The 110,791-nt window shown below is 42.2% G+C and overlaps 2 protein-coding genes and 1 pseudogene across 8 annotated transcripts; 2 read left to right on the top strand and 1 right to left on the bottom strand.

The window, feature by feature from the left end:
• Window positions 1-38,102: 38,102 nt before the first annotated feature.
• On the top strand, window positions 38,103-46,192 carry LOC111973509 (ankyrin repeat and SAM domain-containing protein 6-like; annotated as a pseudogene).
• A 1,224-nt stretch (window positions 46,193-47,416) lies between these two features.
• Window positions 47,417-91,649, top strand: prkdc (protein kinase, DNA-activated, catalytic subunit). Its single transcript, XM_023999879.2, has 86 exons — window positions 47,417-47,720; window positions 48,677-48,753; window positions 48,869-48,973; window positions 49,094-49,168; window positions 49,274-49,382; window positions 49,643-49,755; window positions 50,898-50,997; window positions 51,170-51,225; window positions 51,351-51,381; window positions 51,517-51,674; window positions 52,701-52,847; window positions 53,046-53,210; window positions 53,420-53,588; window positions 53,946-53,995; window positions 54,307-54,450; window positions 54,903-55,052; window positions 55,229-55,347; window positions 55,596-55,755; window positions 56,203-56,268; window positions 56,374-56,493; window positions 56,657-56,816; window positions 56,984-57,090; window positions 57,180-57,270; window positions 57,664-57,827; window positions 58,088-58,240; window positions 60,247-60,354; window positions 60,578-60,804; window positions 61,081-61,175; window positions 61,387-61,489; window positions 61,616-61,749; window positions 63,265-63,495; window positions 63,658-63,884; window positions 64,239-64,447; window positions 64,671-64,803; window positions 65,009-65,167; window positions 65,491-65,694; window positions 65,890-66,078; window positions 66,204-66,308; window positions 66,675-66,842; window positions 67,424-67,551; window positions 67,645-67,852; window positions 68,234-68,415; window positions 68,611-68,779; window positions 69,411-69,476; window positions 69,575-69,638; window positions 69,766-69,914; window positions 70,234-70,374; window positions 70,693-70,812; window positions 70,982-71,125; window positions 73,897-74,048; window positions 74,180-74,314; window positions 74,808-74,919; window positions 75,019-75,146; window positions 75,659-75,808; window positions 75,964-76,137; window positions 76,327-76,425; window positions 76,509-76,719; window positions 77,036-77,219; window positions 77,427-77,621; window positions 77,854-77,969; window positions 78,665-78,796; window positions 78,998-79,180; window positions 81,054-81,265; window positions 81,490-81,628; window positions 82,021-82,206; window positions 83,233-83,457; window positions 83,648-83,756; window positions 83,943-84,045; window positions 84,154-84,319; window positions 84,482-84,656; window positions 84,873-85,066; window positions 85,161-85,341; window positions 85,642-85,802; window positions 85,912-86,123; window positions 86,463-86,550; window positions 86,677-86,820; window positions 87,339-87,549; window positions 87,678-87,745; window positions 87,951-88,171; window positions 88,391-88,483; window positions 88,605-88,697; window positions 88,880-88,951; window positions 89,379-89,580; window positions 89,951-90,139; window positions 90,238-90,377; window positions 90,859-91,649. The coding sequence occupies exons 1-86, from the start codon at window positions 47,552-47,554 to the stop codon at window positions 91,061-91,063; spliced, it is 12,381 nt and encodes a 4,126-aa protein (XP_023855647.1). The 5' UTR covers window positions 47,417-47,551; the 3' UTR covers window positions 91,064-91,649.
• A 41-nt stretch (window positions 91,650-91,690) lies between these two features.
• On the bottom strand, window positions 91,691-99,307 carry LOC111972801 (GRB2-associated and regulator of MAPK protein 1). Of its 7 annotated transcripts, none has more exons than XM_070446606.1 (6): window positions 99,090-99,307; window positions 97,094-97,234; window positions 95,934-96,064; window positions 94,555-95,745; window positions 94,111-94,271; window positions 91,691-93,772 (listed from the first exon to the last, which is right to left on the bottom strand). In XM_070446606.1, exons 3-6 carry the CDS (start codon window positions 95,958-95,960, stop codon window positions 92,905-92,907), a joined length of 2,247 nt encoding a protein of 748 aa, XP_070302707.1. In that variant the 5' UTR covers window positions 95,961-96,064; window positions 97,094-97,234; window positions 99,090-99,307; the 3' UTR covers window positions 91,691-92,904. The 7 variants fall into 7 exon arrangements, with proteins under 7 accessions (XP_070302707.1, XP_070302709.1, XP_023855649.1 ...); XM_070446608.1 differs by having other exon boundaries at window positions 99,179-99,307; XM_023999881.2 differs by lacking the exon at window positions 99,090-99,307 and adding an exon at window positions 98,123-98,522 and having other exon boundaries at window positions 91,691-93,769.
• Between the last annotated feature and the right edge of the window lie 11,484 nt (window positions 99,308-110,791).

The raw sequence follows: 110,791 nt of genomic DNA, 5'->3' as shown, positions 1-110,791 counted from the left end.
CACACACACACACACACACACACACACACACACACACACAAGAGGGAGAGAGTACTGGGGGAGTGGCGGCAGGTCAAGGAGACACAGGATGAGCAGTAGATGGCAATGCAGGAGCAGATGTGACATCCAATCTGAAATAGGATACTTGTTATTTGGCCATTGGCCCAGCTTTATTGCAAGGAATTCTAAATGGTCAACCACAGGCTAGGGCTGGGTTATAAACTACATCCTATCCCTTTGTTCTGTGGAGAGAACCACAGGAGAGAGAACCACAGCAGCGCATCACTGAGGACAGGTGAGGTTGAATAAACCTATTTTCCTCCCCCTGATTTGTTTGGGGTCTGTGTTATTAAAGAATAGCAACTGCTAACAATAAGGAGGCTATATACAGGGGGTACCGGTACCGAGTCAATGTGTGGGGGTACAGGTTAGTCGAGGTAATGTGTAAAGGGACTATGCATTGATAATAAACAGTGACGTAGCAGCAGTGTAAAAACAAAGGGGGGGGGTCAATGTAAATAGTCCGTAGCCATTTGATTAGTTTAGCTGTTCAGCAGTCTTATGGCTTAGGGGTAGAAGCTATTTAGGAGCCTCTTGGACCTAGACATAGTGCTCCGGTATCGCTTCCCGTGCGGTAGCAGAGAGAACAGTCTATGACTAGAGTGACTGGAGTCTTTGACAATTTTTAGGGCCTTCCTCTGACACCGCCTGGTATAGAGGTCCTGGATGACAGGAAGCTTGGCCCCGGTGATGTATTGGGCCGTTCGCACTAGTGCCTTGCGGTCGGAGGCCGAACAGTTGCCATACCAGGCAGTGATGCAAGCCGTCAGGATGCTCTCGATGGTGCAGCTGTAAAACATTTTGACTTATTATATTAAACATAATTTCTACAGAATGGTTTAATCATTTCCATCCAACTACACCGGGGCACTACTGTTACAGTTGTTCCTACGGCAAAATATATTCTGCTACGCATATTTGCAAAACCCTCACATATAAGCTAGTCCACCTCCTTCTCAAAACCCATTGGATGAGAAGGTCAAAGGTACCTCCCCTCTGACCTTCTCATCCAATGGGTTTTGAGAAGGAGGTGAGGAGAGAGTACGCAAGGAATCAATGAAATGCAATTGAGATTCCCCTAAAGAGTGCTGAACCACAGCAGGTTTCTCCTCCACCACCAGTCACCGGAGGGGCCTGACCTCATATCTGTTCCCCCTATCATCACATCTGGGATAGGACCTTATCTGATGTGGGGTCAGAGTGATGGAGTGCCACAGGGGCCCTCAGAGCTAAACACATTAAAGTTACTTTGGGCCAGGACAGCATCACCAGATAGAGGAAGAAACTTAAATAATAACATCGCAGCCCGTAAAAAACAGCCAAATGATAATTGCTTTCTGGAATTGGTAGTAATCGGCTGCCTGTTATGTGCCTAATGAACGCGAGCAAAATGAGTTCCCCGCCATCAGCGATGGATTACTGCCCCAGACAAGTGCCCCGGTTCTATCAGGAACAAATTGAACTTCTGTGTATTAAATAACTGTTTTTTTATTTAACTAGGCAAGTCAGTTAAGAACAAATTCTTATTTACAATGACAGACTACCCCGGCAAAACCCTAACCTGGACAACACTGGGCCAATTGTGTGCCGCCCTATGCGACTCCCAATCACAGCTGGTTGTGATACAGCCTGGAATCGAACCAGGGTCTCTAGCAGTGCCTTAGATTCCTGCGCCACTCGGGAGCCCTATATTAGATTGTTTTAAGTAGCTAACTCAGTCGGAGCAGTAAAAAGTCTTGCAGTCAATTTGCCAACACAGTAATGATGACTGGTAATGAACACATTAGCTGCCTCAATATGTCACAGTTGTTCATGCTGTGTTCTTTATTAGGAGGAGTGGAGAGGTCTGTCTTGTCTTTCCCCAGAAGGGATTTTCTTATTAGTCCATCTCTGGTCCAAAGCTAATGTGGTACACTTATTGAGAGTATAGAAGGAAGTAGCTGTTTAAAGGAAATAACTTGGCCTTTAGCAAGATGCCAGAGGACGGCTGAGTGGACACACAATCCAATAATCAATATTAGAAATGACTCGGGACCCTATTGGTTTATAGTGAGTGGTCATTTGGGACGAAGCCAAGATTATGTTAAATACACAACGTTGCCAAAACAGATGGAAAGGAATACATAAATTGTCTGTTCAAGGACAGATGATGAATGTGTATTAACTCTGTCTGATCTGCTCCATAGCAACCACTGTTACTACAGTTAGGGTTTCAAGTGAGCAGATCTCAAGTCAGAATACCACTAACAAAGAAGAATCTTCCTAACAGCAACATGAAACAATGTGGACTTGCGTGGTTCTGACTGGTGCTGCATACTGTACAGTCATTAGGATGGGACCGGAGCTGCAGTGCACGTGTCGGAGTTGATTCACCCTTCCTGGGGAAACTTCCATCTGTGTCAAAGGGCCGGAGCTAGAGTAAGCAGACGGATACACTGTTACTGCCACCCCCGGTCCCACAGTGCACCTGTGGCAATAGACAAGCAGAGAGAACGGATTGGTATGCCTGGTTCTGAGTGACATGATCAGTGACTAATAAGAAGTGAGCAAATCAAATAAATTCAAAGTTTATTGGTCGCATACACAGTCTAGCAGATGATATAGCGGGTGCAGCGAAATGCTTATGTTACTAGCTCCTAACAATGCAGTAAAATGTCAAGCAAGTACACAAATAATAAATAAATGAGGAAATATCAGAGCGAATCCAATTAACAACCCAAATAGCACCATTACAGTAATCCAAATGCATTAACATTTGAGTCATTTAGCAGACACTCTTATCCAGAGCAACTTACAGTAGCAAGTGAATACATTTTCATACTGGTCCCCTGTGGGAATTGAACCCACAACCCTGGAGTTGCAAACGCCATGTTCTACCAACTGAGCTACACAATCTATATGTAAATACACCAGAGGAATTTACACAAGACATAGAGTACTAAGAATGATATGTACTGTACATCAGTAGGTACAGTATATTAGAGTGAGCTATTTCAAGAATCCAGTATATAAATAAATATGTGCTGTGTATAAACAGTGTAACTAAAATGCAATTTACGGTAGTAGAAATATTAGAATGTGCTTTGTCGTGAATCACTGTTAGGGAAGATACTCTGAAGATATATTTTACCAAGCTACCAGTTACTTAACACTGGAAGAAGTGAAGCTACACTACAGCTACTGTCATAGCGTTGACTATCATTACATGTGAAGACTGTTATATTATCAAATCAATTCTCTATGTGTAATTATTCCTTACGTGATTAAACTAAATCATGTAACTTTAATTAACTAGGAAGTCGGGGCACCACGGGAAATTGTTTGTAGAGTCTCTATTTCCCAAATTAACTCTTCAGATATTTTCATATCTTATCGATTACAGTCTTCTATTAATGTATTATTACCTCATCAATCTCATTCCTGAATGTTGCAAACTATTAGATATCTGCAAGAACCCTAGCATCAAATCATGAATAAGCGAAATACAAATTGGCCTAATTATTTATTTACTAACTAACTAACTAATCAATCACAGAATTACATAAACACACACACAATAGGTCATACATTGGTTACTAACATGATACCAAGAAAAGTCCCTAGTGGACTTAACCGATATGACGGCTTGGTAGACAAAGGAAAGGGGTGAGGACAGCTCAAGAKCGGGAAACTCAGAGTGGACCCACTGTAATACAGTTCATAACTACACTCATGTAAATGCTAATACTTCGAACATGAATAGCCGCTCTTTAGAAAAGAAATAGCAATTTACATATTTACGAGTGTATGCCTTTGTTGTCCCTCTCTGTGATCGCTGGTCGGTCTGCTGGATAATAGTTCATCAGAGAGTCTCTGGTTGCATCCATCAGAGATCAAAGTCTTCCATTGTTGTAGGTTGCTATTATGGATATGATGCCGATGTAAATGTCTGTGCTCACGGGGGTGTGGCCACTGACTGATATATATACATTAAGAGATACAGTACAGTTATGTTGTCCTACCGTCTTTAGTTACATCACAAATTATTAACAAATTCAACAGGATTGTTCTGGTTGGAATACAGAAATATTGTTACATTATTCAACCTTTTGAGGTTACCGTACTGTAAAGTCTTTCTCTGTGGTAACAAAAGCATTCTCAACTTTCATTTTGGCAGAGTGGGGAAAGGAGTTTTGGTATTTACGACTGTCATAAAACAGCCGACTTCCTGCTCTCCCGCTCTATGAGAGAGAGAGCGCTGTAGAGCGGACCCACTGTAACCTGATCCTTCAGATCTTCACGGGAGAGTCATGACATTACCCTTAGGAAAAAGTTACTTTGAAAAGTACATCCAAACTACTTCGTGATAAATTATCGTATCTAAATCTGAAATGTAATAGACTACAAATTTCAAGAAAGATCACTCTGGAGTCAAATGTTAACATAATGTGTAATTTAGCCTATTAAAACACAAAAAACTATTGTTTAGTGGGAATTAGGCAGCTCTGATGTCAAAAAAGAAAGAAAATGATTGCCTAATTAACCCATATGATATATTGTTGCAATAAAAGTAGTGTGTATTTCCAGTAATTAGCTACAACGCTACATGGCAAAAAAATATATAATTAACTACTGAAAACATTAACCTTACAGTTAATTGTATGTGTGGCGTACAGAAATTAGGTAGTCATTAAAAAATCATGTTAAACACTATTTTTGCACACAGAGTGAGTCCATGCAACTTATTATGTGACTTGTTAAGCAAATTATTACTCCTGAACTTATTTAGGCTTGCTATAACAAAGGGGTTGAATACTTATTGGCTCAAGACATTTGAGCTTTTCATTTTTTATTAATTTGTAAAAATGTCTAAAAAACATAATTCCACTTTGACATTACAGGGTGTTCTGTGTAGGCCAGTAACACAACATTTCGATTTAAACAATTTTAACACAATAAAATGTGGAAAACATCAAGGGATGTGAATAGTGTCTGAAGACACAAGTGAATGGTTTGTATACACAGTTTGGACTGTATTCACATACTGTACATATGTGAGTACAATAGGTGTGTACAGCAGCAGTAATATAGCATTAGCCATGACTAGAATACAGTATATACATATAAAAGTGGGTAAAGCAGTATGTAAACATTATCAAAGTGACCAGTGTTCAATTACTCTATGTACAGTGCATTTGGAAAGTATTCAGACCCCTTGACTTTTTCCACATTGTTACATTACAGCCTTATTCTAAAATGGATCAAATGACATTTTTTCCCTCAATCTTCACACAATACCCCATTATGACAAAGCGAAAACAGGTTTAGACATTTTTGCAAATTTATGAACATATAAATAACAGAAATAAGTATTCAGACCCTTTGCTATGACTCGAAATTGAGCTCAGGTGCATCCTGTTTCCATTCATCATCCTTGAGATGTTTTTACAACTCGATTGGAGTCCACCTGTGGTAAATTCAAATGATTGGACATGATTTGGAAAGGTACACACCTGTCTATATAAGGTCCCACAGTTGACAGTACATGTCAGAGCAAAAACCAAGCCATGAGGTCGACGCAATTGTCCGTAGAGCCCCGAGACAGGATTGTGTCGAGGCACAGATCTGGGGAAGGGTACAAAAAAATGCCTGCAGCATTGAAGGTCCCCATCAACACAGTGGCCTCCATCATTCTTAAATGGAAGAAGTTTGGACCCACCAAGACTCTTCATAGAGCTGGCCGCCCAATCAAACTGAGCAATCGGGGGAGAAGGGCCTTGGTCAGGGAGGTGACCAAGAGTTCCTCTGTGGAGATGGGAGAACCTTATAGAAGGACAACCATCTCTGCAGCACTTGATCATTCAGGCCTTTATGGTAGAGTGGCCAGACGGAAGATACTCCTCAGTAAAAGGCACATGACAGCCCGCTTGGAGTTTGACAAAAGGCACTTCAATACTCTCAGACCATGAGAAACAAGATTCTCTGGTCTGATGAAACCAAGATTGAACTCTTTGGCCTGAATGCCAAGCATCAGCTCTGGAGGAAACCTGGCACCATCCCTCCCTAATCTTTTCCTCGATCTTGACTAGTTTCTCGTCCCTGACGCTGTAAAATATCCCCACAGCATGGTGGTGGCAGAATCATGCTGTGGGGATATTTTACAGCGTCAGGGACTGAGAAACTAGTCAAGATCGAGGAAAAGATTAACAGAGCAAAGTACAGGGAGATCCTTGATGAAAACCTGCTCCAGAGCCCTCAGGACCTCAGATTGGGACAAAGTTTCACCTTCCAACAGGACTACGACCCTAAGCACACAGCCAAGACAACGCAGGAGTGGCTTCGGGACAAGTCTCTGAATGTCTTTGAGTGGCCAGCCAGAACCCGGACTTAAACCCGATCGAACATCGCTGGACAGACCTGAAAATAGCTGTGCAACGACGCACCCCATCCAACCTGACAGAGCTTGAGAGGATCTGCTGAGAAAATGGGAGAAACTTTCCAAACACAGGTGTGCCAAGCTTGTAGCGTCATACCCAAGAAGTCTTGAGGCTGTATTCGCTGCCAAAGGCGCTTCAACAAAGTACTAAGAGTCTGAATACTTATGTAAATTTTTTATTTTTATAAATTGCTTAAAATCTATAAACACACTTTTTTGGGCCTGACACCGCCTAGTATAGAGGCCCTGGATGACAGGAAACTTGGGCCCAGTGATGTACTGGGTAGTATGCACTACCCTCTGTTGTGCCTTGCGGTCTGATGCCGAGCAGTTGCCATATCAGATGGTGATACTACCTCTCAGGATGCTCTTGATGGTGCAGATGTTGAATTTTTTGAGGGTCTGGGGACCCATGCCAAATCTTTTCAGTCTCCTGATGGGGAAAAGGCGTTGTAGTGCCCTCTCCACGACGTTCTCGGTTTGTTTGGTTTGTTTGTACCATGATTGTTTGTTGGTGATGTGGACACCAAGGAACTTGAAGCTTTCGACCCGCTCCATTACAGCCCTGTCGATGTGAATGGATGCGAGTTCGGCCTACCACAATTGTGTCGTCAGCAAATGTAATGATGGTGTTGGAGTCGTGCTTGGCCACGCAGTCGTGGGTGAACAGGGAGTACAGGAGGGGACTAAGCACGTACCTCTGAGGGGTCCCCGTGTTGACGATCAGCGTGGCAGATGTGTTCTTGCCTACCCTTACAACCTGGGGGTGGCACGTCAGGAAGTCCAGGATCCAGTTGCAGAAGGAGGTGTTTAGTCCCTGGGTCCTTAACTTAGCAATGAGCTTTGAGGGCACTATGGTGTTGAACGCTGAGCTGTAGTCAATGAATAGCATTCTCACATATGTGTTTCTTTTGTCCAGGTGGGAAAGGGCAGTGTGGAGTGCAATTGAGATTGCATCATCTGTGGATCTGTTTGGGTGGTATGCGAATTGGAGTGAGTCTAGGGTTTCCGGAATGATTGTGTTGATGTGAGCCATGACCAGCCTTTCAAAGCACTTCATGGCTACAGATGTRAGTGCTACGTGGCAGTAGTTATTTAGGCAGGTTACCCTGGCTTTCTTGGACACAAGGACTATGGTGGTCTACTTGAAGCATGTTGATATTACAGACTCGGTCAGGGAGAGGTCGAAAATGTCAGTTAAGACACTTACCATTTGGTCCGCGCATGCTCTGAGTACACGTCTTGGTTATCCGTCTGGGCACAAGGCTGTTTGGCTCAGATCAGCCATGAAGAGGAAGAACATTGCATCTGTTTCTGATTAATTAACATTGCCATGCTGGTGGGTGGTAACATTAAAACCCAGCCCTGAAATAGAGCCTGCACAAGTGAATGTTTCTCGGCAACCAGGGGATCCTGATATATTACATGTGAAGAAGATGGACTTCGTAGCATGTATTGCAATGGTCATAAACAACACAGCACCAACACTTTTTGGGACTCGGTGAGTTCAAGAAATCCTGTCAAAAAATGTTCTGCTCTCACAGTCCCCTGAGCCTGTGTAGGAATGTGATTTGAATTAGAATGTGAGTGGGATGTTTTTTTGTTTATGTGTCTATTTTTGTATTTTGTATGATGTCGGTTTTTCCCCACTTGGATACAATGGATATGTTTACAGTAGGTGGTGACATGCACCTCTAACGCTTGTTTGCGGACCACCATGATACCGAAGAAGAAGAAGCTYATCCAGAAAAGTATTTGCACGCCGTCTCATAAGGAAACATACAGCATTGACACAGATTTCCACAGATTTCCCATTACAAGCCCAAATATATCATACTTTGACTATAACTATGACTTATTGTGCAGCATCATGGGTAAGCTCTGGGAATCGTCAGTTTTGGTACTTTAATGTACTTTTTATTTTATTTCAGACTACCGTATATAAAACTGCTTCCGTTCTTAACATATCATAAACTTCCAAGACATTTAGATGTTGCAGCTATAACTTCCAGGATCTCTGACTGTATGTTTACAGGAAATCACAGCGAGGATACAGCAGAAAGCAAAGTGACCTGTTGACATCATGAATCATGTGAAAGTAGGTGCAGTATCTAGTGAACGGCTCATCTCCTGAATGTAAAGACTGCAGTCAGCTTGAATGGATGTCTGTTTCATCAGCTTCACATTAGTAATGCAGGATTTTAAGAGCACCGTCGAAGCAATTTACATTTGAAGCACCATCCAAGTCCAAGTGCAATTTCCATCCAAGAGATGGAAATTGTAAGCCTGTAAATTGCCCGTTGCTTCATCAAATATATGCAGATTTCACAGCTATGGCTCTTATAGGGGCTGTGCTCAAACAAAAAAACGGCACATCCAACGGTCACAGGCTCCTTGAGCAATTACACTGAACAAAAATATAAACGCAACTTGCAAAAAATTACWAAGATTTTACCTAGTTATAGTTCATATAAGGATATCGGTCAATTTAAATAAATTCATTAGGCCCTAATCTATAGATTTCCCATGACTGGGAATACAGATATGCATCCGTTGGTCACAGATACCTCAACAACAAAAATAGGAGCGTGGATCAGAAAACCAGTCAGTATCTGGTGTGACCACCATTTGGCTCATGCAGCGCAACACCTCTCCTTCACATAGAGTTGATCAGGCTGTTGATTTTTACTTGTGGAATGTTGTTCCACTCTTCAATAGCTGTGAGAAGTTGTTGGATATTAGCGGGAACTGGAACACGCTGTCGTACATGCCGATGCAAAGCATCCCAAACGTGCTCAATGGGTGACATGTCTGAGCATACAGGCCATGGAAGAACTGGGACATTTTCAGCTTCTAGGAATTATGTACAGATCCTTGCGACATGGGGCCGTGCATTATCATGCTGAAACGTGAGGTGATGGCGGTGGTTAAATGGCATGACAATGGGCCTCAGGATCTCGTCACGGTATCTCTGTGCATTCAAATTGCCATTGATAAAATGCAATTGTGTTCGTTGTCCGTAGCTCATGCCTGCCCATACCATAACCATGGGGCACTCTGTTCACAACGTTGACATCAGCAAACCGCTTGCCCACACGATATCATACATGCTGTCTGCCATCTGTCCGGKAMAGTTTTTAGTCTGTTACAATGTCGAACTGCAGTCAGATCAAGACCCTGGTGACGACGAGGAGCACACAGATGAGCTTCCTTGAGACGGTTTCTAACAGTATGTGGAGAAATTCAACACAATTCCAGTCCAAATAGAATATAGTCAGAAATACTGTAGCCTACCATTGTGAAGCATAATTCACCAAGCGTTGGATTGTTCACCCACTAATAGGGAACGTGAGCTGGGTTTAGACCGTCGTGAGACAGGTTAGTTTTACCCTACTGATGATGTGTTGTTGCAGTAGTAATCCTGCTAATCCAACCCAACTCCATTTGTTGCCACTAGCATGTATCCCAGTGGTTTGCAAACTTTTTGACCCGCGAGGCCGTGTCACTCAAAGAGGAGTGGTACAAAACTTGCCACGAACATGCACGCACAATCGCTGCATAAATGTACAGTAGCCTGTCATTACAGCCATAAATGATGATGCATTTTCAAAATACAAGACAATACAATACACCTGCATTTGGAGCTGAAAGTCTGCCGATAATATCGTCTAGGGATATATCATGTCACTTCTCTGGAGTCCAGAGCAAGCTAAATCATATGGCCTACTTGTAGCAGAGGTTGCCAGAACGTATGTTCTGTCTGCACCACACCATCCATTTGGAGGGCAGCCTGGCTAGAGAGTGCTCGTTGCTAGCCAGGTAGCCCTGTTCTTCCTCATAAATAACATAATAAAATATGTTACATCTTCATTCCATAACATTGAAGGGAGCGCGATGATACAGCTGCTTATCTTTAGACATATAGCCAGTAGGCACACAAACTAGGCCTATCTGAAATGTGAAAATAATCAATCAAATTGCCAGGTTGCCAATTATTTTTCTGGCAAAGATACAGTAGTAGAACTGTATTTTATATGGAAGATAAATGTAGGCCTAGTCCGTTTTTGCCAGGCAAAACTGGAGGAAAGTAAACAAGTTCTTTCTGGTCACTAATCTGGATATGCGCTCCCACATTTGCGCGCCAATGCTGATGACTGGTCAACAATCAAGATGCAAATTTTGGGTTCTGAAGCATAGATGAGAATTTAATGACAACTTTTGGCCAGTGGGTTCAGAACAACAACAACAAAACATTTATTTAAAAAAACATATTTTGGGGGGAAATGATACTACCACTGAAAAGGGCACTTTGGAGACTAGAAGGACAAAGAGGCGTGTGCTCTGAACAGGTGGAGCCCCATCATGGCATGTGTCTCTCACTTGGGTGGTGTCCTCGCTTAGGTGGTGTCCTCGCTTAGGTGGTGACTTTGCTTGGGTGGTGACTTTGCTTGGGTGGTGACTTCGCTTGGGTGGTGACCTCACATGGGTGGTGACCTCACATGGGTGGTGTTCTCACATGGGTGGTGACCTCACATGGGTGGTGACCTCACTTGGGTGGTGCCCTCACTTGGGTGGTGCCCTCACTTGGGTGGTGCCATCCCTTGGGTGGTGGCTTCCCTTGGGTGGTGACGTCACTTGGGTGGTGATCTCACTTGGATTGTGCCGTCACTTGGGTGGTGGCAACACGTGGGTGGTGCTCTATTACAAAAGTTTTTCATTCAACCTTGAGATATTAGAGATGGCATACAGTATGAAAAGTCACTTCTTTCTCTTCTAAAGTTATAAAATAGCTAGATATGCCAAGTAAGGCAAAAGTAGTATAGGTATATCATCCAAACAAGAAGGCCTACATTAAATTGCAAAAAAAAAAATGTTCACAGAATAATTATCTTAATAATGATCCCCATGTTCTAACTATCAAAGACTTCTTGATCAAAATAGAGTAAAAATAATAGTCATTAAATTATACAAGGACGGGCTATAATGCCAAAGAATAATGAACCCAAAAATAACTTCATATCATAGACTATTTCTTCTCCGACTACCAGTATTTCAAAAATAACACAACATTGAAAGAGCATGCAAAATCCAAACAATGGGGTGTTATTAATCAACCATTAACCTCTAACGAGCCTCTACCCGGGGCCGGGATCACCCCCATCCCCCCACACACTGATTAGCATAGCTAGCATAGCTTCACAAGTAGATGCATGAGGAATGGGCCAAATACCAGCAACAGTGTGGTGAAACCTTGTGAAGACTTACAGAAAACGTTTGACCTCTGTCATTGCCAACAAAGGGTATATAACAAGTATTGAGATAAACTTTTGTTATGACCAAAATACTTATTTTCCACCATAATTTGCAAATAAATTCATAAAAAATCCTACAATGTGATTTTCTGGATTTTCTTTCCTCATTTTGTCTGTCATAGTTGAAGTGTACCTATGATGAAAATTACAGGCCTCACTCATATTTTTAAGTGGGAGAAATTGCACAATTGGTGGCTGACTAAATACTTTTTTGCCCACTGTATCTTCTGTACACATCCTGAATAATGACACAAACGCTTCATTCCAACGTTCCAATATTGACGCATTTACGCTCCATTCTAACGTTCCAATATTGACATTTACGCTCCATTCTAACGTTCCAATATTGACACGTTTATGCTCCATTCTAACATTCCAATATTGACACGTTTACGCTCCATTCTAACATTCCAATATTGACACGTTTACGCTCCATTCTAACATTCCAATATTGAAACAACCGCTCCTTTCTAACATTCCAATATTGAAACAAACGCTCCATCCCAATGTTCCAATATTGACACAAATGCTCCATTCTAACGTTCGAATATGGATACAAATGTTCCATCCCAACGTTCCAATATGGACACAAATGTTCTATCCCAACGTTCCAATATTGACACAAATGCTCCATTCTAACGTTTGAATATGGATACAAATGTTCCATCCCAACGTTCCAATATTGACACAAATGCTCCATTCTAACGTGATGATATTGACACAAAAACTCCATTCTAACGTTCCAATATTGACACGTTTACGCTCCATTCTAACGTTCCAATGTTGACACTTCTGCTTGATCCTTGTGGTCTAGGCCGGCGGTTAAGCCCTTTACCACTGCTGATGTAAAGGACTTTATGAATACATTTGATTGATTGGTTTACACATCTGCTCCACGTGGAACACAGACCTGCGACACTGAAGACACACAGAATACTGAGGCGGTTATTCATCTAGACCTGCATTGAGGCTATGACCAGATCAATATCTGTGCTGTAGACAGCTTTGTGGTGATTAGACTAGCTCCGTCAGTAGCCTGTCTCCATGATGAATGAGTCCAAGACCGAACAGACAAGTGAAATTAGATAGCAATGTTATCAATGCCCTAAGTCTTTTCATAAAGTGGTGTTGAGCAAAGAAATAAAAACAGAGTACTATGAAAAGTTTTAGAGGACAATGCTATGACTGAGAATGTCCTTTAAAAGGCTAGGGGGCAGTATTTTGACATCCGGATGAAAAGCGTGCCCAAAGTAAACTGCCTGTTACTCAGGCCCAGAAGCTAGGATATACATATAATTGGTAGATTTGGATAGAAAACACTCAAAAGTTTCTAAACTGTTAAAATAATGTCTGTGAGTATAACAGAACTGATTTGGCAGGCGAAACCCAGAGGACAAACCATCCAGGGGGGGTAAAAATTGAGGTCATAGGATTTCCCAATGGTTTTCTATGGGACACACTTATTATTAGGAACCTGGTTGCAGTTCCTATGGCTTCCACTAGATGTCAACAGTCTTTAGAAATTGGTCAATGTTTTTCTTTTGAGAAATTAAGAAGTAGTGCTATTCATTCCATGTGTCACTCTGAAGGTCCCTACTATTTTGGTGCGCGTGAACAGGAGCGCGCTCCGTGTTATTTTTCTTCGGTATTGGAAACAGATTATTCCGTCTTAAATTTTATCGATTATTTACATTTTAGGATACCTGAGGTTGGATTAGGAATGTTGTTTGAAATGTTTGGACCAAGTTTACAGGTAACTTATTAGATACTTTGTAGTTATGTTGGGCGAATTGGAACCGGTGTATTTCTGAATCAAACGTGACAAATAAATGGAAATTTTGGGGGTATAAAGAAGGAATTTATCGAACAAAACGACCATTCATTGTGTCGCTGAGAATTTGGGATTGCAAAAAAAAGAAGATCTTCAAAGGTAAGTATTTATTATATTGTTATTTCTGACTTTTGTGTCGCACCTGCCTGGTTGAAAAATGATTTTCATGTGTTTGTATGCGGGGCGCTGTCCTCAGATAATCGCATGGTCTGCTTTTGCCGTAAAGCTTTTTTGAAATCTGACACAGCGGCTGGATTAACAAGAAGTTAAGCTTTATTTTGATGTATTACCCTTATATTTTTGTGAATGTTGAATATTGATATTTCTGTAGTTTGAATTTGGCGCTCTGCAATTTCACTGGATGTTGTCAAATCGATCCCGCTAAAGGGATTGGCGCGTGAAGGGATCACTAAGAGGTTAAAATAATTGAATAGTGGATCAATTAAAAATCAAATAATACATTTTAGTAAGTATGTAGCCTATATGGAAAACATTCAGCATGCCGCTCACATCTCTCGCCATAACCGCAGGTCAATAGAGGATAAAGATAGAAAGCTGTATGTCTCCTCTTCTTCATCCCTCTACTGATACACATTAATAATTTAGGTCTCGGTAGACAGCACAGCTAGACCTTTTAAATGAGATTGAACTCATTGTATATTTCACCCGTTCATTATGCTGTAAATGGAATCTCCCCAGGTATACCGTAGACTTTGAATTCACAACCATGTAACATCAGTCTGGTATAGTAACCCTTCAATGAGTTCACATAACTCTTCTCTCCATTATTCATGGTTAACGCATTTATACAACACCCACCATTTTGTCCAAAGCCATCCAGCCCTTCTACCGATTACATTTTTTTACATCATTATTTGCTATTAACATGCTCTTTGGATTGAAAATATTCCTTACACATGTACAAAAGGTAGACATAAGATATGTGAATAAGAGATAGAGGTGAAAACAACGGTAGCATTGCACACACTCAAAGGGACACATGAGCGGCACATTTATTCATGAGTGAAGTCAATGCTCCTGGGTTCTGTAATGAACACGAGGGAGACAGATAGCTGGTTTCAAGTGCAGAGCGCAGCAGATGTTTAATGCAAGGGACCATAGGAGAAGGCAGGTAGCTGGGTCCAGGGGCAGGCAGAAAGTCATACATGGTAGGTCCAAAAATGGCAACCGTACAGGCAGGGAATAGGCTAAACGCATTGTGAGGCAAGAAGGACGGGGGAAAAAACAGCACGCCAAAAACATGTGTCTCAAAAACAAACAATACCTCACAGTGATGGGGTGCAAGGAACTGAACTAAATAGTGTGGGATGATGACATGCAGGTGTGTGAACAGGTGATTCGAATTCTGGTGATTGGGATCTGGAGAGTGAGCTGGAAAGTGGGCTGCGTTCAGGGGATCTAAGTGTTTGGGAGTGTGAGTTGGACGCAGACTTTACAGGTTCTCAGATCACACAGGCACAATGCAGAATAAATTGCATCACAGAACATCACTGTTGGGAGAGCATTCTGTCAATAGAAAACATAATATCAGTGTGTTCCCTCAAGAGCAAATAGATCAAATACAGTTTGAAACATTATCCACAATCATGGCGCCTCCGTTGTTGCTTGTTACTCATGTTCTAAAACATAAGAATGGGAGCCAATTAGAAATGTAGATATCTTATAACACGAGGAAAGCACATCACATGTATTTTTCAGGATACATGATACATATTCAGAGGGAACAAGTCAATTTAGTTATGATTGATGTTGATTATATAGTTACATACTGAAAAAGAGCAAGTAATTGCAAAATACACAAAGGGCATGCAAACTTTCATGTAAATTGTGCATTAACGTCAAGGGGAGATTAACATGAATGTCTGCGTTGCACAAGTAGATCTCAGTTTAGTACTCTACCCTAAGTGTATACATTTGTGTATGTGTAAACAGGAGTTATGTTACTCTACGTCTGATTATTTTCAGTTTGTCTGAACTTTGTATTGTATAGCTTTAAAAAAAAAAAAAAAAAAAAACACACAACAACTGCCTAGTACGGAAGCCCTGAAGTGCAAGACAAAAATATATAAACAAAGACACTTGGAATTATCTCGTCTGAACGACTTAGTAAAAAAAACACCCTCCTGATCAACATTGTCCTTTCATTAATTTTGAATACTTAAGTTAAGGGTTAAGGTTTTGGATAGGGTTAAAACAAAAACAACTATACTGTGAACTTTAGGCATTCATTCCATATGGTTAAGGTAAGGGTTACGGTTTGGCATAGGGTTAAAACCAAAAAATATTTTAAAAAACGACTATCACTGGATCCTCAGACAATGCTGAGCAGGATGCGCAAACCCAGGCTATCAAAAACACTTTGAAATTTGATGTTTGGAGAAACATGGCTAAACATCAGAGTCAAATTGTTAAACTGTGAGATCTTTTTGGCCCACTTACATACTTTGAAAGGAGCCCTATCAAAAGAACTGTCAATGAATAATGATTTCAATGGGATGGAATCAGTGAATGAATGGCTGCAGCAACGATCTGACAAGCACAACTGGCGCTACATAACAAATTAAGCCTAATTAGACAAAATAAGTAATTTGAATGAGAAAATAAGTCATTCAAACAACTTAGTTTATTGTTTTGAATGGCTTAGTATCTCGTTTGAACGAATTAGTAAAAAATGTATGTTTTACTTTTTTTACTAAGTTGTTCAAATGAGATACTAAGTCATATGAATCAGATACTAAATAATTCGGATTGGATCATTCCAAGTGTCTACTTCTTTTGGGTGACTTTTTTATGCTATCGGAGGCTTCCGTAGCCTAGCAAGTTCCCATCTGCTGCTATGGTTGGCTGGCTATAGCTAAAGCAGTGGTCTGTGATCCATTCCTCTCAATAAATGCATAAACTAAATAGTTTGTCATTCAGGGTCCACATTACAATAAAATTGACCTTTCTAGCTAGCCAGCTAGCCAACTCTTCATTTGACCCAATATTTTTTACATTTGAGTAATTTAGCAGATGCTCTTATCCTGAGCGACTTACAGTAAGTGTATTCGTCTCCAGATAGCTAGGTGGAACAACCACATATCACAGGCATAGAAAGTACATTTTTCCTCAATAAAGTAGCTGTCAGTAGAGTCAATGCTAGAAAAGGGGGGGGGGGGTAGCATTCAAGCAACTTATCGAGCTGTGCAGTTCCTGTACAGGTTATGCATGACGTGATTGTTGTGTCCCGACAGCACGTGAACACGGCATGTAACTCTATCGGAGTTATGGACAGCTCCTAGTTCCTAGTGGGAAATTTCACTTGAACGACCCTCCAAGTCAGAACTACAAATGGGAAACTCTGAGAAAATGTTGTTACCCGAGTTGCGACCTTTCACCACTGACCTTTTACCTTTTCAACCAAAAGATGACAAATCAGTTTTTGACAATTACAATCAATATGAAAAATGTAGCTAGTTTCACCATATTGTCAATGCAAAGCAATATAGCTAACTTTATTATGAGCGTTGTTGGCTAGATATCAAACTAAAATCGTACAGGTTGAAGAATTGTTCCGACTTCAAAAGCAATTGAACACAATCATGTCAGACTTATGACATCCCACTTCCCAGTTTCCCATTTCCCACGAGCACGTGAAGGCAGCATAACATTTTTCTCACATTCAAATAGGAGAATCTGTCATTGTAAGGCAGTCATGAGTCATGACCGCAGTAAAATTTTACTTGACCATTGAGTCACGGTAATCTCCTCTTATGCACTCTGGACATGTGTTAGTAGTACCCAGCTAATGGCCTGGTACTCAAGGATCTACTGTCCCTCTAGCCACTCTGCCATCAATGCAAATGCAATTGAAAATCACATCATACACTTCTCATCAAAACAGTATCTTGCTTTTAAAACTCACCTCACTGTGTTTGAAAAATTTGAAGAAAGAAATTCAACAGGTTGAAACAGTGTAAAACATGGTCGTTGCGGATGTTGTTTTAAAGCCAAACACAACGAAATGGACAGTGCTTTCTAAGGTGATGATTAATGCAAAACACTATATGCATATTAGAGCTTATACATAGGGCTATATGAGCCCAAGCACGGGAAAAAACTGAATTAAAATAATGGTTGTGCGTTATACAATACATAGCCTACCACATATTACATGGCAGAAAAACGTTTTTTTAAATACAGATTTAAGATATCTTTGGTACATAATTAGTCTAGGCTAAAWTAAACAAATTCAGAGTTAGCCTACAATTATAGTGAATTTGTATTTTTTWAAATTTTGAATAGCCTAGTAATAGGGCATTTTGTATATTAATAGGCTGACACGTAACCTTAAGCTACAGAATATCTCACCACCGTATGTTTCCATCTYCTCCCCTCTCTCCTTCATTCCTTTCTCAAGTGCACAGAAAGAGGGGCTGTCAACAGTTTAATTAAATATGTTGTGAAATATCTTTGCGAAAGCATGTTACTATCCATATTCCCCAACAGATTTAACTTGGTTTCCCAAWTCAAGCACTGGGTAGCTGCAGGAACAGGGTTAGAGAGCCCATGGCATACAGRGTTTGGGCGGAATATCACCTGTCRYGCAGCAAGAGGCTGCATGCTCCTCAAACAGTGGTTGATTCCTGGAGTGAAATAACCGGAATAGCCTACCCAACATGAGTGAAACAAATCATTCGCTATTCGAGTGCATACGAATGCCATTTAAAAAAAAATATTATCTTGCCCATTTGATAATGGGCCATTCTAAATTAAATTGAGAATGTAAGGTCTACCTGTCGTATTTGGCGCATGTGACAAATACAATTTGATTTGAATAGTCTGATGAGTGAAAATATGATMAYTTGATGAGAGAACAGCGTGTGCAGCCTKAGGCAASGAMCAGAGCACAAGCTTTTTTCCCGACTTTCTCAAATCATCAACAGCCTATAGTCACATCACGCAGCCCATCTATCTTTTTCTAAGGAATTCYATGGGTTGTATCATTCACWACTCAAGTYGCCAAATAACTCTAACTCAGCATATAGGACCTGTTTCAAATTATCATGATTTATGCTCAACATAGCCACTTCATATGCGCACTCTCGCTCCAGAATGGGAAAAATATCCTTTCTATTATATTCAATATTATTCTTACAATAAAATCATATAATATAAAATAATGGAAGGGACTTATAAGCAAATATTGTCTGCTAAATGAACAAACCTACAGCCTATGGCATGGAGCATAGCCAGATAACATACAGTAGGCCAACTCATATTCTGTTCTTCTGAAATACATTTTCTTCATATCATGTTTCTTTAGACCTGCCTAAAATAAATAATGGATTTATTGTGATGGTGTATATTCAATTGATTTATTAGACTTTTCTAAGTGTACATGTTCTTAAAGAGCGCATCAGAGGCTTGTATGTGTGGAGGCCTGGAGATGCTAAATGTGTTTGTTAATTAACAGTTAATTACCGTGAGACCGGCAATATTTTGCATGACAATAACCGTCTGACCAAATTTCAGACCGCTACAGCCCTAGGTTTGGCTTTGGCTTTTTCATTGGCTTTGATAGTCCGATTGATTTGAGATTATCCAATCGCTGATTAATTTTTGGGGACAATGTCCCTCATTTTGACGTCAGTAAAAAAATACTTTTAGGATGGCAGTTWMAGACAATGTTTAGCGCGATCGATAAGAGCAGTGGAATTCAATTCAGGATCAGTCGTCAGGCAAGCACACCTCCCCATAATAATAATAATTACATTTCATGTATGCATATTAACTACGGCAAATATTGAAGCTGACATTTGAGTTAAACAATTAGTAGCTAATTAAACTTTAAAATAAGTCTCTGAATGTATGCGCAAATATCCAACTTTGGATTGAAATCCTAATTATTGGTGGACAGCATACACATGAGTAGTGAGACTAATATTAGCAGGCTAACCCTACTTAACCTTTTCTGCAACACACATTCATATTGGTTGGCCTATTGATCAATTGTAATGACACATGGTATTTTATTTCTACATGGCATAAGACAAATACAGCAATAACGTATAGCCTAATACTTGTACTGCAGTGGGCTAAATCCGGGTCACACGGAGTGTTTCTTGGTACTCTTTAACGAATCTACTTTGAAACAAAAGTACAGTTGTGGCCAAAAGTTTTGAGAATGACACAAATATTAATTTTCACAAAGTCTGCTGCCTCAGTTTGTATGATGGCAATTTGTATATACTCCAGAATGTTATGAAGAGTGATCAGRTGAATTGCAATTAATTGCAAAGTCTCTCTTTGCCATGCAAATGAACTGAATCCCCCCAAAACATTTCCACTGCATTTCAGCCCTGCCACAAAAGGACCAGCTGACATCATGTCAGTGATTCTYTCGTTAACACAGGTGTGAGTGTTGACGAGGACAAGGCTGGAGATCACTCTGTCATGCTGATTGAGTTCGAATAACAGACTGGAAGCTTCAAAAGGAGGGTGGTGCTTGAAATCATTGTTATTCCTCTGTCAACCATGGTTACCTGCAAGGAACACGTGCCGGCATCATTGCTTTGGACAAAAAGTGCTTCACAGGCAAGGATATTGCTGCCAGTAAGATTGCACCTAAATCAACCATTTATCGGATCATCAAGAACTTCAAGGAGAGCGGTTCAATTTTTGTGAAGAAGGCTTCAGGGCGCCCAAGAAAGTCCAGCAAGCACCAGGACCGTCTCCTTAAGTTGATTCAGCTGCGGGATCGGGGCACCACCAGTACAGAGCTTGCTCAGGAATGGCAGCAGGCAGGTGTGAGTGCATCTGCACGCACAGTGAGGCGAAGACTTTTGGAGGATGGCTTGGTATCAAGAAGGGCAGCAAAGAAGCCACTTCTCTCCAGGAAAAACTGGAGAGAAGGTACAGGGATTGGACTGCTGAGGACTGGGGTAAAGTCATTTTCTCTGATGAATCCCCTTTCCGATTGTTKGGGGCATCCGGAAAAAAGCTTTTCTGGAGAAGACAAGGTGAGCGCTACCATCAGTCCTGTGTAATGCCAACAGTAAAGCATCCTGAGACCAATTTTGCCTAAGAACACAGCCATGAATAAAGAATGGTACTAACACATCCTCCGAGAGCAACTCCCAACCATCCAGGAACAGTTTGGTGACGAACAATGCTTTTCCAGCATGATGGAGCACCTTACCATAAGGCAAAAGTGATAACTAAGTGGCTCGGGAACAAAACATGATATTTTGGGTCCATGGCCAGGAAACTCCCAGACCTTAATCCCATTGAGAACTTGGTGTTGTCAATCCTCAAGAGGCTGGTGGAATAAAACAAAAACCCACAAATTCTGACAAACTCCATGCATTGATTATGCAGAATGGGCTGGCATCAGGTCAGGATGGGCCCAGAAGTTAATTGACAGCATGCCAGGGCGGATTGCAAGGTCTTGAAAAAGAAGGTCAAACAACTGCAAATATTGACTCTTTGCATCAACTTCATGTATTTGTCAATACATGAAGTTGACAACTTATGAAATGCTCGTAATTATACTTCATTATTCCATAGTAACATCTGACAAAAAATATCTAAAGACACTGAGGCAGCAGACTTTGTGAAAATGAATATTTGTGTCATTCTCAAAACTTTTGGCCAAGACTGTATACACCTCACACACATGGTTATGGGCATAAAAAGAGAAGACACCTGTACTGTCAGATATAGAGTTGAAATTATTACATTTATAGTTTGCATTACACTTTATATACACATCACAAGAAGACTGAAATATAACAAAACAGTTTGACAATAGAAACATCAGATTTAATGTGTTTAAAAATAATGGAATGGAATGGAATTTTATACATTTGAAATAAATTCTAAAAACCTGTTTTAGCTTTGTCATTGTGGGGTGATTGTGTGTAGATTTTTTTTATAACATTTTAGAATAAGGGTATCGTATCAACATGGAACGTATCAAACGCATCAAAATGTGAAAGTCAAGGGGTCTGAATACTTTCAGAATGCACTGTAATGTTTTGTTTTATCAAAAAAATTTATTTTGTGAGAAAAGTGGTGGAAAATATGACATTCTTAATATAACAACAAAATTATGTACGATGAAAACTCCAGACTGCCCTTCACCGTCACACTCAGCTCTGAAGTATCCTGGCGTGTTGTTTCCGTGTTTTGTAAAGTAAATGATCGTACATTTATATAGACAGGGAACATTCTTACCATGAACTTTAAAACCCCTAGTTTTTAATGCAATGGTGTGTAGTTATTACCCAGTCTATTTCTCATTTAATAATTTTGTTGAATTAGGTSTATGTATAAATATGTAATTAAAGAAATTGCTGCAAGCAAAGGCTGCACTTCAGATGCTGGTAAATTGGCTTCTTAAAATCAAGTTATTTATTTATTTTATTTCCATGCCMTAACATCTGGCAGATTTTTGACAAGTCTGCCACCTCTCTGTGACACCCTAGTCCCTCCTGCTGAAGTTTCWGTGACAAGGAGCTCTGCAATTCTGTAACATCTGTCATGTAGACATAATTAAAGCCGCCAAGTTTCCCCAACAAGCTGCACAGCACACAGGCCCGAACAGAATGACAGACACAGGAGACACTTGAAATATCAACATGTATTATTATCTGCTAGCCAGCCAGAGCAACAAGAGACAGAGGAGCTTTCAGTGTTGCTCTGTTGACAGTAGACCTCTGACACAATCATTTAGCATAATTACTTCAACTCAATCACTGAGAATTATGTAAGTCTTAGTAACATTTATATTTGTCTGTGGGGAAACTAAATCAAATGACTGACAGACTGGAGAAAATGGTTCAGTTTTGTAATTAATGGCGCTTGTCCAGGGGAGTAGCCTAAATGTTTGCAACCGACAATGGAACAGATTGTGGCAGACTGAGCTTCATATTGTGTGTTGTGCTTCTTGTCACTTCCTTTCCAACTTTCCAATCTTGTCAGTTTCTTGAAAGCTGGCAATGTAAACACAATGAAGGCAGTTGTCAAAAAATCACAGATTCCCTCGAGCTAAGTACAAATCTCCTCCCTTTCGTTTTTGCCRTCTTCGTGGGGTGAAATTAGATGGAAAGCGTCATGGGACAGCAGTGAGAGAACAACTGAGAACATTGGTCAAAAGGTGAATTATGTTTGAATTACAGGTTCAGACTGACTGTCTTGCCACACAACAGTTTTCTGTTCCTGTGACTTGCTGAGCTGAACATGAAGGGATATATTATTTTCTGTTGACTTTAGAGATGAGGTTTAAAGGCTTCAGGGGCCAGAAACACATAGCCTAGTAAAAATTTGCCTGATCGTTGTTTACTATTCCTGTTCCATTTCACGTATCAGTCTGGCGTTCCTATTCATTCAAACCGCTTGAGCATACATCTGTAATGAAGTGCATTATTCAATATTGATTTGTCAGGAATTGGATCACCTTCAACCAATCAGAGGATGAYCTAATTCAAAGCATAGTGTGTTTGGCTATAATATTTAGATATTATTATYGTTAGCAAGTTACTCACTATGACTGACGTAGCCAGCTATAGACCCAATGATTCAACTGTTTGACACCACGTTTGTCTGATTTTTACACCAAGTCCAGAGAAGCCAACTCTGGATGAGAGATGTTTGTATGAGTTCAACACAACTTCCAACTTCTATGTGATGCTGACCTAAAATGGACACCGTTCTCATACGGAGCCACGTCGATGTCGATGCTTTATGCCAGTGTTGGATGACAGGTACAGCAGGACATAATTATGCTGCAACAAGTGTCAGAATGAGCTGTGGGAGCCAACGTATTGACAGTAATCCTGCGTCCGTATCCTGGGCACGGTGTCGCCTGAATGTTGTGATGGGACGAGGGGGAAAGAGGGGGAGGAAATTACAGAACGTGTCATCGAAGTTGCAGATGCTGGAGGTTAATGACATATCAGTGATGATTGCTGTGTGTGATAATACTTTCCACTTTTTCTCATGAACCCCAATCAACTCAACACAAACCTTGGGAGAATCTCTGTCCCTCAGTGAAAAAGCCATGATCACAAAGACAAGGGAATTTCCCCAATAATACATTTGAAAGCTCCTGCACCTGTTCCTGACTGTCACATCGCGGCCAAAAAAACAGCGAGCATCAGTGAGCTTTTAGGATCCAGCCCCCGATTCCCCCAGGCTTCACGTCTCCATTCTACTCTAAATCCTCAGCAAAGGTTCAATTTAGGACACAGCATTCTTGGCAGTGTTGAAGATTACTGTCAAAAAACTATTATCTGCTGTGCACCATCTGTTATAATACATTAGGTCCAATGACTACTTATAGAAAAACAAAAGTCCTTTTTGTATTGTTTTTCCTCCTACTCAAACTCATTTATGTAAGACAACGTGCTGATAATAAATGTTCTGTTTAGCAAACAAAATGCATCAAATACATTCAATCTGTCACAATGCCAGTGAAAATAGAACAGTTCATGTCCAAAATTGCTTGCGCTGTGCATTGTTAATTTCAGTGAGTTTCTTTTTGTTTTGATGAGCTAGAGAGCTAGAAGTTGAAACACACATCGTAAAGTGCTGCTAGTGTGTTCTCTTGTTGATTTTGTCTATTCGCAGAATCTATCAGAGGTAGGAGACGCTTTCAACATGTGCTTCTATTTCCACCTTCAGAGTCTCCTCTACCAAAGGAAAGGAATTAGCTTTGTGTGACAATCAAATAAGTGCATATAAAAAACACATGAACAAATGTGAGTTGGATTCTCCCTCAAAGGTGAGTTGGATTCTCCCTCAAAGGTGAGTTGGATTCACCCTCAAATGTATGTTGGATTCACCCTCAAAGGTGAGTTGGATTCGCCCTCAAATGTGAGTTGGATTCGCCCTCAAATGTGAGTTGGATTCTCCCTCAAATGTGAGTTGGATTCTCCCTCAAATGTGAGTTGGATTCGCCCTCAAATGTGAGTTGGATTCGCCCTCAAATGTGAGTTGGATTCGCCCTCAAATGTGAGTTGGATTCTCCCTCATGTGAGTTGGATTCTCCCTCAAATGTGAGTTGGATTCTCCCTCAAATGTGAGTTGGATTCTCACTACAAATGTGAGTTGGATTCTCACTACAAATGTGAGTTGGATTCTCACTACAAATGTGTGTTGGCTCATCCCCCAAATAATATTAAAGATTACCACTGCAAATATGGAAATTATATGGTGCTCTTTTCCACTCTTTTTCTATTGTGGCATATAGCCGGAGCAACAGAATAGATGGCCCGGGATGTTGTTCTCTGACTGCTCTATGTTCTTTGGGTCACATTGCAACCAACAGAACACCAGAAGCACAGCCTCAGCGGCTATATATCATAATGGCAGATTTGATACAACAGTGCAGTAGTCCTCTCAATCTCACCTCTAGCAGTTCGATTTTCTTTTCGGTAGGCACAAAGCCCAAAAGAAAGACTGATTCAAATGAGTTCACAAGCTCAAGGAAAAAGAGTTAGGCCTTAATCAATACCTAGCACAATAAACATACCTCACGCTAATAGAGGTGCTCCCGTGCTCTCGCACTGTCTCTGCTCAAACTTTTCAGACATCTGAAAGTCATGGCGGGGTGGGCGGTGGTGTTGCTGGGAATGGTGTGATCACTCATTCCTGGGACAAAGGTTTCTGGTAATGAAACTGTCGCAATGAGTGGAATATAGTGCTTCATTTTCAACCATTTGCTGCTGTGCCCATCTCTCACTCTCTCTCTGTCTGTCTCWTTCATTTATTAATCTGGTGTAGATACATATAGATTGCATTTGGATTACTGTTACAGTGCTATTTGGGTTGTGATTTGGATTCGTTCTGACATTTTTCTTTGTTTTGTTCTTTTTTGTGTAAATATTTGTGTGCTTGTTTGACATTTTACTGCATTGTTAGGAGCTAGTACAATAAGCATTTCGCTGCACCCGCTATGACATCTGCTAGACTGTGTATGTGACCAATAGGATTTGATCTCTTTTTTCTTTCTTCTTTGCCAGTCTGTGCCCTACTTTCTCCGGACTCTGTGGCAAGGTGTCCTGAATGTCACAGACAGAAGTTCTGTTGTCTTAAAGCGACATCACAAACCAAAGTCAACATCAACAGTACAGAAAACAAATTAACCAAGATACAGTGCATACTTGACTTTTTCCACATTTCGTTACGTTACAGCCTTATTCTAAAATGGATTAAATTGTTTTTTCCCCTCATCAATCTACACACAATACCCCATGATGATGAAACAAAAACAGGTTTTTAGACATTTTTGATAATTTAGAACAAATAAAAAACGGAAATATTACATTTCCATAAGTATTCAGACCCTTTACTCAGTACTTTGTTGAAGCACCTTTGGCAGCAATAACAGCCTTAAGTCTTATTGGGTATGAGGCTGAATACTTTCCGAACGCACTGTGCAGCTGTACAGCGCCTCCGAACCTGCTGAATTTTAATACCATTCTTTTTCCAATTTGATTAAATCATGCACATTCTGACAAGACAAAATGTGCTAATGCTGTTATTACATCACATTGACATTCAAGATAATCCAGCCAATTACAAATGACCTCCCTAGTCTAAAAGATTAACGTTGGTAATTCCACTGTTTGTTTTCAGTTTTGTTTTAAATCAGACCGGTCTGGGTGCAAATAGTATTCTCTCAAGCGTTTGATTGAGCATGCCTGGAGGGCCAGATGGGCGTATAATGCACTTTTGGGACTATTCCATTGAGTCCATTGTGCCAGGCTGGTATTTACCTGTATCTCCCTTTTTACACCTTGCAGTCTCCTTGAAACCCGGTTGTCAGGCTCTACTAGACTGATCACAGAGGCTCTACTAGACTGATCACAGAGGCTCTGATGTCATGTCACCCCGTCCCAAGGGTCTTGGTAGTGACAGACCTGTCCAATTGGCTGGCACCTCTCCCCTGGTCACACCTGACATGCTTCAGTGACCTCTGGGTGAACTCCACCACCACGTAACTCCTCCTTTATTCTGACAGCACAGAGCTGGGTCATGTTCATTAGACTAGCAACAGAAAACATGTAAAAGTATTTTGCAACGGGGAACTAAAATGGTAGTGCCTCCATGTTTCAGTAAAAACAATTCTGTTCAAATCAGATTGTATTTGTCATACGCTTCATAAACAGCAGGTATAGAGCAAGGCTCTCCAACCCTCTCTAGAGAGCTATCCTCCTGTAGGTGTTCACTCTAACCCCTGTTGTAATTAACTTGATTTAGCTTATCASCCAGCTAATTATTAGAATCATTAAATTGGGGTTGGAGCAAAAACGTACAGGACGGTAGCTCTCCAGGAACAGGGTTGGAGAGCCCTGGTGTAGGCTAACAGTGAAACACTTACCTATGGGCCCTTCACAACAATGCAGAGTGAAAAATCAAAAAATTATATAAAAAATTATAACACTGTCAATGGTGTGCGTAATGGGGGCGGAGTCAGGTGCAGGAGAGCAGAGAGTTGTGAACAGGCTCACACTTTATTGAGGCAGGAGAAACCAACAGACGGACGCCACTGCGTCGAAACCTCCAGCCAATTGGCAAAAGTGCAAAAAGCGCAAACAGTCACAATAATTATGTTCAAACAAATAAACATACCTCGTGATAAACACGGAACAAACAAACACCAGTATAGCGCGTCAAAATTGACACGTAACACAAAAACAATTTCACACAAAGACATGAGGGGGAACAGAGGAATAAATACATGTGTGCAGGGAACAAGACAAAACAAATGGAAAAATGGAGCGGCGATGGCTAAAAAGCCGGTGACGCCGACCGAACAAGGAGAGGAGCTGACTTCGGCGGAAGTCGTGACAAACACTAGGAATAAATACACAATGAGTAATGATAACTTGGCTATATACTATGGCTGGGGTACCAGTACAGAGTTGATGTGCAGCGGCGAAATTCAATCCAGGCAGAGCGGTCGGCGGTGGAGAAAATTGTCGTTGTTGACCAATCACAGTAGAAAACTTAGTCTGCGTGGTGATACGTCCAACAGCAGGACCAGCTAACTTGCCCACTCTTGCTAGCTAACACTATCAGTTTAGAGTCACGTTTGGGTGGCTGGAGTCTTTGACAATTTCTAGGACCTTCCTCTGACACCGCCTGGTATAGAGGTCCTGGATGGCAGGGAGCTACCCTCTGTAGCGCCTTGCGGACGGATGACAAGCAGTTTCCATACCAAGCAGCTGTAGAACTTTTTGAGGATCTGAAGGCCCATGACAAATCTTTTCAGCCTCCTGAGGGGGAAGAAGTATTGAGGYGCCTTGTTCATGACTGTGTTGCTGTGCATGAACCATGTTAATTCCTTAGTGAAGTGGACACCAAGGAACGTGAAGCTCTCGACCCGCTCCCCGTCGATGTGGATGGGGGCGTCGTGTCGTCAGCAAGCAGAGTCGTGCACGGCCAGACAGTTGTGGGTGAATAGGAAGTACAGGAGAAAACTAAGCACACATCCCTGAGGGGCCCCGTGTTGAGGGTCAGCGTGGCGGATGTGTTGCCTAGCCTCACTGCCTGGGGGACGGCCCGTCACATTGGTACCTAATGAACATGACGCTGTACTGGGCCTCACMACATAAGGTTTGCAGGGCGTGTTTATAATCCGAGAGAGGAATGGACGCTGATGTCAGGGACCATGGCAAAACAAACATAATAGAGGAGTGATGATGGTTGCCATTAGAGTTCTTACTGATACAAGTAAAATACCATATCTGGAAAAGAACAGGAGAGCTCTATGCCTTTAGTGAAGGCTTCGAGATACAGTATCTGACCGATCAATAAATGTGAGTTTTTAATTTTCTAAATTACTTTTTATAGTGTTTCAGCTCAACGCCCTGTGGGGACGGTGTGTGTGTTTGCRCATGTTTGACTGAGCGCAGCAAAGGTGAAATATGTATTTTTCCAAAACACATCTGAAATGGTTTATTTTCATACTCCTGATCTTTGCCAGAGGGTTGGCCAATTAGACATCTCGGACTTTAACATAAGAGAGATTGAAAGTAAGATATGTACATCCAATTTTAGCTGCCATTACTAAGCGTGAGCTCTCACTGTTAGAAAGCTTTATCGCAGCCTTTGTAAAGTTGCGGGCAGGTAGCCTAGTGGTTAGAGCGTTGGGCCAGTAACCGAAAGGTTGATGGATCGAATCCCTGAGCTGACAAGGTAAAAATCTGTCGTCCTGCCCCTGAACAAGGCAGTTAACCCACTAGGCCRTCATTGTAAATAAGAATTTGTTCTTAACTCACTTGCCTAGTTAAAAAAAATGTAAGTTGTGTCTCAGGAGGGGAAATAATATTGTTCAGCCTGGATTTTATGCATGCTAATGAAAGCGTACAGAGCACAGACATTATCACAACATGAGACAGAACTTCATTGTGCCTCTGGTTTGGCCTGTCATGTTGCAGGAGCATTTCATTTCATGGAGTCTGTTGTGTCATATAGAATAGTCCAATTCTGTAAGGTGCCAAGGTGAATCATTACTGTGGGTCTAATGGCAAAGTAGCTTTGTTCTACTATCACTCAAACTTGATCAACCTATAATTACCAAAAATAGATTTTGTCTGTTACATAAATGAATAGCAAATGAATAGTTTTTCAATTTCAGCAAGGTTTTTCCCACTGAAACACAATAACACCAAAGGAGTTGAGCGAAAAATAGCATTTCCACTGACCATTGACAGCCAGCGTATTCAACCATATTTATCCCAAGATAAGATTCATATCACTGCAGATGAGAGGAGCGGACCAGGGACACTTTAGGATGTTGAGATGCACACTAATGCCATTTCCCCATTAGAAGAACCAAGAGGAGGAACTAGGATGAAAGAGAACTAAAAAGAACTAGGAACAATGGTTCCTCGACTTGTCTCCACTACCAATGGAACCAGAACAAAAGCTTAGGAGAACTTCGCTAGCTAGCTGCATAGAAATCAAAGGGATGCCCTATGGAAAGTACAAAAAGCATGAAGATTCTTCTAACCAGCATAGACGTCTTCTTCATTCCTGTCATACTGATTAGAGTGGGTGTCACCAGGAGGCAGTGGCTAGAGTGTAACATGATGACAGAATGCTGGGGGTCTAAGAGGCTTGACCTCAGAGACTTGTGATATTGCTGGGGTCTAGGATTCTTGGCCTCAGAGACTGGTGATATTGTATAAACCGTATGAGACAACTCCTTTCTAACTGCTCTTCCTGAAACTTTAATACGTTGTTCATTGTAGAACACCCTAAAGTGTCCTCAAATGTACACAGTACTTCAGAGCAGGTGCTCACTAAGGGGCCAGGGTTCTGGTCTAGAAGCACGTTTTCGACTACTCCTACTGTTTTGCGAAGGTATTGCAGTGTAACTGACGCCCGGCCCAGAAAAACTATTTGCATAGCTGGCCACATAGAAGTCCTAAAATTCCTAATAAGACACTTTAGTCATCACCTTTGTGCACAAGACATCATTTTTTTTCCTCCCATCACTCACAGCCGAAGATATTAACATTTTATATTCATCCAACGTCTGCCATGTGTTTGGATGATGTGATGACTTTGTTGCTACTCGCGCTTTTCCCTGGGCGCACTGAATGCATGTGATGTTGGTCCGTATAAACCGGATGCAACCCGGATATAGACGTCAATGAATCGGCATATGCGAACGTGAGAAGTTTACCTTGAAAACARCGGTCGGACATCTTGGACGCAGTTTCCAGTTCTCCTTATACCCCAGTGGTGCTCACTAGTCTCTCTKGTGGCCCTCATCTCCAAGGTGAAACCTCACCTTTTTTTGGGACAAAATGTTATGTTCTTTTTTTGGGGGTTACAGGTACATTATTCATTTCAAATTATACGTTTATAAAAGATAAATAAATAAAGAAGAAATACAGATTAAATGATAATAAATGCAATATAAAGAGTGGGCCTCCACCCCCAACCTTCCATCCAATTCCCTCAAACCAACATGTCTCAATCTAACAATCTTAATGTCAAGTAATCCAACACTCTACTCTGTCTCTGTTTTGATCGCTATTCAATGAATTCTAATCACATCCAGGTGTTACATCTTCTTGTCCATTGATCTTCTCTGTATGCTCTGCTAGAAAGTCACCTCAATATAGTCCCACAGKGTTATCTCCTAACTCCAAATGTGTATGTGAAGGGCATCACATCTCTGATGGTAGAGTTGATAAAGACAGAGGCTTGGTTGGGCCTAAGTGTTTAAATCAGATGAAATGTAGGCCTGGCTGAATGCCCTGGCTACACAGACACCCTTTCCTGAGGGCTAAAAACAAAACTCATCCATTGAAAACATATCCTGACACAGTATCCCAACAAAGGCAAGCTAACCAACGAGAAAAACTATGGTTATGGCGTGTATATTGAATATGTTMTCCTTAATTCAAGATACAAGCAACAGTCATTATATCTCATGATTTAGCCCCTTGCATCCAATGACTACCATTTTCGATCCATTGTGATACCATTATAATTTAATTGAAGTGAAGTAGCACTTCTTATTCTCTTTTACAAGCTAAAGATTGCACTGCTCAGGATTTACTAGACATGACTGAGTAAAATGGAAAGCAATCATGCTTACTCATGATCAAGCTGAACATCAGACAATCTATTGTTTAATGGGATAACCTGTCAAAACAACAAACATGTATATTAACATCTCCTGTAATTGAACTTAGAAGTAACATTTAGCATCAACTGTGTATTTTTTGCTTCATAATCAGTCACATAACAAAAACGGTGTTGTTGTGACTTTAGAGTTCTGTAGGATGGTGAATGATTTCATTCCGAGGGTTCTTAAAATTCAGTGCTGATCTTGAAGAATGTCTCAGGACCAAAGCTAATTAAAGATGAATGAGCCTCCGAACGTTAAAGGGGCAATCTGCAGTTCGAACAATAACGCGGTCAACCCCGCCTCTGTTTTGGTAAAAAGCTGAGGGATGGGCCTGGAGAAATGTAACCACTCTCAAGTTCATAGAAAGAGCTATGGATGTAAGGACTGATTATCCATGAACATTTTTAACCATGTTTTGAGGCTATAGAGTGTTTGTTTACATTTACTTTGTTTACAAACAATAGAGTAAAATAAGCTTTATATTTTGGGTTCTGATGGGGTATGACAGTTGAACAAAGCTCCTGATACATTTACAAGTTATACTGTATATCTTTAAGCATCAATGGGTATACATCATTCATTTAAAAGTCCMAAAATTAATGTAGTAATCACAGATTGCCTCTAGAGTTGTGTACTAAAATAATATTGTAAACAAGATCTGATTATAAAGGAGGTTTTCTTGACAATTACAATCACTACATCACTGGGGCTAAGCTTCCTGCCATCCAGGACCTCTATACCAGGCGGTGTCAGAGGAAGACCCTAAAAATTGKCAAAGACCCCAGCCAGCCTAGTCATAGACTGTTCTCTCTGCTACCGCACGGCAAGCGGTACCGGCGCGCCAAGTCTAGGTCCAAGAGGCTTCTAAACAGCTTCTACCCCCAAGCCATAAGACTCCTGAACACCTAATCAAATTGCTACCCGGACTATTTGCATTGCCCCCCCCCCTCTTTTACACCGCTGCTACTCTCTGTTGTTATCATCTATGCATAGTCACTTTAATAACTCTACCTACATGTACATATTACCTCAACTAACTGGTGCCCCAGCATATTAACTCTGTACCGGTACCCGCCTGTACATAGTCTCGCTATTGTTATTTTACTGCTGCTCTTTAATGACTTGTTACTTTTATTTCTTATTCTTATCCATATTTTTTWAAACTGCATTGTTGGTAAGGGGCTCGTATGTAAGGTCTACAGCTGTTGTATTCGGCGCATGTGACTAATAAAATTAGATTTTATTTGGATTTGATAATCTGTCATTCCTGAGTCTTGGACATCAGTGACTACCCATGGATTTACAGAGGCTACCCTGCTGTGAAAATGTCAGTACTATACTGCCCTCTGCTGTTCTTTGTGTGAATTTACCATTTGCCTTTTTGTAGAGAGAGGCTACATTCATACAAAACAGCGGAAATCTCGTTGTAACATTTAAAAGCAAATTGCTTTGTATTTGGAGAGATCATAAGTTTTGAAAAGCATTGCTGGAGAAGTCTCACTTGTGTTATAGTGTATAAATTTAAAAGCAACAATTTCATAGCCTTCCTCATATTAATGGTCAAATAAATGTCAGCAATGTCTAGAAACTTCCTGTTGTCCACATCTATCTAAATGTTATCCTGATGGTAAGTGAGTGAAATACCCAGAGATATAACTTCCTGTGTCAATGACAATATCTGTAATAATAAGAAAATCTGACACCAAGCAAAATATGTTCACTAATGTTCTCACAGCTGTAGCTAAATCCCTTACTTACTGAAGCAAGCAATTTATCCCAAAATGTATATGGAAATGCATACCGACTAAGATGAAACTGTGATCAGGGATGAGGAACATTCTTTAGTGCCCCGGAGTATGAAATTACCTAGATCTGGTAGATAAAGCTTTATTTTGTTTTTCCTACTGTGCAAAACCAAATCTTTACAACCCCATAAATAATCTTGGGGATTTGCCTGCAGCAGTGACAGATGTGGCTGGGCTGCTACGGCAAAGTGGCAGCCCAGAAGCCGGCGCACCAGTGATTGATACGCCCCTTTAGCTTAGCGTTGAGGAAAATGGTAATATATGCACAGTTGACATATATTGTCTAACTCAGAATGTGACTGAGGCTTAGAGACATTTCAACACCAGTTCTATATCTCCCACACACAAAGCAATACTAGTTTAGAGGGGCGATGGTAAACAACATATTCMATTGTGAAACATGGATGGAAAGCACCTCTTTCCTTTCTCTTAAAACCAATACTTTAGATAAGGGATTCTCAAGGACACTGTTGTCCATGATTGATTTGTCATCACCGCCTGTTGCCAGATCCAAGTCTTTTGATTTACAGTCAACAAAAGGCTGAATCAACTTCAGGGCTAAAGCCACACTCTGTAAGATGGGCACACTATCAAATATTGTTGTCAAAGTCGTATTCCCATGACTGTCAAATTAAGAGTTTTTATTTGTTTTTCAAATTAGTTTAATTTAGTTTGCAAATAATACTCATTATAACCTTATAATAACATTATAACCAACATGCATGGCTGTGCTTTCTCATACTCCCAGGAACAAAATAATCAACATGTTAATCTAATGAGGAAACACTAATTTCACCCTCTCCAAAATGAACTGCGCAGTGATATGCCACTCTGCACTTTATCATATTCAGCTAAAGTGTGAAACATACTTTAATAACAGCCTTCTCTGTATATATATATATAGAGAGAGAGAGAGAGAGAGAGAGAGAGAGAGAGAGAGAGAGAGAGAGAGAGAGAGAGAGAGAGAGAGAGAGAGAGAGAGAGAGAGAGAGAGAGAGAGACACTCTTTTTCTCACAAAGTGTATGAACTGATCCCCCTCACAGAGCTTTAGATGGGCTTTGAATACTCAGAGAATGACAGGGCAGTGAGAACAAAAGTACATTGATTTAGAGAGTCTCTTTTTGGTGACATGTCTTAAAGGGAAATTATGTTCAAACCTTTGCAACTGAATATTTCAGTTCTGGTGAATAATTTGGGGACATCTGTTTGTTTTTGCCCTAAGGTCCCTGCACATTAAAAGCTTACGCAGATTTTTCATGTTTGGGACTATTTCAATGTATGAGGTAGTGGCCTCACAACGTTGTTTCCTTCAGTTCCCGGATTCCATTAAAACAGCTAACGGTTAAAGGTATTGGAATAGGGGGGGAATTAATAGACTGACCTTTCAGTTTTGGAACATATCCTCTGGATACATTCCAATTATGCATCCCTTCTGGACATGTGCATTAGTAGTCTACAGGAAGTTTAATTTCCGTTATAATTCATATGAACCAGAGGAATTAAACCAGTTTTACTGAAATAGCCCTTCATGATTTWTTCAAATTGACTGTGGTGTATTTAGATTTACATAATGATCTATAACAGCTCTAGTCAGCAATTTAGCTACATATACTATTTATATACCTGCCTTCTGGCACAAACAAACACTTAAAGGAAAACTCCACCCAAAAACAATATTTTAGTATTCGTTTCATTAGTCCATGGTTGACATAGTCCCAAAATGTTTTGCTTGTCAGCAATCAAGTTAAGATAAGTAATTTTCGAAATTCATCCCCGTATGATGGATTTTGCATCATATGATGCTGCGTTTTGCGTCATACAGTTACATATCTTGAAAACRTGATTGCTGACAAGCAAAACACTTTGGGACTATATCAACAATGGACTAAACAAATACCAAAATATAGTTTTTGGTTGGAATTTTCCTTTAACTCTTGCATATAGCAATAAGGCAATACTTTACGAAGAATGTTGATAACACCTTCTTTAAAGCCTGCTGTATAATGCATTATGACTTGTCATGAGCATGTATGACCCCCTTATAAAGTCTTATTCTCTTCATCTAAAATCTTGACAAAATGGTAGCCATTTCGATCATCTGAAATGTTGATACATAGAGAGACATAACACATAAGCTAACACGCTTTACTACAAGACATTAAAAAGCCTCATACATGCATGCTTTAAGTGTTGCCCAATTGTTCATCTAAATGTATTTGAAGTGCATGAATTACACTGTTGAATATCAAAACCATAATATCCAAAAACATAGTGGAACCTAGCTGCAACCATATTGAAGGGCCAATATGACGGCGCTGAGTTGATGATTGACGATCCCATTTCCCAGAAGAGTGCTGATGTCTAGGGATCAGTGAGCTGTGATATTACTTTACGGTAACAAACAGGACCTAAGGAGAAAAAAGGGAAAAAGCTTAGTGTTTTACACGTCCTACTGGCCAATGTAGACCTATTAGCAGTAAGGACAGACAAAGTGACTCCTACTTTAAGACTTGTCAAATCCTTTTATTTATAGCCGTGTTTCTATAAAAAAAAAAGTGTCCCTGTATTTTGGGGGGGGAGCGCACCTCCGGCTCTTTAGTTGCTGACGACATTGAGCTCTATATCAATGTTTGACAGGGTAATTGGAAATGGTTGATGTACAGGCCATAGTTGTTGTGCTTGGCCGGTTGCCAMAAGTTGAAAAGAACATTACTCATTCAGGATCCTTACATTTAGGCTCATAAACTGTGTGTGGAGTGGAGTTATGAGAGGAGAATGTGACCCTCAAATTAATTGGTAGTCGACTACACACAATGCAGTTGACAGGAGAATGACTCCATCTGCTGTTGGTGGGTAGTGCTACAGTGCATTCGGAAAGTATTCAGACCCCTTGACTTATTCCAAATGTTGTTACGTTGCAGCCTTATTCTAAAATGTATTAAATTGTTACTTTTCCTCATCAATCTACACACAACACCCCATAATGACAAAGTAAAAATTGGAAATATGACATTTGCATAAGTATTCAGACCCTTTACTCAGTACTTTGTTGAAGCACTTTTGGCAGCAATTACAGCCTCGTCTTCTTGGGTATTACGTTACAAACTTGGCACACCTGTATTTGGGGAGTTTCTCCCATTCTTCTTTGCAGATCCTTTCAAGCTCTGTCAGGTTGGATGGGGAGCGTTGCTGCACAGCTATTTTCAGCTCTCTCCAGAGATGGTTCAAGTACAGGCTCTGCCTGGGCCACTCAAGGACWTTCACTTCGCCCCCAGTCTGAGGTCCTGAGCGCTCTGGAGCAGGTTTTCATCAAGGATCTCTCTGTACTTTGCTCCACAGAGGAATTCTGGAGCTCTGTCAGAATGACCATCGGGTTCTTGGTCACCTCCCTGACCAAGGCCCTTCTCCCCCGATTGCTCAGTTTGGCCGAGCAGCCAGCTCTTGGAAGAGTCTTGGTGGTTCCAAACGTATTCCATTTAAGAATGATGGAGGCCACTGTGTTCTTGGGGACCTTCAATGCTGCAGAAATGTTTTTGTACCCTTCCCCAGATCTGTGCCTCAACACAATCCTGTCTTGGAGCTCTACAGACAATTCCTTCGACCTCATGGCTTGGTTTTTTCTCTGACATGCACTGTCAACTGTGGGACCTTATATAGACAGGTGTGTGCTTTTCCAAATCATGTCCAATCAACTGAATTTACCACAAGTGGACTCCAATCAAGTTGTAGAAACATCTCAGGGATATTCAATGGAAACAGGAGCTCAATTTAAATTTCTTGTCTCATAGCAAAGGGTTTGAATACTTCCGTAAATAAGGTATTTCTGGGGGTTTTCTAAAATGTCAAAAAATGTCAAAAAAAAATGTCAAAAAACTTGTTTTCAAGTATTGTGTGTAGATTTGATGAGGAAATTGTTTTATTTAATCAATTTTAGAGTAAGGCTGTAACGTTACAAAATGTGGAAAACGTGAAGGGGTCTGAATAGTTTCCGAATGTACTGCTATACAGAGGTTGCAGCACTACAGAATCAATKAAGTATTGAATCCTGATCAAAGTATTAGGGTCCTAAATTCATCTCCCCAAAGTGTAACTATTTCATTCCACTACATACAGTGGGGCAAAAAAGTATTTAGTCAGCCACCAATTGTGMAAGTTCTCCCACTTAAAAAGATGAGAGAGGCCTGTAATTTTCATCATAGGTACACTTCAACTATGACAGACAAAATGAGAATTTCTTTTCCAGAAAATCACATTGTAGGATTTTTAATGAATTTATTTGCAAATTATGGTGAAAAATAAGTATGGTTTCCATGTGTTTGATGCCATTCCATTAGCTCCGTTCCAGCCATTATTATGAGCCGTCCTCCCCTTAGCAGCCTCCACTGGAATGCATTTATAAAAGACAATTGTCAATTCAATTAACAACCACAAGTCCAATTCATAAAAAGCAATATAAAACAATAGTGGCGTAAAGAAGCGTTAATATGTTTCACATTTCCTACAACAATAAAAATGTCCAGTGATCTCTAATTTAGAAGCCTAGAGAACAGTAGGCCTATATCCAAAATCCAATGTCTTGCCTAATGAATATTAAAGTTGACCATTAAAATATGAATATTAAGTTGCTATACTACAAATGAGTGTGATGAATGATTTGAATTACTGCACTGTTGGTTAGAGCTTGTGAGTTAAGCATTTCATTGTACTTGTGGTGCTGGGCTGTGTGGTCCGAAAAGACCGCTATTATGTTTTATTCATTTTGCGCACGCAGAATGTCAACAGGGAACAATGATTTCCAGAGGTTGAGACGGGATGGTAACACCGGTTGCTATATGATTTACAGTAGAAAATTTAAAAGCTTTTTATTTTTATGATAGTACAAACAAAACCTGCGTATTACTCGAGGAGTGAACTTTACACTTGTTAGTGCGTCATGCTTTTCAAAGATGGGCCACCGATAGACATTTGAGAATTGTTTTATTACATCACAACTCAAACTCAAACTAACCTTAGAGATGAATGTTCCCGGGAAACGCACTGTTGTCGTTTCGTGCTTGTGATTAAGGCGACTACGAAACTGCTCGAGGGATTCTTGAGATAGTGGACATGAGAATCTGGTCTGATTTCTACTGCGAAAGGGGGCTTCGGTGGACAGCCTTAACAACTATGGCTGGACGCCTCTCATGTGGTCGCTACCAATTTATGTGCTCATTGGTCAATAACTTATACAGATGTTAAATGGGTGTGTCACCGATTAAAACGTTATAATTATAATATTATAATATGCACAACAAAATAAAACAATCCTTACTAGCAGGGGTGCGTTTCCCAAAAACATAAAGGTMATCTTTAACGGTAAGAACCATTATGCTCTCCTGGAAAAAGCTATATGCACACTACTGACCTGCAAACCGATATTTAATTTCATAATTGGTTAAAATAAGGTCTCCTTATAGCCTCTCTGCTCTCACATGTGCTAACACTTCCAGGTCACCTGTGTACTATGTGACCAATGACCCAATGTGAGAGTTCCCCTGGTCTACAAAACATGAAGCATTAAGATATCATTTTTCGGCCATTGCCTACATCTTAGTACAGTATGTTTTTGGAAATCTCTGGACAGTTCCATTCTAATATATGCCATTTAGCAGACACTTTTATCCAAAGTGACTTAGTCATGCGTGCATACATTTTTACATATGGGTGGCCCCYGGGAATCGAACCCACAACCCTGGCGGTGCAAGCGCCATGCTCTACCAACTGAGCTACAGAGGATCATGACATTGTCTTGTCGCCCAACAGGTTTGGCCATCTAAATGTGGCCCACATCCTGCTGGAGAACAGGGCAGAGGTGAACGACGGGAACCGGATGAGGGCCAACGTTTTGACCATTGTGGCCATAGGCGGCCACACCCACGTGGCCAAGCTCCTCCTGGAGAGTGGCGCCTTTGTCGACGACTACGACCACCTGGCGCTTGCCAAGGGCATCGCCAACGGCAACAACAACAATAGCATCGGCAGCTTTGGCAGGGACGAAGGAGAGTTCATGGACATCAAGGTGCTCGCCACGGGGTGGCCATTCGCTTGCACCTGGAGTGGAGGGCAGAGGTGAACATTTCCCAGAAGACAACGGACTGGGGCGCCCTCATGCTGCCATGCTGAGCGGGAAGGTGGGCGTGGCCCAGCAGCTGGTAGAGCGGGGGGCAGACCCGGACCAGGTCAATGTGCTGGCCAAGATGGCCTTTGACCTGTCACTGCAGCTCAAGCAGAGGGATGTCAAGGCCTACCTGGACTCCATCATCCCCCTGCGCCCACAGCCAGGTATGGACCAGCCAACRAGTTCACTTCTCTGTCCAGGTCTAACACAGGTGATTTGGTGAAGCACCCTCATGTGATGACTAACCCTGCCTGAGACCTGACTTTTGGGAAGCTAACTTTTGTTAGCTTCCCAAGCTAACATCTAGACTTTAGCCCGGTGGGCTAAAAGTCTTGTAACACATTGGGGACCCGGACTCGAACCCTGGTCGGTCACACACTGTCTGAAATGAGTTCTCCAATATTTGTTTTATCATTAAGCTTACTTGGAATAGAACAGAACAGAACAGACGCCCTGTATAAAACCTTCAGGCTAGGTATCAATTTGTTTAGGAAATGTTATTGTTGGCAGGGCTTGATGCTGATTCAGGGTTCTGTGTCCTGCTGAAGAAACATTCAGGAGAAAAAACTGTAATAATCTTGAAATGCAGTCAGTGGTCACATCTTGGGTGTCTAAAAGAAACAGTCATCGTTACAGAATTCCCCCTTTAGACACCTGTTCTCTTTGATGTGCATCTTGTGTTTGGACAAGATGTACACAGGAGGGAATTTGTTCAGTCAGTTACCTATTCTAATGATCACAATGGCTCAGTCATGATACTATGGATTAGGCTATATCTGCAATTCCTGTATAGCTGGAAAGACAATTTATGTCTTTGGTGTGGTGCAGATTGTGTACAATGAATCTTGCCTTCTTTGTCTGCATTAGGGCTGAACCAATGATGTGTATAAAGTAAACCCTGGTTTGCTGATTCTATGTAATGGCCAATGAGAGGCTTTGGAGCCACCGGTGCCATATTGGCACTCCCCGGAAGGAGCAGTCCTTCATAGAAAAKAATGGAATTCTACAGTATTTCAATAAAATGTTTCAAGGTCAAAATTACATGTATTTATTTGTTGTAGTGGGGACATTAACATTAGTACTCTAYAGAAATAAATGTCCAATGCAGCTGAAAATGAGCTGTTATTGGCAGAGGTTTGGAACTCTATTTCTTATTGGTCTAACTAATGGTGATGTCACCAGGCAGGCCAAAACTCCATCCCACCAAAACAGGCTGAAATATCAGGCGGTCTTTTCAAACAGCTCTTCAACTAAAACGGCATTATCTTAATTTTTACAATATCACAGTATTATTCTAACCTCATAGTGTGGAATTATATATAAAACACTGCATGCAATCCTTTAAGAAATGTGTTTTTATATATTTTTTKATTTAAATGTTCATGTTCAGTTCACTTAATATTCAAAAGTATGTATTACGGTTAAGGTGTCTGTAATAGAATATACTTGCCAAAAACAAATGTAGACATTAATAAATGTATTTCTATATCTTCCAAACTCTTTTTTACACTGGAGGAGGAGTACCACCAAAATGGCTGTGCGGTGGCTTCAAAACAGCACCCCCGGTCAGTCATTTAGGGTTAATACATATCATTGGTCTTAAACTAAACTATTGTAAAAAATATTTTCTACATACATTTTCACAAATGTTTTGCAGTTTAATTGATGCATCAGAAATCTCAAAAGTCACTGCTCACGTAGTGTCCATATCACTCCTGCATTCTTAATGCATACGTTATTTGTGTGGTATGCTGTACATCTAAGCACAATAACCTTAACTACAATTCAGGACAAAATTAGGACCAGTCACTTGTGTTTTGAGTTCCCTCATCCCTCTCCCTGGATAGCAGTCATGTGATTGTGGTACACTCTCCTGATGGTTTTGGACTTGTTAAAGACATGTTCCGGTACTTTGGCGACTAAGAAAATATTTTTGGGGAGGGCTGGATGTTTCAATGTGTAGTTCATACATGCATAAACTATGAGCAGAATGACTATCTTACCTCAATTAGCCACAGAATCCCTAGTTTGAAGCTRTGCAGCGACCATTTCCCCTATATTTACCCCCACGTGGGCCAGCCCCCTAGCAATTCAAGTTCAAGCCCCTCGTATTTGAGTGACAGCTAGCAAGAGGCCTGCCCGGCTCAACGGACACAGCAGAGAAAGCGAGAGAGATCGATGACATGGTGCACATATGTGACATAGTATGCAATTTTTGGGGAACACTTTTGGCTTGTAAGTGCTACTTTCAGAACTACGGGCTAAAAAGTATACAAAAGTACCAGAGGATCTCTTTAACTTTAGCCTGTACATCTCTCCAGTATTTCTCCACTGAGGGTTCCCTGCCTTATCCTGTTACCCAATGTGTCTGGGTTCAGCAGTGGGGTAGTGTGTGGTGGGTAGCATAGTTCATGACCATGTCTGATTGTTGCTTCACCCCCACCAAAAGGTCCTTTGTACATTTATCTTCTGTTCTTTTAACCCCCTCATAGATGACAAGAAGAGGAGACAAGATGTCTTCAGTGCCTTGAAGTTAGGTGAATTTAGAGGACGCAGACACATGTTAAACAGAGGTTTGCCTTGTGAGAGGACGTATTGCATTGTAAGGGGAAAGCTGTCATATTGAGTTATGTCTGCAAGAGTTGGCATAACACTACCATGCGTGTTCAATATGTAAACCAACCATGAATGTAGGTAAGCCAAGAAGTAATTCTCAAACATCCCGAAATGGGGCCTATGTGATTTTATGAGAATCTAACATGGCATGTGCACTGGGCAGTCTTACATGGTTGCTCAATGCAGTCTGGCGTAAGTGCTAAACCCTGGGAGGGAAGATTGTGTGGGGTCTGAAAACCTCTCATTCACAACTAACCCTAAATCCTGCGAGGGACAATTGTGTGGGGTCTGCAATGGCTGAAAACATTTGAAACTTTTGGGTGGAGACCAGAGACCTTTGTTTCAGTAAGATTGTCTGTAGCTGAAATTGGGTGGTCTGTGGTAATCGTGTGTGTGTGTTCATTTGCATATCTGTGTGTGTGTGTGTGTGTACTGTGTATCTCAGGCAACTCCCAACTGGTGAAGGAGWTCTTGGAGGAGGACCAGTCCCAGGTGAACATGGCCAACCCGGACAGGGTGTCTCAGCTCGGGGCAGCTAGATGTGGTGCAGCTCCTGGTTGAGAAGATCACCTACGTGGACAAACAAGATAGAGTACATGGCTGGACCCTCATGCAGGCCACGTACTATGGGTAAACACGTATGACATGTGGCAGCCATTTTGGTTATGCTTTCTTGTACGACACAGACACCTTCACAAACACACAACGGCTAAAACACTCATACAGCCAGGTTGCATGAACTTTGCTTTTTAGGAGTTGGCTTCATATCTAAGCTTTTCTTCTTTCGTACCTGTGCTCATAGGAATGAAGATGTGGTGARGTATCTGCTCAATCAGGATGCAGATGTCAACCTGCGAGCCAAGAATGGATACATGGCCTTTGACCTGGTCATGCTGCTGAATGACCCAGGTAAACCACGACTCAACCTGCCACTGCTTCTGGGTGTATTACTTGTGTAGATAGTCAGTGTCAAGTGTTAGAATGCATCTGCACTGTGATATGTGTCGTAACCATTGCTAGTGCTTAGTTCACCAGGGGTGTATTCACTAGGAACCAAACAGGAGCAAACAGAATGAAACTAAACTGGGAGGGACCTACCTGAATTTGTCCAATAGAAATGTCTAAATGTTTTCTGTTTGGAGTAAACGGCTTCCGTTGCAAAACCCTTTGGACTAATGATTACATCCCCGGTAAACCCAATACACCCCAGTCACGCTCAGCCATTTGCTTCCCCACAGACACTGAGCTGATGAGGCTGTTGGCGTCCATCTGCATACAGGTAGACAAAGACAAGGGAAAACACCAGGGCAGGACTCCCCTCACCGGCTCCATGAGCAGGCAGTTTCTCAACAACGTCCCAGTACCACCTGATGACAGAGGAGGACTTAAGCTTATGCGCTGTTAAGACCAAGGMCAAATTAAATCAGATTGCGGGCCAGTTGTTGTTTACTCTCAGCTTATTATCATATGACATTACTGTCTCCTTCCTGTCCAGTCGTGCTGGAACAGGATGTCTAACAGGTTCCGGAGGCTCAAGCTGACCCACACTCTAAGGCATGAGCTGTCCTCCAACCGCCTGGCCCCCTTCCCAGACAACCCCGAGGCATCTCTGGAATGCCACCATGAAGGCTGAGAGGAAGTGTGCCAACCCCAAAGGAGTGCCCCCTGCAGCTCTGGGGAGGACTGACATCAGCACAGCGTGGACAGCCAAGAGCAAAGACAGTGGTGACACATGACAAACAAATGTTAAACAAGCTTCCAAAGTTGTTGTTTTTGTTTTGAAAGCTGAATTTGTGTAAATACAGTATAGCCAGTTTAGAACCAGCATGCCAACACTCTAGTCTTGTAAGATGCTGTCCTACTGATTGGATTGTCTGTGGGAAATGGCAATTGAACAAAAGCAGTGGCGTAAATGGTTCCGTTGCAAAACCATCTTGATTCCATGATGTTTTGGAGCTGTTCATTTTTCACAATGGCCATATTCTTACTGAGAGATTTAGTTGAAACATACTGTTTTGTGGTCAGTGGGTGAAACAGTTGGACCTTGGATAGAGGACCAGGAGTCAAGTATGGTACTAGACAGTGGCGGTTCTAGCTTGTATGGCTCCCTGGGCATACACCCCCCCATACTGCAATGCTGGTGTGATTGAATTGATTAAAACGTATACTAAACTTCCAGCTGAGAAACGGGGCGTCCCTGACCCGTCTGCCAACGACAAGCTGAAGGCAGTGATCCCACCCTTCCTGCCTCCGTCGAACTTTGAACCGTGGAACTCAGACTGCTCGCGAGTTATCAAAGAGGGCAAGAGTGAAACCCCGCGGCTGCCCATGCCACAGAGGCCCGGCAAAGCCAACGGCAACTCTGAGTCACATGTTGTCGACGATTTTCGGAAAAAACTATTTTCACTGTATGAAATTGAAAACCGCTGATAGATCGATCCTGATTGAAGGAAAGAAAATTATTATTTAATTTCATGCTGTGTCACAGACCTCTATCAGTCATGTGATGAGCAGATCCATCAAGTTCCCCAGCATCACCAAGGGCCCCTCGTCCACCTCCCCCTCCAACTCAGGCAACTACCACTCCCCCCACTCCTCGGGGCCTCCAACAGGGTTCAACCGCCAAGGGCCAGACTCACACAACCGCTTGGGTACAAGCACATATGTATGCATGCGCTAGGCTAAACACACACACAAACACACACACACACAGATCCCCCACTTTCAGACTTTTCATCTATGAGATTTGGGCATACACAGCCAGTGCTCGTGCTGCTTCTCATGCGCTGCGTTTCCTCTCTTCCCCACAGGGGGCACTGACTTGTCTCAAATTGCTGCCCAGAGGAAGAGAGCTGCAGGCCTACTGGATCCTTAGGCCCAGGCAGCAGAGGTCCCAAGCCCCACCCCTGTGCCTGCTCCTGCCTCCACTGTGCCTGACTTCAGCCTCCCAGACATCCACAGCACCCCCAGCCTGGTGGCCAGCGATGTCCACTCCAGACGGGTCAGACATAAAATATACCAGCCTTATTAGAAGACATTATAAAGGGTCATGCATGCTTACAAAATGTCAGTATTACTAGCAAAAGATGATGAAGTGATATACACACATCTATTTTCTGTGCAGATTGACCTGAAAAAGAGACCTGTCTGGGAACTCCTCCACCTCCAAGAGCACCTCTCCCACCCTGACCCCATCCCCCACCCCTGCCCTGGGGGACTCCCTGTCTTCCGCCTCCTCCCATCCACGCTCCAAGAGCAGCCGTGGCTCCAATAGTGGCACCATCACCGACGAGGGTGAGCCTGGGCATCTGTGGTTGGTATGAATACTTTAAAAACACACCCTTCCTCTGCTGATCTCTGCTTATCTCTTACTACAAACAGATGAACTATCCAGTACCCTGATGAACAGATGAACTATCCAGCCCATATTCGAAGAGCAAGAGGTATGTGTCATTCACACTATATCATAAGCCAAGTTGTTACAAGGCTTACATGTCATTTCATCCAGGGTTGGGGTAAAATCCATTTAAATTCCAGTCAATTTAGGAACTATACTGAAAATCCAATTTACCTTAATGAGGAAAATGTGGAATTGGAATTTGGTTTACTTTTTGAATTGAATGGAATTGACCCCAACCCTGATTTCATCCACTCAGTCAGTCAGTCAGTGTGCATCCACTACAGGTGGATATGGAGGCTTTCTTTACTCTGACAGATGGAGATTTAAAGGATGGGGATTAAGACAGATGGGCCGAGGTATCAAATACTGGCAGCAATTTCTGAACTCAATGCTGGGAAGGTCGTTTTCATTCATTACTAAACCCCCTTTCTGTGTTCCCTGCCTATCTATTTGTTTTATTTATATCGTGTTTAGTTACCAAAGAGGGTTCACACCTTGATACATCCAATGAAAATATATAAATTATTATTATTCACCTGAATTGTTGCTGCAGGGGAGAGAGAGGCAGATTTTGCAGTAGACCATCCACAACTTCCAGTCCTCCTTTGGCAGCAGTGCCAGTAACCCCAGACCACCAGGACATCCACGCTGTGAGTGTTATGACGTCACAAACCCCTAACCAGGATGCAGGACACATGGTGTCTGAATCCAATATTACACATGTTAAAATCCCATCTATAAACCTATGTCTCCATCACTTCCTTAAGTTGCATTCACAGCCTGACTGTAATTAGTAGGCATATATGATAATCATTCTGTTCTGTAGTTCCTACAGGCTGGGTCCGACACCAGGTGCGCGCACCTCTAACAAGAGGTAACAGGCATGACACTCCGATTGAAGACCAACCGTATAGGAAGTCAGAGTTGACCCTATAGCCCAGGTGTGAGGAGACTCTCCTGCACGCCAGCGTTCCGGAACACTCCCAGTGGGGGAGAACGCTGCAGGAAAAAAAAAACTGAAGGGACCCCATGACCCAGGGTTGGGGCCACGACTGGGAGGCGGTCTGCTGCTTAGCGACATAGCACAACGTGATGTGCAGCCATCCTTTRTTGCTATGGTAACAGGGCTGTCATAGGGGAGATACAGTAGAGGGAGTGAGCGGGTACTAGGAAAGAAAATGCCTAGTCATGTGTTAATGGATGTGGGAGATGAAAGCCTTTATGCTGAGATTGAGACTGTTGCGACAAGCGCTGATGATGTACGAGAGAGTGAGTACTAAGTGAGAACGGACCTTCAGGCCCAGTTTCCTAGACACAGATTACATCTAGTCCTGGACTAAAAAGTACATCCAATTAAGAATCTCTATTAAACATGCTTCTGAATCCAGGACTAGTCTTAATCTGTGTCTGGGAAACTGGCCCGTAATGTCTTAATGAATGTGGGAGATAAAGGTTTAAAAGGCTGGAATTAAGATTGTCGCACACTGATGATGTAAGTGATTGGAGGAATTCTGGTTTGCCAGAATGATGAGGGAAGATTGTCCTCATTTTTTGTTTTATGTCTGATTTTCAGTTTTTTTCAGCCTTTCTCTTTTTCTACATTCGTTTTGGCTATTTCACTATTGGAAATGTTGTTACTTGTACTAAATCTAGTGATTTGTGTGTGTAAACAAAGTAGGTTTTAGTCCGATGATGAACGTAGTAACTGGCTGAACTGCCATTATTAAACCTCATGAAAAGATGGACAGTGTTCTTCTTTTGTTAGTATTCAGATTACTGCCAACCTACACATTGCTCTCTACAGACTGTAGAGTGCACACTAACTCAACTTTCTGTGTTATGGTTTTTGGCTTCCAAAATAAATAAATTAACAATATTTCCCCATAGTAATAGAATCGATACTCCATGCCAGTAGATTACGCTGTTTACAGTTGCATGCGTTTAGCGTCGACGACTACAGGGGTATATTCAGGATCTTTTCAGCGTTGCTTGAGCATTTGAAAACGACGATACATTTAAGGTTACTTAATAGACTTGTGACACAATCGCTGCCTGTTGAAAGGCTAATCCATGCTAGAATTAAATTGCAATATAAATTAGAGTTTGATTGAGATTGCTACATTTTAAACAGTTGACATCTGATTTCCGGGTTTGTAACGTTTTTGAACATCATGCTTGGTCGTGAATATACCTTTGATGGGAGTGTTTAAACTTTTAGATGTATTTCTGGTCGCGCGCGTATGAATGTTGTTGATGTGTTCTAAGGATAGTTAGCAGTAGCTAGATTAGTTTAACATGTCCTCCGACGACAAAGTTAAGGTTGTTGGAGGGATTCAAGGGCATCTTCTGAAACTTCATGCAGCTCTCTCAGATGTCGACACAAGAGATGCAGCGCTAAGATGTCATGACATTATCGGGGACTTGGGGCAAGAATGCATGCTAACGAACAGCGAGAACGAGCTGGGTAAGGTTCACTGTAGTTCTATATAAAGTGTGCAATATATTAACTTCAATTGTTGTCAGACCCAAACAGCATAACGTTAACTAGCTATGTAGATAGCATAGCAATTTAGCTAGCAAGTATAGATTTGCGCCTACCCTTGGCTTGCTAATGCTGGGGGGGTATTCATTTAGCCTATTCTGTTGCAAAACGTTTCTTAAACGGGAAGGGACCTATCTGAATTTGTCTAATATAAACTCGTTTTCGTTTGGAGGAAACGGTTTCTGTTGCAAAACGTTATGCTACAGAATTTGCGTAATGATTACATACCTTCCTAATGAACGAATACTGGCACAGACTGRGCACCTGTTTGAGACGATGGCCAGAGCCATTTTTTGAGATGCTAATAATCACAGTTACGCATGCGCATTACATCCATCTTGAATGATGCCAAACGTCCCCATTCATATGTCATTTGGGATTAACTATGTAGGTAATAGTGATTTAAGACCCTAAATTAGCGTGTTTCTCAATGTTGTTTCATTCTAAGGACTAAAGGGGTCCTTACTTTTTTTGTAGCTCTTGACTATCAGGCCTGCTATATCTGAGGCTCTGGTCAGCAGCATTGCAGGCTTGTCCACACTATGGGAAGATCTCAGTTGCATTCTCACGTCCTCTCCTAGTCTCTTTCTCAAAACCCATTGGATGAGAGCCAGAAGTCTCTCATTTCTGATCTCCCCCTCCAATGGGTTTTGAGAAGGTGAAAGGAGAGGACACGAGGAGTATGCAATTGAGATCTTCCCTAGCTTTCAACAATCCGTTGGGGTCAGGAGAGCAAGTCCACGCTGATCTAGGATGCTATTCTAATTCTGTAGGGACTATACGACATAGTGTTTTTGTGAAATATAGAATTACCTGTTTGTTTTTGAAGTGGTGAGTGAGTGACATCAAGTCATTGATTGATTTGTTTTCTCTTGAAGCTTTACATGCATCCTTGTTGTTCTCAAATGAAGATGGGTTGCTCAACTTTCTTCGAAAATCACTGGCATTTGAAGAGGTTAGTGCAAATGAATGAGGTCAATGAAAATCTGTTCCCCAATTGAAATGTAGAATGACAGTCCAGTTCTATTTTGTTGTTGTTGCCATGATGACTGGTTCATATTTAAATGCAGCTCCGGGATACAAGAGTTGAGACCATCAGTCTACTGGACAAGTTCTTGCAGAGGATATCTACAAGCGTCAAGGGTTGGGAGAAGACTTATGCCATTGATGTCAAGGTATGTTATTAACTGTTACATTTGATGTATTTTTTAAATGTTTATTTATACATTTTGAAGTGATTTTTATTTGACACCTTGGACTCCTCAGTATTAACGCCATCCTTCCTCTGGTCGTAGGACATATGCTTGGTTGTGTACACAAAGGACAAAGCTGCAAAATGCAAGGCACCAACATTAGATCTCCTGATCCAGGTTAATGATTAACATGCATTCATGTGATAATGTTTTTATTGAAAACTGGTTAAATGACACCATCTTTTTACTAAATGTCAGTTTTCCATTTCCTAACTTTTATAGGTTCTCTATTTAACTAAGGACTCCAGTATTGCTCAGGACTTAAAAGTTGGTAAAATATTCGACAAATTCTATTTCGAGCTCTCCTACAAGAACAAAATCGCAGATACAGGTGAGTGTTAATTTCCTTGATGGGGGTCATATTGACAGTGTAAAAAAGCAGGCACCTTCAAGTAGGTGTCGCAGAATAGCTTTCAATAGAGCCCCACATATTCAACCATGTTTACTGACCTACATTGTAATTCCAATGTTTCCAATGGCATAGGAATCACTGTCTGCTCTCTCTATAATGCAGTATACTATAACACTAGTTTACCTGCAAGTCCTATTGACACTGATTTGTGTTTCTGATTTGTCTTATTTTTTCAATAGTTCTCAGTAAAATCTATGAGCTCTTAGGAGTTTTGGGTGAGGTCCATCCCAGCGAAATGGTCAACCACTCAGATAAACTCTACAGAGCCTATTTAGGAGAGCTGAAACTTCAGGTACATCCCATATAAAGTAGACTAGGGGTCAGCAACAGGTGGCCCGCAGGCCAAAATCGTCCCCTCAAAACAACTGTAAATTCACCAGGAATTCGGCTTAAAACGAGTTTTATTTAGTAAATCTGTTCCCAAGTATTTCCATGAATAAAAAAAGAGACATACAGTTGTGGCCAAATATAAAGACACCCTTTTCTTAAATATTTCCCTATTTCTTCTCAAATAAATATACAAATATGGCCTCCTGAGGTGTCACTACAGACCCGGGATCGGTCCCAGGGTGTGTCACAACCGGCCGTGACCGGGAGTCCCATAGGGCGGCGCACAATTGGCCTAGCGTCGTCCGGGTTAGGGGAGGGTTTGGTTTGGCTTTACTTTGTTCATCGCGCACTAGCGACTCCTGGTGGCAGGCCAGGTGTCTGCAGGCTGACTCTGGTCATAAGTTGAACGTGTTTCCTCTGACACATTGTTGCAGCTGGCTTCCGGGTGAAAGCGGGCGCGAGTTAAGAAGTGTGGTTTGGCGGGTCATGTTTCGGAGGACGCATGACTCGACCATCGCCTGTCCCGAGCACTTTGGGGAGTTGCAGCGATAAGATGATTGAAATTGGGGAGAAAAAAGGGGGTAAAAAAAATAATATATACTTTTTAATTTTGTCCATATCAAATTTGTCTTTATTTTCTAAATTACAATTTTAAACTTAAGTTTACAAAAATAAAATTGGTTCTGCATTGTTGAAAATCCATAACAGGTTGTGGAGACAGTTTTTTTCAATTTCATTTTTTTTAATTTTAAGAAATAGGGAATTATTTAAGAAATGTGCAAGGGTGTCTATCTATTTGGCCACAACTGTATGTGATCGTGTCTCAATGTAATCAAGATATTAAATGATTGTTATTTTCAAGTAACAAGTTGGTCAATTTGCAGTGTACAAATTATTATAATTCTGTTCCGTCCCCCCGTACACATCCGGGCCAACAAAAATCGGCCCTCGGCTGAATCTAGTTGCCTATCCCTGCAGTAGACTGTGTGGTATTTGAGCCGTGTTCATTGTGCAATATTTAGGTCTACAGTTGAATTACAATAGATTTTGTTTTGTGCATTGAATTTCATTTTCTTTTGGTTGCAATGTTGAAACCATTTTTAGATGACTTCATCGACAAAGGAGCCAAAGCTTACTGTTGTAGCTGGATGTTTGAGAGGGATCACGGCACTAATGGTTAATTTCACCAAGTCAGTGGAAGACGGTGTGTGTGTGTTGTGTTTATTGTCTTTACTTAACWGAATGTGTTGCTCATGTATGGGAAGCTTTTTTTCAGTTGTAAATTTTCTGATTGACTTTCTCAGCACCAATAAGGTGACTTTGTCTTCAGGTCATCCTGTATTTTCCCTATTTAATTTTTTATATTTTTTCTGCAGACCCAGGAACCTCAAAGGAAATATTTGAGTATGCCTTGAAGACAATTAGTCCTCAGGTTGGTAAAATRTTATACAATTAGTGCTTTCAATATCCTATGTGGTAGCGTACAGGTTGTCTAATGTGAGCAATAGGACTGTTCATTCATCCTTCCGTTCATTTCACGTCCTCTCTTTTGAACAGGTGGAGATGTGCCGTTATGCTGTCACCTTTGGTAAGATTTACTGCATTGAGTGCCAAATCATTTGCACTTTCATGACTACTCCTTTGTTTCCATTGCACCAGGCAATCTCAATCAAATGCAGCATTGTTTGAGCTTGACAATAAGCAATTTTTCTACGCTTTGTAGCTGGACTGAGATTGTTAGCAAAGCATGCAACTCAATTCAGCCACTTGCTGATGGACCACTACAGAGCCTTGTTTGATGTCATGTCCAAGCTGTGTGGACACATCAACCAAGAGATGAAGAAGACCAGTTACTATGCCTTGGAGTCCTTCCTCAAACAGGTGGGCTTACCACATCCCTGAATGTAGTTAGGGGCAATTCCATGGTAACAGAATGATGCTGATACTCCGATATTTCACTTTAAAATGTATTTAAAACAAACCAATGAAAAACAATGTCTACAAAACAATGTCTACTGAACATTTTACRAAAACACATTTACTTGAAGAACAGTGCAGATGCAAAGTTTGGTAACAGAATGACAGAACAAACCGTAATGCAGTTCAAGAAATAAAGTWAAGAAAATATTTACAAAATAAACTGAAGTAAAAAATKTAATAAAAAGTAACACAATAAAATAACAATAACGAGGCTATATACAGGGGGTACCGGTACCGAGTCAATGTCTGGGGGTACAGGTTAGTCGAGGTAATTTGTACATGTAGGTAGGGGTAAAGTGACTATGCATAGATAATAAACAGCGAGTAGCAGCAATGTAAAAACAATGGGGGGGTGTCAATGTAAATAGTCCGGGTGGCCATTTGATTAATTGTTCAGCAGTCTTAGTGCTTGGGGGTGGAAGCTGTTAAGGAGCCTTTTAGTCCTAGACTTGGCGCTCCGGTATCGCTTGCCGTGCGGTAGCAGAGAGCACAGTCTATGACTAGGGCGGCTAGAGTCTTAGAGCCCAAAACATTTTCAATCTGCACTGTTCTTCAAGTAAATGTGTTTTTGTATAGTTTTGGAAATTGTTAAAAGTATTACTTGTGCATAGAGTTGTATCATTGGTTTTTGTTTGACCTACATTTTGAAAGTGAAAAATMGGAGTCTGTGTTATTCTGTTACCGTGGAACTGCCGTCAGACAAATTAATGGTGCCGTTTTAGTTTTTAGGCTTTTTTTGCAGTCACGCTGCACAGAAGGGCATCAGTTCATTTGTCCCCTATACTTATTGTTTCATAAGATATAGGTAACGTTTCACTTGAGAGGATTTTTGTGAATAACCGTATTTCTATTSCTTTGTTTTGCAAGGAGTAGTGTGTTTCCTTTTTGCCCTGAGAAATATAACTGTTTGTTGGATTATCGCTTTAGGTTGCTCTCCAGGTGGCAGAGAATGTTGAGGAGCACAAAGGCAAGCTCAAGTTCTTCATGCAGAAGTTCTGTGCCATAATCAAGACCATGGACTCCACTCACAAGGAGCTCTCCATTGCTATCCGTGGCTATGGGTTCTTTGCAGCGGTACGTTTCTATTTTCTCCCCTCATCCCTTTGGGCTTGTCCTGCTAGAAAAGACACTGACTGGTTTGTTATGTTGTAGTATACTACAGTTAGTCACTGATATGTACATGCATTTGGAGTTGTGATATATTCCATTTATCCAGTGCACTGTTTATTTTGCATTACTGAACCATTTATTGTATAATTGTTGCTGTTGCAGCCATGTAAAGTGGTTTGCCCTCAAGACGTGGACATGATGTACACAGAGCTGATCCAACGCTGCAAACAGATGTACCTCACGGAGTCCGACGGAGAGGAGGACAAAGTTTACCAGCTCCCCAGCTTCTTGGACTCCATCGCCAGTGTCATCATCCACCTAGACAAGGTAACCCCAGAACACAGTCCAAATGAACCCCTCCCCTTCCGAAATTTGAAAAATGCTTACCCCCGCGAAATCGTGATTTGTCCAWATAATCAGTGATGCTAAATCTAGCGCACCGCAATAATTGTTTCTATGTTCCAACCGATGTAACTTTAGTTACAGATGGTGGGGAGACTAGCATTACCATATCACTGTTTATCGTGTACCCACAGATCCCTGAGGTCTACACACCTGTGCTAGAGCGCCTCCTGGTGGTACAGATCGACAGCTTCCCTCAGTACAGCGTGAGAATGCAGCCCACCTGCACTCGTGCCATCGTCAAGGTGCTTGTCGCCATGGCATCCAAGGGTCCAGTATTCTGGAGCTTCATCAGTTCTGTGGGTGAGTTGAAGAAACTGAGTCACAGACTYTAGCCTATAATATACGCCATTTATGAAGGCCTTCAAAAAACATTTATAAAGCCATCATAGTTGCTTCACAAACCATTTAAGCTACAATCATTTAGGCTGTAAACAAATGCCATGCTAGGTAGAGGCTGCAAAGGGTTTTGACACAATCGCCAAAGTGCCAGATGTAAGGACATTTTTCTAAAGCCTTTGTTGTACGTGTATAGTATTAATAAMATCTATATCGACCTTATAAAGGGTTTATGAAGGCCTCATTAAATCGTCAAAGTTGTTGTTACCGTTACTTCTGATGCATCACTATGCCAGAATTGTTWGATTTTTCTCCTTTCAGTGCACCAGGGCTTGATTCGTGTCTGTTCGAAGCCTGTTGTCCTTCCTGAGGTAAGGTCATTTTGGCCCTACATTATGCCACTGTTTTAATGCTCTAATATGAGAATATCATACATTCCTTACATGGACTGTGATCTATGTGTTGTTGACCTTGTTTTCATCAACTCTACTTAGTTGCATAGTTTTGTTATTTAAATGTATACTTTAAAGGTATATTTTCTTTAACCATGATTGAAAGTTGGCAGGATAGTGTATTGTCAGTCAGTTGGGAGGATGGGATGTTGGCGGGATGGGGGATTGTCAGTTGGCAGGATCAGTTGTTGTCAGTGGGAACTTGTTAATGGTGGTAACTGTTCTGTTAGGAGGGGGAGAACGCTCAGAGTGTCACCGGGACTGGTGGGGGGTCTGCAGAGGCCTCTCAAATGCAGACTGGGAAATGGAGGGTTCCCTCTTGTCGCGACTACCTGGATCTATTCAGGGGTCTCTTGGACTGTGATCATCTAAAGGTGTGTGTGTGTGTGTGTGTGTGTGTGTGTGTGTGTAACCAGTTAGGACGCTGTTCTAAGCAGATCCTGGTTAAAATAGTATTTTCCTCTTTCAGATACTTTAACTGCACTTGATTAAGCTTGGCCTGGCCCAGTAGAATAGTCCTAAAAGTGTGAACGCTGCCCATTTAGCTCTGCTGGCAGGCTCTATCAAAGATAACAAATACTATTTGAACCCAGGTCTGGTTCTAAGGGGAAAGATGTTTTTAATCTTCCTTGCTCAGTTTGGTTCTCTTAGCCTAGTTAGTCYTCCACTAATCTCGGTTAACMCAGAACTTAAATTGTGCATCATTTGGTTAGATGCTACCATTTATGCTGACGTAGTCTGTCCATGAGAGATTAGTCCTCCACATACAGTGTTGGTTGATGAAGTGATCCTTGCTATCAATGACTCAAAATGTCTTCTGCTGTAGGACACTGGGTTTCTCGACAAGGGGTTTGAAACCCAGAACGCTACCCTGAGGTCTTTGAGCCGACTGCTTTATGATGAACTGGTGAAATCCATCCTGAGGATTGTAGAGAAGCTGGACCTCTCAGTTCAGAAAGTCAACACAGAGAAGGAGGTGAGACCTCTTCTGATAATAACTTTTGATTTGTGGTGAATCATTTTTAAAAACGGTCACCACTGATGTGTCCCGGCTTTAGCCGATTAATAAAGGTGTGTCACGTGTGAAAATAATTGATATTGTAAACCCATGAGAATCTCTCATTGATCAATATGTGGTTTGTGTTGTCTTAGGATCAGGATGACCAGGTCAACAGCAGTATGGTTCTGCCGTCCTCTGACCCAACAGCCCACCTCCTGCCCAACAAACCCAAGGACTTCACTGCCTTCATCAACCTGGTTGATTTCTGCAGGTACAGTACCAGTCCCCATCCAGTAGCCTGGTCCCAGATGTCTGTGTGCTGTCTGGCATAACAACAACCATAGAAAGCGGCTATACAGCRCAGATCTGTGACTTTGTTTTTTATTCAGTGAATGGGAGGAATCCTCAATGCAGCCTAAATCATCCAGTGCTTTCAAGCCGAGTATTTGTATGCCAGTTTGGCACCTGAGTCCGTACCTCTAGTTACACTATGAGGCCTCTATCTGTTTGTCCTTGTAGTGAGTTGCTCCTGAAGAAGCGTCTGGAGTATTTTGGGCAGTGGGTGTACCCTTTGAGCCACGAGCTGATCCTTCAGTCCATAAGAGCCCCGCTTGTCAGTGGCTTTTACAAGCTACTCTCTGTATCCATGGAAGTAGCCAAGAGAATCAAGTACTTCCAGGTAAACCGTGTTCATCAATTCCATCCCATCACTATGCTTTGAGTTGCACTAGCACTAGTTGCACTAGCAACTCCAGTGTCGTGGGTTTGATTTCCTCTTGGGTCATATGCACTATCTATTCAGTCACTGCACTGGATAAAAGTTTAGAACTAAAGGTTATATATGCCACGTAGATACAGCTGTATGTTCTACAACCTGATGGCTGATGTACATGTGATGTACATATGTGATGTGATGTACRTGATGGCTGATGTACATGTGATGTACATGATGGCTGATGTACGTGTGATGTGCATGATGGCTGATGTACATGTGATGTGATGTACATGATGGCTGATATACATGATGGCTGATGTACATGTGATGTACATGATGGCTGATGTACATGTGATGTACATGATGGCTGATGTACATGATGGCTGATGAACACTATACTTTCTTTAACAGGGTGTCGGACCCAAAAGCGCTCAAAGCAGCGCCTGCTTTGCACTCTTCTCAAAGTTTGGAAAAGAGGTACAGCACGACTACTTTTTGAATCCACTCTAGAACGAGAAGAGCGGTGTTAATGGCCATGTTGTTTGGTCAGAATGATGTACTGGATGGTTGCTGTCTCCTTAGGTGGCTGTGAGAATGAAGCAGTATAAAGATGAGCTCCTGGCCTCCTGCTTGACCTTCGTTCTCTCCCTTCATCATGACATAGTTGCTCTGGACATCAAGGCATACATCCCCCCACTTCAGGTGCGGAGCTCCCTCTCATGAGGGTTTATTACTGGTTTACCTAAAACATTTCAACTCAACATATACCTACCTACCTGGTACTAAGTCATGTACATGTATAGGTGCTGTTTTCAATTMATCCCAATTGATGACTTAACCGCTCTCTGTGGTTGGTGTACCCCAGGTGGCTCTGAAGCTGGGCCTGAGCCATGCCCCACTGGCCAATGCAGCGCTGGACGCTCTGGAGGCGTGGTCGTCACGTATTCCCCGAGACACCATGCAGCCATACTATAGGGAGATCCTGCCCCACCTCGACGGATACCTGAAAACAGCCGCCGCTGACGGTGATTTGACCTCGCTCTCCATCCATCCATTCTTGCTTTATCTCAGTCTAGAAAGGAAATTACAAATAATATCTTTGTTCTATTTGGCTGTACTTCCCTCAGGGAATCTGACCTACTTGTTTGTACGGTATGCTATAATTCTGTTCCCCTTTTTGTCTTGATTGCAGACAACGATGAGAGCCCCTGGGAGGTGACGTCTCTATCCACGGGAAAAGAAAAAGGATACAGCAAAGTGATGGCTAAGCTCCTGAAGAGATCCAAGAAGGTTGCCATGGTAATAAGTAGTAGGAGTCATTTTCCTTGCTATAAGTAACCGAAGCATAAGTTTCTCAAATATGAATTACAGGATGTTTTGTTTGTCAGGAGGAAGCTTCTCCCATTGCCATGGTGAGGAAGAGGGTGGTGCGGTTGCTGGGACACCTGGGAGGGCAGCTGAACAGGAATCTGGTGACCGGTGAGGATCTAGATGTATTTTTCAACTACCACTTTAATAAACACGATGAACAAACGTGTGTGTGTGTGTGTGTGTGTGTGTGTGTGTACTGTATGTATACCTAATATGTGCATCACAGGAGGCTGCTGAGGGGAGAATGACTCATAATAATGGCTAGAACGGAGTGAATGGAATGGTATCAACCACATGTGTTTGATGTATTTGATACCATTCCGCTCCAGCCATTACCACGAGCCCACCCTCCCCAATTAAGGTGTCACCAACCTCCTGTGATGTGTTTGAACGTCTGCATATCAGCTGATTGTATGTCGGCTTGTATGTATACCCTCATATCTTTATATATCACCTTTGGTATGTTTCTATAGTTTATATAGGATCTTATTCTCTCACCAGCGACCTCAGCCGAGGAGATGATGAAGAAGTTTGTGGCCTGGGACTCTGAGAAAAGACTGAGCTTCGCTGTGCCTTTCGCTGACATGAAGCCCGTCATCTACCTCGACCCATTTCTACCTCGCATCACAGAGCTGGCGCTGTCCACAAGTGACAGGCAAACCAAAGTATGGCCCCTCAAACTTTGTAAACAAACATATATATTTTACAAGGAAGCTAGACTGCAAAAAAAATCTGATTAAGTATATATCTGATAGACCTAATAGTTTGGGACTGTTGTGAATGTGTTCAGATCCCTGAAATAAGTCAAAACAATATAGCTCTATACATGGCATTGAGTTGAATAGATCCAGCACTTATCCAATGTGCACTTCTCAAGAGTTGTTATTAAGGTTTTTACTGTGTGTTGTGTATGTGCTGTGTTCAGGTGGCAGCCTGTGAGTTGCTTCATAGCTTGGTGGTGTACATGGTGGGTAAGGGTTCTCAGATGGTGGAAGGGAAGAAGGGCAGCCTTCCTATGTACAACCTGCACAAACGCCTGTTCCCTGTGCTGCTCCGGCTCGCCTGTGACGTGGACCAGGTTAGTCCATAAGTCTAACTCAATTAATTACATTTATTTTAATAAAGCCCTTGTTACATTAGCAGTTGTCACAAAGTGCTATACAGATACCCAGTCTAAAACCCCAAAAAGTGTCTAGGAAAAACTCCCTAGAAAGGCAGGAACCTAGGAAGAAACCTAGAGAGGAACCGGGCTCCACATGTGCCTGATGGACTTCAGACAAAACATCAGCTTAAAGCTTAATGTAGCCTTGATACATTTTTATATTTCAGTCATTTAGCAGACGCTCTTATCCAGAGCAACTTACAGGAGCAATCAGAGTGAAGTATCTTGCTCAAGGACACATTGACAGATTTTTCACCTATCGGCTCAGGGATTCGAACCAGCAACCTTTCGGTTACTGGCCTAATGCTCTTAACCGCTAGGCTTGATGTAGCCTTCATGACCACTTTGTAAGGCCTATTATATACAGCGCATTTGGAAGGTATTCAGACCCCTTCTCTTTTTCCACATTTTGTTACGTTTCAGCCTTATTCTAAAATGGATTAAATAAAAACAAATCCTCAGGAATCTACGCACAATACCCCATAATGACAAAGCAAAAACAGTTTTTTTGAAATGTTTGCAARTGTATACAAAATAAAAAACAGATACTTTATTTACATAAGTATTCAGACTCTTTGCGATGAGACTCGAAATTGAGCTCAGGTGCATCCTGTTTCCATTGATCATCCTTGAGATGTTTCTACAAMTTGATTGGAGTCTACCTGTGGTAAATTCAATTGATTGAACATAATTTGGAAAGGCACACACCTGTCTATATAAGAGCCCACAGTTGACAGTGCATGTCAGAGCAAAAACCAAGCCATGAGGTTGAAGGAATTGTCCGTAGAGCTCCGAGACAGRATTTTGTCRAGGCACAGACCTGGGGAAGGGTACCAAAACATTTCTGCAGCATTCAAGGTCCCCAAGAACACCGTGGCCTCCATCATTCTTAAATGTAAGACGTTTTGAACCACCAAGACTTTTCCTAGGGCTGGCCTGCCTGGCCAAACTAAGCAATCGGGGGAGAAGGGCCTTGGTCAGGGAGGTGACCAAGAACCCTATGGACAACCATCTCTGCAGCACTCCACCAATCAGGCCTTTATGGTAGATTGGCCAGACGGAAGCCACTCCTCAGTAAAAGGCACATGACAGCCCACTTGGAGTTTGCCAAAAGGCACATAAAGGACTCTGACCATGAAAAACAAGATTCTCTGGTCTAATGAAACCAAGAATGCCAAGCGTCACGTCTGGAGGAAACCTGGCACCATCCCTACGGTGAAGCATGTTGGTGGCAGCATCATGCTTTGGGGATGTTTTTCAGCGGCAGGGACTGGGAGACTAGTCAGGATCGAGGGAAAGATGAACGGAGCAAAGTACCGAGAGATCCTTGATGAAAACCTGCTCCAAAGCCCTCAGGACCTCAGACTGGGGCCAAGGTTCACCTTCCAACAGGACAACGACCCTAMGCACACAGCCAAGACAAAGCAGGAGTGGCTTCGGGACAAGTCTCTGAATGTCCTTGAGTGGATCAGCCAGAGCCCAGACTTGAACCCGATCTAACATCTCTGGAGAGACCTGAAAATAGCTGTGCAGCGACGCTCCCCATCCAACCTGACAGAGCTTGAGAGGATCTGCAGAGAAGAACTCCCCAAATACAGGTGTGCCACGCTTGTAGTGTCATACCCAAAAAGACTCGAGGCTGTAATCGCAACCAAAGGTGCTTTAACAAAGTACCGAGTAAAGGGTCTGAATACTTATATAAATGTGAAATTTCAGTATTTTTGTATTTGCTAAATAAATAAACMGTTTTTGCTTTGTCATTATGGGGTATTGTGGTTAAATTGCGGATTTCTTTCTTTATCTATTTTAGAAAAAGGCTGTAATGTAACAAAATGTGGAAAAGTYAAGGGTCTGAATACTTTCCGAATGCACTGTAGATGCTACAGAAATCATGTATTTGAACCTCAACTTTTTGTTTTCAGGTAACAAGGCAGCTCTTCGAACCACTGGTGATGCAGCTCATCCACTGGTTCACCAACAACAAGAAATTTGAAAGTCAGGACACAGTTGCTGTTTTGGAGGCTATTATGGTAATTCTCCCCCTACTGAATTTCAAATACTATTTATTTTTAATAGAATGTGAAACTGATAGAAAAAGTAGTTGCAACTGCAATGTTCTTCAATGCTTTTGGTCCCATGTTGCCACAATTTGTCACAAATGTATTTCAACCAGGAGTGAATGTGTAAAACTGAAATGTACTTATTCTACAGCAGTTGTTATGAAAGGTTGCTGAAGATATAGTTTTTCTTCAGGATGGCGTGATAGACCCTGTGGATAGCACACTCCGAGACTTCTGTGGCCGCTGCATTCACGAGTTCATCAAGTGGTCCATTAAACAGACCACCCCCAAGCAACAAGAGAAGAGCCCAGCCAACATCAAGTCTCTGTTCAAGCGCATCTACAGCCTGGCCCTGCATCCTAATGGTTTTAAGAGGCTGGGTGCTGCRCTGGCTTTCAACAGTATCTACCGACTATTCAGGTACGGTCTTATTTGATTCTGTGAAGCGTGTTAGTGCAGTAAACGGTCTAGAAGAAAAAGATACGCACACCTATTTAGGCGAGGTGCTGGCTAGCGGAGTAGAAAACTTTWAAATAAAAGAGAGCCGCACACTCTAGGAGCTCAGATGCAAAAATGTAATCACCAACGTTTCGACAGTGCAGTAAACGGGACAGTCATACTAGGAAATAAAGGAAATGTGGCTAGATTGCCTACACTACAGACTGCAATTTGTTTTTGTTTGCTTTGTCTGTGCAGAGAAGAGAATTCCCTGGTGGAGCAGTTTGTCTTTGAAGCACTAGTGGTATTCGTTGAAAGCCTGGCACTGGCCCATTCGGACGAGAGATCCTTGGGTAAGGATTGTCACTAAATTCCTGTTGGTTCTGTCATCCTGTTAATGATGATGTTCAATATGAACAAAAGTCCACAATAATTAGGTTTTACGTGTGTCCAGAGAGGTCATAATATACAGTTTAGATCTTGAATTGCTGAAATCCAACAATATGCATCATCATGCAAATCCATATCACCATAAAGATGAATAAAATCCTTCTACTTCCTTAGGAACCTTGCAACAGTGTGGAAGTGCTATTGACCACCTGAAGAGGATCATCAAATACAAGGCTTCCAACCTCAATCAGCAGGACACCAAGAGGCGGATTCCAAGGTTAGCAATGTACTAGGCTGGCTCTCTTTTGGGATGGTTGCATTTTCGACTTCAAGTACACGCAACTCCGTTTTTAAAGCATTTTWGAATTTTAGAATTTACTAAATCTTCTCTCTTTTCCACTAGGGGCTTTCCCCCTGATGGAAATGTGTGTTTGTCCGATGTTGTTATGTGGCTTCTGGAGCAGTGTGGGCGACCTCAAACTGAATGCCGTCACAAGTGCATGGAGCTCTTCTACGAGCTTGTGCCCCTGCTACCAGGTGAACTGTACTTTGTATCTGTTCTTCTGTAAAAAGACAAATGTGACAATAACACATTCTAACTATAGTATGTTTAAACATTTTATTTTAAACTTCTATTTATTAAGACACATTTAAATAAAAAAGGTAAAATATTTAAATGTGCAATTCTATGGCTTCGGGACAAAGGGCAAACACAATTGACCTGAAAAAGTTGTTTATTTACGGCAATATTATTCAATCAGTCAATCAATCAAATTGATTTATAAAGCCCTGGCACCACACCACATTGCACATTTAAATATTTTACCTTTTTAATTTAAATGYGTCTAAATAAATAGAAGTTTAAAATAAAACTGCAAGCAATATAGATGTAGAAGCACGGTGGCTAGGAAAAACTCAGTAGAAAGGCAGGAACCTAGGAAGAAACCTAGAGATGAACTAGGCTCTGAGGGGTGGTTAGTCCTCTTCTGGCAGTGTCAGGTGGAGATTATAAGAGTACATGGCCATTAAGGCTAGATTGTTCTTCAAGATGTTCAAATGTTCATAGATGACCAGCAGGGGAACAGACAGGCTGGGGACAGACAGGAGTCATCAGGTCAGGTAGTCCTGAGGCATGGTCCTAGGGCTGGGGGGGCATACTTACATTCACACAGGACACCAGTTAAGACAGGAGAATTACACCAGATATAACAGACTGAGCATAGCCCCCCGGGACATAGACTCTTGCAGCATAGATACTGGAGGCTGAGACGGGGGGTTGGGTGACACTGTGTCCAGTGGTGTAAAGTACTTAAGTAAAAACACTTTAAAGTACTACTTAAGTAGTTTTTGGGGGTATCTGTACTTTACTTTACTATTTATAGTTTTGGCTACTTTTACTTCATTATTTTCTTTAGGAATGTAGTGTACTTTCTACTCCATACATTTTCCCTGACACCCAAAAGTACTCATTACATTTTAACAGGAAAATGGTTCAATTCACACACTTCTCAAGGGGTCATCCCTACTGCCTCTGATCTGGCGGACTCACTAAACACGAATGCTTTGTTTATAAATGAGTGTTGAACCGTGCCCCTGGCTATCCGTAAATTAAATAAAAACAAGAAAATGCTGCTGTTTGGTTTGCTTAATATAAGGAAGGGGAAATTATTTATACTTTTACTTTTGATACAAGTACCTTTTAGCAATTCCATTTACTTTTGATACTTAAGWATATTTAAAACCAAATACTTTTAGACTTTTACTCAAATGGTATTTTACTGGGTGACTTTSACTTTTACTTGAGTCATTTTTAATKAAGGTATCTTTACTTTTACTCAAGTATGACAACTGGGTACTTTTTCCACCACTGACTGTGACCCCGTCTGACGATACCCCCGGACAGGGCCAACCAGGCAGGATATAACCCCACCCACTTTGCCAAAGCACAGCCCCCACACGACTAGAGCGATATCAACATCCACCAACTTACTACCCTGAGACAAGGCTTAGTATAGCCCACAATGATCTTAATGAGACTTTTCTTGTCTGTAGGAGAGAGGTCTCCGTCCCAATGGCTGCAGGAGCTGTTGCAGCAGCATGGTGTGGGCTTCCTCATCTCCAGGCTGGAGGGTGGAGGGCTGCTCTCCCAGCCCACCCTCAGGCACCTGGCCGGCCCCTTCACTGTCAGGGCCGCGCTGCAGTGGATGGACCTGCTGCTGGCCGCCCTCGACTGCTACAACACATTCATTGGCCTACACATCATCAAGCCCCAGCAGATACTAGGTGAGTAAACTCACTGGTGAGCCACACTCGTATGATGAGGGACCTTGCCTGAGACATGAGGACTCGCTTTTAGCTCAGAGGGCTAACAAAGTAGGAGACCTGGGTTTGAATCCAATATGGTCACACTTGCATTTCGGTCACAAGTTTTTTCTTTATTCGAAGGCTCTGATGAGAAATCCAGCTTTTTGAATGCCTTGGGGTTCTTCCTTGCTGAACTGGCCACCAAGGAGCTGGAGGCAGCAGAGGGCTGTTTCAGAGCAGGCCAGAGAATCTCCCTTTTCAGTCCCAGAGAGAGAGACCAGTACAACTACAGCAAGTGCACCATCATCGTACGACTCATGGAGTTTGCCACGGTGGTACTGGTCAAATGCCAACAGGACTTTTGGAAGGTGAAGGCTTACTTTATGTATATTTTTGGCTTTGTAGACATTTATGGGCACCTCGTTTCTGTGCTAGTGTCCAACAAGACAAAACTCTCAGTACTTCCTGGAAAATGTATGTACATAACCTCTAAATCGCTGACAATTCCCCCATGCAATCACAAGCTGCATGTATTTTTGGGGGAGGATAAAGTGTCAGAAAAGTGTCAAATGTATCCCTTTATCATTTGAATGCCCACTGTCTCGCTGTATTATTGATGAAGTATGGTATCATGGGTCTTCGTTTGCTGCTTTCTGAAAACTTGCAAGATTGTTTACTTGTAGAAATAAATGGATAAATACCTGTTTTAACCCTGTCCCTAGCTACTGGAGAAGGATCTGTTTGACTCTGCCTTTTTGGAGCTGGTGGCTCTGACTGTCTGTGAGCCCTCGTCTATCGGCTTCAACATGGCTGACCTGGAGGTGATGAAGCGCCTGCCAGAGGTGTGTGTTCCCCTGCTGAAGGCCCTGCTGGTCTCACCCTACAGAGAGGATCTGGAGGACAGCCTCAGGAAGAGGATATCCCAGCAAAGGTCTGTATGGTGTTGATTAGTCCTCTGTTTAGGTTAAGATCAGTTCAGTCCCAAACCAACCCCTAGACCATTGTCGTTTCTAAGTAGCCYGTTAAACATGTTAGGTAGACAACTATGGGCTTTATAGGAGTTCTGTCATTCATTTTCATCAGAAAATCATCAGAGCACAGAGTAAGTCATAGTGCAGGAATGATGATTAATAATGGGTTTGTGTTGTCTTCAGTGTGGAGGACTTGTGTAGCGTGGACCTTTACCATCCAGACACTCGTACCAGCCATGCCAATATGGAGATGCTTCTCTCTGCCTGCAAACAGATTCACAAAGCAGGCTTCCTCAGCTCCCTTCTGCACAGCCAGGTACTCTTTCTTTTTCTCTTTCTTTCTTTCTCTCCTTACCCCTGTCTTACTGATCTACCTGATGCTGCTGAAACATTTAGGCCCAGCTTTACTAAGGCCAGAGTTCCATTGTTGTCTTGTAGTGCACAAATAGTAMATGTTACACACCATCCCTCTTGTTGAAATCTCTTCAATATGTGGTTGTTCTCTCTGCTGTGTGTTAAAGGATCTCAGTTACTCACAGTCCCTGGGATCCAAACTCCTCCTGGCGGTATACAAAGGCATCGCCCCCGGAGAGGAGAGGAAGGCCCTCCCTTCCATGGACGTGAGCAGCAGGAGGCTAGCCGACGGACTGGTGCAGCTGGCCTTCTCCCTGGGTGGACAGGTTGGAAACACCTAGCCTAATCCAGTCTTTCCCCTAGATTGTTTTGCAGGCGGGGTGCTAAGGCCAACAGAGCAACATCCATGCCMTCTGGCAGTTTTCTGCTTACATGGCAGACTTCTGTTTCTTTTTAATCTTTTTGTAAACAAACAATGTATAGCTTCCAAATATGTTTAAAACTTTAATCTCGTAGATAGTCAATGATTGTATTCATAGCTCCAGCTATGAATTTGAGAGCGGTCACAGATTGCGGCTTGACTCAAGTACTTCATCAAACTCCGTCTCTGCTGGGCTTACCTGTTTGTGTTCTGTCGTCATTCTGGCAGAGTGAGCAGCTGGTAGAGCTGCTTTTGAACACCATCATGCTGTCTGTGCCTCTGGCGGGCAGCCGCAAGCAGAACTTCCTCAGCTTCTCTCATGGAGAGTACTTCTACAGCCTCTTCCAGATGACGCTCAATGCAGAGCTGCTCAGCAACCTGGATACCACCGTAACACTGCTCATGAAAGCCGCCACCCAAAACCCTAGCATGGTGAGTAGTAATGGTCTCATCTAATAAATGAYTTAGAATCAAACCTTCGTTCAAATGTCAGGGATTGGGTTGAAAGCAAAATACACATTTCCATGACCTACCAAGAAAATGGACAAAGTATATCTCTCTCTAAGCAAGATGACCAAAAAGTGTTGTAGAATACATTTGTACATTTCTTTGGTGTCCTTGCAACAGGTTAGCGTGCTGCTGAACGGCATGCTGGACCACAGTTTCCGGGAGCGCTCGATGAGGAAGAGCCAGGGCAGTCGACTGGTGGAGCGGGTACTGCAGAGGTGGGAGCTGCTGAGGCCATGGTGGGGCAACAACGCCTCCACGTCAGAAAGTAAAACCGCCACCCTCACATTGCTCTCCAAGGTTCTACAGGTGCAGCATAGCCAGATATATAGGCTTCTTTTCATCTTTTTAAACATGTTTTCATTGTATTTTTGGAYCCAGGTTTTAGCTTGATATGAGTTTATCTAACTATATGTATATCTAATTCTGTGCAGATTGATTCGTCTGTGTGCTCCAATGCCGGCCACCAAGCATTCCAACTGGTGTTCTCCACGTTCACTACTCTCATTGTTGACATGGCCCTGCCGTTGAATCTCAAGGTAAAGCATTAAGGTCGTTTTAATCAATTTAATCTTCCTGATTTTGTTTCTTGGTATCTCAATTTTAATTAAAAAAAATAATAATAATTAAGCCCTATTTTACAAGGTGTGTTCACTGAAAATCGAGTTACTGGGGATGGGAGAAGGGTCATTTGGTAGCTGTGGATAATTAACTGACTGTGGTAGCATGGATGGCCAGGTTGGGAACATAAGCCACACTACAATACTAAGTCCTTAATCTTGTCAACAAGTGCTATGGGATTGACTCATAGTCATGGAAAACTGTCTTACCTTAGGTCAAGGGAAGAGGAAAAATGTTAATCACTGTTTTGAGTGAACTATCCCTTTAACCCCACCACTCTTCAGAGCCAGGCACTGATCATGCTGCCATTCTTCACCACCCTGCCGGAGGAGCCCCTGGCCCAGCTGCAGACGTCCCTGGAGGCCCTGGTGGCATCCCACTTCCCGATGCAGTCAGACGAGTTCCCACGCGGCTCCCTGCACCGCAACAACTACATGGACTGTCTTCGAAAGGTAAGGTCAACCAGACCTGGGTTCAAAAATAATATTTAGGGTATTTCAATTACTTTCAAAGACATTTGGAAGTAAGTATTTCAATATTATTTATTTGAAAATACAAGTAGTTGARTATTGGAATGTATTTGTAAATACACTTGGAAAGTATTTGAAAATACTCAAATGCATTTAACCTAGGTATTTATAAATAGTATTTAACATAAGTATTAAAAATACTTTCAAATACTTCCAATAGAAGTAGTTGATTCGGGAYACATTATTTGAACATACTCACTACACAGAAAAATAATAATTTAAAAAACAAATACTCAAATACACCTGTATTTGAGCTCTGATCTGCCATCAACTTTAATGGTTAAGTCCTAAGTCCCTCCAACATTGTTCTTACACCAGTCCACTTTAAATCCATAAGGGGGTGGAGTAGTGGAAACTTCGCTAGACCAGTAGTGTTCTAATGGCTCAGTTGGTGGGCGCATAGTTCTTGCAACATCCGGGTTCTGGGTTTGATTCCCGCCACATATATTTAATGATATCTTGAATTATTCTTGTACATTATCATGAATGTCACTCCTTTTCAGTTTTTGGATGCCCTAGAACTCTCTCAAAGTCCTCTTCTGCTGAAATTAATGGCCGGAGTTCTGTGCCGCGATACAAAGCACATTATGGAGGAATTGTTCCAAACGTGTTTCCAAAGAATTGCTAGAGGGTGAGTGAGGCACTTATTTCCCCCACCGTGTTTAGATCAGTGTTGGTTTCTCCAAGTGTAAGGTGGATTGAAAACTGTTTTGTGTGTGAGCAGGTCCAGTGGTGAGCGAATGGTGCAGCTGCTATGCGCCGTGTACAAGACCATCCAGCAGGGTGACGTGCCTGTCCCCTCCATGCTCCAAGCCATGCTGGAGAGAGTGCTGCTACCATTAGCCTCTTACTGCAGCCCAAAAGCCCTGGCTGAATTCTTCAGCGCTAACGTCTCTGACATCATGGCGGTGCTTCTTGCTCGCTTTACCAAGGTCTGTTGGTTGCTTTCTTGTTATCTGTATTTAATATTCTGTAGTGTTTTACCGTGGTGGAACATTAATGACAAGTGTAGAGAGCTTTGGCATTTGTGGAATCTACAAGGCTCATTGCTTTAATCTGTTATATGGCGGGACATGTGTGCTTTACTGAAAAAGTGTGAAAACATTTTTAAATAACATAGAGAACTTAGTGTTTTGGTGTAGATCTGCTGTCACGTTTAAGGCTTGAAATGTTATTTGACTTAGCCTAATTAGAAAATGTATTTTGTTTTTGCAGATAAACTTAATCCTAACTGAGCTTTTTCTGATGTTCTCATAGAGTTGAAAAACATTTTAACCAGTTTTAAAAAATGTTTCTGACTCTCTTTTTTTCAGTCCAACGAAGCGGCTTATGAGGCCCAGTTGATTAAGAAGAATGGCTGTTACAAACTGATGGAGTTGCTCTACTCTCATCTGCCTAAAGAGGAGGTTTACTCCAAAGACTCCCAGATCAACCAGGCCTACTGTGGAAYCACAGTCAAAACAGAGGGCAACGAGCTTTCAAAGACTCTCATCAAGTAAGTCCACCGATAGGTTGTATCTTTTTAAAGGTGCCATCCATAAAATGTTCCAATATAGCCACCCATTAAATATATATTCACCCCTAACTTGTCAAGGGGTAAAAAATAAATAAAAATGGTACTCAATGAATTTCTCMAGTCGTCTAGTTTAATCTGTTTGTGTTGCTAAATCCAGTTGTAATTTCCCTTTAGGTCATGCTTTGAAGCCTTCACRGAGAACATGACGGGAGAAACTCAGCTCTTGGAGATCAGGAGGCAGTACCATTGTGCTGGGTATAACTGTGCCATCGCAGTCATCAGCTGTAGCTTCAACGAGACCAAGTTCTACCAAGGCTTCCTCTTCACAGAGAAACCTGAGAAGGTGATACAAAGTCGCCTGGTCCCAGATCTGTTTGTGCTGTATAGCCAACTCCTATTGTCATGCCATAAAAAAGGGTTAATTCAACCAAACTGCCTTGCAGATTTTATCCAGTTGTATATTTAAGCAGTAAGGCCCGAGGGTGTGTGGTTTATGGCCAATAAACCACAGCTAAGGGCTGTTTGTCAGCACGACGCATCGCAGAATGCCTGGACACAGCCCTTAGCCGTGGTATATTGGCCATATATCATAAACCCACAAGGTGCCTTGTTGCTGTTATAAACTGGTTACCAATGTAATTAGAGCAGTAAAAATAAATGTTTTGTCATACCCATGTTATACGGTCTGATATACCACAGATATAATCAGCCTTCAGGGCTCGAACCACACAGTTTATAATAAAAGTTATACCATGGCATTGTTGAATACTTGTTTCTGATTGGCTTGAAGGGCATTCTAGAGTGTGCATTATAATATATACACACAGTTTATAAAAACCTATAAACTATGTACTTTTTTCCTGTGGTGAAATAAAATTGCTAAATGGTATGKGTATAGAAGTACCAGGCTCATCTCACATGATCAATTCTACAATACAAATCAATAATGCATGTTCTTCTGTTCTTTCCCCCAGAATCAATTCATATTCGAGAATCTCATTGATACCCAAAGGACGTACAGATTCCCTATTGAAATCGAGGTATATATATWTTTTTTTCTCCCACTGATGAGATAACATCAGTGAGTAATCGGAGTGATGTCAGTAATCTGAGCATAGCCTTCTCATTCTCCCTATAGGTTCCTATGGAGAGGAAGAAGAAATACGTCATGATTCGGAAAGAAGTGAGCGAGGAGAACGGAGGTAGGATGAATCTGCATCTCCACCTGAAATTCAGTTGAGGTTCCTTAGTATACTTCACGTTACATTGTTGGAAGTAACAGTTGTCTCCATATCTAACCTTTCTATCCGTGTTGTCTCTGCCCATCAGAGGAGCCAGTATACCTCTCCTCTCAGTCCTACATGGCTGACAGCAGTCTGAGTGAGGAGATGAGTCAGTTTGACTTCTCAACTGGAGTCCAGAGCTTCTCCTACAATTCCCAGAATCCTGCGGGGCAAAGTCGCACAGTCAGGAAGAGGGTCAGTCCGACCGCTGTCTCTCTCCATGCACCAGGGTTGCTTTTACATGGGTTAGGGTTAGAGTGTATCCATGGGAGAGACTCTTGTCCCATCCCCAAACAGGCCCCTTACCTTTATTATACACATTGCATAAGTACATATACAATATTTAAGATATCCTAAAGATATACTGAGTCAATACTTAGTAGAAGCACCTTTTAGCAGAAGGAACAGCTGTGTGTCTCTTTGGATATAAATATACACAAAGAGCCTACAAACTCATTTGCACTGTTGTATCTTTTTATTGGGATATGTTTGACTGTTTTTGGAATTACCTCAGGAGCGAGCAGAGACCATTTCGGCTCAGGAGGAGACGGTGGACCTGGAGATGGATGAACTGAACCAACACGAGTGCATGGCGGCCATGACGTCTCTGGTGGGCCACATGCAGAGGAACAACATCACTCCTAGAGTTGAACAGGTCTGCTCCATTCTACTGCTCCATTCCACACTGACCACTTAGCCCCTAAACCCCAGGAACTCTTGTAGATCTGAGAGGATTTGATAGATATAAGCATTATTATGGCTTAATCTTGCCCTCTGGTCAGCTTTTTGCAATATCGGTTCCACATATCCAGCCCTCATCAGATCTACAGGGAGTAGGGGCTAGGGAGTAGGGGCTAGGGGTGGATTTGGAATTCTGCACAAGTTTGTCTACTGCAGTTGGAGAAAGTTTGATAGTACATTTTTGGGATTGGGACCCATTCCAACATGTTGTCTTGTCTTCTGTGTGATCTAGGGAGGTGTACCCAGTGAACTCCCACCCTGGATGAAGTTCTTGCAAGGAAAGTTGGCAAATCCAGCCACACCGCTAAATATCCGACTTTTCATTGCAAAGCTGATAATCAACACAGAGGAGGTGAGGCCACCCATCCTCTAACAATATCTGCCAACAATATATTTTCTCCCCGAGTTTACCCTTCATCGATTATGTATTTCCCATTTGTATTTCAAATAAAAATTGGCAGGTGTGGTTCCAACATACTGTTCCTGATATTTCTGATGGTCTTGACTCTGTTGTTCTGCAGGTTTTCCGTCCATACGCCAGGCTGTGGCTGGGGCCGCTCCTACAGCTGGTGGTCTCTGGGAACAACGGGGGTGAAGGGATCCACTTCATGGTGGTGGACATAGTGGTCACAGTGCTCTCCTGGATTGGCCTGGTCACCCCCAAGGTTCTTTCCCATGTCTTCTTTTCACCCCTTTTCTCATTGAGCTACACTATATATACAAACGTATGTGGACACCCCTTCAAATTATTCTGCTACAGTTGCAAATTATTCTGCTACAGTTGCAAAACAAAGTATGTAAACCCTTTGGAATTACCTGGATTTCAGCATAAATTGGTCATCAAATTTGATCTGATCTTCATCTAAGTCACAACAATAGACAAACACAGTTTGCTTAAACTATTAACACACAAACAATTATACATTTTCATGTCTTTATTGAACACCGTGTAAACATTCACAGTGCAGGGTGGRAAAATTATGTGAAACCTTGGATTTAATAATTGGTTGACCCTCCTTTGGCAGCAATAACCTCAACCAAATGTTTTCTGTCATTTTGGGTCTTTACAAAACTGTAATTTTGTCATCTTTACAAAACTGTTTCAGTTTAGCAATATTTCTTCTGTTGAAGCCATTCTGTTGTTGATTTACTTCTGTGTTTTGGGTCATTGTCCTGTTGCATCACCCAACCTCTGAGCTTCAATTGGCGGACAGATAGCGTAACATTCTCCTGCAAAATGTCAACAAACTTGGGGATTCATYTTTCCGTTGATGATAGCCAGCTGTTCAGGCACCAGCAGCCCCAAACCWTGTGCAGCAAAGCAGCCCCAAACCATGATGCTCCCTCCACCATACTTTACGGTTGGGATAAGGTTTTGATGTTGGTGTGCTGTGCCTTTTTTTTCTCCACACATAGTGTTGTGTGTTCCTTCCAAACAAYTCAACTGTAGTTTCATCTGTCCACAGAATATTTTGCCAGTAGTGCTGTGGAACATCCAGGTGCACTTTTACAAACTTCAGATGTGCAGAAATTGTTTTTTTGGACAGCAGTGGCTTCTTCCGTGGTGTCCTATGAACACCATTCTTATTTAGTGTTTTACGTATCGTAGACYCGTCAACAGAGATGTTAGCATGTTCCAGAGATTTCTGTAAGTCTTTAGCTGACACTCTAGGATTCTTTTTAACCTCATTGAGCATTCTGTGCTGTGCTCTTGCAGTCATCTTTGCAGGACGGCCACTCCTAGGGAGAGTAGCAACAGTGCTGAACTTTCTCCATTTATAGACAATTTGTCTTACCGTGGATGATGAACATCAAGGCTTTTAGAGATACTTTTGTAACACTTTCCAGCTTTATGCAAGTCAACAATTCTTAATCTTAGGTCTTCTGAGATCTCTTTTGTTCGAGGCATGGTTCACATCAGGCAATGCTTCTTGTGAATAGCAAACTCACATTTTGTGAGTGTCTTTTATAGGGCCAGGCAGCTTTAACCAACAACTCCAATCTCATCTCAGCATGCGTTTACTGTGAACACTGAGGCTGTACCAGCTTTAAGTTACAGTTTTAACAGTGGCCAAGTAGGCTATTTTTTTTATGTTTGATCATAATTTAGGCCCACCAGAGTGGYCTACAATAAAAAAAACAATGGAGAAAATGCATCCCATAACATTTTAACATGGAAATAGCTGTTCTATCATTTAGCCTACAGTAGCAGCCAATGTGTGGTGTTCAATGTAGGCCTACATTCCATGAGACTTTTGACAAAAAACATACAGTACAGGGCTTAACCTGTTTATCCACTTGCCCTTCAGACAAGGAGGTGACTGAAAATGTTGTTGTGTTTTGATGCTAGAAACCACTTTACAAAATAAAATGCATTATTACAGAGAATCAGACAAATTATCCTACCTTCTGCCTATTGGGTACTTAGCTTATTCAAGCCTGTCTCAAAATACAACACTGCCTCTTTAAGACAAAAAAAAACTCTACCTGACTCATTTCAAAGAGAAATGTACACSTTTTGTGCTCTTGTAAGAAGCAATCACTCCCCTATTGCTGACTACACATTATCTATAACTAGGCTATTAACTCACTGGCTACATGCAGCTCTTGCTTTGATCTCAAAACAAGCACATCTACTCATGACCACAGCTGTAAACACAGTCCAGTTCAAAGTAAATGGCACAGATTCATATGGCAATGGTCTATTTGCATATAGGCATTCTGCAGCTCTGATTGGTTATGCCGCACCGGTCTGTGTAGAGTACGGGCTGAGTCGTGCACAATAGAATCCTACTTCGACGCGTTCTACCTACAACAAAATCTCTTGCATAGTTTGTCTTGTTTCGGTATGTTGTATTGAAAGTGGCTAATATGGTKTTGATTCGATCACAATTGCCACAGTAAAGGGAAACGTTGATAGTGTTAACTAACAGGGAAAACTCTAGAAAGTTGAGTGAAGTTCAATCTCGTGCTTCTCTACATGGGGTGATATTTCTTCTGAGCTCTGTGCGGTGTTCCCAGCGCGGCAGTCTTGGGCTACTGCACGCCCGTGCTCAGCTTAGAGGGAGCATTGACCTCAACCCCATCGAACACCTTTGGGATGAATTGGAATGCGAGCCAGGYCTAATCGCCCAACATCAGTGCCCCGACCTCAGTAATGCTMTTGTGGCTGAATGGAAGCAAGTCCCCGCAGCAATGTTCCAACATCTAGTGGAAAGCGTTCCAAGAAGAGTGGAGGCTGTTATAGCAGCAAAATATGGACCAACTCCATATTAATGCCCATGATATTGGAATGAGATGTTCGATGAGCAGTTGTCCACATACTTTTGGTCATGTAGTGTACTTCCAATACAGCATTGTTTCTCCTACTATGATTTTGCCCCCCCATAGCGGAAATGTTGCAATACAGTCCTTTTTTTTTTTTTTTGTATCCCAGGGCAACACCAGAGATGAAGTCCTGGCCAATCGTCTGCTGGAGTTCCTGATGAGGAACAGCTTCCACCCCAAGAGACCCGTCTTCAGACACAACCTGGAGATCATTCGCACTGTGGTGGAGTGCTGGAAGGACTGTCTGGACGTGCCCTACAAGTGAGAATGACCCTAGTACAAGCATTTAATTTCCTTTCCCACTGATTTTCCCAAGCTTTTGAAAACCTTCTCAAAAAAGTGAACTATCCTTTTAATATCAACATGTGTCCTTTTTCTTCTTTGTTGCTCAGCCTGATCTACGAGCGTTTCTGTGGCACAGACCCAAACAGTAAAGATAACTCAGTAGGACTCCAGCTGCTTGGCATTGTTCTGGCCAACAGCCTCCCTGCCTACGATGCCAGGAAGTGTGATATCGAGTATGACAGGTAAATGGGCAACCTGTGTGTCTGTCTGTCGAGAAAGTAAACAAATGCATCAGCTGATTAGATTGATGATGAGCATGATTGTGGTTATGATGATGAAGATGATGATGATGATGAATGTGGTGATGATTGTGGTTATGATGATGATGAGCATGATTATGATGATGAAGAAGATTATTGTGATTGTGGTGGTGATGATTGTGGTTATGATGATGATGATGATTGTGGTTATGATGATGATGATTGTGGTTATGATGATGAGCATGATTGTGGTTATGATGAAGAAGATTATGATGGTGATGATGATTGTTGTTATGATGATGAAGATGACTATTAGTATTAGTAGTAGTAGTATTATGGCATTATTTACCTGACTATTGTTGACCTTATTTTACCTGGTAAATGTGATTGAGAACCCATTCCTCCATTGTGAGTGTTGAATGAGGGTACTGAGTGTTTCAGTGAATAAGGCCTTACTATGTGAAATGTGTTGCAGGTATATCCAGTCCCTGACCAACAACCTGGCCTTCACCAGATATAAGGAGGTCTACTCTGCAGCCGCTGAGATCATCGGTCTTATCTTGAAGAACATGACTGAAAAGGACAGTGTATGTAAACTTGTCCTCTTGATAATCCTAAACCCAAATTATGGACTTTATTTACTTTTTATTTGAACATGATTCAACGTGTTTTTTTCTTTCTTTCAGCAACCTGATGCATCGCTGCTCAGTCTCACTGTAAATAAATTAACAGATCTGAAGAAAAAAGACCTGGATGACAAATTCATTATCTGCTTGAGCAAAGTTTCCAAACACTTTCCTCCCTTTATGGACCGGTAAGAGTAGTGTTTTTATCTTGTAACTTCCTGAAACACCATGATCTAGTAAGCTAGTTCAGCCCAAGTCCATCAGTGGGTTAGGTGCTAAAACTGAAGTAAAATAATTTAGCCAATTCACTGGGTACAAAATTAACTGGGCTAAAAGTGAAGCTGCACTCCTTCACTGTCATACATTTCCAACTTACTTTGATAATGCTCCTTTTGTTAGGAAATGGCAAAGATTACAAATATTTGTAGATAAACATCGGGTCACCTCGATTAGAATGGATTCTGGAGGAAGACTTCCTGGCTGGTTTGCTCTAATCAAATCTGGGCAATTTACCCAGTTATTTTGATACACAAAGCTACTTTCTAAATACACAAAGCAGCTTTATGAGAGTTTGTAAACATTTCGCTGTACTGTKTACACCTGTTGTATCCTGTTCACGTGACAAATAAAGTTGATTTTGATTTGACTTACAATAATGTGTGTTTGTGTGTGTGTGCGCACACTTGTGTGTCTATATTAGGTTTGTCAACGTAGTGTCCTACCTGCTGCCGAAGCTGCACGGCATGTTGAAGACCCACTGTCTGGAGTGTATTTTCAGCCGGGCCGACGTCATCCCAGACATCTACCTGCTGCTGAAGACCAAGGGATTCACCCAGATCATGGCCCACAGGTTTGCCCCCTACACACACACACACATGAGGCCTGGACTAAAAAGCATGGTCAATTGGAGAATCTCCAGTGTAATTGCTTTTTAGTCCAGAACCAGCCTTAATGTCACACATAAACTCCGGTAGAAACCACATTACGTTGTTGCTGTTCTCCTAGGGATGAGGCGAGACAGAGAGTGTGTCTGGACATCATCCACAAGATCCTGGCCAAGCTGAAGCCAKCGGAGCTCCAGGAGGTCTTGGGAGCCGTCACAGCATTTATCTCCCACCCCTCGCCGGCCTGCAGAGAGAGGATGTACGACATCCTCATGTGGATTCAGGATAACTACAGGTTGGTGCAGTGCTCATTTTAGGACAGCCTCACCGCATTGATTCAATCACCATGCCTCACCCTCACACAACAACGGTTTAGTTCCTATTTGGGACCCACCACTATGCCCCTATAATTGCTCTAATGTTGATGCTCGGGAAATTACGRATGGAATGATTGTGAAAGGCTAACGAAGTCATTTGTTTTCAGTGATGTAGAGAGTCAGTCTGACAGTGTTTCGGTGGAAGTGTTCAACGAGGCAAAGGAAACCCTGCTTCAGGGACTTACCGATAGAAACCAAGGGCTGCAGTAAGTACTTATCTTACATGTGGCATAAAAGTAATTTCTCACAAAGTAGTGTCTGTAGCATTCTGACTCCCCTCAATCTGCAGGCTGTACGTGCGTAACTTCTGGAGCCACGAGAAGCGCCTGCCCAAAGCCACCCTGGAGCGCATGCTGGTGTTACTGCACTCTCTATACTCTAGTCGCATCGAGGAACACTTCCTCAGTCTGGCCACTAACCTGCTCCTGGAGATGACCAGCCAGAGTCCAGACTACACACGCAACATGTTTGAGTACCCACTGTCCGAGTGCAAGTTCCAGGTCAGGAGACTGTGACCACCGTAGAAATCAAATAATTTATTTATAGATCATTCTTTCAAGATTGTTATTTTTAGAACATTCTATTTCTATGAAGTGAATAATATAGGCTTCAGCCTGCAAAGAATGCACATTTTGATAGATGTACTTTAACAAAACAATGTGACAGAAGTACATTCAAATATATATTTTCAGGTTTATTAGATTAAATGTGAATTCCACACATGATYAGAAAAGACACAAACATCTACTACTGTGGGGAAATCTGTAATAAGACTGTAGAGCAAAGTGTTTTGATGACGTTTTCTCTCTCTTAAAGGACTATGTKATTGATTCGAACTGGCGTCTCAGGAGCACCGTCCTAACCCCGATGTTTGTGGAAACTCAAGCCACACAGGGAGCCACGCAGGGCCCGGAGAGCTCCACGTCTCAACCAGGGACCGTGAGGAACCAGCTTCGAGCAACACAAGGCTCACTGGAGTTCAGCCAGACTCAAGCTCCAGGTATGTACGTCCCCTTTCCTTCAAAAGCCTTTGAAACTGAGATATTCAGTTGGTTGGGGTATGGGTGTGAGTTAGCTATGACTAACCAGCTGTAACTAACTAATTGTTAGCTATACATTTGAGTTAACTCTTTGATAGTGTTTAGCATATTTGTGTTTTTTGTGTGGTTACGTGCGTTTTATATTGTTTTTTTCCCCTGTATTTCAGGCAGGCGCTCCGCCTATAACTGGTTGACCGGCAGCAGCGTGGACACCCTGGCTGAGTACTCGCTGTCCTCTGAGTCCCTTTCCGCTCTACTCGTGTTTGACAAGAAGAAGCCGGCTGCTTGGAGGCCCACCGGGGAAGGCTTTGGCACCAGGCGCCTCGCCTCGCCTTCTGACGAGGGTGACAGCCGCAGCAAAGGCTAGTCTCTCAAGTTTCATACCACCATTTGATGTTATTCCTTTTGTTTAAAAATGATAACACAATAGTCTCAGAATGAACATGGACCAGGACATAAAGAATAAGAAACAGACATTTTTTGTTTTCATTGCAAAGAAAACATTTTCCCCCAAATGTTTTCCGTTGTGTGCACTTATGGATACTGTATGTCTGTCAGCTGTCAATGTCCTGTTTGTCTGCTTCTCTTCAACAGCTCAGAGTGAACAACGCGCCGACATCCTGAGGCTGAGAAGACGCTTCCTCAAGGACCAAGAGAAAGTCAGCTTGGGCTTCGCCAAGAAGGAAATACGCCACCAGAGACAGGAGAAGGCAAGCGTCAAGAAAGCCCCTTTTTAAGTGAAGGGGTTATACACAGAGTGTACAAAACACTAGGATCACCTTCCTAATATTGAGTTGCACCCCCCCCTTTTGCCTTCAGAACAGCCTCAATTCGTCGGGGAATGGACTCTACAAGGTGTCAAAAACATTCCACAGGGATGCTGGCCCATGTTGACCCGAATGCTTCCCACAGTTGTGTCAAGTTGGCTGGATGTGTTTTGGGTGATRGACCATTCTTGATACACATGGGGAAACTGTTGAGCGTGAGAAACTCCGTAGCGTTGCACTCAAACCAGTGCGCCTGGCACCTACTACCATACCCTGTTCAAAGGCACTTAAATACTTTGTCTTGCCATTCACCCTCTGAATGGCACACAATCCATGTCTCGAGGCTTAAAAATCCTTCTTTAACCYGTCTTAACTGTCTTTAACTTCTCTTCATCTACACAGATTTTTGAAGTGAATTTAACAGGTGACCTCAATAAGTGATCATAGCTATTACCTKGTTCCATCTGGTCAGCCTGACAGAGCAGGTGTTCCTGATGTTTTGTACACTCAGWGTAGATCAAATCCATATTTGTTCTGTATTTGTAGTTATCTGCATTTCAATCTTTTTTTGCTTGAGTTTTATGCTGCCATTTTGTCTTCCACTTACCTGAAACTGTCCGGGTTATGTGTTAACTTAGGACAAGATGGCCGACCAGAGGCTAAGAAAGGAGGCCCAGGTCACTCTGTACCGCAGCTACAGATCAGGAGACTTGCCTGATATCCAGATCCAGCATAGTAGCCTCATCGCTCCCCTGCAGGCTCTGGCACAGGTCTGTCCCACCTCTGGATGGCCACCCCACTGTTACGTCTTTTTCATATACTGTACTCACTTTACTTTTGTTTAACATTTCACTTTGGGTAGTAAAAAGTAGTGCTCTGTGTTGTGGGAGAGCAGAACACACATTTCCATCTCATCAGAGCTGGACTCAGGTTCTCATCTACTTCATTTTATTCTAAATGTCTTTCCCCAGAGAGATCCCACTCTGGCCAAGCAGCTGTTCAGCTCTCTGTTTGCTGGTGTCCTGCAAGAAATGGACGGCTTGGATAAGTCTAATGAGGAGAAGAAGAGGATCAAGGAGGAGCTACTGAGGGATATGAACGGGTTCCTAAGCAAGAGTACCCTTTACTTTCCTCCTTTTGTTGCATGTGTGCAGGTTCGAGACTTCTCACGTTTTTTTTCACTGTGTGTAGAGGATGATTCAGTTATTTTAGGTCAGTTATTTTGTGATTATTGTGGAATATTTCTCATATGTTGGCATCTGCATTTGTAACACTTGAATCTTTGCCATCTCTGCTACAGTTGAAGTCAGAAGTTTACATACTTAGATTGGAGTCATTAAAACTCGTTTTTCAACCACTCCACAAATGTCTTGTAAACAAACTATAGTTTTGGCAAGTTGRTTAGGACATCCACTTTGTGCATGACACAAGTCATTCTTCCAACAATTGTTTACAGACAGATTATTTCACTGTATCACAATTCCAGTAGGTCAGAAGTTTACATACACTAAGTTGACTGTGCCTTTAACCAGCTTGGAAAATGACAGAAAATGATGTCATGGCTTTAGAATCTTCTGATAGGCTAATTGACATTATTTGAGTCAATTGGAGGTGTACCTGTGGATGTATTTCAAGGCCTACCTTCAACCTCAGTGCCTCTTTGCTTGACATCATGAGAAAATCAAAAGAAATCAGCCAAGACCTCAGAAAAAAATGTTTAGACCTCCACAAGTCTGGTTCATCCTTGAGAGCAATTTCCAAATGCCTGAAGGTACCACATTCATCTGTACAAACAATAGTACGCAAGTATAAACGCCATGGGACCATGCAGCCGTCATACCGCTCAGGAAGGAGACGCATTCTGTCTCCTAGAGATGAATGTACTTTGGTGCAAAAAGTGCAAATCAATCCCAGAACAACAGCAAAGGACCTTGTGATGATGTTGGAGGAAACGGGTACAAAATATCTGTATCCACAGTAAAACGAGTCCTATATCGACATAACCTGAAAGGCTGCTCAGCAAGGAAGAAGCCACTGCTCCAAAACCGCCATAAAAAAGCCAGACTACGGTTTGCAACTGCACATGGGGACAAAGATCGTACTTTTTGGTGAAATGTCCTCTGGTCTGATGAAACAAAATAKAACTGTTTGGCCATAATGACCATCGTTATGTTTAGAGGAAAAAGGGGGAGGSTTGCAAGCTGAGGGAACACCATCCCAACCGTGAATTACGGGGGTGGCAGCATCATGTTGTGGGGGTGCTTTGCTGCAGGAGGACTGGTGCACTTCACAATATGGATGGCACCATGAGGAAGGAAAGTTATGTGGATATATTGAAGCAACATCACAAGACATCAGTCAGGAAGTTAAAGCATGGTTGCAAATGGGTCTTCTAAATGAACAATGACCCCAAGCACACCTCCAAAGTTGTGGCAAAATGGCTTAAGGACAACAAAGTCAAGGTATTGGAGTGGCCACCACAAAGCCCTGACCTCAATCCTATAGAAAATGTGAGGGCAGAACTGAAAAAGCGTGTGCGAGCAAGGAGGCCTACAAACCTGACTCAGTTAYACCAGCTCTGTCAGGAGGAATGGGCCAAAATTCACCCAACTTATTGAGGGAAGCATGTGGAAGGCAACCTGAAACATTTGACCCAAGTTTAACAATTTAAGGGCAATGCTACCAAGTACTAATTGAGTGTATGTAAACATATGACCCACTGGGAATGTGATGAAATAAAAGCTGAAATAAATCATTTTCTCTACTATTATTCTGATGTTTCACATTCTTAAAATAAAGTGGTGATCCTAACTGACCTAAAACAGGGAATTTTTACTAGGATTAAATGTCTGGAATCATGAAAATCTGAGTTTAAATGTATTTGGCTATGGTGTATGTAGACTTCAACTCTATGTTGTGGGCGTGCATGTATTATTCATTGCATGCAGTAAGAAAAAATGTGATGCATTCACAGAAATACCCAGTGAACAAGATGATTTGCAAGATGACTGGTGTGTGTGTTTGCAGGACATGAGCTACCAGCACAAGGATCTGCTCCAAATGCAGCCTGCAGCAGTGAGCTCCAGCTGCCTGGCCAGCCTCCAGCAGCCCACTGGCATCCTGTTGCTGGAGGAGGGCTTGGTCCAGGGCTGCAGCCCCGAAGAGCCCCCTGCCAAACGGGCCCGCGGTGGACGCAAAGAGGTCCCTCCAGACACAGAGAAATGGATTCATCTGGCAAAGTATGTAACGGTAGTTTGAGGATCTAATAAAAGGGAATCATAATTATAGGTTGGATTTATTTCTGCAGAGCCCTTTTTCAAGTGCTAAAAATGCTTTAGCTGTACACACACACACACACACACACACACACACACACACACACACACACACACACACCTCATCTAATACAGTACTATACTTTTGAATTTGATGTGGTATTGTTTTTCCTTTTTCTCTCCTCCAGACTCTACAGATCTCTAGGAGACTACGACGTCGTTCGGGGGATCTTTGGCGGCAAGATTGGGACCAAGTCCATCACATGCACTGCTCTGCAAGCCGAAGCCAGCAGCAACTATGCTGAGGCAGTGAGGCTCTACAACGAGGTAATGCATTGAGAAGAATGTTGATCAAGTCCAGCTGATTTTAATTCAATTGCCTCATTGAGATGTGATTATTTGTGCAAGTACATGTGTATAAAAGGAATACAGATACAACACCAAYATCCAACAAATCAATGTTTTTAAGTTTGCTGGTCCTGGAGTAGATGGTACTCCTGTTACTCTATCACCCCATAGTGTATTATAAAACTTATAAGCATTCATAACAGCGTTCATAACAGCTCACCGCTCCTTACAACAGTAATCATAACTGCATTAAAGGCTATACATGCAGTCATATTGCATTACACACAGGTGGTTTATAAAAAGTGTTACCAACTGTAACACCTTTTAACGTTGATGCTCACGTTGATGTGTGTGTTGCTGCCGCGTGGCAGGCGCTCAACACGGAGTGGAGTGACGGCGAGCCCACGGACACAGAGAAGGACTTCTGGGAAATGGCGGCCCTGGAGGCATACAGCCATCTAACAGAGTGGAAGTCTCTGCAGTACTGCTCTATCGTCAACATCGACCAGGAACAGCCAGTCAACCTGGACAAGATGTGGGCAGAACCCTTCTATCAGGTAATCCCATCCCACAGAGTTGGATAGAGGGCTTGCCACAAAGCCTGCATGAGTTGTGCCATTGAAGCCTTTCACCATTTTTAAAGTAGTCAACTGGGTGGGACTTCCTATGGGGTAAGGAGGGATCACAGAATACATGACAAGCCACAAAAGTATGTATTTGCTTTTATTTAGTCTATTTATAGTCTGTATGTACTATATCAAAGCTATCTACAGTAGCAGTTGGCTTTTGACTTGCACGATGGATTGTAGTCATGAATGTGTGTGTTGGGTTTTGACTTGCATGATGGATTGTATTCATGAATGTGTGTGTTGGTGTCAGGAGAATTTTCAATCCCAATGATGATAACTAAACAATTATTTAAGCTTTGACCAATCCCCGAGGTTTGTAAGACCCTGGGTTTAATAATAATTAGGCAAAGACTCAGCTTCAGAAAAAGGTTGGTTMTTTATTCACAAGAACATTCTGAAGTCCATAATACAAAGACATGTCATTTTATAACTCTCACCCCCCTTCCTACTTACACGCACACACCGACACACAAACAATATGTGGATTACATGCACACACAGACAAACAAACAGTAGGTGGGGTGTATCTTTCCCCACAGTTCACATTCCTCGTTTATCACTACCAAGCTGGCAGTTCCATACCGTTCCCTCCCTCCCGGGATTAGAGGGACCTTGACAGTGTCTCTTTCCTGTYGTAAGTTTTTCAAAGTTCCAACCAGGTCAGGTCATGTATAGTTTAATTGTCCTCTGTGTTTTCTTAGTCACACACACACATTTCTCTCCCTTGTCTCGACCAAACCTTATTGGACTTTAGTCTAATTATTCTTAATACATTTTACATAGTCTAATAATTACGTTAGTCTAATTATTCTTATACGTGTTACATAATCTAATAATTACGTTTCAGGGTGGAATTCTTTAGTCATTACCTTAAACATATAAATTCCCTTATCAGTTGGGTTTTGACTTGCACGATGGATTGTATTCATTAATGTGTGTGTTGGCTTTTGACAGGAAACATACCTGCAGTATATGATGCGCAGTATGTTGAAGCAGCTGCAGCTGGGGGAGAGGGACCAGGCTCTGCTCAGCTTCGTGGATGGCGCCATGAAGGTGGAAGAGCGCAAGGCCCTGCTGGAGAGCCACTACAGCCAGGAACTCAGCCTGCTCTACATCTTGCAGGAGGACTACGACCGCGCCAAGTATTACGCCAACAACTGCTTGCAGGTCTTCATGCAGGTCAGTGGCACCACAAGACGACAAATACTGCTACTGTAGTTACTGCTAGTGTGCGAGGGGGGAAGGATTGGTTAATGTCGATGGAGTCGTGCAGACAAAGTCAGTTGTCATTTAAATATGGAGGTGCCTGATCACACTCAATCACTCACTCACTCACTCACTCACTCACTTGTACATTTTCTCTGTGAAGAATTACTCTAGTGTGGACTCTCTGCTGAACCGCAGCCGGCTGACCATTCTGCAGTCAGTGCAGGCGTTGACAGAGATCCAGGACTTCCTCCAGTTCATCACTGGAGAGGGTGAGTGCCCCCCAATCGCGCTAATTTTGATCTGAGGCACCATATCATCTTGCTATTTCGTGACCAACTGGGGTTCGAACCCGGGTCACCGGTGTTAGTCCACTGAGCTATCTCGCTATTTTGATTCACCATAATATCCTGCATAGGTGACAAAATATATGTTCTATTTATCTCTTTTTGTCGTAGTTTCCATTAACTCCCTACAAAACCTCATTAGACGATGGATTGACCGMTATCCTGACGCCAAAATGGATCCAATGAATGTATGGGATGATATCATTACGTCTCGGTAAGAGTTTTTGTTGTTGTTTTGTTGGAGAAAATGTGTCTATATAATTCAGGGTGTGTGGTTTCTTTGTACTGTCAAAATATCCCCTTCTATCTGCCCGTGGTCCAGATGTTTCTTCCTGGACAAGATATGTGAGAAGCTCAGCAACCAGGCCCCTAGTGACACCATGGAGGTGGACGGGGCAGAGCAGGACCAAGCCCAGGACCTCGACACTATCGTCAAGAACTGCAAGTTTAGCATGAAGCTATGCATGGCTGACAGCGCTTGGAAACAGGTGAGATCTTAGTCTGTCTCCCGATGCTCTCCAGAACCGAGGGGCTCCTGCTCACAGCCGAGGCCACGTGTTTTTGTTTGACCATTGTCCATTGTGGATGTCCTCCCATGGCCACACAGGAAGTGACACATTGCACCTTTTTAAAATGCTTTGTCATTCCAGAGCAACTTCCCTGTAGCCACCAAGCTGCTGAAGGAGCTCCACCGAGAAGCCAAGACTCAGAGAGGCTGGCTGCTACGCTGGGTCCACAGCTTCAGCCGCTTCAGCCACAAAMGCAGCCTGGCTCAGGGGCCCGTGGAGCAGATCGCCACCATGCTGAAGGCTATCCCACTTCTGGGTAAGTATCATGGATACTTGGAGGTCCGTTATGGACTGGTCTGGGATCAATAGTGTCCAAACCATTTGCCTGAGTTTGATTAAGCTCCTCAAGTGTTGTAAAATGGGCTACATAAATCTTCATTTTATTAATTGAGCAGGTTTGTTAAGAAAAATGGGTGCATGTTGCCTCAACGTGATGTGGTGCAGCCCTTACGTTCAGTCTTGTCCTCTATAGATGACCTTCAGGCCGAGTGCCAGAGTGCCAGCGGCCATGTTTTCAGAGACCAGAGGATCCTGTTGGGAACGTCCTACCACATCATGGCCTCGGCTGTGAGCAGGAGCCCCTCGGTTCTGGAGAGCATCGGGATAGAGAAGGCAGACAGAGTTCTGCAGCTAGCTGGGTCTTCCTCAACAGCTAGTCAGCAGAAGGTATACAATTATGGGGCATCGTTTGTAACCTGCTGTATGTTTTCAAAAAGATGAATWCCGTGCCACATCAGAACATTTCTAACCCTCTGTGCAGGCGGTGGTAGGGCTGCAGATGCGAGCTCTGGAGTTGTTCAGTGGTGCCGTGAGGAGGGCGGATGAGGAAGTCCAGTCCTATACTCAGGAGTGTTTAGACACCAGCGGCATCGTCGAGGCCTACATGGCTCTGGCCAACTTCTGTGACCAAGGATTGCGTGAAGAGGAGCAAAGCAGTAACAGTGAGTCCCTCCAGCAGCTCTGACTTTAGCCCTAGTTTCCTGGAAAGATGAGTGTATCACTATGGACGATTTGGTTCCTGGTTAGATGTAATTGTTACGCTGAGTTTTGTTAAGCACCAGACAGTACCAGTTGTCATTGTATAATGTCTTAGTAGATTCCAGCTGAAATAGGACTGACATTTAGTTAGGGAAACCAACTAYTAGACACAGTAATGTACTCTTATTGCTGTTTAGGCAGTGACTAATCGTCTWATCACTTCTAATCACTACTAACGTGTCTATCTGGATGTTGTCTTGTAGTTAGTGAGTTCCCTGAGCTGGCCACCCTGCCTGTTCACGTGGTAGAGAGCATGCTCAAAGCCCTGAAGCTAAACTCAAAAGAGGCCCGGCTCAAGTTCCCCCGTCTTCTGCAGATCATCGAGCTCTACCCTGCTGAGACTCTGGACCTCATGGCCAAAGAGGTAGGGAGCCTACCAGGGTCCATTCCATTTCCATAAGAAAGCTTTTCCTCAAAATACTATAGCTTTGTTTAGAATTATCATCTCAAAGTTCCCATGTTGTGGTTGACAGATGGTGACGGTGCCCTGCTGGCTGTTGATTGGCTGGATCAGTCAGATGATGGCCTTGTTGGACAAGCCCGAGGCGGTGGCGGTGCAGCATATGATTGGTCAGATTGCAGAGTGCTACCCCCAGGCGCTGGTCTACCCCTACATGATCAGCAATGAGAGCTACCACTTTGAGGACTCGGCCAGTGGACACAAACACCAGGAGTTTGTTGACAGGTACTGTTCTGTTTCCACCCTGGCAAACAGTCTACTCAGCTCGCCAAAAGACCATGGATGCTGAGTTTTGAATCATACAATCACATAGTAACAAATTGTGTTACTAGAGATGGATCCAGTATCAAGCAATGCCGAACAGTTCAGTGTTCACTACAGTGTATTTTATTACGCTTTATGTTACAGTCCGCTATTTACCTGCATGGAATTTATTCAAAAATTACATCTGCTCATAAGCTAGCCTATACCTTTGGGATTCATTGCAACAAGCACCACTAGGAATAATTGGTATTTCATACTAACTGTATAATAACTACTACGGGTGATGTGTGTGTTGGACAGGCTCAAGTCCCTATTGGATAAAGGGGGTGCTGTGCGGGACTTTGTTGATGCCCTCCAGCAGCTAACAAACCCTGAGATGCTTTTCAAGGTGGTTGATGATTACAACATTGAAACAACTGAACCATTTTCTTATTGCGGTCATCAGTGGTTGTTGATTCTTCTCAGTTCATTTTGAGGTGTAGATTCTGATAACATTGTCATGTGATTGTCACAGGATTGGTTGGACGATGTAAAAACTGAATGTGAGAAAACGAGTTTCAATAAGAAGAGGATGAGGAACATGTATGAAGAAATGTATTCTTCCCTTTGCGATCAGAAGTCACAAGGCCTTGGCGCATTCCGCAAGAAGTTTATACAGGTTGGCATCTTCACATATCATAAAAAACACAGATACAGGTGTACTTGTCATATACAGCRCATTCGGAAAGAATTCAGACCCCTTTACTTTTGCCACATTTTGTTACGTTACAGCCTTATTATAATTATTATAATTTTTTATTCTCATCAACCTACACACAATACCCCATAGAAATGTTTCAAAATGTATTACAAATAAAAAACAGATACCTTATTTACATCAGTATTCAGACCCTTTTCTATGAGACTCAAAATTGAGCTCAGGTGTATCCTGTTTCCATTGATCATCCTTGAGATGTTTCACAACTGGGAAGCATTGGAGTCAACATGCGCCAGCATCCCTGTAGAACACTTTCGACACCTTGTATAGTCCATGCCCTGACGAATTGAGGCTGTTCTGAGCGCAAAAGGGGGTGCAACTCAAAATTAGAAAGGTGTTCCTAATGTTTTGTATACTCAGCGTATATCATATATGTTATTATATTCCACTGAAATCACTCTCATTACGGTGCACTCTAGAAATTTGCCAAGGAAGTGGAGAAGTGGTTGGGCCGTGGTGGTGCCAAGCTTTTTGAGAAGCGGCGAGACAAGGCCTTCCTGAGGCAGGTGGAGACAGACCTGATCAGCTCCATGCGCGGGTTCCAGAAAGAGCCAGGGAACCTGAAGGAATACTCCCCCTGGCTGAGCGGCTTCAAAGCCGACTCACTCCGGAACGAGCTGGAAGTCCCAGGTCAGTAGGGATGCAACGTTTCTCAAGTCAAGTTCTACGCAGGTGATGCCATTTTGCTTTCCAGGTGTCACTTTATATATAATATATGATCACCAATACTATGTGGTTTATCTCCTCTTCTCTTTTAGGGCAATATGACAGCAGATCCAAACCTTTGCCAGAGTATCATGCAAAAATTACAGGATTTGATGAAAGGGTATGTATGATCCACAGCTGTTATTTCCACTTCCTGTTGTTCTCTTGACCCTCACTTTAGCCTCTATTTCAATTGAATGTGTTGCTGTTTGCAACCCTGAATGTTACTTCGGGGGCCTTTTTATATCTAGGCATGGATATAATCTAGGGGAAATAGTAGTAGCACTTAATTTAACTTGTGTGTGTCTGCGTTCATCCGTCCCCAGGTAAAGGTGATGAACTCCATCCGACGGCCCAAACGTCTGATCGTGCGCGGGGACGATGAGCGGGAGTACCCATTTTTGGTGAAGGGCGGAGAGGACCTCCGTCAGGACCAGCGCATCGAACAGCTCTTCACCGTCATGAACATCCTCCTGGCCCAGAACACCACCTGCGCCCACAGCAGCATGCAGCTCCGAACCTACCAGGTGGTGCCCATAACCACCAGGTAGCTTTTCATTTTATTTAAAGTGTTTTCCCGACCCAGTCCTCAGGGCCAACATACTTTATCCATCACTTGCACACGTGATTCAACTAATAATCATAATTGTGTAAATGTGGCAGTTTAAAATTAACAGCTGGTATTGCAGGGGTCATGAAGTTATTTTCTGTTTACCAAGCAGACAGCTCCTGTACTTTTCAGTATGTTTTTGATGTATCCCTACAGAATTGGACTGATTGAGTGGATGGAGAATACCTGTACGCTAAAAGACCTGCTGCTCCGCACCAGGACTGAGGAGGAGCAGCAGACTGTAACGAGGTACAGTAGTACCAGATTTGCCAGTAGTAGCAGATATGCCAAAAACATAGAAGAATCTACAACTGATCTCACTGACGATCTAGACAAAATAAATGTATCCTTTTTTCTTTGTTCACTGTAGACCGAATGAAGTCTATGAAAACTGGCTCACCAAAGTCACCAAGTCAGACGCTTGTCAAATACAAGGTATCGGACGCTATGCTGAGTCTTACAAGTAAGTCAACTGAACTGTGTGTTGTACTTAAACATAATAAACTCACTGACCCTGTTATTATGCTTTTATCTAGTAAATATGTATCCTGGGTCTTGTGCTGTAATAAATCCCATTTGTGCCTTTTTTTTYCTAACTGTTCCAGATAATTTTCCATTTAAATGTATTTATGCCATCTATCACAGGATGGCAAAGCGCAATGAAACAGTCAATAATTTCATGAAGATGGAACAGCTTGTACCGGGCGATCTGCTGAGGTGGGTTTCTAATTTAAATAATGACCCACACCATTGTGTATAGATGCAGCTATCAAGCTGTTACATTTAGTAAACAAACCTAAAGTCCTTCCTTCCTCATTTTCTTGAAGAAATCCCTGATCTGACATGCCCGGATTGGTGAAAGCTACTGTTTGTGATAGAACGGTTTACAYCTATCAATTTGTTTTTGATCAGTGCTTACTTCAAGAAAGAAAGGGATGAAGGATGTTTATTAACAGGGCCCAAGGCTTTGATCCTATCAATTATCATTAGAGCACACTGAAGTGGAGCAGTCTTCAGTCCAATACCGAGGGACAATCCATGTCATGAAAAGTTTCTGTACACGTAATAGAAGATTAATCCAGCGTGTGCCGGCCATAGATTCTTCTGCAAATTCAAAAAGGGTCGTTGTCAATCTTTTTTCCAGGAGAGCGTTTGTCCGGATGAGCACCACCCCCGAAGCCTTCCTCTCTCTGCGCTCCCACTTCACCAGCTCCCATGCTTTGCTGTGTATCAGCCAATGGCTCCTGGGCATCGGCGACCGTCACCTCTCCAACTTCATGGTCAACATGGAGACCGGTGGTATGATCGGAATCGACTTTGGCCACGCCTTTGGTTCTGCCACACAGGTGGGCACCCCTGATGTTTTGTCTTGTTTTGAGGGCAGGGATAGTGTAGAGCAGTGTTTATTAATTCTGGCACATTTGTGTCTTTGTACTACACACGTGATTTAAACCATCAAAGCAATTTATGAGTTGATCATTTGAATCAACTGTACAGTGGTAGGGCAAAATAAATATTTTCACCCCTTTGGGCTTCCAGGACCAGGATTAAGACTAACTGGTGTAGTGGATAATGCGGCCTTGTGAGTTGAATGTGCAAGCAGCTGTTTATTACATTGGGTATATAGTAAAGCGTAGTTTATTTTTGAATGATATTGGTACAAGTTCACATCTATAGCCCTAAGAAAATCTGGACAAATATTTTTTTCTTGCACAGTTCCTCCCCGTGCCAGAGCTGATGCCATTCCGCTTGACGAGGCAGTTTGTGAATCTGATGCAGCCTATGAAACAGTCGGGCCTGATCCAGAGTGTGATGGTGCATTCGTTGAGAGCCTACAGGGCCAACCCTGAGCTGCTGCTCAACACCATGGACGTGTTTGTCAAGGAGCCGTCTCTGGACTGGAAGGTGGGTGCACGGGGTCTAGGGCCCAGCATCTAAGAGTACTTTAATTTGATGTGTGTACATTATGAAAATGTTACTAACTTGTTTTCACTAACCCTCAGAACTTTGAGCTGAAACAGCTGAAGAAGGGAGGCACCTGGACTGAGAGCATCAACACCAAAGAAATTAACTGGTACCCTCTACAGAAAGTCAACTTTGCCAGAAGAAAACTAGAAGGAGCAAACCCTGCCACCATAACCAGGTAGGCAAGATTTCCTCAAGGAAAACACAGTGGATAACTTTCATTGATTTTTGTGTCCAGGGAGTTTTGAATTGGGTTTCACAAAGTCAGGGGGTTTACTTGTGTACATGTCTTAAGAGCTCGATTCAATCAAAACCGCATTGCAGTATCTCTGTTTTGACTATGGTGAAGAGATCAGCACAATAAGATGAGTGCATAGGCATTAGTAGTGCAAAGTAAATGAGAGAACTTTGACCGGGATTCAGTCTAACGCAGATTAATGACCTGTGCACAATTATTTCCTTTTAAAGGCAATTTCCCCGACGTTTGCAGAGATCAATTTGCTGTGAACTCCACGGATGTTGGCTAAAGCAGAAATCACTGATCAGTTAATCGCAGTGCACTAGTCATTTATTAGCGCTTGTTTGAATCCCGGCCTTAGTAAACATTTCTATGGTAGGATGGCTGAATCTGGCCCTTAGTCTCTCTTGTTTGTTTTTAGTGAGGAGCTGAAGCTGGGCTTTGAGAAGGACTCTGCCTTCAAGGGCATGCAGTCTGTGGCATTGGGAAGTGAGGAGCATAATGTGCGTGCCCGGCTGGGGCCTGACGGCCTGTCGGTAGAGAGCCAGGTGGACTGTCTTTTGGACCAGGCCATGGACCCCAACATTCTGGGGAGGGTCTGGGTGGGCTGGGAGCCCTGGATCTGAAATGCACACATCTCTCCCAATGAGGCCCCTCCGAGACACAACTTAACTATGTTTGAATACTTTAAAAACACASCCTTCCTTGAAGTAATCACTGATTCAACAAAAATGTTTTGCATGTCAGCAATCAAGTTTCTCACTTTCTAAATAAATAAATACAGCCGGTATGAYGCCTGTTGCGTTATACGAAGCAAAATGCATGAAACCGGCTGCACTGCTGTATATCTTGAAAACGTGATTGCTGACATACATTTTGGGACTACATCAACAATGGACTAATGAAACAAATACCAAATGAGTTTTAGGGTGGAATTGTCCTTTAAGGATCAGAGATATCTTCAAGGGAACGAGGAAGCATGCGTTCCTATAATATTCAAACAGGACCAATGGACTGTTGCCCACGATATAGTGCTGATGTTGTTCCTTATAGAYTATGAAGTTAGTACATGAAGCCCTGTCTTCAGTCTTTTTATGATTGTTTAAAAAAATGCTTAAAATAAATGGATTTATTTCATTGTTTAAATGTCTTTGTTTGTTTGGAAGGCACTGCATGGCGAATCATTGAATAAAACAGCAGTCCTTCGATGTGCATTTGTGCAAGGTTGTCGTCATTGTAGCTCAGCCAAAAGATGAGACGTGTCCATGTTTATTGATCATACACAACCATAGAAAGAGTTAGTTCAAAATATAATGGGGGTTCATAAGTTAGTACGTTTTCCCGTTCATGATCCTGTGCTACTGATCATTTACTGTCATAACATTACAATAATTTGACACACAAACACCGGAAAATTACACAAGGTGTATTCAGTAAGGTGAAATGTTGCAGATAGAAATGTGAAATCATGTTACGACTATAGCTATCTGAACGTTTTGTTACGCTTCACTACCTTGAACCCCAGCTAAATGTAGTATAGTTAATGGTCTATGGTGGGTTAAGGCAGATTAGTCTCAAGTCAGAATCTGTATTTGTGAATGTGCACAATAAGGGAAGATATATCCCAGTTTATATAAAATGAATCAATGGCTAGTAGTTATTAAATATTCTTTAAAACCCATGTAACATATCCTTAGTTTAAATAGCAAGTTCTCCGTTTAATTTGTCAAACCATTGTCCTTTAGCAACGGTACATCCCGGTAGTTGTTTCTTGAACCCCAATGCTTCCTCTAACCATTAAAGTTAACGTTGGTTCAAAAAAATGACAGATTTAAGGACACTGTTGTCATGAGTCGATTCACAGTCTATTTGTACTGGCAACGGCGGTTTTACTCAAGTGCATTTCATTATGCGGAATATGAAGTTACATTGTATTGGTGGTTATTAATTACGCATTACAAGAAGCACACACATAAATTAGTTAAATGCCATCGCTTGGATCGCAAACTTTCATGAATAACCTCATTACTTCTGTTGAAAGGCTTTGGGTTAAAGCAAATAGTAACGGAGTTGTGAGGGAATGTCCCTAAAGAGGACAAACAGAAAATCTAAACAGATATAATGACGAGTTAACACACAACAAACGCATCCCTGTTACATAGACAACTGTAATGATTACCAGGGTTGGACTTCGGAGAGCTGGATTGACAAGTTAGGCAGCCACCTTCGARACTGCCCTTGGTTTTCTGGTTTAACAAGAAAGCTTAACGTTGAGTGTGGGTTATTGRGGGTATATAGTAATTCATATACTATGCCCAATTCATGTGTTATATTTCTCAAAGAACTAGAATGTGCAGAATTGTTTCAGAAAATCATCTGGCCAACTTCTGCTATATGAAATAACCCCCAGAATAATTTCTGGATGTGCATAGCATTTGAGTACAAAACATTTTGGTAAAGGGTTAGGCTATATTTTAGGCCTCCAACCTTTAATAAACTGCATGAGTTTCTTCACTTGGAGTTTGCTTAACTTGAAGTCCTCCGTCAGAATCTCCTCCGTAAGCTGCAGAAGTAGATTCCCATCGATTTTCTCTGTCACGAACGAAGACACAATGTCACCGGAAATGCCGATGAACCGTAACGATTTGGACACCTCTTCGATGGAAAGACCAGAGAGGTTGGTAGGTGGTTGCCATTGTCCTCCGGGGGCTGGCAGGGAGGGGGAGGACAGTGGCRGTAGGGGGGGATAGGAGATGGAGAATATTTCCGTCGTCGTGACCTGGTCGTGTTGTTGGCTGACCAGGCACTTTAGAGTGTCCTGCGCCGTATCTTCGACAGAATCTTTACATGTCTCGTTTGATTTGGKCGTCCTCGGTGGCAAGATGGGGCACGATAGGCTTTGTTTAGTGTTACATTCGTCTCTCATATTGTCTCTGTACATTTCCAGGGTGTAGCTCGACGACTTGGTGCAAAACTGATTAGTGTATGAGGCTTTGTGGGATTTCAAGGGGATGGCGCTACCGCCCTTCTGCTCTTTTCTATCTAAGTCAAAAAGGCTGGAAGTGCATGGCGACTTGGGCGTGCCAGAGGGTCTTTTTCTGGGATAGCTGTAGTAACTTTGACAGGGGATAGGCAGGAACTCCTCCATGCTTTGAGAATCCCCTCCATAGAAGTCGTTGGGCCACGATAGTCTAGAAGGGCAGGAGAGTACGCCGTCGAGAGGTGGGCTCACGTGGGATGCCGTCAGGCACTCCTCGTTGCCCTTGACCCAGTTACAGGGGTAACATACGTGGTTCTGCTCGTCTGCCTCGGTCACTTCATTCTCTCCTCCACTGCTGCGAGCAAAACAAAAATACCAAAGTTAGTGAAAGAACTAGGTACAAGTTGAGTCTAAACACAGCTACAATATTCTGAAATAATGTCACATAGGGATAAATGTAGCCCAACACTCCAGACCATTGGGAGGGAAACAAGGGCTATTGACTAGTCAGCAATGTGTAAGGAAGTGTGTACATAAGTTTTTTTTTAATTATGGTAAATTCAATGTATCATCTAGTATCAGAATAAAATCTATAGACTGCAGGACCAAATCCTAACTTGAGTGGTGTGTGTGAAACATGCATTGAAGTCAAAAGGTATGTGCAAATGATGAGGTTACACATTGGGATTTTACATGCTGTGTAGGCCTGAGGAATAATAGGAGAGTGTAGGGCTTGGAGAGCGCGTTTCCGTCTGCCGAGCCTTAGCTACAGCCGGCGTTGGGGTGGACATCATCTGCTTGGAACTTCGGGGGGGAATGGGAGGGGCGTTCAAATGACGGCATTCTACCTTCACCTGGAGAGGAAGGTGAAGGTAAATCAGAAAGCCTCAAACCATCCCAAAACAGCCAGTGAAAACAAGCAATGAACAACTGCTAGCTAATTTGGGAAATGGTTTGTTTTTAGCTGTGAGAGGATGTTTACACCAGTAAAGAATATTAAATTGTTACAATGGGCCTACATCTGATCATAAGCCAATTATATCAGTAACATCAATATTTTCTCCAATTTGCTTGGTAGTAATACTGGAATATTAGTTGTTAAATGTAGCCATGGTGATAGAATTCATGTGTACTCACAGCTTCAGACTTTGGTGGGACTGGGGGCGGAGCTAGACAGATTTCAGAGCTGACCATTGGACCCATATGACAGGAGGAGACGGGGTATGATATGACAGCCATGGAGGTGGCGATAGTGTTGCTGGTGCCTCTTGGATCCTCGCCRCCTACACTGTGACCTCCTCCTCCYCGACTTGATCTCAAGTGGTCCAGCCACAGCTCCTCGTAGGGAACATCCGACTGGCTCATGTCCTCCAGCAGCTCAGGGAAGAGGTACTCTGTGTCAACCGAATCAGCCGGCACGCCCTCGGATGGCAGGAGCACCCAGTCTCCGCACAGCGTCATGCAGCCCTGCAGGTTGACCTCRCTGTTGCTGTGCAGGTTGTTGCCATAGACACACACCGAGAGCCGGTGGAATGACTGGGTAAGCTCGTCGCGGGCGTACGTGAGAGAGCTGGGCATGTGCATGTGGGAAGAGCAGCCATTGCTGCTGTTGCTGCTACCACCACTACCACTACTCTTCTTGGGGCTCCTCCCWTCAACGTCATTCCAGTCGGTCCTGACATCACGCACAGCACGGGAATAGTCGTCAATGTCAAACTGCTCCTGGCAGTAGGTGAACCAGCGGTGCACCATGGTGTCCAGCCACAGCTCGTTCTGAAGCAACCCTTCAGGGATGATGAACTTGGGCATGGAGGCCATGTGGAGCGGGAAGTGGACGGGGATGATCTTGTTACTGCGCAGCACGCAGCCCACCACCACCGTCTTGGTCTGGATGTTGACCAACTTGTAGCGGTGACTCTCGCGGATCAGGTGGACGTCATGCTGGTTGCGCGGCGGGCTGCCAGGCACGCTGACGTTGACGGGCAGCCGGGTGTTCTCCACGATGTTGCGGATAGTGTGCTCGCCCTCCAGCATCTGAAGCTCTAGGGGGCTGCAGGTGCTGAAGCGACCCTTACACTGGAAGGGCAGGCTGACACTCTCGTTGGTCCGGTGGTTCATGCAGATGAGRCAGGGCATCTTGCCACGGTTCGCGATCTTGCTGATGGAGTTGAGCTTGCCGATTTTCTTGAAGATGGTGTTGAAGCGCGACTTCTCCTTGGATGCCTTGGCGTACAGGATCTCTGCCTGGCCCATGAGGGTGAGCTCATCACCGGTGCTTAGTGTGATGTTGTACACCTCCGTGTCCTCGTTGCATTCGCCCGAAGCCATCTGTGAGACGAGGACRTGTTGGATTGTAGTCTCATAGCCTAAAGATCACATAACTATAACCCCTAAAAACACTCCAATTGACCTCCTTATGACAATGTCACATCTGTAGATTTTGGAAATGTACATAACTTACAAGTCACTAAGGCTAAAATTAACTTTTGATTAACTATCAACCAATAGCAACTGACCTTCACATTGAACGTAATTTCCTCCATGACATACACCCGTTCGGGAAATGCTTTGGCCACCTCCTCCACACTGTTGAAGTACTGCACCGGCTCCTTGACATCTCTGTCCTGCTCCAGCAGCTTAAACTGACCTACAGGAAGGGGTGGAGAGAATCAGACAGGATAGCCTAGCTGCATGTTACCTTTGTTTATGTTACTGGATAGGATAGGCCCTTTTAGTTTAGTCTGTGCTTCAAAAGGAAACATCTCTGAAATATTTCAGTGAACACACAACAAAGACCCTTTGGGAACATTGCTATCTGAATAACCCTGGTTCCCAGCAGTAGCCTCAGCCTGCACCAGGCCAAGCTTTCATTGCAACCTCAATGTTCCAGTGTTATGTACAGTGTTTCTGTGAATCAGTTTTACAGTCTGACTAAGTACACTTCCCATATGCTGTGAGGCGAGAGCATTGATCATATGTCAGTCTGAGGTCCCATTGGCCAGATCAGTTGGATTGGTGCAGGCGCAGCAGAGAGTCAGTGATGTAAAAAGGGTACCGTCTGTGTAATCATTGATTCAAGCCTGAGAATCTTTTAAGATTAGTGAAATGGGACTGTGCCTGTTCTAAACCCTGAGCAAACAGTACAATGTGCGTGTTTGCATGTTTGATTCTAGCACAGGATTTAAAATGTACTGGTAGTACAAATCAATGTATTTTTCCTTGATTATTCCCAATCTGGCCCTCAACCATCACGGTCACCTAATAATCCCCAGTTTACAATTGGCTCATTCATCCCCCTCCTCTCCCCTGTAACTATTCCCCAGGTCGTTGCTGCAAATGAGAACGTGTTCTCAGTCAACTTACCTGGTAAAATAACGGATAAATAAATAAATTAACTTCAATGGCTTTAGAAAGAGATTGAAAAGCTTGTTAACAATAAAATAAGCTTTTAGCAAAGATCTGTCTAATCAGTCCATGTGAAGTGTGATGTAAAATAGGTTGCTTAAATGATATGCTAGACTGTGGCAAGGAWGAGTCATAGTGAATGTTGTAAAGGTTGAGTGGGTTTAGTTTACTGATTAATATTACTCTAAGGCATTCACATACATCTGAATAAACATTGCCACGTGAACCACTGACAAAGTAGATTTAAAAATRGAACAGTGATTTGACTAACCTTCATAATGTACCGGGATCTCTATTTTGGGCCCAATGACATAATGGCCTTCCTCCAGACTGTGTGCAGTGATTGTAGTCCATTGACGACAGGAATGAATCAAGAGGTAGTCATTGTCTCGTAAGACGTCCACCAACTCACCTGGAGAAGAGACACTTTTTCATTCAAATTACACAAGTAGCAAACATCACTGTCATAAAAAAAAAATTGCAAAATTTTTTACAGATTGATTTGAATACWGTAATATCAATMATTTAAATGTATAACTAGTCATCAGTCCCACATGAATGGTATATTTTACATGATTAACGTTAGCGTATCACCTCATGTTTAATGTAGACTTTAAGCATTAATCTAGACTAACTGTAGGCTAAAATGTAAAAAATATTGTTTTCAATGGCTATGTAGCTAAAGCTTTAAATAGAACTGTAGATATGGCTATCATGGCCTAAACCAAATTACATTTGCATGTGAAAAAATCTCTGCATTTGCTCTATTGTTTASCTACGTTTTTGTTGGTAGCCCACTCTTGGACTGCATGCTACAGAAAAAACTATTGCAATGCATTCCTCTTTCAATTACAAATGTAACGTTATGTTTATTTATTTAAGTAGGCAAGTCAGTTAAGAACAAATTATTATTTACAATGATGGCCTACCACGGCTAAACCCTAACGACACTGGGCCAATTGTGCGCTGCCCTATGGGACTCCCAATCACGACCGGTTGTGATACAGCCTGGAATCGAACCAGGGTCAGTATGACGCCTCTAGCAYTGAGATGCAGTGCCGGGAACTTGATAACAATCAAGCAATGAATCTAGCTAGCTACAAGCGTTTATACATTTCTTCTATTTTTTCAAATTGTATTAAAAGGCTAGGTAAGCTTTTGCAACTTTGTTGACTAACGTTAGCTAGCCTCTTGTCATTGTTGACAACGTAGCTAACTTAATTGGCTTACTGCCATTTTAAGCAGCGTATTAACTCGTTAACCCTTACTAAAAACAATATATTGCTCAAAGTTTACCTACCACTGTCCAACTTCACAATTTGCGGCAATCTATAAACACTGACAAGTCGATCTAAGGGTAAAGACGTCGTGCTCCATGATACATCTTTCAAATTGTTGTACAGCATTGATCCAAGGTCCATGTTAGCTTGTAAACAGACGACATGCATAGCATGAACGCACCACTTYCCGGCGTTGCTGCTAGCTTTGCATTGTTTTCAGGCATGTAACCTACACCTTTMTTTTGGTTCGGTTTTGTTTATTTTGAGGTTAGCTAGCTATTTTTTTTCCTGAATTGTCGCACAGCCATGTTGGCTCCGTGCTAGCTAGTATGCTAGTTGCACCTAAATTGACAGGAAATGCTGTGTATTGAAACCATAGATATCTGCACAWGCCAGACGCCTACTTCTCAAACTATTCCCTTGTCTGGGTCGTCACTAGTTACCACAGCCAKAAACCCCGCCTATTTCTAAAATGTTACACTTCTAACCTTATGCCTAACCCTAACCTTAAAGACAAAAAAGCTMATTTTTGTTTTCATTAATTTGTACGATATAGCCGGTTTTTACTGTGGCCTGCCAGTCAGCTTTTGAATTCACCGCAAGGCCAAGCTTKAGACTCAACACAAACAGGGGAATCCAAGGGAGAATATCATGAGGTAATTCAAGTCTTTATTTTACTTTGTGTCCTACTCGAACAACTATCAGGCTGACAAATGTTATGCATATAACATATATAAACGCATATATTGTGCTTTAAATGKTATGCATATTATTTATCCACACGAGAAAGAAACTAGTTAAATTACTTAGTGGGAGCTGAAGAAGATCGGTGCCTGCAGGGTGGGGGATCAAAACAGCCAATTTCCTTCTTGAAAGTCCACTTTCAACCTTATATGCCTAGGCTACTCCAGCACCATTCATGCATACATTTGTAATGCTATACTTGTAGGAGAATGTGACCTGTTGGTCAATGTTATTAAACCATACTTGTTTTCTTAGAGAAGGTCACACAGACCCTGTCGTTTTCCACACTGTCCTTCTGTATCTATCAAGCTATGAGCATATAGGTAGCGTACTTGATCTTGTGGATAGCCTTTCTCTTGGTCCAAGTCAGAGATAAGTCTTAGCAAAGCCAGCTGTTGCCTCTTTGAAAGGAACATGAACAGCGTTTTCTCAGCTCAATACTCTCTGTCACGTAAATAGATCAAGAGGACTGCCTATGGAACGCCGTTTGGGTCTTAAAGCACGTGGTCAAAATGCTGCTTGTGTAAAGTAAACAGGTGCCGGCGCTAAATTAACGTCTTCATGCGCTAAATTAACGCCTACAGAGTCAAATAAGCGCGTGCAAATGTGCTTGCATGCTGTTCAACATGTGCTAAATAAACGGCTGCAAGCGGTCCTGCACACGTCATCCTGCACACGTCAAGACACGCTAACTTAAAGCGTTCCTTAATATGCTAAATTCCCTAGCTCCTTCTTTCAACCAGATTTCACAGTTTGAAGGAACTTCCTTTTCCACCGCAAGCAGAGTTTGAACCTTTACAAGGTAACGGTTTTGTCTTTGAAATTTGTTGTTACTGAATCGTAAAGTTTATCAGCTAGTTTACAGTGGAAGGATCTGTTTCTCATCAYTGGCTATAAAATTCAGCTAACATCAATCTAGCACCAGKATCAGCAGTGCTTAGCATAAACTAAATCAGATATTTTGCTAGCTAATTTAGCTAACGTCGGTTGCCTCGAACCCCGGCCACATTATATCATATAGTTAGCCTCAAACTTTGCCCTGTCATACTGCTAGACGCAGTGAACGGCACCGTCTTGTGTTTTATTAAAAGCCTGTCTGAAAAAAACATGTAAACTATACAAAGCCACGGAAAACGCATAGGACTGTGTTAATACTATCAAGGTAAGACAACTTAAAACTTCTCTGCGCTACGGATCCTTTTACGGGATCATTTTCCTAAACAACCGCTGAATTGCAGGGCGCAAAATATTACTAAAAATATTTATAATCATGCAATCACAAGTGAATATACAAACACAGCTTAGCTTGTTGAAAATATGCTTTACAGAGAAAGAAATACAAGCTTTTGTGAGTGTATCAATCAATGCTAGAAAGCTAGCCCCAAATTAGCATGGTCACGAAAGTCAGAAAAGCAATAAAATTAATCGCTTACCTCGGATGTTTGCACTCACGAGACTCCCAGTTACACAATAATGTTATTTTTGTACGATAAATATTACTTTTTAACAACAAAAGCCAATTTGGGTTGCGCGTTATGTTCGGAAAACTACAGTCTGTTCCGGTCCTGAAAGCAGAAGAAATTCCCAAACGTATCGGATTCAAAAATATTACTAAAATATTTATAATCATGCAATCAGAAGTGAAATATACCAAACACAGCTTAGCTTGTTGTTAATCCACCTATCGTGTCAGATTTTGAAATATACTTTTGCAACGAAAGCAATCTAAGCTTTTGTGAGTGTATCAATCAATGCTAGAACAGTTAGCCTTATATTAGCTTGGTCACGAAAGTCAGAAAAGCAATAAAATTAATCGGCTTACCTTTGATAATCTTCGATGTTTGCACTCATGAGACTCCAGTTACACAACAAATGTTCTTTTTTGTTACTTTTATAACAAAAAAACGCATTTGGGTTGTGCATTATGTTCAGAAAACCAAGCCTCTTTCTGTTCGTTCAACGAAAATTCCAAAAGTATCCGTAATGGTCGTAGAAACATGTCAAATGTTTTTTTTATAATCAATCCTCAGGTTGTTTTTAACAACATAAATCGATAATATTTCAACCGGACCCAGGGGCGAAAATCTGATATCAACCTTGGAGGGGACAATTACATGACATTTTCTCAAGAGCAATTCCTGAGGGGGACACCAAAAGTAGTGCTGTAACACATAGCCTACGTTGTAATATGTTAAATGTTATTGAGGAAGCATAATTCCTACAACTGAATAATTGATAGGTACAGTAGTTAACTGAAGGGTTTAACCCATTGTTCAAATGTTTAAATCAATACTACTACTAATAATAGTTATAGCAGTGCTCCTTACCAGTCCAGTATGTATGTAGGTATTCGTACTTACAACCAGCAATATCAAGAAAGGCCAGTAGGTAGCAATGGTACTGTACACTGTATGGGTGTAGTTTTCATAAATACAATGAGATGGTGTGATCACATCTAAAAGAGTCTCCATTGAGAACCATCACAAAGTTGGTCCTCTTGTATTGAATTGACCTTTTAATTTTACTTTTTCTGATACATTTATATAGTCATTAAATGTGCCACTGGCCTGCGTCTACTACAATATCTTTACAAGAACAAAAAGCTTAAAATAAGTACAGTTCTAAAAGCAAAATAACTACTTCAATGAAAAACCCAAATAAATCAAACAAAATATCCTTCAGTCAGTGTCTCAACTCTTCAAACAGCAGCTATGGACAAGTATGTCGCACAAAGTATGCAATTTTAAATAAAATAACATGAAATAAATAATTTGTAAGTGTACTGTCATGTACTAAAAACKACTAAACAAAAGAACAAATATCAATTACACCAGGGGTTCTCAAACAGGGGTCCATGGACTAATTGCAAGGGGTCCGTGAAATAAAAAAGTGKAATGAATGTAGTCAGTACCACAAGGTTTCCAGTAAGTTTACATATAATATAGAGTGGAGGTCCCTGAGGACCGCTCAAAACCTTGCCTCAAGTCCCTCTTGAGACTGTCCAGCCTGTCTTTATGTACATTACAGACAACTACGCCGTTCAGTCTCTCTTGGCCCATGCTAGCCCGTAACCAAGTCTTCAACCTGCGGAGTGCACTGAAACTCCTCTCAGCCTCACATGAAGACACTGGCACCACAAACAAAATTCTGATCAGCACCTCAACTTTGTCAAACAACCCCCGCACTTCCACTGGAAGCCTCCTCAGGACCTCTGCTGCCTCACCACTGCTGCTACAGGGGTATTTGTTGTGAAAGAGAGGGATCTGCACTGAAAGAGAATCTATGTTCAGTTCTGGGTACTGATCTAAAGACTCATCCAACTCCCCCGTGAGAAGCGCTCTTTCCAACTTTTGCAGGACGTTTAGACCGTCCTGGTCAAAACGGTCGCCAAACTGAAMCTCCACACCATCCAACACTTAAAWAMATTCTGCCCTATAGTGATCCACTGCTTTGCCAGCAAATCGCCTTGAGTGCATCTCAATGGAATCAATAGAGTCAATCAATGTTGCTTTCTCATACAGTGCAAGGTAGCTTTCGTCATTTCTCGTGCCCCTAAAAGATGACCGCACACACTCGCCTKCATACCAGAGACAGTCTGAGTTTTCTTCTGCAGTGAAATGTTTAGACATTCAAGCTCTCCAAGAACAGCAGAGGCAAGTGTGAGGCCCAACACAGTCTTGCCTTTKCTGAAGTGCTCGAATAAGCCACKGGCAGTTGAAGCTGTCTTGGATGCAGATTTTGCCATCTCCTCTAGGCTGCTTAGTACCCGCTCATACTGCCCTAGCACAGCTCTAATAGCAGTATTCYGCACAGTCCACCTTGTTGGACATAGGGGTTTCCGGGTGGGCAGATGTGTTTCTTTGGACGTGGCAATTGATTCAAACATGCTCTTAAACTTTCCTGACTGGCCATAGAGGACACATAACTGATGGACCCAATAAAGGGAATCCCGGATCAGTGGGGAGGCTGAGCAGCCAGCCTGTGTAATCAGATTTACACAGTGTGCTCCACAATTGACATAGAGGGCTAATGGCTGCTGCCTCCTCACAATTGCCTGTGCACCTGTGTATTTTCCTGCCATGTTTGAGGCACCATCGTAACTCTGCCCACGTAAGCCAGACATGGGCAAATTGAGCCTCAACAACACTTCAGTTGCCACTTTYGCAATGCCCTCGCCTGTTGTCTCCGACACCCTGTATAGCCCAATAAACTCCTTGTGAGTTTATCGCACTGGACCCAGCATGACCACTTCCTGTGCCTTGTCAACAGTTTGTGCTAACTGGTCTTAGATTGTYTATTGAACTGTGTTTTGGGATAAATTAGCAAAACAATAAACTGATTATCACAAAATTTTWAAGATTGACTGCCAACAAAAACAAACMAAATCCATGTGGAAAAGTTCTCATGAACTACAACCCAATTTATTTTCAAACTTAGTGCAAATTAACAGTAACATAACATCCATCACAGTATAAAGTTACTTACCTTCTCCAACTTCTCTCTGAAGTCATATTCCGCAATTTCTTTCAGTTCTGGCACAGGAGGTTGAAGGCCACACACTTGCCTGTATAGCCTCACTGAAAAAATGTGGCTCTACACCCCCATGTAAAAGGTCATTTAAAGGCTTATACATTTCAAAAACATGGAGAAAGCAATAAAGCTGTCAAACATAATGTGATTGTGTTCTGAATATGATTTACAGAAGACAAATGTAGCCGCATGCATCACTCACTATAGAATGTGTAGGTCAAGAAGACCTTTTAAGGATGCATGTAGCTCTATTTTTCAATAATATTTTCAATGTGTATTACATGCAGACGGTGTTGTTTTCTCCTCCCTGGTCCATCCTAACTCTGGAGGAAACACCATATCTGGAGACAGCATTCATGAAGCAATCCATTACAGTACTGCTGTGATTGTTGCTGGAAGCACGGAGAAACACAACGAGGCGGCTGCACCAACCAATGCCACCATGTATGACTATCCTCCACCTAAATCAGAAAACACAGCACTGGTAGATACAAAAGCTGAAGACACATGAAATATACAAACATCACCATCCTCCTTTACCACTTAGATGCTGCATCTGGTACCTGCAGTATATAACAAAGCAGCAGACCAGATATTAAATTAACATCCAAAATGTGGAACAATGTTAACTAATCAAGTTAATCAGTCAAGAGGACAGACTCCCCCGTTGTTCACACTTAGGCACAAATACTTTGTTCCAACCATTTTTGCCTCAGTATGTCCTCAATATAAACATGTTTGTTAATTTCATGATGCAGATATTCTATCGATCACAGAAGTAGCAGAAACACAATAAAACAATTATTATCCACATGACTGACATATTGGGCCATTGCTTGCTAAACTGAACTGTTAATTGTTGATGAACAATTTGAGATGTTACAATGTACAACTTCTCACCAGTGATATAGATAATTGTGTCTATCACAAAGATACATCATCCTTATCAGTTTGTGGTTTCCATCAAGGTGCCATAACGAGTTTGATCCAGCAACACGGTATGACCTTCTATGCAGCCTCTGCGACATGGCTCTGAGGGCAGCCGCCCTCGGGTTAACACGAAGCATGCTGTCACTCACTCTGCGTCTCTGCACCCGGATTCCCAACGCCCTTAATTGTGCTCGAACAGCCTCCGGTCCAAGTTTGTCGCTCCCAGCCACCAAGTCCTTAATCTTTTCATCCAGAGCCAAGTCTGACATGTCAGAATATAACAGTGCATGTGACAGATTGATGTGTCTGGGGAAAAATTTGTAACGGTGGACAGGGATGAGGTAATGTATATCATCATAGTCATTTTAAAGTCCTGTCTTGATTGGAGCCATTCTAAAATTGTTTGATTGGTAAGAAACTGGAAACCATGCATCTAGTCTGTAGTTTATAGCATTACGCCCAAGAACAACTGACCTTAGACAATGTTTGAGTGTTGATCAGGACACATGTAGAATATCTGCCATCTGAGACACACAAAGCACAGGACATCAGAAACCTCAGTTGCTCTTGAGTGATGGCATAACAAGGTGCACCTCTAGCTCCTCTCCAAGTCCGAGGAGCCCGGTAACCGGAGCTGGCTGTAACAACAATGCAATGYGTTTAGGCTACTTAATGTATTGTCACGCCTCCCGCACCCCTCATTCCAAAAACACTCTTAAATTATAGTAACTGTCATAAATTGTGGCCAAGTAATGTTTTTATAATATTGGATTTTAAAGCCATAAATAGAAATGTTGACCAAGAACGAATACAATGGCCAGCAGGAGAAGGAAGAGTGAAAAAAACAACAGTAAACCCAACCACACCCACTACAATGCTGCTTACCTTGTTGTGCATCAGCCTCCCCCTAGCTCAGTCAAGGCTCCTCTGCATGGTTTYCATTCTGCAAGAGACAGTTTTGTGAAATTAGAGACCATAGGACTGCGATTCCTGTTAAAACAGTGCCATAGTGTTAACGTTCCTGGTTCTGAAGTTGTTAATTTCTGCATCATAGGCTTAGATGAAATATTAACATTTCAAAGGGTATTCAAAAGTAATATCTGTGCTGTTGGAAAGCTGGTATGTTGTAGATATTAGCAAAGTTTTTACAGGGTTGTCTTAGGTCAAATGAGCTTTATGTGAGTTTTGTAAATGTTTTCATGCTAATCGCGAGCTAGCGCCGCTAAGGGTTTTACATGTAGTGTTGGTACATGGAATAAGACATTCCCACATACAGTATACACATACAGAGGCATTTTTCAGCTATGATTTTACCACTCAGAATCCAGAATGGACATGACAATGTGGCCAGCACAGGATGTAATACACCCTTACAACAATCTACTTTTTGTTCTTTACTTCTTATCTAGTTAACTGCTACTGTGTGTCAAGAAAAGAGCCCCAATTAGGGGTTAGTGTACTCCAGTAAAAAAGGGCTGGTTTAGATCAAAAACTATTGCCCCGTGTCCCCATTCATAGGGGCATGAGAGACTAGTCAGTGGTAGAATTGAGTTGCCACTTTATTGGCCCAAACACCCACAGACCCACAAGGTTGAGGTTACTCATGGACAGTAATTTGTAAGTTAATTTTTTTTGTTGCATTGATGCATTGTCTTATAACTGTCCAAGAATAGGATCCAAATTGTTAAGAAATATTTGTTCCCATAAATACAAAGGAGGATGTCACTCCTTATACCTCTGGCACTTTAGTCAGACTGTAAAAACTTTATGATGGGGCCGGCAACGTAGTTCCCATTGACTAAGCACCACAGAGCCAATCAGGAGAGAATACACAGGTCAAGGCTACCAATTGAAAGTCAAGGGGTGTGTCTCTGCCTTTTTGGATTACTCTCTCTACAGAGAACCTCTGTGGTTCTGCGCATGTCTGAAAGTGACAGAGCCAGCAGCCAAGCGAGTTTTTCACAGTATGTCATAAACAATTATTACACTTATGAATGTATGTAAAATGTTTATGTATTAGATCCAGTACAACTAAGAACTGAATTTGAATGCAGCGTGTTCCTGATTTCCTCTTTCTGTCCAGCAGGGTCAACCAAAAACACTTGGCATGATGGTTCATGCAAATACTGGGGATGCAATATAGAAATGTATTGATCCCTTAAATGATTTTACTATTAAATTAACCATATCACAACCCTCATACCTCGTCACAAAACTGTACCTAAATCAATTTTGGAAAAAGGATTTTACAATGTCGTCTTTGCAATAAGGGCTGTGAAAAGCAGACTGGACTCTTGTGGYAAAGAGCTGGGKGACAAATGCAAATATTAAACAAACTTGTAAAAGTATGCTTTAGACTAACAACATCCAGCTTAGTGACAACATGACAACTAATGTCACACCATGCAGCTGTATGCCAATGACAAAGGACAGTTACACGTATTTCCAAACAAATGTGGACAAAAACATGACTAACTATTACAAACAATAGCAAGTATTGCATGGAGTGCATAAGGATGACCAGTATACAAGCAAACAGAACTTTATTTACTATTTTAGAGGCCACYCTCAGGCAAATGAGTCYGGTACATCTGGACCAGAACCAGGTTATTYTCCAGTGCTGTGACCATCATCAAAAGAAAAGTCCTGAAAATAGTGATGACTCTACTGTCACTACAACAGCATCCCCCTCTACTGTCCATATCGCACARCTGACTTAACATTTACCATTGCACTGAGCTGTAGTATTTCTTTATTTAACATACAKCTGTGGAAGTGTTTTTCAGCTCCCAACAAGATTTTTATGCTGCAAAGTCAAAATAAACAGAACTAGTTAGTAGTATATGTTTATGTACCAGGAAAACAAGGCTTTGACTTTAAATKACTTACCAGAGTCACAAAAGCTTAGTGTTCTTGATATTTCAACATAGTAARGACARGAACKCTTTTAGACCTACAAGCTAAGAAGGCTATGGATATGGGAATCTCAGTTGTCATGGATCTGGGGGCGTCTACAGCTAGAGGGCTCTCATGGTTCTTGGAGTGTAGACAAATGGTAGAAAGTGAGAGGGTGTTACGAAATGGGAGTGGGTTGGGGTGCTTATAACATAATGACACCTGACTGGAGCTAGACTGAAAAGGCATCAATACCGTCCACTCAGCAGGGCCTGAGAAAGCAAGAAACTGGAGACATTTTATGCCCGACCATAAGACTTACTAAAATGATAACATTGACTCTGAATTTCAACAGTGACGCAGTCWATGACTATCCTATTGAAGCTTGAGGACTGTTAGAAAGGAGTCTAAGGACCATTGAATATCCTGCGTTGTGAGATTGTAATGTCCTGGAAGGGTTTGAGGGTACAAGGGGGTAGGAGATAATAGTAATCACTGTTAACTACTCTATCAGTCAGATACTCTCTTTTTCTCCAAATTACTTCTAAGTGTGGGTGTCCACTGTCCACACCTACTGGGTCTCAGGCCTACAGATTTAAGTCTAATAGCATGACATTAAAGTAGACATACATCAGAGTGTGCGATATGAAGGCATAGTCAGTGGACATTCTGAACCTTGTTTGAGGTCAGTAGGTCACATGACCAAGGAGCTATTGAAATTTTAAATTTGGAAAAATTAATGTCAAAACGTGTGAGCTGAAAATGTACAAACTAAAGGGTGTGCAATGTGTAGGCCCACTGAGTGTACATTCTGAGCCTTGTTTGAAGTCAGTAGGTCAAATGACCAAGGAGCTATTGAAATTCAAAAATGTTAATAAATAATTTAAAATAGTGCGAGATGTAAATCGACAAAAAAAATGTGTGCAATGTGTGTCTATGCCATCGGGTTAGCTACAACCAGTTTTGAAAGTTTTGGGAGTAATGGTTAGAGCTATTGAAATTTGAAAAATGTTGTGACGGTCCCTAACTGCGTTTGGTGGACGTAAGGAAAACTACAGGCGAATATCTGTCAAATATTCAACCTGAAACTGTCTTTACCTCTGTGCTCATAATGCCTGCAAGCATGCCTGCGATCAGCTGTCATTGGATATTGAAACAATTSTTTTAARGATCTACAGCCATGTCTCAGTATCTGCTTCCCGAWGAGAGGGACTGTGAGTGGCGTGAAATTCTGCAACATTCTCTTCATCCAGCTGTCGATCGTCTCCTGCAAAGCTGGCCAGCTCTTACTTCATACTTCAGGTCCCTTGGAGACCTGTCCTGTGGCACTGAAGAGTATTTTTGAGTATGAAGATAAAACAGAAGCTGCTAAGATTTGTGTTTTTTCCACAACGTGGGGTGTGTTTTTGACCAACTCGTAAAAAAGCTGGAGGAAACAACGCTCAACATCACAGATGTTTACGAGGAAGTCCAAAAGTTCACAATGAAGATGCTTCAGTGGAAACAGGACAGCTTTTTTGGATACCAGACCAAGCAGCTGATGGACAAACAATTGTCAGCTCAAAGGTCCAAGCAGCAACAGGACTTTGAAGTTCTATGACACTGTCATTACATGCATTGACAAGTGGTTTGATTTCTCACCAGAAAATGKAATGGTGAAACAGACCGGCTTCTATGAGTAGCTCTCCTTCACTGACCTGGAGCAGGTGGTGGTTGCCCTCAAATGAAGAGTTTTGTGCTAGCCKGGAGGAAATACAGACAGGATACCATAAAATCCACCAGTGAGAAGTGAGTGGCAGTTTCCCAAAACCTAGGGAAAGCCAACATGATCAACATGTTCAGGATTGTCTAATTTGTCCTCAGTGTGCCAGGCTCAAATGCCTTTGTAGAGAGGATTTTCTCTGATGACCATTAAATGGTCAGACTCAAGAAACAGATGCAGCACAGAGGCTCTGTGACAGAGCCGATCAAAATGAACTCTAGATATCTGTGAACTGTGACTTGTCATGTAANATGACCAAGGAGCTATTGAAATTCAAAAATGTTAATAAATAATTTAAAATAGTGCGAGATGTAAATCGACAAAAAAAATGTGTGCAATGTGTGTCTGCCATCGGGTTAGCTACAACCAGTTTTGAAAGTTTTAGGAGTAATGGTTAGAGCTATTAAAATTTGAAAAATGTGATTTGTCACTATGTTGACGGTCCCTAACTGCTGTTGGTGGACGTAAGGAAAACTACAGGCGAATATCTGTCAAATATTCAACCTGAAACTGTCTTTACCTCTGTGCTCATAATGCCTGCAAGCATGCCTGCGATCAGCTGTCATTGGATATTGAAACAATTGTTTTAAAGATCTACAGCCATGTCTCAGTATCTGCTTCCCGAWGAGAGGGACTGTGAGTGGCGTGAAATTCTGCAACATTCTCTTCATCCAGCTGTCGATCGTCTCCTGCAAAGCTGGCCAGCTCTTACTTCATACTTCAGGTCCCTTGGAGACCTGTCCTGTGGCACTGAAGAGTATTTTTGAGTATGAAGATAAAACAGAAGCTGCTAAGATTTGTGTTTTTTCCACAACGTGGGGTGTGTTTTTGACCAACTCGTAAAAAAGCTGGAGGAAACAACGCTCAACATCACAGATGTTTACGAGGAAGTCCAAAAGTTCACAATGAAGATGCTTCAGTGGAAACAGGACAGCTTTTTTGGATACCAGACCAAGCAGCTGATGGACAAACAATTGTCAGCTCAAAGGTCCAAGCAGCAACAGGACTTTGAAGTTCTATGACACTGTCATTACATGCATTGACAAGTGGTTTGATTTCTCACCAGAAAATGKAATGGTGAAACAGACCGGCTTCTATGAGTAGCTCTCCTTCACTGACCTGGAGCAGGTGGTGGTTGCCCTCAAATGAAGAGTTTTGTGCTAGCCKGGAGGAAATACAGACAGGATACCATAAAATCCACCAGTGAGAAGTGAGTGGCAGTTTCCCAAAACCTAGGGAAAGCCAACATGATCAACATGTTCAGGATTGTCTAATTTGTCCTCAGTGTGCCAGGCTCAAATGCCTTTGTAGAGAGGATTTTCTCTGATGACCACTAAATGGTCAGACTCAAGAAACAGATGCCACACAGAGGCTCTGTGACAGAGCTGATCAAAATGAACTCTAGATATCTGTGAACTGTGACTTGTCATGTAAGGGCTTCTCTCTGGCTATGCAAAATGACAAAGGACTGCTTGAATCAGTCAAGAGCAGCAAAAAACATCCATGGAGAAAGTACATTTGGTGAGTGACTCATGCCCCTCTTTTCCTCTTTTGAAATGTATTTATTTTTTGCTGTAAAGGTCAAAATTGTGATTTCTTTGTTMATTTATTTAGAGATTTATTCACAAGTTTACATAATGATACAGTTTTAGTAAAGCTATAGACTAAATGGAATATAAAAATGTTTTGCCTTTCCAATTGAATAAGAATATGAATATACACAGTCACATAACACCATACACACACCGCCGTGGCACTGTGCAATGGCACGCCACCTTTTGTCCCTTATTTGGTAGAGAAAGTTGGCAACCCTACGTACCCCCCCCCC

The sequence above is a fragment of the Salvelinus sp. IW2-2015 genome, linkage group LG14 (genome assembly GCF_002910315.2).
Source record: "Salvelinus sp. IW2-2015 linkage group LG14, ASM291031v2, whole genome shotgun sequence".
Taxonomy (NCBI): domain Eukaryota; kingdom Metazoa; phylum Chordata; class Actinopteri; order Salmoniformes; family Salmonidae; genus Salvelinus; species Salvelinus sp. IW2-2015.
The sequence above is the reverse complement of the archived record's forward strand: the minus strand, read 5'-3'. Positions and strand labels throughout refer to the sequence as shown.